Raw genomic sequence first — 144,179 nt, forward strand, 5'->3', positions numbered from 1 at the left:
TCTGTTTGTTGTATCATTCTATTAAAAAACAACAAAGCAGGGGCCTGCCTGCTGGCACAAAGGGTTAAGACACAATCTATGAAGCTGTCCACAACCACTGCAGCATGAGTTCGATCCCCGGCCAGGGAGCTACCCACATGGTGCAGCAGACCTCTCTTGTCTCACCCGCTGCTGCCCTCAGCAGTGTATTTCAGTCAATCTGCCTGTTCTGCTCCCCAGTCCATCTCTTGTGAATCCTCTCACCCCCCCACACCTCTGGCCTGTACCCCGGTTCTTGTATGCATAAATAAATAAATCTTTTTAAAAAAAAAAAAGCAAAACCACTAGCTTCTTAATTCTCTAATCTGTGGTCTGTTCAAACAACTTAAATATCCATTAGATGAAATCTGAGGAATTTCCAGATGAAGGATCACTACAGTTGATTAGTTTTACAACTACTGTATTAAGTAGTTGAAAACAACCATTATTACCTTTTAAAGAAAACCCTAGGGAAAAGCATCATAGCAACCAAGCTTCATTACCATTTGGAGATAGCACTAAAGAACAAATTTGATCAGTGAATTTTGCTCTTTCATAAACATCATCAAGTATTAATATCAACCTCACAAAAAGTGCTAAATACAGTCTTTCATCTCACTTTGAGAGACGTATGTATTTGATAAAATAAAGGTTCTTTCACTTATTGATGTCTACTGGATTTAAAATATAACATGATGAAAACAAAAATCCTCCATTCTAAAATTAACTGCAGCCATAAGACTTTGACATCCCCCTTTAAAGTATTCAAAGAACAGATGCTGTTTCTGAGTTTGACTCCAATTAGGCACTTTACCACATATCACTAAATTAAATTCCTCAGAAGAATTTCCATACATGTCACTACCTAATGCAATAATAATAGTTGTTATTATTTTTATTATTATGTAATTTAACAACCTGCTACAAACTGAGTATTTATACGTTAAAGCTGTATCCTTCAGTGTAGTCTTATTTGGCAATAAGACCTCTATGGAGATAATTAAGGTAATGAGGTCATAAGTGTGAGCAGGACTCATATAATAGCATCCATATAAGAAGAGACACGAGAGAGACTTATTCTCTCTTTCTGCCACATGAGGGAAGAGTTAGAATGTGATCATCTACAGGCAGGGAAGTGAGTTTTCAGCAGAACATGATGCTGCTGGACCTTGATTTTATTTTGTTATTATAAATTTTATTTTATTTTATATATTTTACATCATTTTTCATTTTTACACAATATATGCATTTTCATCTTGGTTATAGTCCCCATACAATTCCCACCCCCCCTTGTTTTGATCCTAATCCCTTCTCCTCCCCCCCTTGTAGTGTGACTCTGGTTTATAGCTGCTTTTTGATTTTGATTTTTACTTTTTTTCCTGGACCTTGATTTTAGACTTTCAGCCCCCAGAACTGTGAAAAAATAGATTTCTGTTGTGTAAGCCACCTAGTCTATGATATTTTGTTATGGCAGACTGAGCAATCCAGTTACTAATTTCTTTTCTAATAGCATCATGAAGAAAATAGAGCTACCTATAGTTAATCCCTGAAGAAGTTTCCCAGAGTTTCTGCAAATGGCCAGCCATGTTATGGGGGCATATTTCAGAGTCTCATTCATTGTGTATACAAGTTTGTATAACTGGTTTCATCTTTTATTAAAAATGAAAAATAAGAAATCTAGTAGGCTTGGACATCCTCAGTTCCATAGATGTTAGCAGACTTCTGTTTCAGAGGAAGAGACATAAAATCTAAACTATAGTCCTAGTGCTTTAATTCAATAGTGGGTGTTCATCAAAAACAATCAAGATGATGTAAATGTATATAGAGAACCTTTGGATTAAAGAGGCAAAAACAAGATGTCTTTAGTAATAATCCTGCCTCACATTACAAAAACTTCATAAAGGTAGGGGCCATGTTCTCTCTTGTACAGTAAGTTTAGCCCAGTGCCTGAGAAATGCAGGGTTATATAGAGTTTATGCTTACAAAATGAATAATGAAATAAGCAGTGATGCACTTGGTAACTATAAGTCTTAGTTATCTGGAAAATGTACTTCTGTATGATACAAGTCTCAGTTCTTGACTGCTTAACTGTGTTTCTAAAAGTAGTAATTCATTTTTGAAATGTCAACACCGAAGAGTTGTTTTATCAAAGCTTATATGCTATTATTTCTTTGTATTTTCTTTATGGAATGCATGCAGTACAAATGCACACTATACAAAATTCTGAAGTGTTCCTTCCTTAAAGTTTCTTAACTATCCAGTGCTTTCCCTAGTAGTAAACACAATTCCTATGTCTTTTGCATTCTTTTCTAACTATTGTTAAGTGCAAGCAAAACTTAATTTTTTTCAATTGAGTATTGTTCAGGGGATGTTGCCCTGAAAAAGCAGGTGTTCATTTTCATAAGGTAAACTTGTAGTAATTAGAATAATTTCCATCCTACAGATGAAAATGCTATCCAAATTCAATGATCCGGAAGTGTTCTTTGAACATTAAAGTAAAAATGGGTATTGTTGTTCTTTATTATTCCCTGATGCAATTGAACTTGGCAGGAGCAGAGTCTGGAATAATGCCAAGTTTATTCCCAGAGTTTCAGTCAGAGAGCAGACTGCACTAGAAACCATGTAGTCAACATTGTGAGTGAGTGATCACTGTATCAGTGTTGGGCATCTAGCAGGAACTGGAGAGAAGAAAGGGGTCTCAGTTTATTAATCAGTAATAATATAATGGCTATAGGGATTCCTGAATTTGCACTCAACACTTAATTCTCTCTTTTTTTCTAGAGTTACTTTACATTGGCGATTTCCCTTACCTTCACTAGGAAATGTTTTCTTATATATAAAATGAAATTTCAAAAATCTGTAAAACAAATATTTTATAATTTGCAAAAGGCTGGCCATTGGTTGTGTTGACCATTGTAAAACCTCCTCATTGACTATACGTGTCATAGAACCTAAAATATTGTTACTGAGGGTAGTGGAGAGAGGATGTGCATGTATATAGATTTTTGGTCATAAACAGCAGTAGAAACTTCATGGTTTTGTCTTCTAATGTTGGGAAGCAATAGATTAAAAACAATTACATCATACAAACCTGCCTTTTCCAGTTACTTGCTTTGATCTAAATATTAGCTTCCCTCTACTGAATGTATCCAGTGGTAACCTGCTAGAGTTGATATAAAGATTGAACAAGGTCATGCATTTAAAATGTTTAGCTCTGTGCCTCATATCAAACAAAAATTCGGGACACACCATTTATATCTATTATGACAATGTTCTTGTAGCTAAGATCATTTTCTTTTTTTTTTTTCTCAATGTGTTTGGAAGTTACCCCATAAATTTGATTTTGACTTTCAGTTGGTTAAGAATCTGGTTGTTGGTGAGCAATCATAAAGTTTCATTGAACTTATTTTTCCTTCCCTTATTTCGTTTTCATTTAAAATAACAGCTTTATTGTAATAACATTTACATACCATGTGACTCATCCATTTAAACTACACAATTCAGTGATTTTTATTATATTCAGAGTTGTGCAACCATCACCGTAATTAATTTTAGAAAATTTTAATTACTTCAAAAAGAAATCCTGTACTCATTAGCAGTTACTCTCCTTTGCTTCATTTTCTCTGTAAACGTGCTGGAAAGGACACTCTAGCAAAAAAGCCTACTCCTGGAATAAATGAGTGTTGAATAAATGAGCAGTAGAGGAGGGCATTGTATATAAAACAAGTAAGTTTGAGACCACTGTATACATTTTTAAACAAAATAAATGTAATAACATTCATCGAGTCCTGTTTCAAATCTGCAGCAAAATACTATCTGTGGAAAAGGTAACATAATATTTCTTTTGACGGATAATACAATTATATTCCAGTTCCTTTTGGCAATCATTAAAAAATTCATTTTTTTCCTACTAGAAAATAATTTTTATTATCATCTTACTAATTGTAGTCTGTTGGTGTCATTAAGCACCTTCTTCTTCTGCAAGTTGGTCTTTCTGGAATCATCCCAAGAAGGCTTTCTTCTTCTCCACAGTTTGCAAGGACCCATAGCCAAACTTGGAGGTGATGGAACTTCAGGTCGATCTTCTCCAGGGCTGGTGGTTTCCTGTGCATCAGCAAGGACTTACAAAAGGTGAGCACTTATTTCTTGGCTCTCACCACACAGCTCTTTCAGTATGACAGAGTCATTGGTTACTTCACCATAATAGATAAAGGTACCCAAAGGATCAGTGCTCTTGTCAGACAGATCTTAACTTGAGGAAGCACTGTTCTTCACCCATTTCCCATTCTTGAAAAGGACACCTGACCACTCTTGTAGAACTTCTTGATCTCAGTGCTGTGAGGTAGCTTTCCTGCCCTTCCTGGACTACAGAGGAGGCTGCTTGGGCAGGGTGCCATGCCCTGATGACAATCTTGGGCAGCCTTCAGTGGGTTTTGTGGGGCTGTTTCTTGGTGTGCCAGTGACAGTTGACCCCTTTGTAGCTTTTGCCTTTGGTCACCCCAATGACATTAGTCATCTCATTCTGCTCAAACACTGGTTCCTGGCAAGTTGCTTCTCCAGCCATTCAGTGCCCTCCTGGTGCTTTTTTAGCCATTGTGCCTCCATTCTCCTGGATCTCTATAAGGTGGGCCTTCTTGCACAGAGGCAGCTGGTGCATCTGGCTGTGGGCGATGACATGGGTGACCATGCTTACTTCTTCACATTGTTGAAATCCTTTCCTAGCCATCTCTTGTCATCTTCATCTTGCCACTTCTTACAGTATTTAGTGAAAACCTTCTTAGATTTATGTTCTTATAGAAACTCACACTCATCACTGACATGTTCAGCAAAAATGGTCTTAAAATTTCTGAAACTTTGAGGGGTTTCTACCTAGCACACAATAGCACTACCTCCAACGGTTGTGTCTTTACATTGGTCACAGCCTCCACAACTTTCTTCTTGTTCACCTGGGATCCTGGCCTATCCACCTCTGGAACATGTGGGTCATGCCAGTCTTGCAGCTCAGGAAGCTTAGAGGTGGACAAGCTTGTTGGACTCATCCTTGGAAAAAGCCTTCATTTTCTCATGATGCTGCCTGCTGTGCCTCTGAGGCAAGAAGTCCAGGGACCCATGTCCCAGAACAGAGAACTTCCTGGGAGACATAGCTCCATCAAAAGCTGCCCATAGTTGCCCATAGAGAATATTCATTATTCTTGACTGAGTAATATTCCTCTGGGATTACATCCTTAGGAAACTATTCATATTAGCCAAGTATTTTTCTTTTGCAAGAGTAATGTGTGTGGTTACACAAAAGAACTTCACCCCTTCTGAGGCAATAAGTTACCCAATAAACCAAAACTTTACACTTTGTTTAAAACCATCATTTTGTGAAAACCCTGCTTCACAGGTACAAATAAATTTTAACTGAACTACACAGAGAGACAAACTGAACAAGTGAAAGAGACACTTTTACCTGATGGAGTTGCTGAGATTGGGGACAAGCTAGGTGGAGGGGCAAGCCTTCAGAGCAAGAACCATCTTCATTTTGCTGTGAGTTAGAGCAACCTGCCAAACTTTTTTTTTTAACCTTTAACCCAGGAGGCCTCAAATGCAAAGAAAATGTTCTTCCTCTGTTAAATACCTTACATGAATCTTTTATTGTTCATTAAGTCTTGGGTCAAGACATTGAAAGACATTACATTATCTCATAATCTCACATTTCAAAAGTCTCTTGCTTTGGTTGTCTGTTAATATCAGAAATCCTGCAGTATCCAGATGTAAAGTTGTGTGGGCTCACTGCTTCACAGTCCTACAGTGACTAGAAGAGAGATGAGTGTTGGCAAGGATGTGGAGCACACGGAACACTCATGTTAGTTGGAAAGTAGCAAATGCAATTAATTTGGAAAATGGTTGAGCTGTTTCTTACTTAAAAAAAAAAAAATACCTCTACCTATGACCCAGAAATTTCACTGTTAAGTATCTGTCCAGGACACATAAAAACCTTGTACAAGAATATTGTGCGCAAAAATGCTTGTACAATAATATTGATGGCAGTTTCTTCATAATCTCCCCAAACTGGAAATAACCCAGATGTCCCTCAACACACGAATGACTCAATAATTTTATACAATGAAATACTATTCATAGATCAAGAACAACAAACCTCTAACAGATGACATGATGATCTCAAAAATATGTTGAGCCAAATAAACAGACACAAGAATAAATACCGGGCCTCCCCGGTGGCGCAGCGGTTGAGCGCTGGGTTGCGAAGCTGCCCGCGCCGCCTCTGCGGCGCCGGTTCGATCCCCGGCTGCTCCCCGGCCACCGGAGGAGGGTCCCACATGGCGCGCAGACCTCTCCTGCCGCCCGCTGCTCCCCTCAGCAGTGTACTTCGGTCCTTCTGCCTGCTCTGCTCCCTGCTCTGGCTCTGGTGAATTCTCTCACCCTCCCACGCTTCTGACTGTACCCAGTGCATGTATAAACGAAACAAACAAACAAACAAAACAAAAATAAATAAATAAAAAGCATGCCTCTATAAAAAAAAAAAAAGAATAAATACCATATAACTAATTTATATATCATTTTAAAACAGGTTAAGCTAATATATAGTGATACAAAATTGGTAAGTGGCCTTGAAATGGGGAGTTGAAGGGACGGTGGAATTGACAAAGCACTTCAGGGGACTTTGAGTTGATGAAAATTTTCTACGCCTATTTTGGTTGTTACATGTAAATGTACATTTGTCAAAACTCATGGATCTGTATAATTAAAACCTGTGCATTTCATTATTTATAAAGTATATCTCAAAGTTGACTTAATAGAAAATGTCTTAAATAAATCTAAGCAATTATCGGGTAAAAATATTCATTTTAGTGTTCTCTAAGATAGAAAAACAAAGAAATTAAGACAAATTATGTAACTAGCAGTAGGACAATAGTATAACATTTAGTTACTTCAGTGCTGAATAACTATAATTCATGGCAGTTAAAGTTCTAATTTTACTAGAATATTTATTAGAATTTTATTTGGATGCTTATTATAATATTTAATAATTTTCTAATATTATTCAGAATAACATTATCCAAGATAGTTAAATTTCCAATTATGAAGACCTTGTAGCAGTATGAAAATATTTGGGATATAAACATAAGCATTTAACGAGAAAATACAGAATAAAAAACTAGAATTTTATGGATTGCTGACACTGATATTAATGGGACTCATAAATCTAAGCTGTACAATCTTGAAAAAATTTTTGGCTGATTCTACACTTTAATGATAATGTGCAACCAAAATAAACATAATAATAAGAAATAGCACTATCAGCAAAACTAAGGTAATAGACTAGATCAAGCATGTCTAGCTTAAGTGATTACGTTTGTGAAAGTTTATCATCATTTTTTCTCTCTGATTGTAATAAAGCCTAATAAAAAATGTTCATTTCTAGCCTACTTATAAATATTAATGTTTGCTAAATATTAGTCTATTATGTCACTAAGGTAAACAACACAGAGCTTATATCTCTGTGTATTATTATTTAAATATAGAGAATACTGTTGAAGTATGGCAAACTCTTCAGATCATGTATTTATTAAAATATCAGCTTACTTTACAGTTTAGGAACAGCCAATATTTGAGAAGAAAGGTCTTAACATATCAATATTTCTTAAGTTCTGTAAATAGCTCCTTTTATAATAAAACTTTAGTAAGAATCAAAATCCTATAACCTGGAATAAATTCATGTCTCAAGTTTAGACTACTTCAAGGAAGGAAATTTCAAAAAACCAAAATATTTTAACCAAAATTAAAAAAATTCATGTCAAATTAACTTTCTTAGAGACCACTGCTTAAATGTCATAAAATCTATACCTCTTTATATAAAACTATAAATTAAAAAAATCTACTGGATATATAATAAAACAATAGGAAAAGCAACAGCAATATTTGCATACATTTTAACATAGAAACCTATAGCAGCAATTCACCTGTTCAGTGTTCTCAGTATCCTCAGGAAAGAATTGATACTGATTTCAGATGTATTTATGCCTGTAATCTGTGCTACGTAAATACCACAGCCTGTGTTTGCAAAGCAGCAATAGGTGAGACAGGTAATACACATGAGTTTGATTTATATTTTGGCATTCGGGGGCATGAGATAAAGAATAACAAGAGCTTTAGTTATTGTGGGATGTCTCCAGAGTAGTGAGCAATCAAATAAATTGAAGTTCAAGGTGATTCTTTCATGCATGTTCTTTTACGTAAAATTCCACACTAAAGTCAAGACCCAGGTATGGCATGTGACAAATGAGATATAAAACAATGCACTCTTAATATGTTATTTATTTTGTATTTAAAAATGCATGCCAATAATTTTAGCACTTCAATTCGGAACATCATGAATAAAAAAGATGATACATCACCCTGGTCTTTGGGATTATCAAAATATAGTGTAGCGTGCTGAGAAATATTTATGAAGCCTGTGGTACGTACGTTGTCCCTGCCCTATCCCCGAGGTTCTTGGCTTGTAGCACACACCAGTGGACTTCCAAGGACAGTCTGTCCATCTCTTGGAGGGTTTTCTCTAGAGGCTGAGGATGCTCTGCTGGTACCCAGAAATGAACTGGAAGTCCCAGAATATTTGAACCCCTCAAGAATTGTCTTCAATCTCAATTGGAGATGCTAGTTAAATATATATCCTAGCTTGCTTCCTCCCCAACTGATAAAGAGGAGGTGCATGTTCCTCATTGGTTCTCAAAGCCCAAGTGGCAACTTACTTAACAACACTCCTGTGTGATTGTGATACTGTGTTATGATGACATTGAATTTGCTGGTTGCACTTCCTCGCTTTGCTACCAGAGTTACCGGAGATCATTTTCCATCTAAACTATTTATAGTTGAAACCCTTTTTCAGGGTTTATTTGTGATGGAACTTAAACTATCATGTTTAAGTTCTATTCTATTAAGTTACTATCACTCTTATTTTTCTCATATGTATTTTCTCTATGTATTTTCTAATATAACTTAAAAATTTTAATATGGTGAAGAGAAAAGATGACAGAAATAGTATATGCTACCACTACATTCAGAAAAATTATGCCCTCTGTGAACATGATAGGAATCTCGTAAATATCTGAATTCATCTATGTAAATTACAAAACAATGGAAGTTCTATTTATTTGTGATTCTCATACATGTTTTCATCAACATATAAAAGATAAATCTGTAACTACCACACCATATATTCATTCTTTCTATCAAAATATTTCTTGAGCATTAGATTCTAAATAGTGTGAGTTGTAAGAATAATTGGTGAGTAACATAATATAGTATATACACATGTTGATTTTAATTCTGTATACCTTAAGCTTAAGCCTACATAATATTATAAACCAATGTTACTTCAATTAAAAATCTAAAAAATGAGTCCCCAAAAATCCAACAATAAAATATTTTTAGATAAAGATTAAAAAAAAACCTTGATTGGGCCTCCCCTGGTGGCTCAGCGGTTGAGCACTGGGCTGTGAGGCTGCTCGCAGCCTCTGCAGCACTGGTTCGTTCCCCAGCGGCCGGCGAGGGTCCCACAAAAAAAACAAAAATCTTGATTAACTTATACAAAATTTTAATATGGTGCATCTATGCATGAACTTTAATGTTGTATAATACATAATAGTGATTATTAATTTACCCTCACTCAATGGCAAGTTATGGTATGAAAGAAAATACTGAAACTTAATGAGCATCTAACAAAAGAAACAGATTTAATTTAATCTGACGGCACAGGGAATAAAGTTTGAGCTCACACGTGAAGCAGAATTTAACTAGAAGGATGGTGACTTTTCAACAAATAAGCAGGCAACACAAACTCTGAGCTCTTCCAAATTATGAAAGAAATTTCCACAATTCGAAAGAACTGGAAGATGGTCACTGTGACTTACACATAGTGAACATGCATTTAGAATTTCTTGGAGGTTCTGTTCATGTTTTGTTATGAAACTTGACCTTGGGAAACCTTTAGAGGGTTTAAGTTGGGAAGTAAAATAAGGTTTGTATTTTTAAACAATCAGTCTAGACTCTATGTTGGCAGACAAGTATAGATTATTCAACTTCTAAGTAATATCCGCTAAAACCTAGAGCTGAAGTCCAAATTGTTGGAAATGACAAACCATTTTTTAAAATGTTGTTTCAAACTGACTGTTTAATCATGTGTTGAGATTGCAAAGTGTTTCAAATGCTTACTTGAGTGTAGTTATAAAAGCATAAAATGAGTGGTCTGTCACGATGTCAGGACTATTTTTTGCTGCAAATTTAAAGACATACTAATTTGCATTAACTGTAAATCCTGAAGCATATGTATTTATAAATACTTAGAGCACTGTCCAGCACTGTCTCTATTCACAAAAAATAGAGCAAAGTAAAAGTTCAGTGGCAAAGACATATTGAGTTCATGATGGCTTCACATTCGTCACAATCTCTGTGTTACCTGCTCTTAATGTTGAAAGCAATTTGGAATAGGTGATGCATGACATCTTTCCCTTTCCTTGTGAATTAGAAAGCTCTCATTCTGTTCATGCTATGCTGACAGTCATTGTAAGACAGAGCAGGAATAAATGATAAAAATTCTAAAATACAATTAAAAATTCATATGCAATTACCAGTTACCTTTCTATTTTGTCCTTCTTCCTGTTCTACTCTTTTTCTTTCCTGTTCTTTTGTTTACCTCTCCTTCCATCTTCATTTTAGTCACTTTCTTTATGTAATTTTCCTATAGAGCCCCCAAATGTGATACAGCTAGACGTTCAGAACTGTTTTTGGAGTTCTGTTTAAAGATTTAAACATTTTCTCCTCTTCAGTCTTTACCTACTGTTTCACTTTTGAGTCTTATTACCCTCTGGACAATTATGTGCTGTTATGGTGGGTGCTTCATGAGTCATTGCTCTCACAGATGTCAAGAGAAAACCATTTGCAAGTTGGAAATCCAATAAAGGAAATACATTGTTATAAAGAAAAATGATAGCTGCTAAAAACAAGTAATGCATTCGGAAATTTTACTAACATGGGAGGAATTCCATACTTTTAATGAAACAAAATTGAACTTGCTTTACTATCAATTTTTTCACCTGAAACTTACAAAGGAGTAAAAATATGCCACCCAGGACATATCTTTTAGGCATAAGATTGATTTCAAGGAGAGACTCTGAAGGCTGCCTGGATATTGCTTTTGAAAAGTCCTCTTCCAGGAAGACTTAACTTCCTTATTTCTTTTTGGTGGAGAAGGTAGAATTTAAATCTTCATACCATTGTCTAACGTGCCTATCTCAATAAACACTAACTAAATTTCCTCTTTCTTCCCCCAACATCCCTTGCCCTAGCTAAATTATTTAAAGTTGCATCTAAAGCCACATGGGCTAGTTAATCAGTCATGCTGGGTCTTGCCCATGTTTACAGTAGGTATATATATTATTACTGAACTCTCTCTCTCTTTTTTTTTCTCTTATCAATCTATTTTTTTTTTAAAGAAATTTCTTTTTTTTTTTATTTTTTTTTTTTTTAAGATTTATTTATTTATTTATACAAGCACTGGGTACAGTCAGAAGCACGGGAGGGTGAGAGAATTCACCAGAGCCAGAGTGGGGAGCAGAGCAGGCAGAAGGACCGAAGTACACTGCTGAGGGGAGCAGAGGGCGGCAGGAGAGGTCTGCGCGCCATGTGGGACCCTCCTCTGGTGGCCGGGGAGCAGCCGGGGATTGAACCGGCGCTGCAGAGGCTGCGGGCAGCTTCACAACCCAGCGCTCAACTGCTGCGCCACCGGGGAGGCCCTTATCAATCTATTTAATGCTTGTTTGCATATTTGCCAGGCTAAAATAATCCAGTGGTGTGTGGGATATTTTCCTTTGTGTCCCAACAAACTTTTAAAGCATTTAACAAATAAGAAAGTAATTTCAGTAAGTACATCTTCTAATGAAAAATACTTTTTCTAGTAAAAAATAAATGGTGGAAACTAACAAAATTTTCAAGTCAAAGTCAATGACACAATTGTGGGAGAACAGAATGCTCTAATAATATAACTGAAGTAATTGCTTTTATTACATATTGGAAATAATAACCATTTCACTGCAAATGAAAACAGGACATAAACTGTTTATAACTATAATATAACTAAGCTATATTAGAAATTATAATTTTAAAAATTATAAGAAAACATAATAAAGACAGTAAATATGAAAACATCTAAAAGTAACAATTTTCAAGAGGATAAATTAAGATAATCAAGCAAAGGCAATTTTTTTTAAATTAGAAAATTATACATACTAATAATCATTTAATTAGTAATTGAATGGCAATGCCAATTAATTATGCTTTGCAGCTGAACAAAACTAAGGTCAAGTGACAGAGGGGATTCATGGTTAAGAAAAGATTTTTTTTACCTTTAACTCAAACTATGTAGTCCTTTGAATGAAAAAACTCCTCTCTAAATGTGGGTACATCTCATTTTAAAATACACTGAAGCTAAGCCTTAAATAAATTATTTCATATCTTTAAAAGTTTCCACTTCAGTCATATTTGAGGTAACAAATCTAATTTTGATGAAAAAATGAAACTTATTTTCTTTATAATCTGTAGTCACTGACAATCAATAGAATATAGCTTATTTTTGCTTAAATGTGAAAGCATTTTATATTTGATTTAGATTGTTATATAGAATGAAAGACAACATTATATAAGAAAATGCATTTGAACAAAATTAGTTTTAGTAGGCTCTGTTCAAGTCCTGTGATTGCAATAGTACTGCAAAAACATACTTTATTTACTTAAACTTAGTTTTACTTATTATCTCAACTTTCTAAACTACACAGATGTAAGTGCTGTTGCTTTACAGTTTATAGATGTGTTTTATGAGAGATGCAACTGGACAGACTCCAAATAATTCATGTATGACAGTGTAAAGTTTGCTAGGACAGGACAACCTTTTTCTCTTCCTGAAAATGACTATACTTTGTAACTGCTGTGAAATGAAACCATAAATTACAATCTTAGATGGCAAATAAAAAAAAAAAATCTGGCAAAACATTCAAAATTGTTAAATGTATGTTTGAATGTATCTGGCTAAACAAGATTTAGAATGTCTTAAAACTTTCTGAATTTTAGAAAGGAAGAGCCTGCATTTTTAATTCTAAACAGAATAATAAAAGAAAATAAATAAGGTATTAACCAGTGTCTCTGTCATTAGTTATTTTGAGTACCCATCCATATCTTTTTATCCACTCAAACTTATAAAATTTTAACAAAAATAAATAAATTTTACTGATGGGAAATAATTTTTACTAAGAAAGGAAACAATTTAAGAGAATAAACAAATAAATACTTTATCAGGATACTATAATTAGCAATGATAATAGCAATACATAAACAAATTATGAGTAAAGTGCTTTTTCATCCTACTAGGATATGAGGATATTTCTTAAGGCCACATTAGTACCAATCCCTTCTTAATGTAAATTTGGGCATCAGCCCAGGTACCATTTCTAAAAGCAGTAAGCATTTAACAAGGCATTGTAGAAATACATTAACAGTATTGCTTGAGGGGAGCTATACATTTCCAGTGAAGGGACTAAGTAGTCATTAGCAGCTTTTATAGAAATCTTCTGAGCAACTTTCACAGGAATACAATGAGAATAGTTACTAAATTGCTGAGGAAAATTAGTTCCAAATGAAAAAAATGCATTTTCAATTCAAGAAATTGGATGGAAATGCCAATTAATTACATATTCTATTTAATAAAAGATCAGATCTACTTCAAGGTCAAGACGGTAGAAGAAATACACATTAAAATATTTCTGGTATGTTGTCTTTCTCTTTTTGAACATATTATATACACATATACATATGCACATCTTCCTGCTGTGTAGTTGTGAATATGTGAGTATATGTATTTTATATATGTGTGCATATACAGATGCAATTTGCATTTTTTCTACATACAATATATTTTATATAAATATTGTGTGCATTATATTAGGAGAGAAATGTAGATTACCTCTAAAGTCAGAACAAGAAAGTGTGTAGAGATCTTGCTGTCAGAAACAGAGAAGGAAGATAGAACAATGAATCATATTTGAAGCCATTAAGCCCGTGTGGTGATTGTCACTTAGAAATCCACAGTGGCTAAGCACCTACAGAGAAAGGAGTCTGGATTACCCATATATGTGGGACTTGGAATCTTGACTCCTTTAGAAAAGCATATGTGAAGCCAGAGATAGAATGTATTAAAAAAAATGACACAGGGAAATATTTTGTAATGAAAAATATGAACAATCTGTGTGCACTGAACTACAACTTTGCAACATATTAAGCAAGACTAACAGAATTGCAGAGGTACAAAATTTCCAAATCTATAATTATGGTGGGATATTTTGAAGTACTAATTAAGAAATTGATAACAGGTATTTTAAAAGTGGGTATTAAAATTCCCAAACTTGTTCAATATTTTCTTATTCAATAGACATTATGTTGTCTCAACAGAGAATGTAAAATTTAAGTGCATATTTTAAACCCTTATAGACATGAATTTTTTACTTTGGAAAAAAAATTTAGAGTTTCAAAAGAATAACATCATAGTAAATGACACTGAAGATTTTAAAATATTTAAAGCTAATAAACAGAAAAGGCACTGTATTGATCCTAAATCAATATTTGGAGTCAAATGTGCAGTTTCATATCCATTAGCTAAAAGATAATAAAAATTGAAAATAAATAAATTCAGCATTCATCTCCCAAAATTAGAAATGTAGTAAACCAAGAAAAAGTAGAAGAAATAGCAAAGGTCAAAATTAAAATTAATAAAAAACAAGAAGAGTGACAAAAGCAGCAATGACCAAAAATAAGAAATGATGACCAAGAGAACTAAAAGACGATTCATTGAAAAGACAAATAAACTCGTTGTTCTTACAAGCACATCCAAACTAGATAATGAAGACATAAGCAATACTAGGAATGAAAAAAAGACATAATTTGAAACTACAGTAGAAACTTTTTAATTTATAAGATAGCAAAGTATGACTATATCAACAAATTTGAAAACATAACATGAAATTATCATTTTCTCAAGACTAAATTATGTAAATCCAACCAAGGGAAAAAGAAAACAGATTTTTAAAAAACAAAATAGATAGAAAATCTATAAAGTTCCCTGAGAAGCAGAACCCTACACAAGTTTTTGAGTGCAAGTAGTTTACAAAGGAGTTGAGCTCACAAAGTCTGGACAGGGAAGTGAAGGCAATAAAGGGAACATTTTTGTGTCAGTTGTCAGAGGGTGTGTGTGTGTGTGTGTGTGTGTGTGTGTGTGTATGCATGCATGCAAGGGCACCAGTGGGACAACTTGGACAAATACTGAGGAGCAAAGAAACTTGGGTATTTACAGATGGTCATCTTTCCATGTTGAGGGTTTCTTTTGGAAGTATTAGTTTCCTGGAACTTGTGGCCTGCTCTGCACAGGAGCCAGAAAGGGGCTTCAGCCAGAGAATTCCCGGTTCTCAGAGCTGTTAGCTGCACAGTGAGATGAGTATGGGCAAGGTAATAGCCTTTGCCGAAGCACCTAGTCATTATTTGAGAAAGAAATTTCCAAGTATGGTTGAGGGAGTGATGGGGATTCCCACAACCAGAAATCTCTCTATGGGGGTGAGGTGTCTAATAGTTCCCTCTCCTACCCAACCTATTAGCACACAAGTTTCATTTGATGGGAGAGTTCTGAGGCAAGACTAATTATTTTTGTTTGGGGTCATCAGAATAGACATTCTAAAGAATGTGAAGGGCCTCCCTTGGTGGCTCAGTGGTTGAGCACTGGGCTGCAAAGCTGCCCTCAGCCTCTGCAGCGCCGGTTCATTCCCTGGCCATGGGCAAGGGTCCCACATGGTGCAACAGACCTCTCATGCCGCGCCCGCTGCTCCCCTCAGCAGTGTATTTCATCAGTCTGCCTGTTCTGTTCCCTGCTCTGGCTCTGGTGAATTCTCTCACCCTCCTGCGCTTCTGACTGTACCCAGTGCTTGTATAAATAAATAAATAAATAAATAAATCTTAAAAAAAGAAAAAAGAAAGTGAAAGATGAACAAGGCTAAATTTCAGTGTAGCAAGATGTGAAGAGAACTTTCCAAATAGATAAGAATGGTATACATGCAGTGGGCAAAAGAGTAGACCTGAGAAAAACCCAGACCTTATTTCATATTAATGAGTAATCCAGTTTGATTAAAGCAAAAAGTTTGATTAGGTGAGTAGTTTGTATGGCAAGAAATTTCACTGGAAGCTGATTTGTAAAGATCTGGAAAGCAGCTTTATCTAAATAACACTGCTAGTCCATTTCAAGTAAGAAAATGGCACTTTGTTAGGGCAAAAAGAGGAAATTATTATTTTATTTTAATTGAGATAACACTGGTTCACAACACAGTATGTGATAAAAAGGCATAGGATCAGGCCTTCTCAGATGTCATTATATCATACGCACCCCCACCCTCAGGTGGAGGCACCTTAGTCTATACTCTGCCTTCCCCCTTTTTTTTTTAAGATTTATTTATTTATGCATACAAGATCTGGGGTACAGGCCAGAGGTGTGGGGGGGTGAGAGGATTCACCAGAGTCAGAGTGGGGAACAAAAAAGGCAGATTGACCAAAGTACACTGCTGAGGGGAGCAGCGGGCAAGTCAGGAGAGGTCTGCTGTGCCATGTGGGTTGCTGCCTGATGGGCCAGGGATCGAACTTGTGCTGTAGAGGCTGCGGGCAGCTTCATAGGTTGCGTGTTAACCACTTGCACCACAAGGGTGGCCCTCTGCATTCCCTCTTTACCTTCCCTGTCCTCCCCCCATCTTGTAACCTAAATTCCAGTCAGGCTTCTAGGGTGGAGGTGATTTTTACAGTAATGTAAACATATACAAAGTGATAAATGTCTACACTTGGATTGTTACAATGGGGATGAAAAGAGAGGGAGAACTAAGAGAAGAAAATCACACAGAATTTTAGAATTAAAAGGTATTTTAGACACCACCCACTTCCCCACCCTTTTGAAGATCAGGTAACTGAAACAGAGAGGAAGAGCCTTATCTGATGTGACAGGGCTACTTAACATCTGAGACAAGAATAGATTCTGATAATTGGACTCCAAGGCAAGGACTATTTTTAAATTCAGATGTCTCTTCTTCCAGTGATAAGCAAATGATTAAACTGTGGTGGTTAACATTTAGAATTTCCTTTCCCCTTTCTGGTTTGAGGTGTAAAAACGAAAATAAAAAATAACTGCCAATCTTGCTTTTCAACTCACTAGAAAAACTTTTAGAGCTTGGTAGCTGGTTCAAGTTAAGATTGAAATCCAGTAAGGTAGATCAATGGATACTTTTTAAGTTTTAAAAAAGGTAGCATATCCCTTTTATATAATTTCCTTATACATAATCTTTTCAACTTAGATTTAAGTAACTAGTCTCTCCCATCAAAAGAAAAGGGTTCTGCACATAAAACAGGCAAAAATGGCTTTAGGAAACAAAATATTTTAAATTGGTCCATTATGCCTTTTCAGTTTTCTCAAGTACATTGCAAAGTGGGAAAAAGGAGGAGAAAATGGTACTTCCAACAAGACTGTAGAAGCCTTAGTTTTAGTACACTCTCTTTTTTTTTTTTTTTTTTCCCAAACAGATGCAAGGAGGTTCCAGTACTCTCTCTCTGTGGACGCTTTTCCAAACCTTAGTTAATATATTTCTTATTTCTAGCAATTCCGGCCATATCTAAACTCTTGGAAGCATATTAAGTCTCAGTAATGCAAAATGACCCCAGGTAACCACAAACAGTGGGGGTGCACAGCTCCTAGAAACAATACTTGTATCTCAACTACATTTTCAAAAGTTAGAACTGATTCAAGATGAAGATGGAGAGTCATCATGGAGAATACGGAGAATATGGGGTAGAAAGAGTTATTTAAAAGGTAAAAGCAGGGCTTCCCCGGTGGCGCAGCGGTTGAGCGCTGGGTTGCGAAGCTGCCCGCAGCCTCTACAGCACCGGTTCGATCCCCGGCTGCTCCCCGGCCACCAGAGGAGGGTCCCGCATGGCGCGCAGACCTCTCCTGCCGCCCGCTGCTCCCCTCAGCAGTGTACTTCGGTCCTTCTGTCTGCCCTGCTCCCCGCTCTGGCTCTGGTGAATTCTCTCACCCTCCAGCACTTCTGACTGTACCCAGTGCTTGTATAAATAAATAAAAATAAATCTTAAAAAAAAAAAAAGGTAAAAGCATTTGACTAAGAATGGGAAATGCAGAATTTTAAGATGGAAAGAACTCCTTGTTAAGACAATGAAGTAAACAACATGAGGAACAGAAAAGAAAAGGGAGGAAGGGCTAGAATAAGATACTTTACTGGGCCTCCCCGGTGGCGCAGTGGTTGAGCGCTGGGCTGCAAAGCTGCCCGCAACCTCTGCAGCACCGGTTCGATCCCCAGCTGCCAGCGAGGGTCCCACATGGCGCGCAGACCTCTCCTGCTGCCTGCTGCTCCCCTCAGCAGTGTATTTCATCAGTCTGCCTGTTCTGTTTCCTGCTCTGGCTCTGGTGAATTCTCTCACCCTCCCGCGCTTCTGACTGTACCCAGTGCTTGTATAAATAAATAAATAAAATCTTAAAAAAAAAAATTTAAAAAAAATAAGATACTTTACTTATACCAAATCTTTCCTATACTGGCATCCTCTTCTCATAAAGGAAAAGATAAAAGTTGATAGAAAAATCATTTTAACATTTGTTATAGGTAAATAGCATGTATGAGCAAGGAGAGAGAAAGAGAGAAAACTGAAGGTCAAGTTATTAAAACTAACTAGGAGTAGTTCTGCGCAAGCAGAGGAGTGTGATCTCTAGGGAAGAAAATATCTTCTTTCTCATAAAGGTTTTTTTTTTTTTTTTTTTTTTTTTTACTTGCAGTTAGCCTTGGTGTAGGAAGCTGCAATATCTGATGTCTAACCACTGCAAATGTAATTTTATGGAGACAAGGGATAAGATAAATCAGACAAGCCAAAGTTAAGGATAGGGGATAGATGCTACATATACAAAACATCTATACAAAATGGGACTTTTTTTTTAAATTTTATGTATTTTTTACATCGTTTTTCATTTTTGCACAATGTGTGTATTTTCATCTCGGTTATAGTCCCCATACAATTCCCACCCACCTCTTGTTTTGATCCTACTCCAAAATGGGACTTTTACGGGAGTGGAATGACTTGCTATGTACCCATCAATCAGTATTAATGACATTTCCAAATCTACCCAACAAACCAAAAGCAATCCTTACTGTGTGTGGGAGGGAAGGCATACTCTACATCCCTTTTGCTAAGTGACAGAACCCACACATAAACCCCCCGTCTCCAATCACTTGTTCATTCATAAATTGGGGGATTGGAAGAAACTGATCTGACATTTTAGCATGACAACTCTTGACTTGTTGAGTGATCACTGAGCTACCCTCACCCCTGTTGTCTGCTGGGCATGAGTTACATTATATCCTTCGTCTAGTTTCCCAGTGAGCCCAGAAATACCCCTAAAGATCTTGGACCATCCTGTTTATTTTGAGAATCTCTCTAGGATATTCCCCAGAGTTGTGAAGTTCTGAATGTTTCAACATTGATATGAGGGTCCCCATCAAAGACTATACTGTAACTCCTGGGAATCCCCATAGTTGCACACAGACATATAGGAAAATTCATGAAGACTCTTCTACCCCAGGAATCCCTAGTGAATAGACTGGTAGGGAGAAACACTAAGCTATTCCCATTTGTGAGTTACTGATCACTGCATAAAATTTCAAAAGGAACTACAGAAAATGATTTCTTAAAATGTGTTAACTCCTCTCACAGAGTTAATAACTCAAGGAAAGCTGAGGAATTATTTCATTAGGCAGCAACTTTTTGTGCAGCCCCAAGTGAGCTTTGCATTGTGCACTGTGCTAGAGGGACCCTGGAAAGCAGGTGGGCTGTGATCGCTGTTCTCATGGAGCACAGTTTAGTGGGAAGAAAACTATAAACAAGTAAGCAAATAAATACATTTTCAGACTATGAGTAGTGGTGGAATAGGGCACTGTGATAGGCACATTCACACAAATATGTCTGAGCATGTGTGCACATGTATATAATGATTCTTATCTACATGAAATTCTAGAATGGACACAATAGTCTAGTAGCAGAAAGTGAAAGAGATGAGCCCAGTGGTTATCTGGGGCTAAGAGTGGAAAAATGTTGTCACAACGAGTCACAAGGCAACTATTTGGAGTAATGCAAATAATCTACATGTTGATGACAGTAATATGGGCATAAATATTTGTCAGAACTCATTGAACTGTGCACTTAAAATGGTTGTGCTATATTACATGTAAATTATAAATGAAACTCGTTGGACAGAAAAAATTAGTGAGTGAATTTTTGTTAATGTTCATCTTTTTGTCATAAGCTGCATTAACATTAGGAAATTAACTAAACATAATTTCTGTATTTCTTTCAAAATATTTACTTTTTAAAGTTTATTTCTTTACCAGGCATGACTGAGAGTTTTTTCATTTTTTAATTATTAGTGTTTTACATTCATGGCACAGAACTATGTGAGAAAGAACATCTCTTGAACCAGATTAATTCACTGCCATTATGGAAATCTTTGCCTTATGGGATCTTCTTGGGAACTGGTGGTGTTTTGAAAGAGAGTGTTAAATATCACTAAGGATAGTCAAAGAGAGTTTTATTTTGCTGGCAGATTTTTATTAATTATCATAATATTTTAGATTACTTACAAGTTTAAATTAGATATTCTCCAAAATGAGTGCCTAAAAGCTCTAAGAGCCTGAGTCAAAGCTTCTGACCTAAGACTAGGATACCAAGAATGAGTGGGAAAGAAGCAAGTCAAAGAAGGAGGAAAATTGGTATTTTGACTAGTGGGCCACCATATATGAAGAAGGCAAAATATATTTCTTACCATCAGTGAAGAATTCTTTGAAGAGCATAAGGAACACCTAAATATCAGAACAGTCTGAGAGAGAGGGATAGGAAAATTTTTCTGCTGGTTCTTTCCATTTTCCTGAGTGCTGCTTTGTTTGTTAGACCATAGAGCATTAACCCCTACACTTGTGAGTTGTGCTACCAGGTTCTGGGAAACACTGTCTCTGATTCCAAGTCACTTTATATAAGTCTGGACATGATGGGAAGAACCGGAGCCACCAGGTTCGCCCAGCTGGGCCTGGGAGTGTGGCTGCCTTGGTGTGCCCTGTGGATAGTGCATCAAGACTGACACCTGGGAGGCTAAGATGCCCATAGGTGTTTAGAGTGAGGCAGCTGTGGTGCCAACAAGAACATTCATTGCGTAAGCTGTTGGAGCCTAGGGGGGCAGCTGTGAATGTGATAATCTGAGCAGGCAATGCAGTGGACTCCACATGCTGGACTAAGATTCTGGAAGCCAGGCCTCCCTGGTGGCGCATGGGGTTAAGCACCGCACTATGAAGCAATCTGCAGCCTCTGAAGCATGAGTTCGATCCCCCAGCCGGCCAGGGGGCAACCCACATGGCATAGCAGACCCCTCCTGTTGCGCCCGCTGCTCCCCTCAGCAGTGTGTTTCAGTCAGTCTGCCTGTTCTGTTCCCTACTCTGTCTCTGGTGAATCCTCTCACCCCCCATGCCTCTGGCCTGTAGCCCAGCATTTAGTATGCATAAATAAATAAATCTTTAAAAAAAAAAGATTCTGGAAGCAAATGCAGCTTTTGTAATTATAGGATAACTTGTCTTTTCAAGGTTTTTTTTTGAAATTTGGTGGTGGTGATAAAGAAAATTTTCTCTCTAGACAACTTTGGGAAGGAAATTTACTACTTCAAACTAATAATGATATTTGATAACTGTGTATTTATTCTTAAAAATATCCATAGACATTCTTATGGAGCCACAGAATAAACTTTTTTTGATTGTATTACTCTATTTTATGTCCACCATAAACCCATCTACACTACTGTATTGAACAACAGAGTTAGACATTTCAGAATATTCATTTGTAAGAGGTTCTGATTTGGTCATATTTGCAACTCAATTCTCTGTTAAAAATTAAAAGAAACAAAAGAATCACTTCATTTTTATGAAAGCAGTATGTGAACTAGTACACTTTAATTCAAATAAAATTGAACAACACCCTCAGCAATAAATGTTCTGAAAATGTAAATGGAAATTTAATTTTTATATAAATATTTAAAAAGTTAGACAAAACCCATTTGAAAGCAAGTAATTCTTATTTAATTTTTAACTTTCCATAAATCAAATTTTTCCACATAGAGTCTTGCAAATATCTTACTTCCTTAAAATATATAGTTGTGCTAGAATTCAATAAAGTCAATTTAAATTCCTTAGAAAAACTATTTAGTACTAAAGGTAAGGCATTAGTAAAACCTGACTGTTGCTTCTCTTTCATTCCATCTTCCCTCAAAGTTTATTTTCATTTTGGGGAAGATGCATCTGTATGTACTTTCTTTGTTCTTTCTGGCTCCAAGTAATCCAAGTTTGGTCTTTTATTTTTTTCCATCATGAATAAACCATAATACCTACCTCACAGAGTTCTTACTAGGACCAAAACGTGATCCTAAATATTTCAAAAACAGCTTTAAAGTTGTAAATGTAAAGGATTAACCAAATATAATTAATTGTAACTACTGACATTTTAAATGTTCTCATCAATGAACTGCCACGTACCTATCTCACCTTATTTCCCATCAATGTTTTACAGTCACACTCTGCTCCAAACTAAGTTTCTCTGCCCTAACATGCCATGTCTACCCTTATCTTTATTTAGACTTGTTCATTCTACCCTGAGTGCCTGCCCTGACCTCCTACTGCATGTCACTTCAAGACATAGTGTATGAATTTTCATATTTGAAGCCGGATTACAAGACCCTAGAAGGAAGCCTCAGCAAGCACACAGTAAGTATGCAGTAAATATTTGTCAGTGGGTTTGTATGTTTGTTTGTTTTAGATCATAGGCACATTCTTTTTTTAAAGATTTATTTATTTATGCATACAAGAACTGGGGTGCAGGCTACAGGTGCAGGAGGTGAAAGGATCCACCGGAGACAGAGTGGGGAACAGAACAGGCAGATTGACTGAAATACGCTGCTGAGGGGAGCAGCGGGCGAATTCAGGAGAGGTCTGCTGCGCCATGTGGGTTGCTCCCTGGCCGGCCGGGGATTGAACTCATGCTGCAGAAGCTGTGGATTGCTTCATAGTGCGGTGCTTAACCCTTTGCACCACCAGGGAGGCCCCTATGGTATTATTTTTAAGCTTGAGATGGCAAAAGGAATGAAAGTCTTTTGTGTCTACTTGACTGGAGCAACGCATGCCCAGTTATGTGGTGAAATATTATTTTGGATGTTCCTGTGAGGGTGTTTTGGATGACATGAACATTTAAATGGGATGGTAAGTAAAGCAGATTGCCTTCCCTTGTGTGACTGGGCCTCACCTATCAGCTTAAGGTCTAAGCAGAGCAAAAGGGCTGAATTAAAAGGAACTACTCCCACTGACTGCCTTTGAACTGGGACATCAGCTTTTACCTGTTTTCAGACTGAAGCATTAGCTCTTCCTGGGTACAAGGTTACTGTCCTAAGGACTGGAACTACGCCATCAGCTCTCCTGGGTTTCCAACTTGCTTATTCACCCTACAGATCATAAGACTTTCCTGACTCCATAATTGCATGAGTCAATTTCTTACGATAAACCCCTTTTGATATATACATCCTATTGGTTCTCTTTCTCCAGGGAACCCTGACTAACAGTCACACTGGCCATAGTGGAGTCCCTAAGGATACTCATGTCATTTTCAAATATAACCTGCTCTTAAATCTCCATACAAAACCAAAACAAGTCCTCAAACCAAACAAATGAAAAAAGAATGAAAGAAAAATCTGTGACTAAAGCTAAGCCATACTATAGGAAGGATATAGATGAGATACTTCTTAAAAATTGTACCAGAAAATTAACTATAAGGACAAATCACAATATTCTATCTCATTTAAATTTGAGGGGAAGTAGTTTCTTAGGATACTCATCACACAGACTTAATAAATCCCAAAGAATATGCATCTAATTATAGTGAGTCTATTAAGAATTGAGTATACGTCTTGGAACATACTCTGGGAATATATTCATATTGTTAAAATTAAATGTAGTTTTTTTTTAAAAAAGACATATCTACTAGAAATTTTTAAATACTGTTATTTCCATCCCACCACATGTATAGTTTAATATATATATTTTATTGTGATCTCAAGTATTGGCTTTCCAGTGGCATTTTTGTCTTTTGATTATAATAGCATTTCAAGCACAAGCTCACCTTTGAAGGAAACAATACATCACAGAATTATTACCATTATTATATTTTACTTTGTCTCTCCATGGCATTAACCTTGATTTACAGAGCTTTCCGTGTCCTTTGCACTTTCATCTTGTACTTTCTTCTAAGAACATTGGATTGAACACAGGTCCTTTTTTGATCCTTTGATCTTCAGCACTTAAAATCATGTCCAGTCTATAGTAAAGGATCAAAAAAAATTATGGATGAATAATGACAAAATAATGTGCCAAAAGAATTCAGTAGGGTCTATTCAGATTGATGTGCATTACAAAATAAGATTGAGTGAAATCTTACTTCATGAAATTCTGCTGCATTGCCTAAACTTTACAGGTAATATTAGGAATAAGGCAGAACTAAAGGGTTTTACATATACCTAAAGCAATATATCTTTTCCTTTGAGAAGCAAATTAAATGGAATAACCTTTTTTAATACAGAATCCCATTATGAACAGAACAGCTACTGTTAACTTTTAATTATAAAACATGTCATACTTAAACACTAGTAGCTTAAGAGGAATTTAAAAAGTATCAGTGCCAATTTTCTTAGAGAAATTTTGTACTTTTGTGGTAAAAGCAATAGCAAAAAAGAAAGGTTTTGAAATTGTGTGGTTCCAGAACAGAGAGAAAAAAACAACAAACTTTAGAAGTTCATCATTTCCCATTTTTTTGTTACAGTCACAGGTTTCATAACATGCCTTTTTCACTGGGTGGAAAAGTAAAGACTTTCCTACTTCATAATTATCCAACAAGTTAACCATGTAAAAAAATGCAGATGACTGAAATGTCACTAAAGTACAGGAGTGAAGTTCAGTAAATACAGAGCTACTCAGCTGAAAATTACGTGTGTCTGACAGATTTTTTGAGGTCTGGTATTTAGTAATGATTTCCTTGTGAAATATTTTTTAACATAGTTTCTGAAAAATAATGAAAAAAATCAAACCAAATATTTCTTACCTATTTACATATTTTAATTCTTGACCATCCAGCTTTTTGGACATGTTTATCTGCTTTATTACTTTCTAGAGAGAAAATCTCTTGTCTTTGTTGTTTGTTTGTATTACTCTTTCCTGTTCTTTGTGACTTGTATAGAGGTATTGTAGCTGCACTAATTGTTTACCTTATTTAACAGCTTTATTGAGATGTAATTTACATACATTACAGTCTCCTCTATATTTATTTATTTTAGTCAAATTTTATTGATTTAGCATTCATTTACAAAGCTATATAATTTGGGGAGCACAACTTCACACCTGAACATGTGTGCATTGCCAAACACTATCGTACCATCCCTTATCTCACCTTCTCCATCCTCCTCTGGTAACCAAAGTATTTTTCAGAGTCTAGCGTTAGTTTTATTGTGTTTTCCCAGATTGTTTATTAGTTATTTCTATTCCATAAATGAATGAACCCGTTCAGTAATTGTATTTCACTTTCTGACTTATTTCACTCACAGTCACCTCACCTTCCATCCATCTTGTCCCAATAGGCAATATTTCATCTTTTTAAGTAACTGAGTAGTATTCCATTGAGGATATGTACCACAATTTCTTTATCTAGTCGCCATTGATAAGTATTTAAATTGATTCCATGTCTTAGCTATTGTGAAAAATGCTGCTATGAACACAGTGATGCAGAAATCTTTTCGAACGAGAGTTTTCAGATTCTTTGGATAAATACCTTGAAGTGGTTTTGCTGGATAATATAGTATTTCCTTTTTTTTTTTTTTTTAAGAATCTCCTTACCAGTTTCCACAGAGGCTGCACCAATTTACATTCCCACCAGGAGTGAACAAGTATTCCTTTTTTGTTACAACCTCCAACCACTTTCTATAAATTTTCACTTCCCCAATGCTACTGAACACTCACCCACTACCTTCCCTTTTTGCTCATTCTCCTTTTAACATGCCCAGTTACTTCAGTACAAATCAAAGTTGAGTGCAGTTTACACTGGCCTCTTCTCTGTTGCAATAGAGTATTATGGATTAAACTCTGTCCCTACCACATGAACTAGTATCTTATTTCTTATGACAGTGACTTATGGTGATCATTGCATGATCTCTTTTGAAAAGTTTATTTTGAGGTATTTAATCCTTTTTGGCACAATTGTAAATGGGATTTATCTATGCAAAATTCATTTGGGTTTGTGACTGATACTTATAACTTACTAAAGTTAAGCACCTACCCTTCCACAGAGGTGGGGAGACAAGAACCTTATCCACAGGTATTGGCTGCAACAAATAGTAAATTCTTTTGGCAGATTTGACATTTCTCAGGCAGGTACTTTAAAGGCGGGTTAGGTTATTTTAGTGATAATGACCTTGAACTGTTAGAAATTATTGCAGTTCTAAGTGTTTCCAGGCCAGGTTGAAGCCTCATTAAGAAGAGGGCTGAGGAGGCTGTTTAGAGTTTGCTTAAGGGAAACATCATAAAAACTTTGTGAATACTTCAAAAACCTCTTCTTCTTTTTCTTTCTTTAAATTTCATTTTTGCAGATCTTCCATCCAATGGAATCAAGATATATTATTTGTGCCCAATAAATCTTAATATGTAATATAAATTTAATATAGCTATATAGGGCCTCCCTGGTGGCGCAGGGGTTTAAGACGCAACCTATGAAGCTGTCTGCAGCCACTGCAGCATGAGTTTGATCCTCAGTCAGGGAGCTATCCACATGGCACAGCAGACCTCTCCTGACTCGCCTACTGCTCCCCTCAGCAGTGCATTTGAGTCAATCTGCCTGTTCTGTTCCCCACTCTGTCTCTGCTGAATCCTTTCACCCTCCATACGTCTGGCCTATACCCCAGCTCTTATATGCATAAATAAGCAGTTCTTTAATATAGCTATATCAGTTTATACTGATTATGCATTGTTATACTGATGATGCAGAATTTAGAATTGAGAGAAAGTTGCTATGAATTGGTACCAATATATTGATTTCTAATACTAGTGCTGTTGCCCAAGAATCACTGCTTAAATCTCAGGTTAGTTTATGTTAAAAACAAGACAATAGGTCCAAAAATAGAGTCCTGTATGTTAAGCCGCACATCACCAAATCACGATTTAACTTAATTATAGCTTCTACTCTTCTAGAAATAGAATCTTGAACCAGTCAATCAGGAATTATCTGATCACTACTTGTGAGCAAATCTGCCTAAGGACCACTGCCATCCACTAAAGGAAAGTGACCTCTCCACAGCCCATCCACTTCTGTGCTAGTACAACTTTCTTTTTCTCTCTCCCTTATAAAAGTCTTTCATTTTGTGTGGACACTTGGAGTCCCTTTCTATGTGCTAGGTTGGAGGTGGCCCTATTCATGAGTCTTTGAATAAAGCTAGTAAGATCTTTAAAAAAACACTCAGTTGAGTTGTTTCGATAGCTTAGCTTGCCCATAAATTATATGACTGTATCAAGAAGATGTGGTTCATATACACAATGGAATATTGTGTATTCAATCAAAAAAGATAAACACATGCAGTTTGCAGCAACATGGATGGAGCTAGAAGGGATCATGCTCAGCGAAATAAGTCAGAAAGAAAAAGAAAAGTACTGGATGGTCTCACTTATAGCAGGAATTTAGAAAACCTAAATAAGAGGCCAGGAAAAAGACTAATCAATACAAAGTAAAAATCAAAATCAACAAGCAACTATAAACCAGAGACACATCACAGGGGTGGAAGGGGGAGGGACGGGAAAAGGAAGGACTAGAGTCAAAATAAGGGGGGGGTGCAATTGTATGGGGAATACAACCAAAATGAAAATGCATCCATTGTGCAAAGATGAAAAAAGATGTAAGAATTATATAAAATAAAATATTTAAATAAAAAAAACCACTAAGTTGAATTTTATTTGTTGACAGACATTTATTCCTGAAAGGTCACTACAGCCATTCCTAGAGTGACTGTTGCATCCTCTGAAGTGACCAGTCAGACCCTAACCCTTTACTCTGTGCTGCCTTTGTCACCCTGTGGTAGTGATTACAAAATTCTAGCTTACATTTCTGACATCAGAAGGACATGTCTTCTTTATTTCACTAACTCTGAAAGGTAATAAAATTTTCTTTATAGTAAGCACATTACCTGCCATGCTCAAAGAGGGAAGTTTTAGGGAGCATGAAGTAAATATTCTCAGGCAAATTGAATAGGCTTGTTAAGGTGGGAGATTCTGTCCTTCAATCATATTTATGGTCTTATCCTGGTCAAGGACAAAATAATATATGGATAAATTAAGCTATTTAAGATCATTTTTTGAATATTTGATCCACTCACTGAATCAGGTAGTTTATTGTAGTTCTTCAACTTTCTGTTCTGAGTCCCATTTCCTGGTTTATAAATAAAAATTCAAGACCTTTGGACAACTCGATTAATTTCTTACAATTTAATGGAGTCTTCTTTATGATATAGCTATTTCTGTAGTTGTGTAGCCCAAGAAGTTATTTTACCACTCTCTCTGTATAAAGAGTTATGTTGTCGGGCCTCCCTGGTGGCACAAGGGGTTAAACTCAGCACTGTGAAACTACCCACAGCCTCTGCAGCACGAGTTCGATCCCCAGCCAGCCAGGAAGCAACCCACGTGGCGCAGCAGACCTCTTCTGTCTTGCCCACTGCTCCCCTCAGCAGTATATTTCAGTCAATCTGCCTGTCCTGCTCCCCACTCTGCCTCTGCTGAATCCTCTCACCCCCCACACCTCTGGTCTGTTCCCCAGTTCTTGTATGCATAAATAAATCTTTAAAAAATATATGTAGTCTATAAAAAAAAAGAAAAATTAGGTCTTTGTTATTCATATTCTGATACAGAAGATAAAAGAAATGGGAAGGAGATCTGGGAATCTTTGTTTATACTCATTGACAATAACTCTCCTCACCATAAGACAGTTAAGAATAGTCTGCTTTAAAAAAAAAAAAAAAAAGAATAGTCTGCTTTTTAGAATAGAATGGTGGTTGCCAGGAGCTGGGGGGATAAGGGAAATGGAGATATTTTGGCCAAAGGCTACAAACTTTTTTTGTTAAAGATTTATTTATTTTTATACAAGAACCAGGATACAGGCCAGATGCACAGGGGTGATAAGATTCACCAGAGACAGAGTGGGGAACAGAATAGGCAGACTGAAGAAATACACTACTGAGGGGAGCAGCGGGCGAGACAGGAGAGGTCTGCTGCACCATGTGGGACTCTCGCTGGCCGGCTGGCATCAAACCCACACTGCAGAGGCTGTAGACAGCTTCACAGTGCAACCACCTGCACCACCAGGGAGGCCCCAAAGCCTACAAACTTTCAATGATAAAAAGTATAAGTTCTAGAAATCTAAAGTCTAGTGTTGTGCCCAAGATCAGTAGTCTCAGCGAGCATAGCCTCCAAGAACCCAAAGACAGCCGATGCAAACACAAAAGGGAGTTTATTACAGACTCGAGTCTGGGCTCATGGCACCTACCAATGCAGTGGCAGATATCGAGAGCCCCGAACAAAGGAAGCAGGGTTTTTTTTTTTTTTTTTTTTATAGGGTTAAATCATGCTGGCAGTTACCCATTGGCTACAAGGATGCGTTCTCCAACTTTGCCTGGCTATAATTCTTTTTTTTTTTTTAAATAATAAATTTTATTTTTATATTCCCCCATACAATTGCAAACACCCCATTCTGACCCCAATCCTTCCCCTCCCGCCCCCCACCCCCAAAAAAGTGTCTCTGGTTCATAGTTTTTTGTTGATTTTGATTTTCACTTTCTTATATTCATTTTCCTGGTCCCTTATTTAAGTTTTCTAGATTCCTGCTATGAGTGAGACCATCCGGTATTTTTCTTTTTCTTTTTGGCTTATTTCGCTGAGCATGATCCCTTCCAGCGCCATCCATGTTGCTGCAAATTGCATGTGTTTATCTTTTTTGAATGCTGAGTAATATTCCATGGTGTATATGTACCACATCTTCTTGATCCAGTCATCTATTTTTGGGCATTTGGGCTGTTTCCAAAGCTTAGCTATTGTAAATAGTGCTGCTATAAACATAGGGGTGCAGGTGCTCTTTGGAATTGATGTTTCTGTGTCCTTTGGGTAAATACCTAGGAGTGGAATTGCTGGATCCTGTGGAAGCTCTATGTTTAGTAGGTCCAGAAATCTCCACACAGCTCTCCATAGTGGTTGGACCAGTTTGCACTCCCACCAACAGTGCAGGAGAGTTCCTTTTTCTCCACACCCTCGCCAACATTTGTTGTTGCTAGTTTTTTTAATATGTGCCATTCTCACTGGTGTAAGATGGTATCTCATGGTAGTTTTGCCCGGCTATAATTCTAAGCTGACTGGCCCTGCCGAGATGCAGGTCCAGCCTGCAGCTCCAATTACTGCAAGTTCGCCCTCATTGGTGACCGGAGGGCGAGGGTGGAGTGAGGGTCGAAACTGTCGAAACTATCTCTAGCATGCAGTTGTCATTCCCGGGACAGCAAAACCTAAAATTCTAAAATGACAGTTACACACAAAATGACAAAGCAATGGCTAAGAATACTTATGCCTTGTTCCACATATAGCATGCTGAATGTAGTCAACAGCACTGTACTGGATACTTGAAACTTGCTGAGAGAATAGATGTTAAATGTTCTGACAACATACACAGTGGTCACGATGTGAGGAGAGGAGATCTCCACTAACTCTACAGTAGGAATCATCTTGCAATATATACATGTATCAAATCATCACATTATAAGCCTTAAACTTACACAAAGTTTTATGTCAACTTTTTCTCAATAAAGCTGGGGGAGAAAGAATGAACTATTTTATCTCTAAATTCAGAATAACTTATAGTATATTAAAAAGGCAGTAAAAAAAAAAGAAGGGGGGAAATGGAGAGATTTTTCAAAGCAACAGATAACTTCAAGTAAGTATTTTTTATTATTCTTTGATTAAATCTTTCAGTAGCTTGTGGAGTCTGCTTTTCTGTATTTGCTACATCATTATTTTTGCAGGTAAATGCTTACTTTTCAGGAAATAAAAAATGAATAACTTGAATATAAAATACTCTGTTACCTATACAGAGCTTAAAATGGAATAGCACCTCATAGATAAGTGTAGGTAAAGGAACAGATTTTATTTCTAGAGAAAAAGAACTGTTTGGATAGATCTTTCTTAGCTAAATGAATTCAAACAGGTATGGAAGAGAAAATTCCTTTCGCAAAACAGTCCCCAAAATATCCTTTATCAAACCCATGAAAAGCAACTGCAAATTGCTTGTAGTCACACAAATATGAGATTACACTAAAAATAATTTGGGCTTTATAGGACCCACAAAACAAAGGATTTTACAAGAATTTCATCTAAAATCAAAAGAAATAATTAAAATTACCACTAGAGGGCAGAAAATGCAGCAAAAGTATTAATAACTTGGGTTTCTAGAACCTGAAATTTCAAGCCCCTGGAACTGTTGAAAACACTGGGATAACAGCGACAGTTAACATTTATAAGGTACCTACTATGTGCAAGGCCCGATTTTAAAGATTTTGTCTGTATATCTTTATTTCTATCTATCTACATATATTTCCATAAGGTAGACACTATCAGTATCTTTACTTGCAAACTGTAAATAAAAGACAGCATGGATTCAAATCCAGGCAATTTGACTGCCAAGTCTGTACTTTTATTCACTACCTTTCCCCAGGGAAGGCAATATCTTCTATTTGCATGTACTTTATGACAAAGAAAAGTATGTGTAGTCATCCTCTGAACAGTGAGAGAAAGAATTTATCCCAACATGGTAAATTTCCTAATTTGCTTCTACTGCAGGAATTTTGCTTATGTCTGCTGATACATTTTTTATGAAACAAAATCTAAACCTCCATTTTATTAATGCTGCAAACTTTCAATACTATTAAGTTTTCTGGATAATCTGAAGTAATAAGCATGTCCTCTGGTAGTAGTATTAATAGTGTAAGGGGAAGTCAGATCCCAAAATGGAAAAGTGGCTGCATTAACCAAGCATGGAGGAGTAATGTGAAATAGAGCTGGAACCCTTCCAATGGACACTGAATGAGACCAGGCGTAGGAAGACTTGAGGCTCCTGCTTGTCTCTCAGCCACAATGACACTGTGGGAGGAGGTGAAAATTAAAATAGAATGCTTGAGCCTTGTTGTTAAGCCACAAGCTCTCTGCACCCCACTCCATTTCTAAACTTAACAATTGGACACAAGCTAGGGCCTGAATTTTAATCACTGTCTTGGCACACATCACTTGTCAAGATAGCTAATACTCCAATACCAGTGCACAGGAAAAAAATTAGGGGACCATCCTGTCACTGCTCTAAGAGAAAGGCAATAGACTGAAACCCAAAGTCAGCAGGATTAATGGGCCAGGCAGAATAAGGATGTAAAGGATGCATGGTCAATATTTTCAAGGAGATGCTATCTTATTTTCAATCAAAATTCAATCAGGCATTTGGGGAGAACTTAACAACTTTATTCAAAAACTTATGTGAAAAAATAAAGGTTCATGAACATTTTAGTCCTTTTCATTTAAAGAAAATTAAAGAATGGGAGCAGATCTTGGTAGATATAAGACAAAGTACAAAACCATAAATATAATAATGAAACAGTGAGGTATTTATCATAAAACATAAAGAAGAACTCAGAAATACATGTACGTACAATTATAAACAAATAAGTTTGTTATGTAATAAAGTTGAATTGTAAATGAGAAAAAGATTGCTTAGTAGATAGTTTTGAGAAACTGATACAAAAAAAAAATAAGTTGGAGCTTGTTTAACAAAAGAAACAGCATGTCCAAAATGGAATAATTCCTGCCAAGTCGTGCCTCCAAACTAAGATTTAATATTCAACTTAATTGCAATTTTAACCTCCCCCAGGAATGTAATCCTGACTAATCAACAACAGCAGTAAGATCCCCCTCCTCTCTCCTAAGGGAGGGTAACCTTGCCTAAAACAATCTCTTGTTAAAAAACCTTTCTTTTTCAAAATCCCTATTTTGTTTAAAAATCTCCTGACTATAAAGCCTTTCATTTTATGTGCTCTCTTGCAGCACCCTTTTATTAGCTACATCGGATGCTGCTGGATTATTAATTTTTAATAAAATGAACCAAAGCTATAAATTTACATGATTAGATTTTGCTTTCTTTTTTTAAATAAGCCATACCATATCAGTATTACACATGACAGTGAAAAGTAAAATTTCTAAAAAGAAAAGAGAAAAATTCAAGAAAAGAAATATGTTACCCTGAGGTAGTGAAAAGATATATTGATTAAAAGTGTAAGAGGACAAACCATAAAGGAAAGAAAGAAAAGAAATGTGCATTTGAATACTTTAAATGAAAGATCTGTCTGGGAGAAGATATTTGCAACGCATAACATAAATGAGAGATTGGCATGTAGAATATGTCAAGAATTCCTAAAAACCAGCATGACAGGAAATCCAGCAATCCAGTTTTTAAAAAATGGACAAAAGAGAATAATGTACAATTTACAGGGCTTCCCTGGTGGTGCACTGGGTTAAGTCTCAGCATATCAAGCAATAGGAAGTCGTGGCAGCAGGAGTTCGATCCCAGGCCAGAGAGCTAACCCACATGGCCCAGCAGACCTCTCCTGCCTCGCCCCTTACTCCCCTCAGCAGTGTATTTCAGTCAATCCATCTGCTCCCCTCCACTCTCTCTGGTGAATCCTCTCAGCCCCCAAACCTCTGGCCTATATCCCAGCTCCTGTATGCATTAATAAATAAAATCAATCTTTTTAAAAAATACTATACAATTTCCATCCAAGAAATATTGCATGGTTAAGAGCTCTGTGAAGAGCTGAGCAACTTCCCTTGGCCAAATTAAATCAACAATGAGATAGGACTTTACCTACATCAGTTTGGCAAAATGTTGATAGCTGGGTATCCCAAAATACTGGTAAAACTGTGGGAAAGGAATGTAAACTTATGTAGTTGTTGTAGATTGTGAGCTGACCCTATGTAGTTAAAACCATGTGAACCAATGCCTACAATTCCACTTGTGGATATTTACCAGAGGACCCTCTATACAGCTCTATAAGGTGGCATGATGAGGACATGTATTCATTACAGCATTGTTTTGAAAGCAAGAAGTAAGTTACAACCTTTCTTTTCTCATTAGGAGAATGAATAAAAAGTTAATAGGGTTAGAAAAATAAAATTCATCCGACTACATTTAGAGATTTAATTGACTCTGTTAAAATATATATAAATCAGTTCGCATCCCAGGCAGCTAGAAAAGGACTGCAAAGCGTTGTGCAAAATGGAAGGTTTTTATAGTCAGAAAAGAGGATGGGAGAAGAAAGGAAAGATCTTAGGCAAAGTCACCTTCCCTCAGGAGAAAGCAATGCGTCCCATCATGTTCATTACCTCAGAGCTGACCAAGAAATTCCAGATTGATTGGTTTAAAATTCCACTGTTCAGAGAGGCTGCATCTGAATTAGGTCAGGTATTAAGTATTGCTGGGACTTGGCATATCTGACTCCATTTTGGGCCTGTCAGCCCTTGAGAAAAACAAAGTGCCAGGAATACTAGTGTGACAGAAAGAAGCATTGAGCATGAGTAGATTTTTTACCTTTTTCAAGAAAGCTAAAAAATAACCCCCCCCCCAAAAAAACAAAAAACAGAGAAATAAATGCAATAATTTAGTTAAATGCAAAACACCTCCGCTCCCCAAATACAGTACAATTTGCAGAGTGAAGGAGGGAGAAAACTACTTTCCTGCTGCCCTTCTTAGGTTCATTGGCTGTGAATTAGACTACCAAAGGCAGAATACAAGAGATAGACAGAATCTATTAACACGTGCATCAGGAACACATACAGGATCACATACGGAAACATATACAGGATCACCTCCTTGGAGGAGGTGATTTGGAGTTGGGTTTATGTAGCATCTTAACAATACTTTTTTTTTTTAAAGATTTATTTACTTTTATACAAGAGCTGGGGTACAGGCCAGAGATTGTGGAGGGTAAGAGGATTCACCAGAGACAGAGCGGGGAACAGAACAGGCAGACGACTGAAATACACTGCTGAGGGGAGCAGTGGGCGAGACAGAAGAGGTCTGCCACACCATGTGGCAATCTCCCTGGCCGGCCAGGAATTGAACCTGCGCTGCAGAGGCTGTGGACAGCTTCACAACGTTGTGCTCAACCTGCTGCGCCACCTGGGAGGGCCAACAATATTTTTTTTTTCCTAAGATTTATTTATTCATGCATACAAGAATAGGGGTACAGGCCAGATATGCGGGAGGGTGAGCAGATTCACCAGAAACAGAGCGGGGAACAGAACAGGCTGACTGACCAAAATACACTGCTGAGGGGAGCAGCGGGCAAGACAGGAGAGGTCTGCTGCATCATTGTGGGTATCTCGCCGGCTGGCTGGGGATTGAACTCGTGCTGTAAAAGCTGCAGACAGCTTCATAGTGCTGCTCTTAACTGCCTGTGCCACCAGGGGAGGCCTTTAACTATACATTTTTAGAGTAGTGGCAAGATGAAAGAAAAGGTTTTCAGGTTTCCAGGGGCACAAATTGTGGAAAGGCAAATACTCAGGGAACTAATAGTAGGTGAGGTTTGTTACTAGTTTCCTTTTGTGCTGGTTTCAGACTGACAAAGTGTTATAGTTGTTTGCTATGATTAACTTCTTTACTTCCTGATAGAGAAGGAGGGAAACGCAAATTTTTGTCCTGTTTTTAGATAAATAGAGGGGGAAATGAGAGCTTTTCTTCTATCTGGTTCTTCTTAGTTATTTTCAGTTCAAAATAATCCTTATGCTAAAGTGGCATCTTTTTGAGAGGCAGTTTCTGCAACCTTCAAGCACTATTACATATTTAAGAACAGATATTCAGCAAATTACTTATCTAGTGAGGTGGGCCTGGTTGGTGATGGTGGTAATATTCAGTCAAAACTGAAAAGTAAATATAAACCAAGGAAGGGTCTTGTAATTTCTCATAATACTTCTCAGTATTAATTCAATAAAATTAATTCAATTTTCTGTAGCTGGGTCTAAAAAGAGAATAAGAAAAGTATAGTTTGAAAGGAGGGATATAGAAAACTCTAGGAGAATTTTTTTATATGCAATGCAAATTCATATCTCTTTGTTTATAAATATATGGTGACCACACCTGAAGGCAGAAAACCTATTCTGCGAAAAAAACAAAACAAGGATGTGACATAATGGTTCAGTAGGTTTTTTTTTTGAAAATCTGTTACTGTTGAGGAAGTATTTTGATTAAGACTGTCCTCACATATTTCAGTTTTGAAATTTTGTGTTTGAGCTACTGGACAGAAGGAACCTTGAATATGAGCCTAGAGCAGGATGATTTGTGTGTGACTGTGGGAAGCCAGAGAGCACAGCAGATGCCATGGAGCTGTCTTTCTACAGTGCAATTCTGTGTCAATACTGACACCTGGCTTACAAAAATTAACAAGAGGAAAACGGGTAGAAAAAAAAAAAGGAAGGCATTAATAATTAAAAAATGGAAAGCAATTCAAAATCCTGAGTTTCAGCAGAGTATTTTGGTATTCCTAGCAAAGGTTACTGTTAGGGATATTGTCTGCCTATGATGCAAACATTGAGATATAGATAAAGATACACATATAAATGTAGATAAATCTATAGATAAAGATATAGATATATAAATATTTCTCAGAATACCAGGGAAACATATGCAAAACCATGACTTTTCCTTAAGTGACTACTATTTTAAATCAGTGTTTTCATATGTGAAGTAGAATTAGTCACATTCAACTGGATGGTGACTATTAAGTCATTGCACATAAGTAAAAAATGCAATCATATTTTGGTCTACTGCCTAATAGAGAACTAATAGACATCACTACCAGTGAAAATGGAAACCTTTATTTACCTTCCACCTAGTTTTATACTTCGACTCATTCTACCTACCTAAGAAAGTATAAAATACTTTTAGTCGTGCTATTTTTATTATTTTATTAAACTGTAATTTCTCAAAGATGAGATTTTCTGAATCTTTTATGGGCTTTCCTTAAGTTTTTAAACTTTCTCATTTTCTGTTTTTATAGCCTTGAAAGAACATGCACATATATAGAAATGGCATGCCTATTATGTTGTGAAACAATGGAATTGTGCAATACGTACTTCATTTCACAGTTAACTAATTCAATTTTATTTGATAGAAAAGTGTCCCAGTTGTCCATTAATGATTAATCCAACAAACATTTTTATCACCTTTGCACATATAATTAAACACACACAATACTGGCATTTGTAAAGCTTGCTAAAGGGTTTTTTGTTAGATTTTAAATTGAATTAAAAGATCAGTCTTCCTGTGGCATTTTAACTGCCGATCCTCTGCAGCAAACTGTACAAACACACTACCTCTTACACATGAGTGTGCTTCAAAAATCTTAAGAATCACCAGAGTCCTCCTTATTTTATTAGTATGAGTGCATCTTCAGATCACATTTCATTTCTCCAAGACCCTCTTAAAATGCAATACTCAGAACTGAATGTAGCTATTGTCTACCAAGTAGAATAAAATTGTTAAGGCTGAGAAAACAGATGGTGCGCATCCTTATACTGTAGAGTGGCATGCCAGCAGTATGTCATTTAGGCTTCATCAGGTGTCAGTTTGGTTATGCTAAACTACTTTATTCCTTATTGCCTTCCTTGCATGTTAAGATGTACCACAGGGGAGATACTTGGGAAGGTCTGGAGGGAAGTAACTTTTTTTGTAGCTCACACATGTTTTAGATCAGCTGACTCACCTTCTTGGGGTGAAGTAGCAGCTGGTCCTGTAACTGCTCTACCTTGGCCTCCACCTCAATTCAGCTTCTTTAACTCCTGGGTCAGGTTTGTGCATTAGCTCTGTGGTGAAGGACTCTAGAACATCTGCAGAATACCCTTGACATCAAGGTTCAGAAGTGACAAAAACTGACATGGGTAACAGCTTATCTTTTGGGGGTTTCAACTCATTCTTATTGTGTGTTTCAGTATTTCCCTGACTACCCCCATTGTATATCCATCTTCCGTTCCTGGCTGCTTGCCTAGTAAACTTCATGCTCCAGCTTTAAAAGCAGAGACAAAAGCCTTACTGAGAATATTTAACCAGCTCTCATAATTACCCAATTCCCTGTAACCAATTACATTATATTTATCTCCTACTGGTTCTGCATCTCTGGTTGAACACATATAATTACTATCTATTTAAGTTTTTATTATTTTCAAATTTAATTTTGAAATAATTCATACATACATGCACATCTTGTTATACCTCATTTATGAAACAAAACATGGCTGATCCACCGGATGCTGGTGCCCTTTGGCATTCACTGTTATTCTTCTCGCATTGCTCCACCTGGGAACCGCTGCAAGAATTTTATGCTTATCACCGCTTTGTTTCTTAGTTTTAAAGTAGAAGTTATTTAATTTTGCACATAATTTGAACTTCAAATAAATAGCATAACTTCAGACAATCATGTGTCAGTGATATCTCAATGAAAACTGTTTTCTTAAATCTACATCTCGTTTGTTAAGATAGTATTTTCTACTAGATAGGCCTCTCCCTTCCCATTCTATATTTTTCCTGGTTAAATTTAATTACTTGATTTTGGACCATCAGCCTAGACTGTTCACATTAGTTTAGATCTTGTTTCAACTGTTAACATATCAGATCTCCAGCTGCAGCTGTGTTTTCCATCAAGACATGCTAAGAATACTTTCTATGTAGTCTTTCATGATAGTTTCATATATAAAAGAGAAATATACATTGAATTTTGCTTTTTTCTTTTAATAAATGACTGAATAATCATATGTCCACCTGAAGATATGTTTTCTCCTTGTTTTTCAAGCATCTGATAGTATGTATATCTAGAAGGTGTTTGCTAATATTTTTGTTAGTATTGACCTTTTACAATAGATAGCAACGATCATTAGCAAAGTGTCATAACAAAGCAAGAATGAGCTTAACTCTGTAACTACAGTTCTCTATACTTCTGGTCTCCACTTACTTGTGCCTTGGCAAAGTCATGATAGAAAGGATTGCTTCTTTCTATCTACAGTCCAGAATTAGCTCTATGCTTCCCACTGTAAATTACTTTACCACTGGTATTTTTTTTTTTTTGTTATGTTTTTCTTTCGGATATTTGGGCTGCAGTAGAAACAATTTTTTTTTTCATTTATTTTTGCTTAGCAAAAACTAATAGTAATGGGTATACCATGTAGTATTAAGGGAAAATATTTCAGGCCAAGAACTGGGAATAAGATTTGTATTTGTGTAAAAATATGGGCTGATTTTTTTACATTTTTAAAAAGTGCTGCTGCTTGCTTCTGTAGCATAAATCAAGAATGAGATGTAATAAAAGGATTTAAAATGAATATTGGAGAGGCTTCAGCATTCTGTAACAGGGTTGATCAGAATATCAGGAAGTATTTACTTGAACTTGTGGTTTAAACACTGTTATTCTGAAATGAATCTAAAAGTAAAGGGAAAAAACACATTCATTTCTTCAATGTTTTAATTCATGTATCATAAATTAATCACACATTAATTCAAGGTTGGTTTATTATTACTAATATTTTTGACACATCTGTAGTCAAATGATATTGTTAAATTTCTCTATCCCTTATCAATAGTGATGTACATTGCTTATCTATCTGTCCATTCATTTACTTTTATTAACCAAATACAATTTTTTCTCCTGGAGATGACTGTTTTTCTCTCTTTCTTTCTTTTTTCTCTTATTGAAAATTTTCTATGGCTTATGGGAGACTTAGAAACAGAGACTTAGTAACCTCTGAGGGCAGAACAAGGCTGGCACAAAAGCCCTTTGGAAGTTAGATCCAAGATCTGCATGAAAGTTGTGTTGAGGAATGCAGGTTCTTTGTGAGTGGAGGTGGGATGAATTCCAAAGCTGAGAAGGTTGTTACACTGTGTTCCTTCAGGCCCTGCTATCAGCAAGAGACTCTACTGCAGGAAAGTCCTGTTCTCTGTCCAGGCAGCAGCCTTGATAAGCCAAAGGGCACAGAGTACTTTCTCATGCGGGATTATAGAGGGGCTTCCCATAGGTTAAGGTGGCCTACTGGACATTTGACCGTGCAGTTACAAAGAACCTAGAAGCAGAAGGAAGAGGTCACTGAGATGTTGCCTGATGCTCATGTTCAAAACAGTAACAGGACAATGCCATTTGGCAGGCCTGTGGGTGTCTAGCTGCCTTGTATGTGGCCTGTAGCCAGCTCGCGGAGACCATCGAGGATACAGGTACTATTCCGCTGGAGGTATGTGAACAGTTCCAGACAGACATGGGCAAGAAGATTCTCAGCAATCTGAGAAAACCTGAGGACCACTGAGTCCATTTCCACGAGAATGCCGCCTCCTAAGGTAGGTCCCTGAGGCCGGAGGAACCCTCAGCTGAACTCCCTCCTCCCCACATCAGGCAGGGACTTGGGTGTTGGAGGCGATGGCCAACAGCTTGCTCTGCTTAGAAGCGCCTACATGTCCGTTGTGGGAGGGCTGGATCAAGGAATGATTTTTGATACTATGAGCATTTTGTGTAGTTTAGAAAAGTTGCAATGCAGCCATTTTCAACAAAATGGAGGGTGTTTGAAAAAAATGATGAGTAGTAAAGCAAGTCAGAACAATAAAAACATACTGGACAATGACATAGCAGATAATTTGATCATGTAAAACCCTTAAAAAAAAACAGTGACCATCAAAAATCACCATAAAGGCTCTGAGATAAAAAGGGTGCGGGAAGAGGAAAGGACATGGGATACGAAGTGTGGTGAGGGGGGAAAAAAGAATCAGGTCACTGGGTACCATGTTTAGCTGCCCCTGGAAACAAAAAACAAAGAAAAGAATTTTGCCCTAGCTGTTCCCCTGCTTGCTGTCCAATTTCTTTTGCAGCCTTACAACACAGACCCCGCCCACCTGACCCTACCCCTAACTGGGGTTATCCTCCAGTTGTAGTTTGGGGTTTGTGGCCTTGGAACACAAATAAGTAAGGGGCTTTCCAAGATAAAAGTTTCATGCTTGGACTAATTCTGCTGTTTTCACCTAATATCCTTTATAATTTTATCTTTGAACTTATATTGGCCAAGTGGAGTTTGATGGGCTAATGGAGTAACCACACTAGCAGTGGACATACACTTAATCTCTGTGTCCACTGCCATCCCTGGACACCTCATTTGTAGATGGCACTTGCAGCGCCCTGGCAGCCCAGAGTTACAGTGGAATCACCCATGCGTGGGAATTCACTCAAAGTGAGTATTAAGTGATCTCGTATTTATAACTAAGAGGGAACAGGGCACTGACAGCCCCTAGAGTTCATGCTTTCCTTTGAATAGAACAGGCTTCAGAGGCAGAAAGAAGGCAAAGGCCTTCTACAAAGTACAAATGACTAAGGAACCCTATCATATCCTTTCTCACTCATGGCAGTTCTTTGTATTACCAACTATTTAATACTGAAAATAATGACAGAGAAGGAAGAGGAAATATAGAGCAATCCATTGTTCTTCCTAATTCAATAAGGCAAAAATAGACTTTAATAGAATGTGCATGTACCAAGCAGTAAAATGAAAGCATTTCTGTCCCTTACATTCAGCATTTTCACTTATTTGTTAAAAACAAAATACAAATATATACTTGTTATGAAATATAAATTACCTAATTTCATCAATTCAACATTTGAGTTAAATACTCTAGTATTTGTATATAATCTGCTATTAGAGATAATTGCTCATAATTAAATTTTTTCTTTCTTTAGAGCAACATTAGATAGAAAGCAAAAAAGAGGGCCTACCTGGTGGCTCAAGGGGTTAAGACGCAACCTATGAAGCTACCTGCAGCCACTGCAGCACTAGTTCAATCCCTGGCCAGGGAGCTACCCACATGGTGCAGCAGACCTCTCCTGACTCGCCCACTGCTCCCCTCAGCAGTATATTTAGGTTGGTCTGCCTGTTCTGTTCCCTGCTCTGTCTCTGGTGAATCCTCTCATCCCCCACACCTCTGGCCGTACCCCAGTTCTTGTATGCATAAATAAATAAATCTTAAAAAAAAAAAGTAAAGTGAAAAAGACAAATCGAGAGAGAACAAAATCGTCATGATGGAACTTCTTGCTTTTTGTTGAAGTGGGAGGATTCTACATTATACAGAGCCCTACAACTGATGAAATCAATCTCTGGAAACTCTGGAGAGGCGCTTGCATGCCATCGAGGTCAGTGACACTGTCTTCTAGGTGCTCTATCAGTTGCTTTGACTATCCTTCCCGACTTCCCCATTATGGCTAGTTGTTCTAAAGTCTTTGCCAATTTTTAGGGGCCAATTTGCTGAGACTTACACCACTGCTTTGGCCCGCTTGCTTCACCAACAAAGGGGCCAACATTACTAAAATGCTTTTTCAGAGCACTGCCAAAACAAAAGAGCTCTTTTCTCTTGGCTAAGGAGCCCTGCAGAGCCATCAACAGATGGATAATGTAATTCATCCCCGTGTCAGGTCTGAAAGATGCTGCGTCCCAAAGAGTGTGTTCTCTGCACCTGCTTCCTTCATGGACCCTGTGATCAGAATGCACTTGCTAGTTACTTTTCCGTCTTCTCCATGCCAGGGATTTTGATGGTAGCTCTATCTGTCCTTTTAACTCCTAGCCCACTCAGGAATTCATTACAGAAGTCATAAAGTGAAATTTGTGGTGTTTGGTGATAGCAAAGAAAGCTGAGAAACTGTAATACTTTCCACTTTATTACCAGATTTTTTAATTGAGGAAACAATGATTTACAATGCTGCATATGATTTTTTAAGACTAACCCTAACACACTGTATATTACCCTGAATACATTTCAGCCCATTTTTTTTTTCATGTGGGGTCTTTATCTTTTGTACTGATTTATTGGTGCTTTTTAAATATTAAGGATATTAACCATTTAGAGGTGATATATTACACATTTTTATTCCTAATCTGGATTTTGTTTTTACTTTGGAGTGAATTTCAGCATGTACAAACTTTTTCATTTTATGTAGTGAAAATTTCAGCCTTTTTCTGGATCCTTAAATTTTGTGCATACGAAGGTCTTTCTTATCCCTCAAACAATTTTAAATTCTTGTATACTTTTGAATAATTGCATTGAATTGGTAGATTCATTTGGAGAAGTTTGGAATCTTTGCAGTACTGAGTGCTCTCTATTTTATTCTCGCCCTCCATTTTATTGTCTTAGGCAATTTTAAGCTTTTCTTCATGCAGGTTTTACACAATTTCAGCTAAATTTATTCATAAGTATATCGGCTTTTATTTTTAAATTATTAAAGATATTTTAAGATAAATATTTGCTATTTCTGCAAGTAAAAATGTATGGATAAATTTTTGCAGACAATTTATACTTTAAAAGGCTTTTTATCCTATTCTCATATTTAATAGATATTTAAACAGGACCTAGAATTCTAGGTTGGAAATGTTTTCATTTAGCAATTTGAAATTTCCAAATACCAGAAATTTCTTTCTCTTCTGTGAGAAAGTCAAAGTGATCTTTTTTCTGACCAATTTCATATTCTTTTCCCCTTCTATGTAATGTATATGATTTTGTTCTTGTCAACAGTGTTCTAGAATTTCAGTGTGGTATAATTTCATTCCATTGGTGGAAAATTTCTGCTTTCATTTTCTTCGGTTTTAGTTAATTTTTGAATTATTTTCATTGTTGATTTCCTCCCTTTGTTTCCTTTCTTCTTTCTGTTTTTTTTTGGGGGGGGATGTTAGGCCTCTTAGACTAATCATTTAGTATTATCTTTTTTCTCTTATTATAGGTATTTCTTTTTCTTTCTGCTTTACTTTGTGTGAGACTTTATCAACTTTGTTTTCTAGAACTTCTTTATTTCATTGGTCATATTTAAATCTTATCTCCTTTTCCTTTCCTAAATGTTTCTTTTCATAATAGCTTATTTTTTTTCCCCACAAATGCAATCTCATCTCAATCTGAGGGTTTCTTATGATAATTTCATCTGAAATTTCTTTTCCCTCTATGAATTATGAGGGCTTTTTTTTTTTTTGGTGTTTCTTCAATATCTCCAGTCCTTTCCTTGGATTAATAATGATTGTGGATATTAAAAATTATTTTAATAACAGCTATGGCAATTTTTGACTTTGAGCTTCACGTGAAGATTATGTTGAATCATGTTTTGGTCATGTACTCCCGAAAGTATTCTTTCAATTTCCTTTCTGTGGAGTAAAGGCAATGGCCCTTTAATGGTTCTCACCACTTAATATTTAACGTGTGTGGACACTGATCCAATTTTCAATGAAGTACCCATGTGGCCAGCCATATGAAGGCAGAACCAACTGTATAGTCACACTGAGTTCTGTGAAAGGCCCCACACTTGGTTTAATTCTCTATTGTAGTCATCTTGAAATCAGTAACTTAAACAATGGGCCTACATTTCAGTTTTTCTCTGTGCCTCACAAATTATGTTTGTACACCCTCAGGTCTGGAGATCAGAGACCAAAGGTCCTCAGTTTTACCCTCTCCAGTTTTCTTGGTTTCACCTTCTCCAGTTTTCTTAAAGGGCGGGAGATGGGTATTTGCAGAATGCTAACAGAGTTAGAGAATCAAGAAAACAAAAGGAGTAAATATAATTCAGGTGGGGAGTGGGGAATCTGTTTCTAAGTTGGGTGTAGGGTAAAGAAAATGTCAGGCTTTTCTGCCCTTCCGCCATCAGGATAGATGATGGATCCTTGTCCTGAATGCATGCCTGATGGCGGGCACCTGGAATAGGGTGTGGGCATAGGTAGATGGGATTCAGCTGAGCTAAGACTGTGCTTTTTAAGGGCGGCGTCACGGGGGGACGCTAGCAGCCCCAGCCAGCAGCAGCAGAACCTGAAGGAGAAGCCGAAGCAGAAGCAGAGAACGCCAGAGAGCCCAGATAGAGTGAAGACTTGCTGGGGGCTGGGAGGCCTGCCAGCCTCCCAGTCCCCCAGCCAGCACCCCTGCCTGCCATATGCCTGGTGAACCCCAAATAAAAGACCTGCAAAACCACTGAGGACTCTGACTCCTCCTTTACCCGGTCTGCATGGGATCAGAAAACCTGCACCTGTGCCCAGTCCTGCCTCTACAATTGGCGTAAGTCGGCAAGATCCATGCAGACAGGTATTGGAGCCCTCCGAAGACCTGGAGGGACTAAGGAGTAAAAGACTGCCTGTGACGACGCTGGAGGCGCCATGGCGGTACAGAAGATGGATACGTCCACGAGCTACAGGATGAGACCTGGCGTGAAGGAGACGCCCGAAAGGACCAGCCAACGACACCGGAAAGGACCAGCCAACGACACCGGATAGGACCAGCCAACGACACCGGAAAGGACCAGCCAATGACCCCTGAGGCAGCAGGCCATTGCTGAAGCAGGGAGAGGCCAATGGACTGATAGACTGATGAACTGATGATTTTGGACTGACAATCCTGCCAGAAGGCGGAGGACCTTAGCAGGTTATGTTTATTTTTTGAGAATCTGGGGGTGGCCAGTGGGCCTAGATGGCCAAAAGCAGCCTGTGTATGCCCAGTGGCCAGGTGGAGGAGAAAAGCCAACTGAGAAAGCAAAAGCTGGTACTGATGATAAGTTGAGAAGCCCTGAGCGGCTGTTAAGCAGCCTGGGTATGCTGAAGAACTGTGAGTCTCGTAAAATCACCTGTGGGTGATGCCCTGCTCATTCTTGAGTGAGGGTGAGGAGCTGAGGAGCCCGTCCTTGGGGGACGGGTGGGGAATGTGGCTTGGGGTGGAGCCCAAGCCAAATGCAAAGTTTGGATCCCCAACCCATGTGCTTGTGCAGTGGGTTGGCTTGAGAGCAGGGGTCTGTGAGTCGCATGGGTGGCCATGAAGGCCGAGTGTTGGAGCGACTGCAGACAGAAACCCTGAGGGTTGGCGATTACCCCCAACAGAATAAAATTGCCAATCCCAGAGCTAGTGCATCCTGGGGGTGGATGCTGTGTGTGCCTTGTAGCAGAGACTACAGCCAGAGAAGGCCAGGAAGCCTGACGGCTCCTGGTGTGTTATAGCAGATGCCGTGTGTGATTTCCCCTCCCTCGTATGAGCAGTGCCTTCGGCAGCAGATTTGGTGGCTCATCTGCTGGTACCAATAATTGTCTTTTGCACTTGGTTGGTGCCCTGCCTGGACTTATTTGTGTTCTGTTGTATTTTGTTATGTTGTATTTTGTTATTTGATGTATTTGCTTTTGTGGGCCATGGCTGCATTGTTTGTTTGCTTAGAAAATTGTATATATATGTATAGACTATATGGCAGAAAACCCTGAGGGGGTGGACTGTAGGGTAAAGAAAATGTCAGGCTTTTCTGCCCTTCCGCCATCAGGATAGATGATGGATCCTTGTCCTGAATGCATGCCTGATGGCGGGCACCTGGAATAGGGTGTGGGCATAGGTAGATGGGATTCAGCTGAGCTAAGACTGTGCTTTTTAAGGGCGGCGTCACGGGGGGACGCTAGCAGCCCCAGCCAGCAGCAGCAGAACCTGAAGGAGAAGCCGAAGCAGAAGCAGAGAACGCCAGAGAGCCCAGATAGAGTGAAGACTTGCTGGGGGCTGGGAGGCCTGCCAGCCTCCCAGTCCCCCAGCCAGCACCCCTGCCTGCCATATGCCTGGTGAACCCCAAATAAAAGACCTGCAAAACCACTGAGGACTCTGACTCCTCCTTTACCCGGTCTGCATGGGATCAGAAAACCTGCACCTGTGCCCAGTTCTGCCTTTACATTGGGCTTCATACTATTCTTTTCATTTTAGCGTCGTCTTTCACTCTCCTTTCTTTTCCCTAAAACATAACTGTTCCTAAATCTGCTTTCCATAGACACCAAAGTCATAGCATGCTGCCAACAGATTTTTCTCTACCATTCTTATACATGGCTGGGCACCCTAATCCGGGCTACCTGTTGATAAAGATTCCTCTTTATCAATAGTGAGGTAGGGTCATTCTCCTGAATGCTCTGCTTACACTATGTGTCCAGAAGAGCACTTCAGCCTAAGCATGCCTCTTTGTGTGATAAGGAGATGTTTTGGGGGATCTCTGCACCTTTCTCTCACTCAGTCTCTCTCTCTCTCTCTCTCTCTCTCTCACACACACACACACACACACACACACACACACACACACACACACACACACACACGATATCTTTTTTTTTTGGTGTGACACTCGCCTGATATCTTTTTTTTTGGTGTGACACTCGCCGGTGGCCGGAGCTCAAACTAGCACTGCAGAGGCTGTGGGCAGCCTCGCAACCCAGCGCTCAACCGCTGCGCCACCAGGGGAGGCCCGACACTGTTGATATCTGGATCCATAAGTTAGCAGGAAAAAAAACAACACAGGCATTTTGCAGTACTTCCATTTACGCAAGTGCAGGTAGTAATAGAGGAACCTGGCTTTCACGAATTGCAGTGATTTCAAGGTTAATTGCCTGATGCAAAAGTGGCATCAGTGCTTTCAGCAGGATTTTTTTTAAAATGTGAATTCCTGACACTTAATGCTTGCTGGAGGCAGTGGCAGCGGTTGGATTCTGTGATAAAGCATTACAATGTTATTCTTGGTTCCTCTCCAGTCTGTATGTTGAGTTTGTCTTTTTTTGGCTAAACTGACCAGATGGGTTATTTTGTTTGGCACTAAGAATCACAAATGATACCATAATGTACAAGTAGTTGGAGGAAGAGCACATGAGAAAATGGAAAAGTGAGATTATTCTGGAGGCATGGTAGAATCTGCACCAAAAGAAAAACCTGAGAGGATACAGCTGAAATGAAAGGAAAGGACCGTGGTACTTGATAGCATGTTGTGACCAAGAAACTAACTCAATTTATCTTTTAGAATGAAGTGGCATTGATGGGAAGACCTCAGATGCCAAGTGCTTCAAGGATGGAAGAGTATATTAGTTGAGAATTCAAGGATTGTGGAATCGGTTGCTTATTTTAAACTGTGCTGGAACCTAAAAGAAAAAAAGAAAGTAAGAGAATGGTAAATACAAAGGTCTGAAATATTGGCTATGCAACTGTTAGAAGAACAAGAAATTTGTTTCTATTATAAAATAATACTTATCATTTGCAACTTCAAAAATAAGGTAGCAAGGTAGCTAAAAATCAAACTAACATTTCTTACCTTCGAGTTGCTATAGTACAGTGAGTTGAATTTGCTAAATCTGTGTCTCTGATGCAAGAAATCTACTTCCTGGGCAGGAGTGGGGCTGTGAGCATTTGTATAGAGATGTATTGGAAGATGCAGATGACTTAGAGTTTCTAAAATGCCCAGTTTTCATGGAATATTCTTTTTTTTTTTAACACATTTTTTTTTTTTTATTTATAGAGGCATGTTTTTATTTATTTATTTATTTATTTGTTTGTTTGTTTTGTTTATACATGCACTGGGTACAGTCAGAAGCGCGGGAGGGCGAGAGAATTCACCAGAGCCAGAGCGGGGAGCAGAGCAGGCAGAAGGACTGAAGTACACTGCTGAGGGGAGCAGCGGGCGGCAGGAGAGGTCTGCGCGCCATGTGGGACCCTCCTCCGGTGGCCGGGGAGCAGCTAGGGATCGAACCGCTGCGCTGCAGAGGTCGCCGGCAGCTTCGCAACCCAGCGCTCAACCGCTGCGCCACCGGGGAGGCCCATTCATGGAATATTCTTTAGCAACACAAATAGCTCCTATTTTTCTCATGAAGAAGCAGATCCTACTTGCAAAAAGACTCAGTGCCAAAGTCATTCAAGACAACTACCTTTTAAGAAGAACTTAGTCTTCCTTTACTCCTTGTCTTTCTGCATTGTAACTACAATTGAAGCCTGGCATATCCTGGGGGTTACAAAGATGCTTTCAAAAATTGCAACAATGTGAAGATTTATGTAGTAACAGCATAGGAATATTTTTTTTTTATAGAGGCATGTTTTTATTTATTTATTTGTTTGTTTGTTTATTTATACATGCACTGGGTACAGTCAGAAGCTCGGGAGGGTGAGAGAATTCACCAGAGCCAGAGTGGGGAGCAGAGCAGGCAGAAGGACCGAAGTACACTGCTGAGGGGAGCAGCGGGCGGCAGGAGAGGTCTGCGCGCCATGTGGGACCCTCCTCCGGTGGCCGGGGAGCAGCCGGGGATTGAACCGGCACTGCAGAGGCTGCAGGCAGCTTCGCAACCCAGCACTCAACCGCTGCGCCACCGGGGAGGCCCAGCATGGGAATATTTATGGAAATGGTTTCTGTGGGTGCAATAATTTGGATTACTGAAAATGGTATCACAGTGCTTCCCTAGATTAATTACATTATGCTGATAGACCCTCATGAATAGTAATAACAGGTAGTCTGAATGCAGTGATGAAAGCATGTATACTGGAGGATTGGAGAAAACTATTCCCTTCCTTCAATACAGTTGGCTTCATCTCAAATTTTAGGTGTCCATTGCTAATGTACTTTGGGATATCTTGAGATTGTTTTCACCAAAATGAAAAGCATGTTACAATGCTTTGTACTGCTTTTCACTAAGATAAGATAAAATACACAGAACTCATTAGGTCTCTGTTTATTTGAGTTGCAACATGAACATGCACACATGGGTATTCATTAAATAGTAGTTTCAAGTGAGGCTGAGCCCATCACAAATGGAGCATTAGATAAATTACCAAATTGTGAAGTCAATATATGTTTAACAGTTGCCTTCGTGTTCTAGATATAAAATAGATGTGATCAAGCATGAACTCCAAAGATGCAATAGTGCATGAGCAGGTGACTCACATTTCTGGCATATACCTGCAGAGATATGCATGCACCCAAATTCAGGCAACACAGAGTAGGGGAAAAATGGTTGGGGAGCTGTCTCCTGGGGCAAAGGATTAACCCCACACTAAGCTGTGCTGATGTCTTGCAGTTCAATTCCCACATGAGTGTGTGGAGTTGGCTCCACACCAACGAACAAAGTCTTGGACACCAGCAGAGTGTCTGAGAATTCAGCTCAATTCTCAAGTCATCAAACCAAACAGTAGCAGATTTCATAGGTTAAGGATTCAGTCTCCCAAGACCAGTCTCCACTTTAGACACCAGTCACAAGCCCACACTATTGTCTTCTGACCAAGTGGCTATGTAATCCGAGGTTCCCAGCACCCTCTCCTCCAGGTTTTATTGACTTGCTAGAACAACTCACAAAACTCAGGTAAACTGTTTACTAAGTAGATGGCCAATTGATTACAAAAGATAGAACTCAGGAACAACTAAATGGAAGAAAGGCAGAGGGCAAGGTATGGGGAAAGGTGTGGAGTTTTCATACACTCTCCAGGTGCTCCATTCTCCCCAAATTTCCAAGTTTTCACCAACCAGGGAACTCTCTGAGATGCTCCTTTTATGGCTATTATGGCAACTTAATTAACTAGGCGTGATTGATTAAATCACTGGCTATTGGCAAATGAACTCAACATGGAACTCCTCAGAAATCAGAGGACTGGACTGAAAAGCCCCTTTGTTGGTTTCCATGGCAGTTTCCAAGGTTCCCTTCATTAACATAACAAGAGGCAACTTTAACACTTAGAAAGTTCCAAAATTTGGGGAGCTGAGAGTCAGGATGAAGATCAAATATGTATAAGAGATATTTTGGTTATCAGAATGACCAAGTAGATAAATGTTCTAAAAATTACAATGTCACACAAGCACTCAAGGAAATGTTGCAAGAACACTAATAGGATAGTTCCTGGAAACATGGAAAGAGCCATGCCCCATGCTGGAATCGCCATGACTGATGGTAGAAGGCAGAAAAAAAGATTCAGCCTTTGAATGTGTTAGAATCAAATATCAGGTAAGGCCCCACCACCATTAGGCTGTGTTCCATGGGAGAGCATGGATGCGCCATTTATGGAAGACATAGACAATGTGCTGCTGAGACGAATCAGCATAACTGAAATGTCCAATGGTGGCTCTCCTCTCTAAATCAGGATGTAAGTGCTGTTCTAGATCTACACTCTCTGACAGCAGCAATGATGGAAATAATAGAGGAAAGGTGAGCAATAGCATTTAACCATCAGAAGTTCAGTAGATACGTTGTTGATGTAGAAAAGTTAGTTGTGGAAGTGAGCACAGAATGCCACCATTTGCATGGAAAGACATAAATATATACAAATATTTTGCACAGATGTGGAATATCGCAGAAAGAAGGCAGAAAGATGACTGATAACAGTCATCTGTGGGGAGGTGTCAGGCTGTGGGCCTCCAGGAAATGGCTCCTTTTCAATGAATAGTTGTTTGTTGCTTTTGGTTTCATTCTTTCATTCATCTCTGTGACAAGGATATGTGAGACTGTGGCACACAGGACACAAAGGTAAACTAGACACTGTCTCAGCATTTGGGGAGCCGAATGACAGAAATAAAACAGAAGATGACAGCATAATGCTCTGAGAGCTGAGGTAAGGTCACACACACACTGAGCAAGTGAGAGATTATGCTCTCGAAAGAGGACAATCAAAAGAATTTCCTAGAGAAAAGGGCACACAGAAATTAAGGTGAGGAGTAAGCTGCAAATTTATAGACAAAGTTATTCCACACACTGAAAGAAGAAAGAACAGAATCAGAGATTAATCAATGAGGCACACAAGACAGCCAACGCTGGGGAATGCCAAATATTTCAGGATGAGTAGAGTTTGAGTGTGGGAAGACACTGAAATTTCAGAAAGTTAAGAGTTATACAAGGTCCTTATCATGAAAGGTTTTAGTTATCAGCTATTTTGCTGACAGCTGAGTCCATTAAAGCAAGGAGGTGGGGGAATCCCTGCTGGCGCAAGGGGTTAAGACCCAACCGATGAAGCTCTCCACAGCCACTGCAGCATGAGTACAATCCCCAGCCAGGGAGCAACCCACATGGCACAGCAGACCTCTCCTGACTCGCCTGCTGCTCCCCTCACCAGTGTATTTCAATCAATCTGCCTGTTCTATTTCCCACTCTGTCTCTGGTGAACCCTCTCACCCACCACAACTCTGGCCTGTACCCCAGTTCTTGTATGTATAAATAAATAAGATCTTAAAAAAAAGCAAGGAGGAGGAACGAGTCCCCTCTGTAGAGACAATGGGGGTTCTAATGACAGTGTAAAAGTTTTAAAAATTTAAAATAAGGCAAGCCCAGAAAGTCCTGGAACAAATAAGAGTGCTCCCAACCACCAATAACTAAAAGCCCCAAGAATAGGACTGTAACTAGCAGTTGTTTTACATAGGTTGGGATCCAGGCATCTCAGGGCTGGTGTATCAGCTCAGGGATGTCACCTTTCTTTTTTGCTGCTCTTGGAAATGTCTGCTTGTCTCCAAATGAACGCATCTTTGCCACCACTGATCCACGTCTCAGGCTGCATTTAAGGGAGAAAGAAAGAGGTAAAGGGTGGGGTAAAAAGCTTTCTCTATCTGAGACTTTTTCTTTTTTTGATGAAGGAAACACTTTAAAGCAGATTTGTTCTTTTATCTCATTGGCTAAGTTCCATCTTAGATACACCAATGCTAAGGAAGATGAAATTACAGCATTGGTTTAGTCTCATTTATGATTTATCCCCTGGGAAGTGGTAGACTTAAACTCCATACATTGCTTAAATAATTTAGTATTTCTCTCTACCTGTATATCTGTCGATGTATCTATCTATGTATCTATCATCCTAACTTTATCATCATCATCTATGTAGTGATGTACTTACTGCATAATAACATTTTAGTCAACAACAGACTTCATATGGGATGGTGGTCCTTATTTATATATCCTAGGTATGTAGTAGGCTTTACATCTAGGTCTGTAAAATTGCACTCTATGACTCTATGAGCCACAGTGACAAAAGTCTCTAACAGTGCATTTCTCAGAATGCATCCCTGTTGCTAAGTGACACATGGCTATATATGTGTGTGGTGTATGTATATATCTATGTATATAACCACACATGTTTATATATACATATATTGCCTATATACAAATATAGTATGGACATACATACAAGTATGTACATATACACACACAACTATAGACACAGACACACAGAGATATATCTTCCAGAATAACTCTGACACTTTTCATCCATTTTCACATACAGAGATGACAAAGAAATTTTTCCTTCCATATATGCTTCTGATCTTGTTCTAAAATAGATTTTTGTACAATATAACTACAATCACATCTGATGGGATTACTTTTCCATTACTCTATGACAAATCAACACATGCTTAGTTTAACACAAATACATGATCTCATAGATTCCATGGGTCAGAAGTTCAGTAAGAACTCCATGGCTTAACTGGGTTCTCTGCTCAGGGTCTCATCAGTTTGGTTGGTTGGGGCTAAAGCTGTTGGTTGGGGCTGAGACTCAGACATCTGAGGCTTTGGGTTCTCTCCAGCTCCCTGGTTGCTGGCGGAATTCAATTCCTTTGGGTTGTAAGACTGAGGCGCTCAGCTCCTGAAGGTGCCTCATCCCATGGGCAGTTAGTTAATGTGGCTATTTGCATCTTCCAGACAAGTATGAGGGCATCTTTCTCACTAGAAATGTCTCCCTCCAACCTGCTAAATTGGATAACATAATCAGGGTAGTGACTACCCATCATATTCATGAGCCCCCCATTCACATTCAAGGGGAACTGGGGTGTGTGACTAGGGGGCCAGGAACCTTGGGAGTCACTGCAGAGTCACTGCAGAATTTTGCCTATTACATCCTATGACTTGCATTTGTATTTCTGGGTGTTTTTTTTTTTTTTTTTCATTAGTGATCATTAGCAAATTCTCACCTTTATTTTTTAGTACTTTATACACTGACATAATGCTTTTCTCCAGTAATTTTTTTAATCAAATAATATTTTCAATAAGAGGTAAGTGGCATCTACATTCTTTTTTTTTTTAAGTCTTTTTTTTTTTTTATATAGAGGCATGTTTTATTTATTTATTTGTTTGTTTGCTTGTTTTTTTGTTTATACATGCACCGGGTACAGTCAGAAGCGCGGGAGGGTAAGAGAATTCACCAGAGCCAGAGCGGGGAGCAGAGCAGGCAGAAGGACCTAAGTACACTGCTGAGGGGAGCAGTGGGCGGCAGGAGAGGTCTGCGCACCATGTGGGACCCTCCTCCAGTGGCCGGGGAGAAGCCGGGGATCGAACCGGTGCCGCAGAGGCCGCGGGCAGCTTCACAACCCAGCGCTCAACCGCTGCGCCGCCGGGGAGGCCCGGCATCTACATTCTTGTTCTCATTTCACAGTTCCCTAGAACTGTGTCACACATTTTTCATTTGATGACAGCTTATAGCCCAAAAGGAAAAAAAAAATAAAGATTTTTATAGTATTATTTTACAAACACAAGTTTTAGAAAGCAGTTTCCCCTGTACTGCTATTCTAATAAGTAAAAAACATATTAAAAGTACAATTTTTTAAAGACATTGCAGGAAATATAAAGACTCACAGAACTATTTCCAGGTTGTTAAAAGAACTGTAATATGGTTGGGTAAAAAGATATAATCACATAAGATGAATTACAATAAAATTTTTTAAAAAGATATATTTTTACATACAAGAACTGGGGTATACGCCAGAGTTGCAGGTGGTGAGAGGATTCACCAGAGATAGAGTGGGGAACAGAACAGGCAGACTGACTGAAATACACTGCTGAGGGGAGCAGCGGGCAAGACAGGAGAGGTCTGCTGCGCCATGTGGGTTGCTCCCTGGCCGGCTGAGGATTGAACTTGCGGTGCAGAGGCTGTGGACACCTTCACAGCACTTCACTCAACCTGCTGCACCAGCAGGGAGGCCGAACAATAAAATATTTAAATGGAAATTCAAGCCAATGATGATGGCCAAGTCACAAGTCTGTAAATTATTAATGGTCACATTAGTCCCACGGACAGTATGAGTTCAGAGGATTCCGATTATTTACTGTGGTGACACAAGTTACCTCAAAATTTAGTGGCGTAAAACAATAACAATTATACTATCATATCTGTGTGAATAAGAAGTTCCAGCAGGGCTCAGCTAGATAATTATTTTGCTTTATGAAGGTCAACTGGGACAATCATGCATTACTCAGCTGTGGGTGACCTCGTTTGAAGGGTCCCTCACAAGTCTAGCCTCTTATTGCTCCTCAGATACTCTCTGTCCTTATCTTGTCCTTGCCTACCCTCCACGTGGTTGGAGCTTCTCAGAAGGTCTCAGACGCACCTCACGGCAAGGCACTGCTTTCCTGGCATGTCTTGTAACAGCAAGGAGAAAGGTGGCAGAAGCTCTTGTGATCCGCATCTGGAAGCTCACACAGTATCCTACAATATTCAGTGCGTCAGAGAACACACCCAACTGGAGGAGAGAAAACCCAGGCCCTCCTACCTCCACAACTCTCCTCGTGATCAGAGTATAACAGCCTTTGTGGCCACATTTATTTCTCCCTGCTGGGGAAGGTCTATTGAAGCAGGAAGCTCAGAAAGAGCTGGTCACGGAAAGTAGTACATAAGCTAGTTTTTAAAAATATGCACTATTTCAAAAAGTCTGCGGGGGGAATAACAAAACAAATGTCTAAATACAAATCTGTAACATTGAGAAAAGCTACTTAAATGTTCAACAAAACAAAATTGTATTTCTTTCTCAGTTGGTTTTGCTATGACAACAAAAGCAACAGTAGAAAGTAGCCTCAGCTTGGGCTACTCATTTTTTTCCTGTTTACAAACAGGCTGATTCAACTAGGAAGACAATTTTTCTTTAAATGAGGTCTGAAGTAAGGTGAATCTGAACTTAAGATTTTTACAGAGCTAATTGGGGAAGGTCAGTGAGAGTTCAGTTTGTTTAGAGAAGTGCTTGCTGTTAAAATTAAGGTAGCAAGGCAGAAGTATGATTTAGCAACTGGGTTTAGAAAGTCCAGCCAAGGTTTTAGAGAGTCGTGATGCAAAAATTTCAGTCTGTTAGTATCTCTCATAAAGCTTTCTTCAGAGGGCTTAACCATTATAATCTTAATTTTCTTACTGAGAAGAGTCTTTCTCTAGATTTGTCGTTCATAAAGTTTTCTAAATTAATGTGTGTGTAAATGTGTGTGTCTGTGTGTGTGTTCCTTGCCACCCATGCAGCCTATTTTGAACTTAGGGCCTGGCACAGGTAAATACTTAAAATTGCTCAATGAATTGTATTACTCATTCTCTCCACACCTGTTTAAATAATGCTCACTGTTTCAAAGCGTTGCTTATTATATATGCTAAACCAGAGCAATATTTTAGTAATACATACCCATTCAAAATTAATCGTTCCTGCTTGTACTGAGCATAGCTCTTGGTTAGTACTTCAAGTTTTAAAAATTGTATCTGACATTTCCTTTTCATATTCTTTTCTGGATACTGATAATCTTTAGAGTTTATGAATATCAAATTTTACATAAGAAAAACAAAGGGAGACGAGAAAAAAGCTCATGAGAAATACTTCAAAAAGTCTTTCACTGTATTATAGCATCCTAGAGCATCCTGCTCTTATTACTCTGTTGTAACCCAGACTCTTCCTTCCCTCTTTGATAAAGCAATTGCTTTCAGTTGTTTTATTTATTTGACGAGGATCTCTGAGAATGCCCAGTTTGGGGGCTCAGCTACAGCATTCTCTTAAACAATGCTCAAGTTTGACCAAGGTCAACAGGTTTGTGCAGTTTACACAGTATCTCCTTTCAGCAGCTTTGTTTCTTGAGCTCTAGGTGGCTCCTCAAAAACTGTTAGGCAAGCAAACAAAAGGAAAAGGAAAACACCTAGTGGGGCCTTGGGACTCTGCAACCTCAATCTGGAGAGAACCGGTTAAGCCTTCAGAGACAGGAGGAGAGCGCGCGTGTGCAGCTGGAAGCCGAGCACAGAAAGAGGAGTCCAGGGCGCGGGGCGTGTGGCCAGCGCCATGCACGAGCGCAAACGTCAGGCTCCTTGCTCAGGATGCCCAGGGAGGCCCGGGGGGAGCAGAAGAGTGTCCTCTCCCCGTCCCATCCAACCAAACCAGTGAATCCTGCAGATACCTGTGCAGGACAGTCGGCGACTTCACCTCTCCCGCGGGAGACGGGCTAGACCGCACCTGCCGGCGCCAGGCCGAGCGCCCTCCGGGTGCTGATGGAGCCGGGAGGGTGGAGGCGGGAGGATGCGTAGCGGAGGCGGCCGCGGCAGATCCGGGCGCTTCGGGGGCCGGCCGCGCGCTGCATAATTGATGGCGCGGCGGGAGGGGGGCCGGGTGCAGTTCTGGGTCGGCCTAGGGCGCGTCTCCGGGGAGGAGGGCAAGGCGGCCGGGCCCCTCCCACCCCGTCTTCTCTCGCGTGTGTGCCCTCGGGACTGGCAGCGGGCGCCCGGAGCCGGCGAGAGGGCGCGGGGACCTGGACACCGACGGCGGGGCGCCGTGGGACCCGCCTGGGGAGCATCGCGGAGGACCGTCCACACCATGCGCGCCCGCGCCGGCTTGCGGGGTCCGCGGGCGTCTCCACCCCCTCTGCTGCTGCTGCTGCTGTGCCTCGTCGCCTTCGCGGCGCCCCTGAGCTGGGCGGACGACCCTCCCTCAGGTGTGAGGGGTGCGGGGCGGGGGGCGCGCAGGCCGGGGCGCGCGCAGCTCGGTCCCCGCGGGCCACCCCGGCCACGGGATGTTGGGGAGAGGCCCCGGGATGTGGGCGAGGGTGCGCTTGGGGAGCGGCGGCCGCTGCTTTCCTTGGCCACGCTGGGGTCACCTAAGCTGAGCCTGGGACCTGGGAGGTCGGAGGTGCTTCAGCTCCAGCTTGTGAATCTGAAAGAACAGTGACCGGTGAAACCGGGACGTGGGTAATAATAGGACTGGGTGATCCTAAGAAGAGGGCGCTAGGATGTGAGGGTGCGGGCTCCTGTTGAAGTGGCAGGGTTTCTGCAAACCACAGTCCATCCCCTGGCCAGCTCCTTTCACTTGAGTCAATGGTAAGGCTTAATGTCACCTCCTCTCTTCCTGGCAGGTGGATTGGCTCTGAGGATGTTGTTTTAGAACTTGGTTGAAATAGCAACGACTTAACAACCAAAGGCTTGCACCTCAGAGTGTGCGTGTTTGTGTGTCTTTTACACAATGGTCTCAGAAAACAATCGTTTTTGCTGTTTTTGTTGCTTATGACACTTTGAAAAAGGGAATTATGTGCAAAAGTGTTTCCAAACCCTACACCAGCTTGGCCATTTTAGCTTCACCTGTTTATAATTGCTCTTTGTGTTGCAAGTATTCCATTGAACCTACTTTCAAATTCACGGTTCCGTATTATAAATCTTAAGGTGTTAGCAGGCAATTAGGATAATAGACCACCTCGCAGGTTGGCAGATAGGCCATCAGTAACTAACTGGATGCACCCATTCGTAGAAATTGATTTTCATAGGGCCTACCTGTAGGCCTAAGGGTTAAGTCCTGGCACTACCTAACCCATATGGCGCAGCATACCTCTTCTGTCTTGCCTGCTACTCCCCTTGGCATTGTATTTCAGTAAATCCACTTTTTCTGCTCCCCCCTCTGTCTCTGGTGAATCCTCTTACTCCCCATGCTTCTGGCCTACACCCCAGTTCTTCAGCACAAAAACTAAATAAAAATTTGTTTTAAATTATTTCAAAAAGCAGTTGATTTTTCATGAGCTGGTAGCATGTAGACTTTTTATTGGTAATACGCTTTAAAGATGGGAAAGTAAAGAATGATTCACTTTTCATATGTATTCTTTAAAAGTCCTACTTACAACAACAGAGACGCAACATTTTGAGTTGCTGGAATTTCTAAAGTTCTTTGCAGCATTTCTTAGTCACAAATCTCTTTTTCATTCATACCATTTAATAAAGAGTTGTTAAAGATATTTCCCCCCACTGGGCTCTCCTGGAATCATCTGACCCGTTTTCATCCATCTTTCAGCTCAGAATATTGAAGTTCTGAGGATCAGTGCATTTGGGTTCATTCTAGAACTTTGGTTCTCAACCTGGCTATTGGAATTATCAGGAACTCTATTTAAAAAAAATACTGATAGTTGTGTCTTCCCTAAAAAAATTCTGGTTTAGTTTACTTGGGATTCAGCCTGGACATTAGGCATTTAAAAGCTCCCATGTGATTTTAATCTCATTATCCTAAGCATCTTGAAAACCATAGCTGTAGTCTCCTATAGTCTCCTGCCCGCCTGTGACTATGCAGGTGCCTCCGTCTTTTCTTCTCCTTTTCCTAGTAAACCTGTACTTTTAAACTGTAACAAACAAGCAGAAAAATCCCATTAAAAACACGGCTTTAAAATGACAAGCTCTGGAAAGTGGGTAGATATTTATTCCCTTAGCATTAGGGAGTCAGTTTTAAATCTACATTTCAGAGGCTACTTACAAAGGAAAAGAAAAAAGTAGGAAACATGAATAAATTAACAAAAATGTAAATAAATGGGATGCTATTATATGGCAAATGTCTGTGTGTGTGTGTGTGTACAGTGTAAGTCCTGTCCTTTCTAATCCACTTATGTTAAAATCATGGGATAATGTGTCATATAAAAAGCAGGAAATTAGCATCTCATTTTAAGTCAGAATTAAAAATTGTAAAGCAGCCTCACTTCACTTTATAGATTCTGTATTGATCTCCACAAGATGCAATTTTTTCTTTGCTAAGGGACATTGTGAGGTTTATTGACTACTTTTTAAAATCTAAAAGATTTAAACATCTTAAAAATTAATGTTCTATAAACCTAAGACATTTGGGTCAGATTTTAACGTTCAAATGCTTATAATTTATCATATTTACTATATAACAACTGCATGCAACTGCAATGGGTATTGCTATGCAGTTTATAGCCCTTTGGGTTACCTTTCATTATTCTTGACTTTCAGATGAGGAAATTGGAACTAGGAGGTAAAGTAGTTGCCCAAGTACACATAATTAAGCAGTGGAGCAGGAAATTTAGCATTGTTCAGTCTGACTTCAAAACCTGTTTTTGTATATATAATACTCAGTTGTCTTTCTGAGATAACTAGTAAGTCTGTGAAAGTTTGGCTGCACGCACAGAAAGCACAGTTGGTAACTCTAAATGCTTGATTTGAGTAAAGTGCATGCTGGCAGTTTGAGTACTGGAATAGAGTCAGGCATAGGAACTCACCTTAACTTTTTGGCTGTTTCAATGAAATATGAAGTGAAAAATATCTTTGTAAAGGAGCAATATTACATAAATGGAAATATTCAAACGTTACTCTCATGTGGAACAAAATGAGGGAATGGGCCATGTTGATCTTCGGAAAATGTTTGCAGAATCATTGAAATGATCAAGTGAAATAATCACTTTTAGTTTTTTGAGCACTGGGTTTACCTGCTTCCTTGATCAACTCCCTTCCTTTCTAGATACTGCCACTCCACCCCCACAGCAACTGTTTAGTAATCAGTGTTTGTTGGAATAAACATTATTCAAACACCTACGTGTACCTGACATTGAAAAGCAGTTTTTGCTTTTCAAGTCTTTTAAACTTTTTAATGATAAACCTGAAATTAATAGGATTGTATCTGATCAAAAATTTGACCCTACATTTATTATCACATTTAAAATTACATACATATTTGTTAAGAATTAGTTTCTCTAACTCTTCTTCCTGGTCTTCTGCCTCTTGTTCTCTTCCTTTTTGGAGTGGTTCCCATAAGCCATTTGGTGGGGGAAGCTCAGGGAGGCATCACCCCTTGTGGGCAGGATCCACATGGCCCAGATCAGGGAATTAGAGACTAAGCTGAAGGCTGGTGTCCAGGTAGGAGGGCAGCCCTATGTGGGGTGTGAGAATCGGAGCGCAAGGAGGATGGGCTGCAGCAGAGGGGTAGCCAGTGCAGGGTATCAGAGCTGCAGAGTGACAAGGACTTCTATGCAGTGGCAGGCTAACATGTGGTGTCTAGTCCTGATCAGGGGATGGATGGAGGTAGAGTGTGCAAGCAGACACACAGGGCAGGGGAGCCTGAGTGAATGAGGAAAACACCCCTTTGGGGCCAGGTGTGGCAGCCGCAATGGAGATTGGTTACATAGAGGATTGATTGCATAAGAATTTATTGAAGAAAACAGGATCCAGGTTTTTCTCTAGAGGTGAAGGAAATAAAAAGGAAAGTAGAATAAATCTTGTGCAAGTAGGGCCTCCCTGGTGGTCTAGGGGTTAAGTTTCAGTGCCGTCACTGCTGTGGCCTGAGTTTGATCCCCAGCCAGGGAACTAACCCACATATGGCACAGCAAGACCTCTCCTGTCTTGCCTGCTCCTCCCCTTAGCAGTGTATTTCAACAAATCTGCCTGTTCTGCTCCCCACTCTGTCACTGGTGGATCCTCTTATCCTCCCCCCTCCCCACCTCTGGTCTACACTCCAGTTCTTCTAGGCAATAAAAGAAAAATCTTGTACAGTTTTCAGCATTAGGGCAAATTCATGATTTTAAATAACTACCTGTCATGTATATCTATATAAATAGATGTATAAGTATAAATTTGTGTGTGGGTCCTGTCAATGGAATATAGAAACCAAGGTGAAGGGACTTCCATGGTACAAATTGAGCATCAAAATAAATAGTGATAATGATGCTCATATATTAGTCTTCATTGAATGATAGAGGATTTGGTGACTGTTTACTCATTGAAAGTAAGTGAATCAATTGAAAATTTGATGTGACACAAGATACTATAGTTTCAAAGTAACTTCCCATAACATTTGTGTTAATAAAAAGGAAAAAGAACAAATTGACTGTGGAGAAGCTTGGCACATACCAATTAATTAAATGATCAGAATGAAAATCCTCTGTAACAGAGAAATAAAAATTGTGTCTGATAGGATGCAAAGTAGAATACAGTACCTCTTTCAAAGTTGTCTAAATGTGTACTCAGATTCTAATCTATTAAACACAATTGTTCTGGAAATCTTGTAGGTTTCAGGGCCATAAATATCAGGAGACTGAAGCTGTTTCAGAGTGAAGAATAGAGACACATGGCAGCTAACAGCAAGGTGTGATTCTGAGCTGGAATCTATTGCTAGAAAGCACAAATAAGGACTTTTGTTGAAGTTGTAACTGAGATAGGGTGTGACGATGGGGTGGTAATGCATAAATGATAATTTACAAATTTTAGTCAGTATTGGGATGATGTGAGGACATGCCCTTTGTAGGAAACAAGAGCGATGTTTTGCAGGGGAATGGGTCATCAAGTCAGCAACTAATTCTCACATGTTTCACAGGGGGAAATTTCTCATTCTGTGTTTAAAACTTCTTTATTGGGGTTGAGATTGAAAAGAAACAAAAGAATTAGTTCAACACCTAAGAAAGCTTGAGTTATGGTAGTTTAAAATCATCAGAATAGTTGAGAAATAGTCATTGTAATTAGGTACCATTTTCCAAAGGAGTATTTGGCCTCAAACAGAAACATATTGTAAGTGTTGAGACTTTTTCCTAGATGTAATCTTTAGGAGTTGGTTTTGTACAACTGACCTTACATACTTCACTATATAAGGAAAATCTGAGAAATAAACAACTTATAACACACACACACTGATGTGAAAGAAAAAACTTCATATTTTAGGCAGGTTTGCCACCCACCTCAGACTGTGCAGCTATTTCTTTTCACAACCTTTTCCCTTTACAAGGCAGCAGAGGCTCTTTCTGCCCACTTATGTCTGAGCTCTTTCTGCCCACTTATGTCTGTGCAAGAATCCTTTCCTTTCCTTTTTAACATAATGAATCTGCCCTTTTGGATATCAAAAAGAAAAAAAAAAACCTTACATTTTATTACAAATGAGTTCCATCATCTTGGTAAAACATTGTTAATGTGCACACACAGCCAAATGCCTCAAGCAACACACAGTATATGATAGCAGATTTTTTTAAGAAATAGTGTTATACTTTTAATTGAAAATAAGTTATCTAGAATTTTTAAGGTTATGGTGTTTATATCATTACTGATGTAGTCCTACACCAGTAGCCTTATAATTAGAGTTCTGAGATACAGTCTGGGAAGTTAAATGTCTCATTTGATTGATCCTGAAGCTTTTGTGATTTAGCCAAGCACTGGTTTGCATTTCAAAACTCTTATCAAACACTGGGTGTCTCCTCACAAATGCCAAGGGTGTGGCAAGAATGATATAAAAAGAATCCCAAGAATTGTTCATGCTTTACAATATCTATCTAAACTATGCAGAACAAAACTTCAGGGCCACAGGCCATTTGAAGCTTATCAAACATCATGGTGTTGCAAGTACCTCAAAAATCAACGATGTGCTTGCCAATTTTGAAATCAGAGCTTCCGTCTTTGGCATTAGTGACATTTTGGACGGGATCATTCCCTGTTGTCAAAGTATTATAATTGTAAAATGTTTAGCAGTATCCCTGACTTGTACTTATATAGTGGGTGAGTTGTGTACCCCTTAAAGTTATGTTCAAGTCCTGATCCTTGGTACCAATGAATGTGACCTTCTTTGATAGTCATGTCTGTGTACATATAATCAGGTTAGAATGACGTCTCACTTGACTAGTCCAAGCCCTGAACCCAATGAGTGTGGACTTTGTAAAAGAAGCGACTTGGATACAGAGACACAGACACACGGGGGAAGATGGCCATGTGAATACACAGCCAGAGATGGAGTGACGGTGCTGCAATTCAAGGAAATCCCAAAGATTGCCAGCAGCCACCCCATGCTAGGACGAGGCAAGGGAGCAGTCTTCCCTAGAGCCTTCAGAAAGAGAAGGCTCAGTTCAGACATCCAGCCTCCAGAACTGGGAGAGAAGCTTCTGTGTTACCAGCTTCACCACTTTGTGATAATGTGTAGTAACAGTCCTAGGAAAGTAATATCACCTGCTATAGTTAAGTTGTAACCTCCCTCCAGTTGTGACAACCAAATTGTCTTGAGACAATTACTAAATGTCCCCTGAAGGGCCAAATCATCCCACTTGAGAACAACTGAACAAAATCGAAGTCTTATCAAAAATAACTTGGTGGGTAAAACATTTTTAAAAGCCCTCAGTCCTGGAAAATTGCAGAAACCCTTGTCAAACTTTTGTTTTTTTTTTTCTTTCTTTCTTTTATAGAGGCATGTTTTATTTATTTGTTTGTTTGTTTGTTTGTTTTGTTTATACATGCACTGGGTACAGTCAGAAGCATGGGAGGGTGAGAGAATTCACCAGAGCCAGAGCGGGGAGCAGAGCAGGCAGAAGGACAGAAGTACACTGCTGAGGGGAGCAGCAGGCGGCAGGAGAGGTCTGCGCGCCATGCGGGACCCTCCTCCGGTGGCTGGGGAGCAGCCAGGGATTGAACCGGCGCCACAGAGGCCGCGGGCAGCCTCGCAACCCAGCGCTCAACCGCTGCACCACCGGGGAGGCCCAACTTTTGGTTTTTATTAATCTTACTTGGCATGAATTTCACTGTTAAAATATAATGAACTATGTGAGGTGGTTCAAACATGAGTTTCCACACTGTCCTTTGAAATGTATTGCAAAAAATCATATTTTAAAGGAAAGATCTATTTGTTTATATTCGCATCTGAGCAAGTTTTAAAAATAGTTTTGCAGGGCTCTATAAAAGTGTACTTTGCTCTTGTCATTAGGCTTTTTAATTGTTCTTTAGCATTTACTTTTACTAGCTTTAAATGACCTTCTTGTTCAATAGTTCCCATACTATGGGAAAAATATGAGTTCCCTATGTGACCTGTTCCTGACTTAGAAAGGCTGACTTACACATGTTCCCAATGGGAATTTACTTCCTTGACAAAGCTTCTTTTATCTTAACAAAGTCTCTCTGGACATTAGTGTCTAGGAACCAAGGTCACCTTATCCCCTCTTTTCTTACTACCACTGCAGTTAGGAATAGCACACTGTATTCCTAGAACGCGGAGGTAGAAGTCTAAATGTTCTATTTAGAAGCAATATTGGTAATTGGATATTTTAATGCTATAGTTCATCCCTGTCACTACTTTAATGGCCTTTTCAATTTGGCATGGACCCAAGGTTATATACAGGTATTGCTTCCATGAGGAAATATATTCTGAGTTCCAAATTTCTATTGTATACATGGTATATATTAATCATTCCTAGGTTCTAGTGTTTCTGCAGTTGAGGAGTATTTTTATAATGCCATCTATCAGGATGATGGAATTAAGTTTATTAAATTTTTAATTTATGTGTATTGAAAGCAGTCCATACATATGTGTGTGAGAAAAGAGGGCTGGAGAGAATGATATCCTAATAATAGCTTTTCAACACATGCTTGTCTCTAAATGAAGACCCATCCTTCCAAGATTTTAAAATATAATAAGAGATTTGAGGGGGATTTAGAGAATGCTTATTCTTAAATAGAGGTGATTGGAACTTACTTTCTGATTTAAATAAAAGTAAATCTTATCTCCCAGTGCAGCTTTTTAGTGTTACTTATTCTCTTGTTTCTTTACCAATTTATTTCATTTAAGTGGGTCCCAGCACTAAATGTGCGTAGCTGCTACCTCAGTATTTTAAGTAGAAATCACAGGGTGCTTGTATGTTTATTTCATTTGAAAACATTTATGGCACCAATTGTAGGCCCTTTTAGCAATGTCTATATTAAAATGTATTATTTGAAAGACATTTAAATAGAGACCAATTCGCCACTGCACATGAAATTATAACAGGTGAAAATTAGGATGTTATTTAATTCTTTGTTGCAGCAACCTTGTGCCACATCTCCTTTGCAGAGGGGAAAAAAAAATAATCTCTGGAACAACTCTTAGGTGTTATTCTTTTGTGTTAGCATTTTGCCACTACTTGTAAGAGAATAGTGGAAAATTTCCAGCAATGATTAAGAAAGGTAAATATGAAAACTTGAGGACTGCCATGTTATGATCTTGGCACCATCGGACAATATTATACAACTTTTCTGACCCTCCCTTCTGTCTCTGTGAAAGGGAACACCAAGTAACAAGTCAGTGGTTGGACCTGGATTAGGATACAGAATTCTGTTTCTCCATTTTGTGTTTCTTTTTGTGACTCAGCCTAATCCTTTGAGGGAAGTATTCAAACCACATCTGCCTGAATGTCATGCCAATTTCCTTTAAACGTTGGCGGAATCAGCCCTTTGCCAACTGTCCTCCTACTGACAGCAATAAGGTTTACATTTTTACTTTTTTGATTAAAAAAATAACTTGGCTAAACAAAGGACTTTTCATTTTTACTGTTCTAACACCTCTGTGGAGTGCCCTGCTTCTCCACACATTTTGTATATATTGTCTCTTAAAGGGACTTTTCCAAGGCAAAAATCATAACCGTTACACGTGCTCTTTCATACTGGAGCCTTGTGCAGTGGAATCTTGGACCTGATAAGGACTTAAATGAGAGTATAAAGTTAGGATACACTGATTTATCGTTGTGATTATATTTGTATATAATCTGATAATTGGAAGTAGGCATCACAGCTGATGTCTTAGGCAACTCCCCAAACTTCTCTACTCTTCAGACTTGGTTTTCCTTTGCTTCCTATTTTTTCAACTTTTTTAACTTTGTATTTTTCCCAGTTCAAGCCTACACTCATTCTCTCCTTGTTCGAATGCAGGTTCCAGGTAGACCTTTCTGTCTGGGTTCCGAAGATAAATATGGGAAAATAACCCCCAACTCCAGCTCAGTCTCCGCCTCAATTCTACCTCCTGGGTCCCTCAAAGATGTAACTAACATGCCAAGTTTATGAAATGTCCAGAACGCTTAGAGTCATCATTATGAGGATATACTACACTGACGTTTTCATAACTCTGCATCACAAAGTATGGACCTAAGTCCACATTATTATGATCCACATGTCCCTCCAGAGGTCAGCTTCATATTCCTCATCAGCATCGAGCATGCATCAAGTGTTTTCTGTGTTAACTTATTTAAGTGAAATAAGAGTAATGATGACAGCAGTTTTCTACCTTATGTCACTCTTACCAACCCTGCTGTGAGTAGTAATAATAATATAGGATATCAGGTGATCTCTAAAGGCTATGGGCTTGTTTCAGGGATAAGGAGTGTGGTGAGAACTTTCAGGATTGCTTTCAGCTCTGCAGTAGGTGAGGCTGAGAAAGAAGAGTTCCCTAGCAAGGAGGCAGAGATAGCAAAGCTTATGTTGTGCAAGCTTCACTGAACAGATGATACGGTAGAAGATCTTCCTTCCATCTGCACCTTCCTGGCTCCCCATCCAGAAGTGATTAGCATCTGCTTTGATCTTTCTGAGATATTTTTCTTTAATACAACCTCTAAGTGAGCTGTGCCTGATTTTTTTCCTCTGTGTGTGTGTGTTTGAGAGAGAAGAGAATATGAAAGGATGACTATTACATATGGATGAAGGAAAGGTTTTATATTCCTGATAGCCCAGTGAAAAGCTCAGGGCATATTTTTCTGTATCATCACTATCAGGTTGGTTTAGTTATTTAACTCATTAAGTGATTATTTAATGGGAAGGTACATTCCACTTTGCATTCAAAGGGACCAAACCCTTGGGACCCAACTTACTGGTGAGCCAAGTCCTGCTAGGTAGATTTTTTTTTTTTACTAGGCAGTATTGAAAAAGCTGCATGTCAGCTGAAGCACAACAACAGCAGTTGTTAATTTGATAATGTTTTTCATACATGGAAGAAAAGGAAAGAACTAGAAATCTAATCTTGCACTAGGAATAACCTTCAGAGCAGAGTATAAAAATGGGGAGGAAAATAGCCAGGTTTAATTTATGTTGAATGAAATGCTTAAAGAATGCAGCCAAGTTTGCAATAATAAGCCTTTTTTCCCTCTCTGACTTGTTGGACAGAGGTGGGATAGTTTTCTTGGGAGGCAAGGTCTGTTGCCCTAAAGCCAAAGAAATAACCAGTGTGAGGGAAAAAAAAAGCAGCTTTGAGTAGAGTGGGAGAGGTGGAAATAGAAACTCTGTTTCTCTGATAAAAGTTTTCAAAAGAAGAGAGAAATGATGGAGGCAACCCAAAAGTGATTTTGGTGCAGGACAACTGAACTGTATCTGGAATAGACTTTGTAATCTGACTACCGCTGGGAAGCAAGAAACACAGACCCCACTGTGTATTTTATCTTCTCCGAGCTCCAGTGCCCAAGGTCTCCTTTTTATACCTTCTTTATGCCCTTTATTGTGGTCTCTGTCCCTCTCTGTTCTTGCTGCTCTCTGCCTCTTCGTTTTGTTTTTTTTTCCTGATACTCTTCCCTAATTCTCACTTTCTTCAGTTTCTCTATGTTTTATGAAAGAACCACAAGTGGTTAAAAAAATGAAAGTTTTTTTGAAGCTCCCTGCTGTAAATCAATAGGGAATTTTCAGTAAAAAAAAATCAAAAGAATTAGAAATTTAATCATATTCAATAGTCTGGTATATTTCTGGATATCTGTGGAGCAGATAAGACCTAGTTATCCAAAGCTGCTTGAAATATTTATTTTTACTAGTAGTATACAATATACCATTTAGAACTAATATTAGATCATCACTTAATCTTAATACTAAACTGTAATCACATATTCTTTTTCTTACAGCTTCACCTTTTACAAGTCTACCTCTCCGAGAAGAAATGATGGCAAAATACACCAACTTTTCCTTGGAGAGTCATAACATATCATTGACTGGTAAATGTATCATATTTCAAATAACACTGTGTCCAAGTTTTAATTTTTCATTAAAGACACTTTTTCTTCTTTTTTTGAAGTACCAACTCCTGCTCATGGTCCGAGAGAGAAACGCCAGCGCGTTACACACTGTACAGTAATACAATCTGATGGGAGTCTGATTAATGAGGACATTGTGCCCCGTGTGCAGGAACACAGCAGCTAGTCCAGACGTGGGAGGACTAAGAAGGATTCAGGGGGAGTCTGGGGGACACCTGGGAAGAGGGGAAGGTTCACTTTGATTTGCAGGTTTTTTTTTTTTTTTTTTTGTGGTAACATTGGTTTACAAAATTATATGTGATTCAGAGGCACCTAATCACACCGCCCGGGATTCCCTGGGATTCGTGTCACCATGGTACCCATCACCGATGCCTGTAGTCCACCATGAGAGTCCACTGTGCTCCCTCCCCGTGGCAATACCCCTCTTTTCCTCTTGAAGCCTCAATTCCGCAGTCAGATTTCTAGGAGTTGTTGCAGATATTTTTTATGTTTCCATCAATTCGGTACATCTGCTGACACCACTCTTCATTGATGGAATTTATGCATCCATTGGAACACCTTGAGGCAGAGAAATTAAAAGTGCTATCACATGAGTCAGTTATAGAGCTGTGGGAAAATGGGTAGGGGATTTGAAAATAAAACTCAGCTTGGTGTTCTCTGTCACAGTTTGAATTCCAGAGTTTCAAAAGTAATCTCAGAGTTCTTTAAATGACTAAGAGTAGATATTTGTTTTGGTAACAATATTAAAGTGAAAGTGTATTCAGAATTTAAAATGTTTTAAGCTTGCTTATTAAGTCACTGAATTTCATCTAGCAATAAATATGGACTTTAACTGTCCTCTGGTCTTGAGATCTGTTTATGTATTTCCATACAATATGAATAAACAAATGTGGCACTCCCTCTGTCCCATTATCTGATACCATTGGAACATTTGCACTGAGCTCTTCGGTGGAACATTTCTGTGACTTTGTGCAAATCCTTATTGTTCCTCAGTGTCTGCAGCCCAACATTTGGAGTTTATTCTTACTTGTAAAAACTAATCCTCACTTCTGTGTTGTTATTTACTCTTTTACAGTTTGCACTTTCTGGTTGGTTTCCTCTGTTGGGAAATGTTTCTTTCTGAGTGATTCATTGAAATATGGTTGCTCTTCCTTTGACATAGTAATGGTGACAATAGCACTTCCCTTACTTACCCAGTGATGCTGGAGCCTGGCGGGTAAAATGATCAGGTGCCCAAGAGCAAGAGCACTTGGTTGGACGGTTTAACTCTTAACCACTTAACCACAGTATTCTTACTGTTGTGAAGGGACCGGTGTTCACAATTGCTCATCATTTCCCTTCTGCATTGAACTTGGCTTTTCACTTCCTTCCGGAGCACTGAATTTCAGCATACCCCAAATGTAAGCAAGCAGCAGTGTGTGACCATAGCTCACACATGCTGTCTCCTCCCACCTGCTGGTTATCTAATTTTCTCTTAAAAATTCCTGCTAGACAACTAGTAGAAAAATCATAGAAATCTGGCTGTGGAACTAACAGACAACCAGAGGGGAGGGGAGGAAACAGAACAAAATGGGACTTCTAGCATAAGTGTTGTATGGAACCTGATCCTCTCTCTTCGCATCCCTCCTGCTATTGTTCAAATCCTTCAGATGTTTGAGAAGTCAAAGGCTATATCACAAATAAAGCACATATGGAGAAAGCACATATGTAATGTATTTAAGTTAAGTTGGTTATTTCAAGTGTTATGATTCCTAAATAGAGCCACGGAGGTCTAAATGGGTGTCATTTCTTAGAAGACTACAATTTGCTTAAAGGTCCTGTGCAGATGTAAATTACTGAGAGGTTTTAGGACATTTTTTAAAAATACAGTTCAGGAACTAAACAAGTGGGCATAGTCTAAGAAATATAGATATCATAGATGTTTTTGCAACACTAATAAAACTACAGAAATGCATCCCAACTGTAGAATTTTGGGTAGTTGAGACACTATTCATTGAGTTCAATAGGAACATCTGTTGGTTAACCAACAAATATTTTAATACTAGAGGTAAAACTTTTAACATATTTTTGATGCTTATGATTTCTTGGCAGGAAGGAAAGCAGAAGCACCTGCAAAGTATTATACGAATGATGAGATATAATAAGTAGGGCTTGGAGGCGGGACTGCCACAAAGAAATGTTACCTTGTAGTTTCAATCATGTAAAAGCAGCATTTAGGTCCTCCCTGGTGGCACAAGGGGTTGGGACGTGGCCTATGGGGCTGTCCACAGCCACTGCAGCATGAGTTCAAGCCCAGCTGGGGAGCTGCCCACATGGCGCAGCAGACCTCTCCTTGCTCCCTTGCTGCTCCCCTCAGCGGTGTTCTGTTCCCCACCAGTCACTGGTGAAACCTGTCACCCCCCATACCTCTGGCCTGTACCTCAGCTCTTGTGTGCATAAATGAATAAATCTTAAAAAAAGAAGCATTTAGTTGAACATATGAATATCTAAAATGTGTTGAGCACACCATTTATTATCACATTGTTTTACTGGTGCATTATAAATTTATTTAATATTCTATTAATATTTTCTATTACAACCATGATTCAGTAGTTTACAAGTGATGAATAATTTCTTTACATTGTCATGAGGATTTTGTATTTTGGAGAGATGGTATGTAATGTTGGTTCTGAGACTTTGGATTCAGCCACACTGAAATTTGAGATTCAGCCCTGTCCTTATCTTGATGCCTGATTTTAAGGAGATAGCCCATCTTTGCCTCAGCTTCATCATCTCTGAAGTAGAGATGATATTTGTGGAATTAATTTCATAGAACTTCTGTGAAGACTAAATGACAGAATCAGTGATAACTTTTCTTGTATTTCCCAATGAGATACATGGTTGGAGAAAGGAAGGGGCAATTATTGGCCAATTAATTTATTAGTATATATAATAGCTCATTTAATCCTTTCTACAATCTCATAAAATACGTATTGTCCCATTTTACACATGAGGAAACTGAGTTGCCCAACATAAAAGTGCTTTGTTTTACCCTGTGAGTGATCATAGGTCAGGAAGCCTAGCTATCAGGCTGCTTGTTGTGAAATGGTGGTAATAATGTATATCTTAGCTTCCTACTGTGTTAGAAGGCTCCAGTGAGTGACATCACCAAAAACAGCAAGGTGCCCCGGGATCACCTTCTGCATTGTAATTATCTCTGCAATGCCTACTACTAGAAGTGATAATCCTGTCAAGTTTCCTTGCCAGTCCTCCCCCAAGAAAGATGGTTTGTCTTCAACTCCATGAGGTGTAAAAGAAATAATGCCAGAAGTCAAAATAGCCTTTTTTGGGTGTTCTGACTTCCAGAGTTTTCTGCAGTTCCACTGGCTACAGTAAGAGTAGGTCATCCGGTTCTGAGCAGTGTGGTCCTGCAGAGTTAAACCATTAGGATGAGTGATCTTCAGCTCAGACCCTAGATAAGACAGAAGTCTCCAAAGGCTTTGCCTTGAAGCAGCGTCTCAGTGGAGTTTTGCTGCCTGTGAAAGTTTCCTGGATTTTCAATAGATGGTCCTTCTACAACTGTCCTGCACATTTTGACCTTTTGAATCTCCTTCCTTCTCTATGAGTTAAGATCTCCTTTCATATACTAGCAAGGGGATAAACCAGAGCAGTTCAGCCTTCTGAGGATGCATGCAGCACCTGCAGAGATGGTAGCTACTAGGAAAGATACTGCTGAAATGTGAATCCCTTAATGGGGGGAGGGGGAATAGTGCTGACTAATTTCACTTGCATCCTCAGATTTCATCCATCTTGTTGCACATTGCCAAAATTCCTTCTTAAGATTTTGAGATATTCCATTGTGTATATAGATCATATTTTGGGGAGACACTCATCCATCAGTGGACATTTGGATTGTTTTTATGTCTTGGCTATTGTAATATGATGTATCTGAAATAGTCAAACACAAACAAAGAATAGAATGGTTGCCAGGGAGTGGGGGAGAAAAATGGGGAAGTGTTGGACAAAGGAATTAGTTTCTGTTAGGCAAGATGAATAAGTTCTAGAGATCTACTTTACAACATGGTACCTTTCAAATAACAATACTGTACCAGACACTTAAATGTCTGTTAAGATGGTATATGACATGTTAAGTGAGCTCACTACACTTAAAAACATACTTTTTATGCATATGAAAGGTTTCAGTCAGTTAAATAGTCAAAGTTTTAATTTAGAAGGACAGCTTTGGTATTGTTATAGAAAATATGTGGAGGAAGAGAAATTAGCCAGGAGAAGTTTGAGGTAATTTGGTTGGTCTTGGTGAAAGATAATGAAGGTATAGGGGAGGGAAAAGCTTTCCTTGACTCTTATAGTGTCCTTGACTGGGTCTAAAAATTTACCTGACAAAAACAGGTGAACAGAAAAAAAAACCTACAAATTTAAGAGAAGTTTTGTGTGACACAAGGGTCTTCTTAAGGAAATGATTTGATGAAGAATGGACAGTCATGGGAGGGGGATATGATATATCACAGAGTATGAGGTTGAGTGTAATAAACTAAGGGAAACTTAGCATGGCCTCTTTGTTAGTATTTGCTTTTTCTGAACTCCCTCTATATTTAGAGATAAGGATGCTCCTTTCCTGGTGTATAGAGGGCAGCTCACATGAGGATTTTATGATCTATTTCATGAGAGAAGGGCACGGGTCAGGGATGGTGGTTGGAATGACCTGCTATTTCTCAAGCTCCTTGAGTTAAAAATATCCAGTATGCCAATATAACATAGCTTGCTAATCCAAGGACCTATTATTATAAAGGGGATTAGAGGAAATTGGGCAAATATGATTGGTATTTCAGAGATTGAATTAACTGAATTCTGCATGTGATTCAAAGTCATGCATCAGTGAAGAGAAGGTTAATGGGTCTTCCACGAATGTATTGTGTTTGAAGTATCTGTGGTATATCTGGGTTTAGATGCTCAGTAGATGCATGGAGTTAAGGATCTGGGACTAAAGAAGGAAGTCTTGAGTAGAACCAAGAGTTTTGCAAATAAAAGATGCTAGAGATAATAATTGGAGCCAACGTGGGAGTATCATATTGAAAAGTAAAGAGGCCATAGAGCAAGATACCATAAAACACCCATATTTTAAGGGGGTTGTGCTAGCAAAATCATGCTAGAATCATGGCGTGGAAGCAGAGTAAAGGGAATTTAAAGGAGTACGTAGTCACTGGCAATGTCTGATTTTTCAGAGACATCAAATAAATTGAGAGCCCTGGAAAGAGGTGGTCAGGTGAAATAATTAGGCTGTTTTTAACTTAAGAGAAAGTACATTTTGTACTGTGATAACAGGATATGCTCCTTTGAAGTGACCGTGTGGGTGAGGACAGACTGTATAGGGAACTTTTAAGAAGTTGACTAATGAAGAACATTCTTTGAAAGAGAGATAGGATCCAGTGGGTTTGTTTTTATGTACAGTTTATAGAAACATTGTAGTAGCTGTGCAACATAATAGCTTGATATATGTGTGTACTGTGAAATGATTACCCCAATTAGTTTAGCTAATGTCCATCACCAGGACTGAATACATTTTACGGGTACAACTTTACCGGAGCTAAAGGTGTACGGAGGAAAATCTACAGAAAAAAGAAATTCAAGACTGAATATCATAGATCTTGAGTATTTCCCCCTGTAACTTGTATCTGGAATAACTTTGGGCATGTAGTAGGTACTCAGCAAATCTGCTAAAATGTGTAGATCCCTTCAGATACTCATTTCCCCCTTATGTTATTGAATCTTTCTAAGGTCTTTCTATACCCAGGGTTTTTGTTATTTTTTTTTTCTTCTTGAGCAGAAAGTTCAATTTAGCAATTTTGGAATTACATGAGTGTTTATTTCAAGCATGTGCTCACAAAGCATTTCACCCTAGCTGTGCTTCACTGTTTGCAAACTCTGCACCTGGCCATTGCTTAAGGAAGCATTTTTGTAAAGTTTTAGATAGAATTAAAAGTGAAATTATGCTATTTTATTAAAGTTCTCAGATCTTTCTACATTTTGTTTCTGTTCTACTATTAATGGTGTCATACCATTATTGAGTGCGATTTTGGGAAATATGTTTATATAATGTATCTTTTCCAAACACAATCCTTTCCTTTCCCTTAAGAAGTTAAACCAGGACCTCCCTGGTGGTGCAAGGAGTTAAATCTCAGCACTATGAAGCTACCCACAGTCACTGCAGCACTAGTTCGATCCCTGACCAGGGAGCTAATCCATATGGCACAGCAGACCTCTCCTGTCTCACCCTTACTTGCTGTACTTTATTGTTTTATTGCCCATGTGTAAATCCCTAAATAAATAGATTAGCTGTATTTTTTTTCTAAAAACATGTTTTTTAAGGATGTTACAAGTTTTAGGATTTTCTCTCTCCCATTTCTGATTTGTCAAACAAACCAGATTATTCATCTTGTAGAATTCACAAGCTGGATTTGGTTTACTTGCATGGGGTATAGTTTAACATGTCTTCATATCTTCTGTATTTCTTGTAAACTGGTAATTGGATCTAGAAGTCTCTGTCAGTTTCAGGACCCCTCCCCCTTTATATTGATGGAAAAGATGGCTTTCTAGATAGTCAGGTGTTCTTCCTCAGGAGACATAATTCTGTTTTTCAGAGTTGATGATCCTTTTTTGAGATGAGTACAGCAGTTGGTGCAAAATGCTGAGATCCATGATTCATTAGGGATCGCAACATAAGTGAATTCTGTTTCTATGGTATCTTCATTTGCTCGAATTCTAAAAAGGAAAAAATTCCTCTTCCACTATGTGGTTACCAGTGGCACAAGTAGTGTACTTGCTTGACATTTTCCCCCTTTATTTACCATGGTCCATTTTTTTAAAAGATGTCTAGGGCTTCCCTGGTGGCACAGGTGGGTTAAGCACTGCACTATGAAGCAATCTGAAGCCTCTGCAGCATCAGTGTGATCCCTGGCGGTCAGGGAGCAGCCCACATGGTGCAGCAGACCTCTCCTACTCACCCGCTCTCCCCTCAGCAGTGTATTTCAGTCAGACTGCCTGTTCTGTTCCCCGCTCTGTCTCTGATGAATCCTCTCAACCCCCACATCTCTGGCCTGTACCCCAGCTTTGTATGCATAAATAAATAAATCTTTAAAAAAAATTAAAAAAAAGATGTTTATACAGATCCTCCATGAATGAGTTGGTACTATGTCCGATTCCATGAAAATTCAGAAATACAGGGTGTTTAACTTCTGTCTTACATTTGTACCTTCATCCATTCCCTATGAGTTCTTAGAAGACTGTATATCACATAAGCCCACATCATGCACAAAGTATTCCCGTAATAATTCCAAACAACATGATTACTGAAAGGAGAAAACTATCACTCAAGTCTCTCCCCACTAGTTTTGTTGTACAGTTGTGCTGTCTGTACACTGCCAAAGCATATGGCACTTACAGAGTTCTCTCCCTTATACTCTTGTTAGCTAGACATTTTCAGGAGGTTTAGATCTTGGCCTTAGGCTTTTGCTGTCCTGTTAATGTTAGCAAAATTTTTCTTCAACTGTACCTATGAAAGAATAATAAAAGGAACCAAATCTATGTTGATGGAAGAATAATTCCTCAAAAGAATTTCACATTAAGAAACTGTTGGTAGGATATTATCATCAATGATTTAAACTGTCTTATATATTGGCTGTCCCTAAATGTAACTTTCACATCTTTTTTTGTTATTGTTGTTTCTTTCCTTTTTTATAGAACAGTCCAATGTGCCAGTAGAAAAAAATATCACTTTAGAAAGACCTACTAATGTAGAACTCACATGCCAATTTAAAGCATCTGGGGATTTGAAGTCAGTAAATGTGACTTGGAAAAAAGGTGACAAACCACTGGAGAATAATTATCAAGTCAATGTATCAGGAAACATCCTGTATACACAATACATGTGAGTATATAAAATTTTAACTTGCACGGCTAGATGAAATTAGCTAAAATATGAATATTTTTGCTGAGCATTCTTTCCTTTGCTGTCAACTGAATGTTAAGCTCATACACTAATTTGCATATTTACAGAATTGTTTCTATTTTAAAAGTGTGATTAATAGCTATGATTTTTCATTTTCATTAAGTTTTTTGAGCACTAAGACCATCTTAATAACTTAAATTATCCTTAGGTTCACCATCATTAGTAGTGAACAAATGGGAAGTTATTCCTGTTTCTTTGGAGAAGAAAAGGAACAAAGGGGCACCTTTCATTTCAAAGGTCAGTACTAATAATTTATAGAGTAATAACTTTAGACTTATGTTCTTAGAGTTCTAAATCCCCTGATTTTTAAAATTATTGCAATACTAAACATAATGCAGCTGGAAGAAGGTCATGTGCTGTCCATTGAATCGTAAGTGGTGACCTTGAAAGTGGAACCTTCCAGTGCTGCTTCCCTGCGGGAGGCTTTGCACTTCCCAATGTTGCGTGTGATAGGGTTCATGTGTGTCCCAGAGATTGAATAATCACTGGTACACACTGGGCTAAAGTTTAGCCAGCTCAGGTTGATTGCAAGAAAAGACTCCTGACAGCAGGAGGGGGTCCTAGGGAGGACCTCTTACTGATAAGATTGGGCTTCCTTTTTATAGGAAGTCTTGGGAACTTTCTGCTTTTCTGGTGCTTTTCTGACTCCCTGTGATTTTTTCCTTTGCCACCGGATTGAGCTGTATGAAGTGACCACAACTAGCATTTGTCTCTATGTCTTTGGTGGTCACCAGCCTTGCTAGCAAGATTTCAGCTCCCTCACTAATCCACTCCCACTTCTATTGCCCTCCCCCTGTTTAAAGCACAGGTTTTTGTTCAAGGGGTCCTAGGGAAGACCTCTTACTAATAAGGTTAGGCTTCCTTTTTATAGGAAGTCTTAGGAACTTTCTGCTTTTGTGGTGCTTTTCTGATGCCCTGTGACTTTTCTCCTTTGCCACCGGATGTGGCTGTATGAAGTGACTACAAGCTAGCATTTGTCTCTATGTCTTTGGTGGTCACCAGCCTTGCTAGCAAGATTTCAGCTCCCCCACTTCCATTGCCCTCCCCTAGTTTAAAGCACAGGTTTTTGTTCAAAAGATCAGGCTTCCAGATTATTTTAAATCATAGTGTCTCTGGAATTTATTTATTTAGGTCTGCTCAATTCAGAGCACTTCTAGTAGCCCTCTAAGTGTCAAGTTATTCCATACCTAGACAGGGAGAATATAGTTTCATGTTTTGTGTCAATCTCTCCAGGATTTGGGATTTGGGGGAGCCATAAAACTTAAAAATAATACAGAGATGCACAAAAAGTTTGCCTGCTTCTAATCTCTTATAACCCCAGGATAATATTTCAATGTTTCCGCTTAGACAAACTGTTTTATTCTTACCATCATTAAACCAAAACTTTAAAGGTCTCAATCTCATAATAAAGACTGGTAGGTTGAGCTGAATCCTTACCGTCATGGAAAGCCAATCTTGTGTGGTGGTTCAGTGAACCACAGTGTCTGTGCTGGGATTTGGGAAATTCAGTCTGTTGCTTTTTAAGTATTTTGGGCTTAGCGTCAAATTCATTTCCTAGGGTACATGGTCATTTTTCTCTAATTTTCCTAAAACTTGTAATGTATGGAAAACTGGTCTGACAAAATATGGACACCTTCCACAAGTCCCCACCAATACAGAATGGCCCGTTTTATTTTATTTTTTAAAGATTTATTTATTTATTTACACAAGCACTGGATACAGTCAGAAGTGCGGGAGGGTGAGAGAATTCACCAGAGCCAGAGTGGAGAGCAGAACAGGCAGACTGACAAAATACACTGCTGAGGGGAGCAGTGGGTGGCAGAAGAGGTCTGCACGCCATGTGGGACTCTCGCCGCATGGTCGGGGATCGAACCGGCGCTGCAGAGGCTGCGGGCAGCTTCGCAACTCAGCGCTCAACCGCTGCGCCACCGGGGAGGTGCAGAATGGCCTGTTTTAGCATCACCATGGTTGCTTCTATGTACCAAATTCTCTCTGCACTCACAGACTTGCCCCTAGCACCTTCTTTCTTCTCTCTTTTCTTTCCTTCCTTCTAATGAGCTAACTAAAAGTATCTTGAACATACACCCCCCCCCATACACACACCCCACACCTCCCACCCCACTCAATATTTACTGAGTTTCCCATACATATATAAATATGGCCTTTAGTTTTTGAGGAAATATTCATTAAATATTGAGACTCAAAAGTGCTTCCAAAAAATTCAACTTTAAAAATGATTCCTTTCTAAATAGTACTGGTGTATTTATTTATTTATTTATTTTTAAATAGCTGCAGTTATGCCTGGTCAAAGTTTAAGTGTTGAATATGCTACATTTTTTCTTACTCCATTTTAATGATATATGTAAATTATTATTTAGAAATGATCATTCTTACCTATCATATAACCAATAAAAAATGTTACCTTTCATTATGCCAATAAATTTAATGCCATGTAGTGTTAGAGAAGGCTTCTCGGTTCCTTATCTATTTTGAAATAACGAGGCTGATGCAGGCTGGTATCAGAAGTGCCAACACAAGTTCAGGTATGAAGGAGTGCACAGGGCCAGGGGGTATTTATTTTTTCTCTTTTTATAGTTTTCTTGAAGCAGGTTAGTTCAGTTTATTAGTTTTTAATTCCCAGTTAACATTAATGCAACTGTTGAGTATGTACTGTATCTTAGAGATATTTATACAGTTAATGAGTTGTGCTCTTCCAGCTCCTCTTTGTTACAATAATAATTCTCTGTAATTCATCTAAATTGACTATTGCTTGGTTAATCATTTCATTTGAGCACAGTTTAGAAGCATCTACAGAAAATTCAGATTATAGTTATTTAATTAGATTTGTAAGGCTTATAAAATTGTATATATTATTGTAAGTATTCTATTATTTTTTCTCCAATGGGTTGCTTGTGGCTTTTCCTAAGAAGGAGTGTATTTTTTCCTTGGCAGCACTACAGTTAAGTGTGGATGAAAAGCATATTTTGTCCTGCATTTTAAATTAGGCCAGAATTTTCTTTTTTTGCTATTGAATACATGAGTCAACTGTGGTGTATGAGCCTGACTCCACAGAGTAGTTCATCAGCAAAGTTCTTGCTTCTGCTTTTATGGGAGCTGTTTGATTTATTACTACAAGGTTGCAAAAGGACTTCAGCAGCACTTATGAGAACAATGCAAAAATACATGCTGACTATGTGTGTTTGGCTTTTGATGCCAGTGCAAAGAAGATAGCAAAAAAGCACACTGCAAGTTCACAACTACTACTGTGCTGGTGATTACTGTTGCCCCCCAAAAAGATGAGTGATGGTCAATACTATTTCTCAGAAGTGAGCCAGATATTCTGAGGTAGTTGTGGAAAATTTACATTACTCATCAGTGTTAAAATATCTTAGAAGAAAGGCACAGAAATTTAGTTGATAAAGGACAAGTAATAGGACAGGGAAGTTTTTATGAGTCATGGTCAAATTTTGATGATATTGAGTGCTATTACAATCCATCTTGGCCTAGGATTCAAAGTATGGAGGGACAGCATAATAGAATCAGTGAGTGGAACATGTGAAAATATGGAGGAGTAAAACTATAACCCCAAAATTATAATTAAAAAAATAGAATCATTTGAAACCTCAGTTTCAAGCCTCATTGTCTGTTGAGGGATCTTTAACCATACACAAAAACCTTTCCCTGATTTGATAATACCTAAATATCTTGAATTAAAATGACACTTAGGTGAGTTTTTGTAATCCACAAATATGTCAATATAAATCTCCAACCTTGCTACTGCATCAGCTTTCACTTTTCACATAGTCCTGCATTTTAAAATGCTTAGATTTTAAACCCACCTATGCGTATACTAGCTTGAATCAGTAATTTGTCTATCTTCATACCTGGATTCTTCCAACCCCAAGACTTTCTTTGTAGACTGTTTTACCCAAAGTTCCACAAAGTCATGAGGGCATCTTATAATACTGTATCACTGTCCTTAAATTCATAAGTATTTCCAGAATCAGCAGTGACCCAGAACCAACTGTGACCTCTGGCGTGGCACAGTTTAAACAAAGTTCTCTGAGCCTTTTGCAGTTTACATCCACACTGCTGTTATTGGCTGTGTGTATAGCATAGCAAAACAGTAGTTAATATTGTCTTGGTCATTATGTAGGGCATGGTCAAGAAAACAGAAGAGATGAAAAGAAAAACAGAATTTTGGTTTTGTTTCTCTGTGACATCCCTCAGTTACTGTCAGTTATCTGCTGTTCACCCTGACCTTAACATTTAATTGGGATAGTTTATTAGCCACGTGCTCCCCACCCAAACTTCATATAATACCCAAGATTTTCTCAGAAAACCCCTTTTAGTTATCAGTTGTGCTTCCCAAGTCTGTTTCTTGAGTCTTATCGAAAAAGAATGTATTTTCTGCCATGTTTTCCCCAAAAATGTTGTCTGTTTTCTACTTTTGATTCTTAGCCTATAGGTAAATATCTGTATTTTGATCATATTTCAGCAATATTTTCTGTTAAAGCATGACCTAATTTCCAGAAAGAAGCATGCTGCTCTTGGGAAATAGGATACCTGAGAGATCAACAGGCTGGGAAAGCAGAAAAAGTGCCCATAATTAGTGTCCAGCACAGCCAGTTTCAAAGTCTGCCTTCAAAGCAGTGTTTGTTTTAAGGTGACCCTAGCTCTAGAAATAACTGCATCCAAGCTTCACTATTTCACAACATATGTAAATCAAACCATCATGTAAGCCTTCAACTTTAAGAAAAAGCATTTAATGTAAACTAGTTTTTATTTGTTAATCCTTGATTATGTAGTTGATCATGTTTATCCTTAATCAAGGACTGTTTATCCTTAGTCATATGTCAAACATTTTCTGCCAAGACATGAAAAATGGAAATAAAAGATTGTAATGAAGGGGCATTTATGAGTGGAAGTGGAAATACATGAGTCGTAAAATGATTCATATGAGAACTGTTGTGATCTTTGAGAGTTGTGCTTCTCTTTTTGTTCAGAGATAAAACTCATACCAATTAAATAGTCGGATGGGAAAAAAACAGTGCTGAAAATACATGTGTTAAACCTCTCAGTGTGGAACTCAAGAAGTGTAGTTCTGCTCCATCTGAGGCTTGGAAGAAACCATGTGACTTCAGAAAAGAATCTCACTCTTAGCCAAACTCAAATCCCTTCTTAATCTGCAGGTCTTTAGTTGAGGCCTCTCCCAAAGTAGGGTTGATCTTTCCAAGGGAGGCTTTCACCCAGGTGGTTCTGTGTTTTCATATTTCGCTTAATAATGAAACCACACCAGGGATTGAATATATGGAAATGAAGTATGATTAGAGAGTGATATTGAACTGATACATCAATAGTGTTTGGTCAGGAGATCCAAGAATAACTTCATTCTCACTGGATCCAGTCTTTCCTTCTCACAGCAAAATCTTGTCTGTGAAAATATACACAAAAGAGGAAACCAAAACAAAGTATAACACTTGATTTTTGGCCAGCCCTGCTGATATCCCTGGGAGATTCGACCACATGAACAGCTTCTCTGTCTTCAACAAGTTCTTACAAAATTTAAAAACAGTTGTCTGTTTTTTCATAGTCCAAGCCCAATTTGGTACTTACTGTAGGTTGAGTATACCCAGAAAAAAACAAGCTGAACTTGGGCTGAGTTATTGACACCCCCAAATTCTCAAAACAGAGTCCAGCAATGTCCCAGAACATGACCAATCTAGGATGATTCTCTCTGAGGCTGAATGAAAAGGGTTGCATGAAAGCAGGAAATTTATATTGAGGTCCATGGGGACTCCACAGACCACTGCCCAGTCTTCCATTGCCACTGCTTCCAGTGTGTAGTGAGAAAACTAGCTGCACCATAAGATGATAATATGGAATAAAATGTTCTATGATTCAGCCTAATTTAGGCCTTTACCATTTTAACATTTAAAATTACTGTCTTGTTTCTCAGGAACTTAAAATATAGTTATGTTAATATCAAGACAGATGGTTCATCTATTCTCTTGGATCTTACATTTGCTTCCAGTTTTTCACATATTGGTTATTTTCCTCCATTAGAGTTATGTCAGGGTCTACAAATGAGCCTTGAAGGAGTATCCAAAGATCGAAGAAATTGAACCAAACTCTAATAAAAGTAGTTTGATGTAATAGTGCAGAACATTTACATGAGGAACATCCTCTTTTATTTTTTGGAAGTCACTTAGATTATACTCTTCATTTAAAAATTTAGCTCATTGTCCTGTCAAAGTATTACTTGTTTTATTCTTGTTAAAACCAGCATGTAGTAAATGTCCCATTTCCTTTCTATTCTTAGGTTTTATAATAACTTGTAAAGTTCCATTTACTATATAGGTCTGGAAACAAGATTTTATTTTTAACTATTTAACCAGTTTCATTTCTTGTTATGGCAAGGAGCATGGGCAGCCCAATTTAAATTCAGTAGCATTGAAGCTGTAATTCTAATTTAGATATTTCTTGGATCCAAATCTTTTCTTTGTCACATTGTTTTGGCTCCTTCAAAAACTCATGGTTGACATTTGAAATGGACATGTGTTAACTACATGTCTCTTAATGTCACTTAGCTATTGGTGGTCAATAGGAAATGTGGAACACTAGTAGCCTCTCAAAAGGAGGGCTCAAAATACTTTGTGGCAAAATTTGCTCACCAGTTTTTTTTCCTCCTTGGATGATTGCCATCAAGGTACCAGGCAGGACCATGTGGTTATGTGACATGGGTGGATAGAGTGCCTACAAGGCCTCCCAGTCTCTGGTATGGGGAGTGAGGGAGGCAAGAGGGAGCCAATATGGCACCCACGGGTGTATAATTACTAGGATTGCATGAAGTTGCCAAGATGACTGCTGCCAATTTTGAGGATCATTCTCAAATTTCTTACCTCTTTGGCAGATACTGTAACAGTAGCCAATGGATTCCTTATGGTTCAGATACTTTTTAGCCATGTGTCACTATACTGTGTCTCTGGGCAAGTGAGTTGTGCTTGGACCTCTTAAGGATGAATTCTCTGGTTCCTCTGATTCTTAGATTCTCCTGGGTATTTTCCCCACCAGCTCTCAATGCCAGTAACCTAGGGACTCATCTCTGCTATGTAGAATGGAAAAGTTGGGCTGTTTAATGCAGGACAAACCCTCTCTTGCTCTCAGGCCAAAGTTCTGTGCACTCAGTGTTCCTTTGGCAATGCATTTCCAGACCCAGTGGGCTGTCTTCCTCAGTGTGAGCTTATTTCTCTTTCCAATTCTTCATTGTTCTGCTCTCTTATCCCTTGTAGGATCTTTACTTGATCAGTTTTCAGATTTCCTTTTCAGTAAATTATAGTAATTGTAGATTTGTTGTGTCTATGGTAGGAGGTGAATTTAGGTTCTCCCTACTATGTAATCTTAACCCAAGAAAACACAAAGTTTCTTTCTGATCCAAATGATCCAAAACATGTAGCAGTTTATTACAACACTTATCGCAGGCTCAGGAGTAGAAGACAAGACCTATTTCAGGCAATAATATTGAACTGTCGCTCTACTGCTCTTCCCATTACTGTTATATATCCTGTCTACTGTAAATTAGTTTCATTTTATATAGAACTAAAACTGCTTAAAGAAAATCATAATAATAAGAAAGGAGAAATTGTCTTCAATGTGAATACATTCCCCCCTATTCAGACACTTTCAGTAACATGTTTTTCTAATATTTTTCTTAGTGCCTGAACTTAATGGAAAAAATAAACCATTGATCACTTATGTGGGGGATTCAGCTGTCTTGAAATGTAAATGTCAAAATTGTTTTCCTTTAAACTGGACCTGGTATAGTAGTAATGACAGTGTACAGGTAAGACCATGTTTCATTCATTTGAAGAAAATAAAATAGAAACTTTCATTTCATCAATAATATGTTTACACAAGACATAGAATTTCTAGGCCTATTTCTATTAAGAACAGTGATGAATGGAATTATCATTGATGTCTCTAAATATTACATTACAAGATACTCAATGTTTCATTATCAGATTGTCTTTTTAGATTTAACAACTTATTTAAATTATTTGAAATGAAGTTAAAATTCGTTTTTAGTTGATGAATTTAGAAATAACCCCATCAAAAAAAAATTCCCCCTTTTATTCCATAAAAATAAGTAGGAAAAAATGGAGTCTTCTTTACCTGCTTCTGTCTCTGGAAACATTTGTGAATATAGTACAATGACACAATTTGGAAAAAAATGAAAATTTGATGACTTAAACTTAGGTCTTGTATTCTGTTGGCCAGTGTCTGACCTCTTTTGGCATTCCAGCGACCTATGGGAAGCCAAATGCATTTGAATTTCTCTTAAAGAATTAATGGCTATTCAAAGAGCTGATGTTAAGAAAAATGTAACAATTCAATAAATCATTTCTAATTCCCTTTCTTCCTTCTAAATAGCCCCTAATAGCAGAAAAATTTAGGACATTGTCCTTTAGGGGATGCCCTTTTATTGCCCTGGAACTAATGAAATGAAATGAAAGTCCCAACTAATGTATTGAAATGAAAGTCCTATAAGGCAAGCTGAGTTCTAGAACTAATAGGATGAGCCAGAGTAGATCTTATAATGAAATATTCAATTCCTTCATAAATAAAATTGATGCTACCTTAAACTAGTGAAGGAAGACAGAGGAAGGATTTAAAAGGGTGAGTGATGGTTCTATGTAACACTGGTTTATTTTTCAAAGAAATAACTTCAAAATCACTTACGAGTAGACGTAATCTTTGCATACTTAACTTTAAGTTTATCTTTGTATTGATTAGGCAAGGGGATCGTTGTATACATGTGCATATTTTCAAAAACACATACATTTGTAAAACCAAATAACAATTATGACATTTGAAATACATAGCCTAAATTATTTATGCTTAAATGATATTAGCCAAAAATTCTTAAATTTAATTATTCTAAATGTTTTGTTAGCATTTCTCTCTGTCATACTGAATTTTTCTTAATTTGATCCTAAGAATGAGTTATATTAGTATGTAAAATAAAAGTACAGAAGACAGTACAGGTCAAAACATTAAGTCAAGGGTTTTTTTCAAAAAGCAGACCAACCATTTGCATCAGAATCACCTGGAGTGACTATTAAACATGCAATGCCTTGAGAGGTCAGTTCTGATTAGAGAGCAAACATTTGTAATAAGCATCCCAGAGAATGCTGTGGACATGGAGCCAGGTTCTGACACTTTTTTGGCAAGTAATAAACTCACAGACAGTTCTTCATCAAATAACCTCCTAGAATATTTGTGTGCAGGTTACCATTTATTGAGTAGGGCAATTGATAGAGCAGAGAAGATATCAGAAGACCTATGAATGAGTTTTATTTTTTGTTTTATATATTTTTTAGATTTTTTAAAATTTTTTTGAATATTATTTATTTAAACAAGTACTGGGGTACAGGCCAGATGCGCGGGAGGGTGAGAGGACTCACCAGAAACAAAGTGGGGAACAGAACAGGCAAACTGACTGAAATACACTGCTGAGGGGAGCAGCAGGTGAAACAGGAGAGGTCTGCCGCGCCATGTGGAACCCTTGCCAGCTGGCAGGGATCAAACTGGCACTGCAGAGGCTTGCGGATTGCTTCACAGCGCTGCGCTCAACCACCTGTGCCGCCAGGGGAGGCCCTGAATTTTAAATAAAATAGGTTAAATATATCAGCACCACAGTGGTTTTGTATGGATCCTGAGAGACTGGAAGAAACCCAGAGGAATCTCAGACATCAGCTTGCCTGAGAAATTCAGATAGGAAAAAGAGGAGGTATGCAGACCACCACATCTGCCAGCATCACAGGGGATTCTGCCATTCCTTTACATCAGTTTCAAACACCCGAAGAGTTCACTTTGTGTGTGTGTGTGTGTAGAAGAACTGGGGTGTTGGCCACTGGTGTGGGGAGGTGAGGGAATTCACCAGAGACAGAGTGCGGAGTAGAACAGGTGGATTTACTAAAATATACTGCTAAGGGGAGCAGCAGGCAACATGGTAGAAATCTGCTGCACCATATGTGCATTAGCATCTTGGCCAGGAATCAAACTCAGGCCACAGTGGTGATAGTGCTTAGAATTAACCTGTAGGCCACTAGGGAGATCCTAAAGAGGTCATTTTCAATTTCAATTTGAGGAACTCCCAATGTCAGGGACCAGTGATCTTCCTTTATAGAAGTGATCAGATTTAATAGTTTTATTAATATAATAATTTAGTGAATGTCTGCATTTGTGAAGGAGCAAATGCTTTGAATAGCAAGTCAAGGATTAGAATGTGACACCCAGATGATTGGAATTTTTCTGTATTTTTAATCATTTTATCATATTTGCCCATAATGATCTACAAGCTGTAGTTTGAAACATAGTGCTGGGTACTTAAGGCAAAGTAAACTTGCAAAAAATCTTAATGCAGAAGTCCTTGCTGCCTCTGAAAGATCAAACTCTGATAAAGCTTGAGCTCTGTTATGTATAACTTCACAAACATTCCTTTTTTCTAGTATGCATTTTTTCCTGGTACTATCTTAAAGCTTTTGCTCAAAATTCGATAATTTAGTTCATACACGATTTATGCATTTTTATATTAATTTGTTAGTCTTATACCTATGTATATAACTTTGGGGATAGTTTATGCAATTTGATAGGAATGGGTATAAATTTTTTTATCCAAAAAATTCTTATTTCCCAATTTATAGTTTTTATAATTTATTTTAACTAAGGTAATATTGGTGTACTCCATCAGATATTACCACTATAGTGCACCCACCAGCAACTCACCCATTTTTTTTAAAGATTTATTTATTTATTCATACAAGAACCAGGGTACAGGCCAGATTCCTGGGAGGGTGAGAGGATTCACCAGAGACAGAGCAGGGAACAGAACAGGCAAACTGACAAAATACACTGCTGAGGGGAGCAGCGGAAGCGACAGGAGAGGTCTGCTGCGCCATGTGGGACCCTTGCAGGCCGGCCGGGATCAAACCAGCACTGCAGAGCCTGCGGACAGCTTCACAGCGCAGCTCTCAACTGCTTGCGCCACCAGGGGAGGCCCCAATTCACCCATTTTAATGTCTTTTTATACTAGGTTCCCATTGATGTTCAAATGATTGATAAGTATGTAGTCAATGGAACAAATGCTAATGAAACGAGACTCAAGATAATGCAGCTTTCAGAGGAAGACCAGGGAACTTACTGGTGCCATGCGATATTCCAATTAGGTGAAAGTGAAGAACAGATGGAACTTGTCGTGCTGAGCTATTTGGTGCCCCTCAAACCGTTTCTTGCCATAGTTGCTGAGGTGGTTCTTTTAGTGACTATTATTCTCCTTTGTGAAGTATACACCCAAAAGAAAAAGAAGCGTGCAGGTATGAGTTCTTTTTTCAGGTAATGTTTGTAAGCTTTACATTTTGGGGGGAAAAATATAACAATTTTTTTATTTGCTGTGGTATTTACATTAAAATTAATGGTGACAGCACTGAGTTTGTATCTATGGTCTTCCAGTTTCAATATCTAAAACCTATAAGTATTTTTTAATTTCCCCTCCCTCCTTTTTTTGGCCTTATCAATACCTTCACACAAATTAGGTGAGAAGTGTTTTGGCCCTAGAGTGTTAGAAAATTCTGTTTTAGTTTAATATAAAAGATCTCAAAGACAAAGAATTAATTCTTTCACTTAAATAAGTCATTTAAAAAAATATTTTATCAAACATTCTGGAGTTCTCATTAAATGGAGTTTGTCTGGTCGATTTCCCATTTTTTGTAGCCTGTGCCTGATGGATTGCTGGTTGAGAAACAAATGGCTTCCAATTTCCCTAAGGAAATTTATTTTACATTCTTTATTCTTTCCTAAATTCATGCTAAATTTTTAACCTTTTAAATACTTACAAATCAATGACTGTTTTTGAAAGTCCCAGAAAATAGCCTGTTCTAGTCCAAAAACTCAGGTCAGGTCTGTAGAGCAGGAAAATAGGGGGATGGGATGGAGGTGTCGCTGTCTGATGTAGCGCATTTCTTATTAATTTCAAAGAGGGATGAAAGCTCACTGCATTCTTAACTGAGGGAGAAAGTTGAATTGAACGTACATGTTGCATAAGAATTATAAACCAGTCCTAACAGTTAACTATTTTCTTTTTTTATATAGATGATGGGAAAGAATTTGAACAAATTGAACAGCTGTAAGTACTCTATTTTACAGATCAATTTTCATATAGGTAAAATACATATAAACATGAAATTGAATATAGTGTTTATAGTTAAGAGGGGGGAAAGCACAAGAGTATATTTTTTTAGCTTTTTGTACATGTCCATGCTGTCTGCCTGGACTGTGATACAATCCACCTCCATTACTTAATATTTTCACCCCCACTTTAGTTTTATCCTCAATAAAATGGGTTTATGATATTGGATGTTTGTGATGTTGGACTAAACAGTATGAATCTGGAAACACTTATCACAGGCATTGTTGCAAAGAATGGTATTTAGTAATTGTAAGGAATTCTCATTCCTGGCTATATTTCTGATTACTTAGAATGCTCCTTTAAACTACACTTGCTCAGATGTTACTGGATCTCCTGGATTAAATCCTCTGAGATTGGCCCCTGAGCATCTCCATTTCTTTAAAATGTCTTTCACTGATGCTAATTCTTAGTCAAATTAAAAATTACTGACAGGATCCTATTAACCATCATTTTGGAGAGAACACAAACTCTGATACTCGTTTTCTTATTTCCCTTTGTTTACAGTTGAGCTTGGAAGCTGAGTTGAGAATAAATTAACTGGGATGCAATTAGATTTGGTAAAGCTGAGTTTTGTCAGACCCTCCAGGCCAGAAAACTGAATGTAGAGTCCAGTGATGGAGGTACCCACAGCTGGGATTAAAATCCGAGTAACTGCCCGGCACTGGGGACCAGGAAAATGAGATCAGATGAAAGAGGCTGAAAGAAAGCTAGGATATGGGAAACCTCAGCAACTGTTACCCACACACAGAAGACATTTGACATTTTTTCAGCCAGTAGGAGTTCTGAGCTGTGAGTGCCATAACCACAGATACAGAGCAGCATGCACAGTTGCCAATTAGATATACTTAGATGTTAGAGTTATTTTTACATAATTCACATATGCAGGCTAATAAATTAACAAAATAAGAGCTTCTAAATTAAAGGCATTGAATAATTATATCAGGAGTTTCATAATCCCAGATAGGAAAAAACAAAGCAGTGTTGTCTTAGAATCACAGGTTCTCCTAGTTGAAAGAGAATTGCACCTCTTTTTGGACATCTTGTTTATATTGATCTGGACTTGTTATCTTTCTGGGTCCCATGTATTGACACCCCTGTTTTTTTACTTAGAGGCATATAGAAACATTAGTCTTTCAGTTACGGTTACAGCCCTAGCCAGCTTTATCTCTCTTCCCAGCTCTGCCTTCCTTTCTTCTGACCAATCCTCTGTGGTCACCTTTGGGGGTTTCTTTGGTTTCAGAGCATTCTATTTAGGGCACTCTCTGAATGTTTGGTGCCCGATCAGTGAGGGGTGAACTATCTATCAGTTCTTCATAATTTAGTTTCCTTTTATTTCACTATTTTAAAAATATTTAAAACATGTTTTTTCTAGACTATCTTAGGAAAATGTCAGAATGATTCAATTAATAGTATAATGAATTACTATTCTTTTTGAAAATTGGAATACTATGGATCCTTTGCTCGATCCTGTACAGAGGTCACTGACAGTTTCAGTTTTCTGATCTTTACATTGTCTCAAGAATATCTTTGGAGTTAATACAAGTATCAAAGGCATTTTGGCTTTGCTCGTTCAAAACAACCTTTTTTTTTAAGATTTATTTATTTATTATTTATACAAGCACTGGGTACAGTCAGAAGCACGGGAGGGTGAGAGAATTCACCAGAGCCAGAGCCGGGAGCAGAGCAGGCGGAAGGACCGAAGTACACTGCTGGGGGGAGCAGCGGGCGGCAGGAGAGGTCTGCGCGCCATGCGGGACCCTCCTCAGGTGGCCGGGGAGCAGCCGGGGATCAAACTGGCGCTGCAGAGGCTGCGGGCAGCTTTGCAACCCAGCCCTCAGCCGCTGTGCCCCCGGGGAGGCCCCCAAAACAATCTTTTATCAATGTGCTTGAAATTTTCAATTAGGAGATAAATTTTGCTTGATAAAAAATACTTCCAAAAGTATATTCTGGTAAATGTTATTTATTAGTATATTTTGATATCATATTTATGTATGTGTGTTTAAATACCAGTGATTCATAGTTTCTTGATGAAATGATCTTTAAAAATAATACGAAATGCTTTGATGGTGGGTGTGGTGTGGTAACCTACATCTGAAGAGGTGTGACTCTAGACCCCTACATCGGTGTTGTAAACCAACTTTACCTTAGTAAAAATTAATACAGTAAAGAAGTAGTACTAAACATACAGCATCAAAACAAGCTAGTCACTCCAAATAGTTTAATGAGAAGCTCTCTCATTTAGCTAATCCACTGAGATACTGACTCCACACAGACTTGCCAACCCACCCCTTCTGCATAAAACAACAGGCCTTTCTCACTGTCATCTGTGGCAGCAATTTCCCTCCTAGCAGTGGTCTCAGCAAGGTCAACATCAGGAGTAAAACATTTTTAGGAAGAGTGAATTGTGTGCCCTGATATCTATGGTATAGGTGGTGAACTGACTAAATTTTATACAATGTATCTAACATTTTTTGTTTTTTGTATAGGAAATCTGATGACAGCAATGGCGTAGAAAATAATGCTACCAGGCATAGAAAAACTGTAAGTTACTTCTAAATGGTATTCCAAATAGAAGATAAAGTCCAGTATACATAGACTATTAATCCAGCTGCTTCCCCCCCTATTTCTCATGAGCAGACTCATAAATAGTCTCTTCATTTGCTATGTGCTTGAATATGCTTGTTTATATTATTATAGGACAAACATAGAGTTAAATAAAAATAGTACTCTATCTCACCATAGACCATGTAGTGGTCAAGCTAACAGTAATTAATTTAGTGTACTGCCTATAGATTTTGTCACCACAGGTTATTTTCTTTTATAACTTCTCATATTTTTTCCTCAATTTTTCTGTATTCCCCTGTTTTATTCTTATTTATTCCTATACATTGGGTGCTATGAATGACTCTACTAACTTACTGTTTAGAATAAAAATATTCATAAATCATTAAGAGCCCTTGTTGTTGACAGTGGTTTGGATCTGCCCTTCCCAGCACTTATTTTTGCTTTGCTAAAGTGATAATAAGTTATTACAGAATAGTGAGGACATGCTAATTATGTTTCATTATGCTTTATTTAACGCAGGAACCTGTGAGCCAGTGAATGAGAAACAGCATGTCAAGAATTATGGGAAGATACACAGAGAGTTTGTATTTCAGTTTTGCTTATAGTTCCTATTAAGAACAGCTATTTTTTTTTTTTATTTTTACAAGGATGAAAAGTTTATCTACATGCTCAGCAGTAGCTTTGTTAAATATATGCTACTGCAGATCTAAAGATATGTTTTCAGTCAGTATTTTACATTAAAGCAAGGTAGATATATTAAATATGCTCAGTGAATTATAACCCAGGATAACTAATTTCTTCCTGGTCCCCAAGGAACACACAGAATGGACACCAGCAAAACCAGTTAATAGTTACTAGACCAAAGGGTACTCAGTGCCTGTTTATAACCAAAGAATTTATTAAAGAGAAAGCCTTTACCATTTGTCTTAAAACATTTTTGTTCCCAGTCATCCTTATCCTATGTATAGAAATATTTGTAATGATTTTTGTGTATAGTTTATCCTCCTATCATATTGAAAACAAGAATCTTCACTAGGAAATGAATACTTCCTGCTTTTGTTAATGATGGTTACTCTACAATCTCTATAAGAAAAACTTAATTTGTCCTCTATTAATATTGGTTTAAGTCAAGGAAATAGTCATACATTTGCCCAAAGCTGTATAGCCCAAAAGCTAGTTTCCCAGTCTTTATTCTACTCGAATTGCTTTCCCACACCAAATTAAATTGCTTCTTGGTCTTTGTGTAGAATGTTTTGGAAAAGCCATGGGTTTGGACTTCTTAAGATACAGCATGCAGGTCTGTACTGCAGCATGCAGCATGCATACAGCATGCAGCACTGTAGCACTGCTCCAGGCTAGTGCTCTCCTCCATGGTTTCCTGATATCTTTGATTTGATGCTTGATTTGCTGGTATCTGGCAAGCTGGATATTTAAAACTGCATTACTAGTGATTTATAATACTGATTGCTTTGTCTGAAATCCAGATATACTAAAGTAATTCTATGTTGCTACAAATGCCTTAGACTTTTCTTCAAAAATAGTATAGTTTTTCTTGCATAGATAACTGAAATACTTGCCGTAGTGAAATCAGGTGAAGTCTGAGTGAACATGAAAAGTTGTTGGTGACTTTGAATGGAATACTGAAATGGCGCTGATACTATCCCGATGCTGCAGGATAGTAGAGCAGGTTGAAGAAAATGTTGTAAAACCAGCTTTGTGGACTTGTGCTACTAGGTCCAGTGTCCCATTGTTCACAGTGCCACAGAAGCAAAGAGGGAAGAGCTTGGTGTGGTGGCTAGGAACCCACTGTTCTTGATGATGAGGAAACTCAAGTTTGGAAAAGAGTTCAATGGTTTAAATAAAACAACTTTTCATGATGTACTGACTGAGAAAATTACAAAATAAAATGCTTGCTGGTGGAGAAAATTATTGTGTATATGAAATCTTAACTAATGTTAAAAATACTACTTGTATGAATCATACATATAAAGCAGTGACTTGGAAACTGCTCATTTTTGGTTGTAGTATTTTGTATAAAGTGTGTTAACTAAACATACAAGTTTTATTGAACTAGCATATATCCCCTAAGTAATGGCAGATTTTATTTTATTCTTGATCTCAGAACCATAAGCCATGCATTTGTTTTGGTTCAGTTCATTATTAACTTAATAAAATTGTCTTAAATAATATCTGCAAGGTGGCAGATAACCCATCAGTTCACTTAATGAAGTCAATGAAAATGTAGTCAGACCTGCTTTTGACTAAGTCTAATTCAAATCAGTATATTTGTTAGTGTCTCTCACTGGCTACAAAACCAATTTGTAGTATGTAGCTTTCCATTTTGCCACCACTATTTAGACTAAATCCTTTTCAAGCAAGAAAAATTGCTGCCCCAAGGTAAAATAATCTGAAATATTTATATAGTAAATTGAATTCTTAAGTGGCAATTCTTGCTATTTTTCCTATCAAAGGCAATTTATTTGAGTAACTATTTTAAGCAGAAAAAGGACCAGAAAATTAAAGTTGAATTTTGGCTTCTCATAGTCTCTCTGGAGGACTTCTGGAAATTACTTTATCACAGTTAGATTAAAAATGGAATGCTACCATTAACTAACCTCATAGAGATGATAAATAGATGAACTAATAACGACCAATTGTAAATTGACTAAAAATACTAAGCAAGCAGAAAAGCTGAAACATGAAAACTACTCCATATTTATATTTTAGACCCCTGGGGAAATTCTATTAATCTTTCCAGCTAACAGAGTTTTGCAGCATAAGTCGATTTAATGATGTCTTAAAATTTCCAGATACTTTCCTATTAAGTTTATACTCTCATATAAATCTCCCTTTGTAATCTTCTTTTTCCTCAGCGTCTCATTATTCAAGCCAAATTCTAGAACTCATTGTACTATTTTCTTCTCCTTTATTAACTAATGCTTTTAGTAGTCATGAAGCTCTTCCTAATGGCTCATTAATCTACCCCATTGTCTTCCCCACTCCACCTTTGTCAGCTACCACAGCTAAACTCTTGATTTTCCTACCTCAGTCTCTCACCTTCTGTTATTCCCATTTTTGCATTATCACCTGAATCATGTTTCTAAAACACAAATCTCACTATTCAACTTGATTTAGGTTCCAGGCCAAACCTCTGCAGACTCATCTTTGCTTTTTCTTAATATTCTAGTTTTCCAAATTGCAAATTTCTCTCCGATGCCTTGACTTAGTGTTGACAGAGAAGAGATTCAGTGCAGAAATGCACTTCCCTGTGCTCTTGCACACAGACTAAATCAAGCTTAGCTTTTAAGACTTTCATCTGATGTTATTCCTCTTACTGAGATCTCTCATACCCTGTGGGGTTTGCACCATCTTAATGTGCTCAAATAACTCAACATTTCTCTTTGCTTATTGCCCTGTATTAGAAATTACACATCTGTCTCCTCTGTGGCTTCTGCCTTTTATTTCTGTGCCCTATACCTACCCTGGAGAAGGGCTGTTAGAGATGTTATGAAATGTGTGTTGAATGAACAAATTATATAAGTAAAATTCATAAATTGCTACTTATTTTTAGAAGGACAGTTTAAATTGCGGCATCAGAATCGGCACAAAATATTTTAAAGAGAAGTTTTATAACTTCAATGTTTCTTTCTATTACTTTGAAAAACATATAGTAATAGAATAAAAATTCTTATCAAAGTATTCATGTATTACTATCTATGAGCAAAGGGCGTTCTCATTCCAAAACTATGCTACAGGGTATCTCACTTTCAACTTACTTAAATTCTTTTGTCCTCTATTTTTCATAGACAATACAAACTGTAACCTAATTTATATTCTTACTTTGGTAATATGATATGTTGACTTTAAATATAAAGAATTTTGGCAGTTGTAGTCCTTTGTCCAGTACTGTACCAAGTATTGGTATTTGTATCTTTTCCACTGATTTCTCTTTTCTCCTTTCTGCCAAGACCTTATAATACCTCCTGGAACCCTAGGATGCATTTCCAAAATTTAACTTACAAGAAAAAAATAAATTCTGAAAAAATTTTCATTGTTTATTTTTGATCACTGAAAGCTTACCATTAGTTAACTTCGTCAAAAGAAAAAAATGCCAATTTTTGTTTTTTTTTGCTTATTCTCTGGGTCTTCATTTTGAGGCAAAATTATTTACTGAATGTCCACTACCTTCCAGAAAAAAAATCTACTGTAATGGAACAAGGTTAGGCAATAAATTACGAACTTACTCCCCATTAGCATTATTCATGTTATGGTGGGAATGAATTCAAGTATGCATTCCAGTATTAATTAAAGGTATATTAACCTACTTGTGGCAAGCTTTGAATGAATTGTTACTGAATGAATGAAAACTAGATGAAGAACTCAGTTGTTTTGGAATCTTAAATTATACATATTATGTAATGTCTACTTTGATTTTGATCACTGAACTGAAAATTTATCCTGTGAGTTACAGATTAAAAGAAAACTGGAGCTGTGAGTATTTCTTTCTTGTGATATTTAGGAATGTATTTTACTGTGTCCTGAAGGTCAGTTGTAACCATATATTCAGTTGTGTTCTTTCGAGAATATGTAATATTCTTAAGTAATAGTGACAGCTTGTGTTTGTTGAGTGCTTAGCTTGTGACAGGCACTGAGCTAAATACTTCTAATTGTGAGCTCTTGTTTAATCATCATATCATCCTGTTCTATAGAAACTATTATTATCTATGTTTTATGGATGAGGAAACTGAAGCTTAGAGAAATTGCATTTAGAAATGAGATTGGAATTGAAAGAGTTGTCCTCATGAGTCCGCCAGGGTTGATAACTACATTGAACAATTTTGGCCTGTTGCTTACATGCCTCTCAGAACATGAAACTGCTATCTATCCACCATCTCTTTTTTCATGTCACTTTTTTAAAAAGCCAGTTAAGTAATAAGTTTTACATTCTTTTTTTTCTTAAGATTTATTTATTTATACAAGCACTGGGTACAGTCAGAAGTGCAGGAGGGTGAGAGAATTCACCAGAGCCAGAGCAGGGAACAGAACAGGCAGACTGACGAAGTACACTGCTGAGGGGAGCAGCGGGCATGGCAGGAGAGGTCTGTTGCGCCATGTGGGACCCTTGCCTGGCAGCTGGGGATCGAACCGGTGCTGCAGAGGCTGTGGGCAGCTTCGCAGCCCAGTGCTCAACCGCTGCGCCACTGGGGAGACCTAATTTTTATATTCTTATTCTCAAGTCTTCAAAGACCCATTGATGCTTGCTATGGCACACGTGTATCCCTGCAGTGGTGTTTGGGAATCAATACACATTTGTTTGGGGAGTCTCCTTTTCCTAATTTTCCTTCTCAGTAGCTAGTGTGACCTCAATTTATCCAAACACCAAGAATGAATGAAGGTGTTCTTTATATTTCCACCAGGATAACAGGCAGAAAAGGGACTGATGGTCACACTTTTAGCCTATGGGGAGAAGATCAATACTTTGTGGATGTTCTAGTCTAGGCATCACAGTGACATCTGCAGCAAATGAATGTTAATCAGAAATTCACTATTTTTAGCAAATGCCAGGTGAGTCTCACTATAGAAAAGTGTCTATCATGAGAAAATTGAGTAAGCTTAAAGATCTATTACTTTCCAAAAGTAGTATGATTAAGATGTATTAACATCTAAAAGTATGTCACAAATTGAAAGAGAAGTTGGGAAAGAAAGTAATTTTTTTGATGGCCTGGAAAACGAACTGGAATTCCTTAGACTTGCTTATTTTCTTTATTAATGTGTCATAATAATAATAATGTTTCTGTGCTTCTCAAAGAATCAGAAATGCCTGATTATACCTTTATAATACAATTTACTATAAAATCACTGAGAGTATCACTCAGGATAACACTGTTAAAACTACCTGTAATCACATTATTAACCTGTGACGTCTGTATTTCTTACAGATTCCCAAATGGAAATAGACTAGGGAAACTTGTCTAGGGTATTGGTCAAAATCTAGTTGTTAATTGTGATGTGTTATATATTATGTTTAAGAACTTTAGTTCATAAAATTGATTTTGCTATTTAATTTGTGTTTTTCTTCAGAAAGCAATTTAGCACACATTCTTATTCTAAAGTTTATTTGAAAAACATGAAATTATTAAACCTATTACATGCCATTAACCATAATGCTATTTAATGTTACAAAAATATCATAAGCTATAACTAACTCCTTTTGTATCTCAATAGAAATTTAACTTTGCTTTTTAAAGTAAAAATTTTATGTTTTATAAAAATTAAAGATCATGGGTTTATTATGACCTATTTCTTAATAATTTTAATACTTTTTTAACACGTCTAAAATCTCATTAATGCCTTCGTATGTTATGTATATAGCAAAGAAAATTTATATATTGGAAATTTTTGCATTTTTTGCTTTTGTCACATGCAACTCAAAGGATATATCTAATGCAATGAAATTCAATAAAATGTAATCTAATTTAAAAATTGAGTATTATGGACCTCCCCGGTGACGCAGCCGTTAAGCGCTGGGCTGCAAAGCTGCCTGCAGCCTCTGCAGCACTGGTTCGATTCCCGGCTGCCGGCGAGGGTCCCACGTAGCGCACAGACCTCTCCTGCCAGCCCACTGCTCCCCTCAGCAGTGTATTTCGTCATTCTGCCTGCTCTGCTCTCCGCTCTGGCTCTCGTGAATTCTCTCACCCTCCCGCGCTTCTGACTGTACCCAGTGCTTGTATAAATAAATAAATAAATCTTTAAAAAAAAATTGAGTATTAGAAAATATGTTTTTTCATTTTTAATGTGTAAAAGTGAATATAAAGGCACTAGATAATGGAGGTCATTGATTTATTTCTTTGTTTATATTCCAAAGAAATTCAGGTTTTTTAAAAAACAATTCATCTTTCTCTAGCTCAGCAAAAAAATATGCCTGGAGCTTGGACTTTGTATTTTGACTCACTAAATAGAAAAAGTAATTCTCAAAATGTAACAAATTATGTTTGGGAAATTTAAAAGACATTAATGGTCTTAAGTATAATGCACACCTAAAATAAAAATTCATAAAACATTTTTGGTCATTGTCCTGTTTCAATTTTTCAACTCTGCAGTGTCATTTTAAATTGGATCAGCAAAATGGTTACACGTATTTCAAAATTTATATTCTATGAAAATGCTGCTTCAAAAAGAATCAGTATTCCAAACAGGACATTTTAATGATTTGAGTAGGCAGGGAAAGAAGCACGCAATATTAGGATAATGGAATATTTCTCTATATCTATATATTAGTTGAAATAAATAATATATATTAAAATGAATAATAGTGGGTGAAGTGTGTTTTTGTTATAAAGCATGTTGAAACCAATGTTAAGAAATATGATCTTGTGGAACTACATGGCTGTTCTGAAAAGTTGTATAGCAGTTTCTTAAAATAATAAGCAAACACTTCCCATATTACCCTGTAATCACATCCGTAGGCATTTGATAACTCAGACAAATATAAACTTATAGCCACACACAAAAATGTTCATTATTGTACATTGTAGTTTTAATAGTCCTAAGCTGGCAGCAATTAAAGTGTTTTACCAAAAGTGGGTATTTCAACAAACTGCTAAATCCATATTATGAAATATTACTTGGCAATAAAAAGGAACAAATGATTGAGATGGGCAACAACTTAAATAGATTTCAAAGATCATGCTGAGTTAAAAAAAGCACATCTCAAAGTTTTTTTTTTTTTTATTTTTAGACAATCTTGAGATGACAAGATTATAGAGAGGGAGAACCAAGCATTGTTTTCTTGGGGTTTAGATGCAGGGTAAGATAGGTGGTGAATGCTATGAAGAAATAGCATTAGAGAGACCTTTGTGATAATGGATTAGTTTTGTATCTTACTGGTTACAAGAACCTACATATTTGATAAAGGCACAGAAATATATGCCTATAGTAGAAAATATAATATACATGGCATATTATACTAATGTCAGTTTCCTTTTGATATTATCAAAAGTCACTTAAGCTGTAATCATTGGGGAATTAGGATTCAAAAATGGAACCTCTGTGCTATCTTTGCCATTTCCTATAAATCTATATTTTTTCAAAATATTTTAAATTAGAATGAATTGAGTAGTCAATGCATGCTGTGATTCGAATTTGAAAAAAACATGGTTGAAGTTTTTTACTTTTTAAATTACGGGTTTAGGTAGAAAACTTATATGGTCAGCTAAAACCTTTGGTAAAAAAAAGCAAAGAATTGCTCCCTGTGGAGCAGGCAGTCAGGGTGGTCAGTGGGCACATGCAGATTTTGCAATGGCAAGAGACAGTGTGGCTACAGCAAGCATCCAGGCGGAACGTGTTTATAAGGGAGCTAGCCATCTACCTCTCTGATGACTCTTTGAGCCTGCCCGTTTGCTTTTCTGGGTCAGGTAACTCAAAAAGCATTAACGTTGTATGCTTTAAGAAATGTTCTGTACTTTAATATGTTGCCCTGAATTTCTGAAAGCATTAATCAAATTATATTGTTTTCTTAGGGATACCCTAACATGTTTGAATTGGAGCAAAGAAAAATGTTTAAATACAGTGAGGAAACTTAAAATACTGTATAAAATAAATTTATTTAAAGAGAAACTAATGTTTCTTTTTAACACAGGATGAGGTGGCAGAAATTGTACAAATCTATTTACATGGGGGAAATCACAACTGAGAAAATTAATCCTCAGCCATAAAAAATAGATTCCTGTCTCACACCTACTAAGTAGCGCCTTGCTGTTTTCTGTGGTATTATTCTGAGTTTAACAATTCATGATAGAAGTACATTTTGAGTTTAGGATCCAAAGCTCATTTATTAATGTCTGTTGTTGAAAGAATGCTGATCCCGTTGTGAGACAGCATTAAACATCATCTCATTTTTGGGCTCTTCCTCCGACTTTTGGTCCTGAAATTAATTTTTCATTTTTACTTTTCTGTTTTACTCACAGGAATTTGCTGAGGTACTAATTCCTTTGTGTCTGTGTTCCTGCCATTGAGCACACAGACTAAATGGGCTCCAATTACTGTAATAAATTTTAGAAAAGTAATCAGTGTCCATAGGATGAAACTTGGGCTGGAAGTTTCTCTACTCAAAGGAGGGTTATTCAGAGCAGGAGTTGAAAAGCTTTGCATTGGACTGACTTGAGAATACTGCCAAACGAATACAGCTGAATTTTTGCAAAATCCTGGGAACTGTGGCAAAATGCTTAACTTTCATGAGCTTTGAACTACTGATCAAAAAGAAGAACATGTTCACTTTCTATTAACTTTCCATTACACCACGCATAACGGAATGCGGTAGAGTTGGACAGTTACCTCTGGAAAATTGTTGCTAACTGGTACCCGATGAGGGAGAGTGCTGAGCAATAGCCAACACTTGGCTTTAGCCTCAGAAATCCCAAGAACTTGTATTTGGAGAAGGAAGTTGACGTATTTATATAAAGATTATAATTAAAGGCTAGCTTGTTTTCTTGGAATTAGGTCACAGTTGGGCTGAGAAGAAAGGACACTTTTTACCCCCATGTTTCTTCCCAGACTCTTCTTCACCCCAAATCCTTTTTTTGCCTACATTGAAAGAAGTTGCAAAAGTGTGGGAAAGAACTTGTTGAATGTAAATTGTAGACAACATTCTTTTCATTTTGTCTTTTTTTAAAAAAAGAGTTATTTAAGCATACAAGAACTGGAGTGTAGGCCACAGGTTCAGGGGGGTAGGTGAGAGGATTCACCACAGACAGAGTGGGGAGCAGAACAGGCAGATCTACTGAAATACACTGCTGAGGGGAGCAGCGGGTGAGACAGGGGAGGTCTGCTGTGCCATGTGAACTGGCTCCCTGTTCGGGGATGGGGATTAAACCTGAGCTGCAGTGGCTGGTGATAGCTTGACAGTGCTGTGTCTTCAACTGCTGCACCACCGGGGGGGCCCATTTTGTCTTCTTTTTTTATGACAATATCTGAGAATTTCTGCAATAAGTTTCTTCTGAAAATTTCCTTGCTCAGTTATTTGTGCTTGTAAAAGGTGCTTAGCACCACTGAAGATTCAATTAGGATTATTATGGCAGATAGTTTATCTATGTTATTTCATTGAAATCATGGGGCATGGCTATCCAGGCTATTAGAAACACTTGTCAGTGCATCCCACAGTAATTACAGAGGACTCATTTCACACAGCAGTGTGTTAGTCACTGAGAATATATGGATGAAAGAAGCAGGTCCTAAAAAACATAGAGGCTAGTGATGGGTAAAAATAATAGGCTGTGGTTTTCAACATAATGTAAAAAATGCTTTGTTTCTTGCTGAATAAGTTGTGGACTATAAATAACAAATGGCGCATAAAAGAGATTTTTACCTGGATAAAATGGGATAACTTCCCCACGGGCTTTAGAGCAGAAATAAATAATACCTTTTCATATTTTCAATTCTAACAATTCCTGACACTTTTTCAGAGTCTAGACTCTTATGTGTCAGATCCCTCTGGTTTGGCCCTCCGAACTCCTTCTTATGCTGGGATACTACTTGTCTTCACTATATTTTTGGGTTAATTGCCACTATTTTGGGCACAACCCTACCCAGGTGAGACCGGCAACCTGAACTTTGGCAAAGGTCTCTGCTTTCTCTTTGCTTCATCCCAAGATGTGGAAGCATTCATTTTCCTTAATTTCTCATGACATGGAAAGCATTTGTTAAGATGTAATGGAAGACATGACCATACTGGAAGGAAAATACAGCATAGAAGGTAATTTACAGCGATTCTATAGTTGGGGGGTTTCACCAGGCTCCCTTCCATGTTTAAATCCAGGCTGCTTTATTGTGATGAAAGAACACTCACTACCTTTCTCTCTTAGAACCCGTGACACATGGTCAAAGTGCTTAAAGAAAATAAAAGCTTTTTGCTCTTTTCAATCTCTGTTTAAATCCAGGCTGCTTTATTGTGATGAAAGAACACTCACTACCTTTCTCTCTTAGAACCCATGACACATGGTCAAAGTGCTTAAAGAAAATAAAAGCTTTTTGCTCTTTTCAATCTCTGCTACATCCTGGAGGTTCATTTTCTTCCCAGGATTGATACTGTGACAGTGTGACTCACTGGAAATATCCAGTGGGAAACATTCTGCTTGTCCAGAAAATAATCACAGCCAAATAATGCCAGAGTTTTGTGAAATCCTTGTATTTCCTGAATTCTTATTTGTATGATGTTGCATAGTATTTTGTTGGGGCCAAAGTTCAGGTCAGAATAGAGTAAACCAAATTCACTGTGTTTCCTTTGGTCTTTTCCCATGAAATAAAAAAAAAAAAAGCCCCAAAACTGAATTTATATATAATCATACCAAAATTCTTCCTGCTCTCTGTTTATAAAAATGAAACACTATTGGGCCTCCCCTGGAGGTGCAGCAGTTAAGCGCTGGACTGTGAATCTGCCCGCAACCTCTGCAGCGCCGGTTCGATCCCGGCCACCCGCGAGGGTCCCACATGGCGCGCAGACCTCTCCTGCCGCCCTCTGCTCCCCTCAGCAGTGTGCTTCATCAGTCTGCCTGTTCTGTTCCCCGCTCTGGCTCTGGTGAATTCTCTCACTCTCCCGTGCTTCTGACTGTATCCAGTGCTTGTATAAATAAATATATAAATAAACTTTTTTTTTTTAAATGAAACACTATTGAACAGATGGCACTTTGAAAGCTCTCCAGGAGACCTTTAACAAACTCACCATCCAGGGGCCTCCCCGGTGGCGCAGCGGTTGAGCGCTGGGTTGCGAAGCTGCCCGCGGCCTCTGTGGCGCCGGTTCGATCCCTGGCTGCTCCCCGGCCACCGGAGGAGGGTCCCACATGGCGTGCAGACCTCTCCTGCCGCCCGCTGCTCCCCTCAGCAGTGTACTTCGGTCCTTCTGCCTGCTCTGCTCCCCGCTCTGGCTCTGGTGAATTCTCTCACCCTCCCGCGCTTCTGACTGTACCCAGTGCATGTATAAACAAAACAAACAAACCAGCAAACAAATAAATAAAGCATGCCTCTATAAAAAAAAAAAAAAAAAAAAAAAAAAAACAAACTCACCATCCAAAAAATGACCAGTGTCGTATCAGTCTATTACACAAATGATCCTGGGGACAATAGAAGGGATGTATATTTTCATGAGAGTGTAATAATAGTAGGTGGATAAATACATGTATGGTCAATTATTCATGCATTCAGGCATTCAAGAAAAATATATTTGTAACTGTGCCTGGAATAGTTCTTACTCTAGGAGATAGTGGGACAAACAAAATGAGTACTGCTTTGTGGAGCTTACCCTTCTAGTGGAAACACTAGACAATCAACAAAAGGTAAAGAAAGTGTATAATAATGTTAACTGTGATTAGTAAAACACTGTAAGGAAAAATAAAGCAAAAAAAGATTAACTCATATTTTTATTTAAGACCTAGTAGTTACAAGGCTTTTCTGGAAGAAGTCCTAGCAGATATCAGACTAAAGTCATATGTGTATGTGGAGAAAGGGCATAACAGGCAGATGGCCAAATAGTATATAGACCCTAATAGCACACTTGATGTTTCCAACGAGTGACAAGTGTAATATAGCTGAATGAGGATAAGGGTTGGAAATAAGGGACAAAATTACCCAAATACTGAATCATACAGGAACATATAGGTCATGGAAAGGATGTTAATCTTATTCCCATCATGTGAAAAGTTTGAATTAGGTACAATTATAAATGATAAAAATTTATATTTAGAATAGTTTAAGAAAGACTATTAATTCCCTTTCATATGAAGATATCAAGCTATAGGTATCCTGTTTAGCTTCAAGAAATTTGTCAGGGACCTAGCTCCTTAAATCTCACTATTAGTCAATCATCCTCAGAATGTGACTTTAGCCTCAGGGACTAGATGATTGATTGAGCTGCCATCAACTCTGCATTTAAACTATCAGAGTACAAAGGGACAACAAAAATGCTTCTATTTATAAAGTTATATCCCAAAAAGTATCCAAGATACTTATATTCCCTTGAATAGAGCATAGTCTCATGGTCTTGCTCTGAGGGAAAGTTGAAAATGTAGTTTTCATTCTAGACTTATGGATACATCAGGGTTCATTTCCCAAACAAGAATAGTAAATAGGCATTGGTGGAAAATGAGTAGGTTCTGACATAAGAAGCCATTTGGACAGTGTTGAGCAGAACCAGGGCACTATCTGCCTTATGTTACTGAGAAGCCCTCTAATTGCTATGTGGAGAGTGAAGGATGCAAGGATCAAAGCAGGGAGACCATATACTGTGGAGTAACCTAAATACCGCTAAGGTCACCTCAGTTATGGCTTGATAGGCTTGTAGTTGTAGGATTTACCTTGGAACTAGACAAGTACCAGTTGTCGATTTGACTGTCCCAAATTTATGTGTCCTTGATTATTCACTTAATGTTTGCTTCAAAAAAAATTTTGTTTGCAACAAAGTCAATTGACAGTATAGATCCTTTTTTCTGTATCCCTTTTCCAACGAGGTACACATTAAATCTCATTGACAGGAAATTCTGTCTGTATATTAAATATATGAAGTCATACAAAAATTTATGACAATACAAATTCATATGTGTTTGGTGATATTAGCAGCCTTTGGAAAAATGATTGAACTCAATGTTTTTCGCCACAGAACAGAATATCAGGACAAAACATTTTGTTTTCATTCTCCTAACAGTTTAAATGGACTAGATTTTGAAATATAATTTCCACTCAGTCAAATCTCTTTCTAGTGAAGGGAAAAAAGGAAGAAAGAAAATAGAGAAAACAAAAGACTAAAACAAAGGAAAAAGTCACACTCATCCTATGGAGGACTATAACTAAAGGAGCAAGAAAGATAATCTGGAAAAGTTACTTTAGGCTTTGTTTTCATGTAGCTTCTGATATTAATAGTTCCTAGCAAATGTTTTTAATAATGTATGAATATTTTTACCAAGGAGAGAAACACTTATGCTTTATTTCTGAATGGACATATCTTCCAAATTGGCTATGAAAATGCAGTGTGCTGTTCATGCCTCTGGGCAAGGAAGAGGAAGTGAAAAATATAAAGAGAAAAAAAAATCAGGAAACATCATTATTTTTTCATCAGCTAAAGAGCATTAAATTTGATTTTCAAAATGAGTTGATATGTTTGCTATCTTGCTATCAAGGCGAGTTGTCTCTGCATTGGTCTAATTTGAGGAGTATTTGGAAAATTCCACTATTTATAAATATTTCCTTCATTCCCTCAGTGACATTGAAACAGGGATAGATGGGTGCTTTAGCCATCCAAGGGCAGTGCCCACTAGAAGGCAGGTCACCGTCTGTGGGTTTTCACCCGCACACAGAATTGCAAGACCACTCAGGCTCAAGGAACAATGATGGCATTTCTTTAACAAACAGGGCAAACAAAGAGTTCCTAAGGCCACATGTGGCCAGCTATCTCACCCCAGATAGTGTCCACAGTGTTCAGAAATCCCAAACAAAAGGCCGCTCATCTTAGATGGCGCCGTCCAGCCATCGAGGGCCTGGAGCATGCGGCAGCCAGAGGCGGTGGCTCGGATCCAACCAACAGTGGCAGCCGGAGGCGCTCACAGGCGAGGCTGCTGCAGCAGCCTGCAACAACAGTCTAAAGGTCGGGTTGAGTAGCACCAGACGCTGAACCAGACAACAAAGGCAGCAGCACCAAGGCGGTGCCAGATGATCAGATAAACAGCCCTTTGAGACATCAGGCCTTTGGCCTTCGTTGCTCTTTCCAGGCGGTGGCAGAGACAAGACTGGAGGCAGCCTTCCCGGCAATACAAAAACTAGCTTCTCTCTCTGAGGTCAGTTACTGAAATTCTTTCTTCTTTTTTCTTTTTTAAGATTTATTTATTTATGCATACAAGAACTGGGGCACAGGGTGAGAGGATTCACCAGAGATAGAGTGAGGAACAGAATATGTGGATTGATAGAAATACACTGCTGAGGGGAACAGTGGGTGAGACAGGAGAGGTCTGCTGCACCATGTGGGTCCCAACTCCTTGGCCTGGGATGCAACTCATGCTGCAGTAGCTGCGGATAGCTTCACAGAGCTGATGCTTAATCACTTGCGCCAACAGGGAGGTGCTTCTTTCTTCTTTTTTCTTTTGGAGGTCAGGTACAGAATGCAACCAGTTTTGAGAATGCTCAGTTGGTTTCTACCTTATATCCCCTTCTAGAGCCCCCCCACCCCTTTGGATACCTCTTGATTGACCCATTTAACCTGGCTGGCACCCAAGGGAGGGGCTGCTCCTAGGCATCACCTTTTGGCGTGGGTGGGTAAAAACAACCAGGTTTTCCAATAGTTCTCACTGCTTAGGTGGCAGTGGGAAAACGCCAGTGTTGCCCTGCAATCCACACTGCAGGACCCTAGTCACAAAATCATTCATTTGAGAAAGTACCACTTAGAATAAATACCATGAGCTCACAAAGAGGCAAATGCCAAAAATCAATTTCCTAAAGGCCAGTGTAGTGAATGGTGTGGTCTCTGCCTTTAGTTAAACTAGGAAGAATAATGCTTTAATATTTTTATATCTCATTTTAGTATGCCTTAAGGTTTAACTAAATTATTTCAGCAAGTTCTTCAGTGAAGAAAATGTGCCAAATCAGCAACAAACGTACATTATAAAGTTGGATGTTAAAGAGCCCCATACCTGTAGATTAACTAAAACAGACCCAATTTTCTGAGACTAGTTAGCAATTAAAATGCAGTATTTGCTTCAGAAGTTCTTTAAAAAAAAAAAAAAAGATTTATTTATTTATGCATACAAGAACTGGGGAACAGGCCAGAGGTGCAGGGGGTGAAAGGATTCACCAGAGACTGAGTGGGGAACAGAACAGGCAGACTGGCTGAAATACACTGCTGAGGGGAGCAGTGGGCGAGACAGGAGCTATCTGCAGCCTCTGAAGCACGAATTCGATCCCCAGCTGGCCAGCATACTACCCACATGGCACTGCTTCAGAAGGTCTTGTTGGAGTCTTCATGTACTGTCAGTGAATAGATTTCCCTAAAGAATCATTTCCTTTTATTCTGCTGTAGGTATTCGGATAAAAGCCAAAGGGCAGCCAGGTTGATGAATATAATTCATGGTAGAAGTCAGCATACACAGTCAGGAAATATGAGAGTCTTCTTTTTATAAAAAGCATGGCTTCTTTTAAAAATCTTCAATTGGCATCTTAGCTCCTAGTTATATCTCATGTAGTAAACAAGGATAGAAAATATCCATGTTGTGGAAAAAAATTTAGCCCTTTTATAATTTAAAACTTCCTATATCTTTAAAATGTCTTTTGGGAAGAACATAAAATATTGCAGGAACTGAAACTTGATAATCATATTGTTTATCAAGGAAAAGGTCAACATATGTTATCAAATAGCTAAGTGGGAGTTCAGTTTTAATGAATCACAGATGATTGATTTTGCTGAATTTATTTCTTCCATAGTAATTATCTTCTGAAAGAGAGAAAAATATTCTCTTGCTTGCTTATTGCTTCTAGTCATCCCACTTGGCAGTACCGGCCTCAGGAGCAGGAAATGACTCCTGATTTTATTTCTTTCCATATAATCATAATGTAAGTATTTAATTACAACTAAAAGGGAAGACAGAAACCCAGTGGGCAAGTAATATTTTTAAGTATTGAGTAATTAAATGAAGGAAATTTTTCAGGAAGAAGAGAGCACAGAGTCTTAAAAGATGAAAAATACAAAGCAAAATCAAGGAATGCTAAAAAATAATAGCACCAAATATTAAAATGGAGGTTAAAAGAAACTAGTAGTTAAGTGTTGGTGGATGAACCTGAAAACATACGTTAGGGCTATATTGTGAAATATCTTGAATAAAAGCTTGAGGAATTTATATTTTCTTCTATACATAATTAAGTTTATGGATGAAGCACAACCATTGTTCTTTAAATTGTATTAATTGACTCTGAATTAAAATCCTCTAACATCTTCAAAACTATGCAAATGAACAATGAAGAAATCACACAATCTCAAGCCTTCAGGATAAGTAGAAAACAGAAGATTGCAGCTTCAAATTATTTATAAGTAGAAAAATAAATATTATGTTTATTTCTTGAATTCTTTCCAGATTCTTGCAGAAGTAAAGAGTAGACATCTTGAAAAACTGTCTGAAAGATTGGAGAAGGAAGTGGAAGGCCTAAGATTGAATTAAAATCTCCACCAGAGAAACAGAAAGTCTACATTAAGTACTAAAGAAGCACCCTTGTATATCAGAGCACTGGCTAAGGTAAGAGACTTAAAAGCATCAGTCTTATTAAGTTACTATTTCTCAGGAGAACAGGTTTAAAAGGAAGGGAGAAGTGGATTCTAGAAATTGTGCAGTGAAGAGAAAAGGAGCAAGTGGGTGAAAAGTCTGGCTACATGCAGTCATCAGATTTTTCATAGTTGTTTCAGACTTCAAGTCTCTGCAGATGGCTTTGCTTTCTGGTTTGCTAGACCAGTGAGTGGATGTGTTCCCAGAACATTTTACAATATGTTCATGGGAAGAAAATTGGTGAGAAAGGCATTGGGTGAAATAGACAAAGACGATTCACATGAATTGAACTTACTGAAGAAGAGAGAGCACTGGAATAATACTAATATTTAAATTTATAGCTAGGAACACCACCCAGAAATAAAACTAACATAGATGGCCACAATTTCCTAGTTACCTGTGAAAATGCATTCAAAATAATCAAGCTGTAGACATATTCTAGTAAATAATTAAACTTTAAATAGGAAGAAAATATTAACACAGCAAACAAAGAAATTTCATGAAAATTATACTATTGTCAGTCTTCTCAAAAGCAGTTCTAGGGCAAGAAACAATTAGCCATATTTTCGGGCTACTCAAGAAAAGGACTTATGAACACAGTTTTTTTTTTTTTTGTTTTTGTTTGTTTTTAACCTACACAAACTGTCCTTCACATATTAAGGTTGTAGATTAAAAATTTATTTTTTAGAGATATATTTATTTATGCAGACAAGAGCTGGGGTATATACCAGAGGTGCAGGAGGTGACAGGATTCCCAGACACAGAATGGGAAACAGAACAGGCAGACTGACTGAAATACACTGCTGAGGGGAGCAGCAGGCAAGTCAGGAGAGGTCTGCTGTGCCATATGGGTTGCTCCTTGGCCGGCTGGGGATGGAACCTGTGCTGCAGAGGCTGCGGTTTGCTTCATAGTGCTGTGCTTACCTCCCTGTGCCACCAGGGAGGCCCTTAAAAAGTTTAAAACATTCAAGATATTAGGAATTACTTCTTGAGCAATCTATGATGGATTTGTGACTAAGATGAGCAAAAGAACTCAGGGTGGACATTTAATATTTTAATTGATGATATGAAACTAAAACAGGAAGGAAGGAATGGAGAAGACAAGGAAGAGACCCACAGGAGGCATATGGAGCCGACAGACACGTGAAGAAGCTGCACTTGGTTCTTGGTCCTGGACTGTTTGAAACAGATGTGGGTGAGAGATCCGTGGGGAGGTTAACAATGGCAGCTTTTATCTTGATTTTGCTCTTTTCCTCCAGACTTGTCTGGCTGTTTCTGGCCCTTTCCTATGGGTTCCTGCCGGAAGTTACCTTAGACTTGTAGCAGGCTTTTGGGCCCCAGTGGACCTGCTTTGGGCTAACCCTGTTTGGCTGGGCATATACCCACGAGGGGATGGATAACTTCAGGTGCTGGATTTGGAAACTTCATTCTTCCTCTTTTCTGCGTGCACGCTAACTGTATTAAAGTTCCTTTTCATTGAAGGTCTTACACATCTTTTGTTTTGATGTGGCTGGCAGAATCTATTTAGAGCAGGCAGTTTTGGGGGTTCTGGGGTGCCACTTTATCTGTCCTGTTGTTGCAGAAATAAATTCTAGCCTTTTACCCAGGCAGGGGACGAACGAGTGGTACTTCAGGAATGGTGAGATCAGGAAAGCTTTATTACTCATGCATGAGGTCCAAGACCTGGGTACTCTGGTAAGGTCTGAGCATCAGTCTAGGGACAAAGGGTTTCTTTTATACAGACCCATCTTACATTGATAACATTGGTCAGTAAGCACAAAATTTTGTGACAAAAGACAGGTATTCAAGGATGCCCTGGGAGATCAATCAGCCTGGCGGCTGTCTGGCCTTGTTAAAATGTAATCTCCTTTAGGTAATCTCATCTAGATAGGCTTTAGAGGGGCAAAACTTTTTGTTTACATTTGCTTCACATTATTTACTGCACCAGACCTGTGACTCTTTTAAAGATTTATTTATTTATTTTATACAATAACTGGGGTACAGACCAGATGCATGGGAGGGTGAGAGGATACACCAGAGACAGAGCAGGGAACAGAACAGGCAGACTGACTGAAGACACTGCTGAGGGGAGCAGCGGGCGAGACAGAAGAGGTCTGCCCTGCCATGTGGGACCCTCACCAGCCGGCTGGGATCGAACCAGCGCTGCAGAGGCTGCAGACAGCTTCACAACCCAGCGCTCAACCGCTGCACCACCAGGGAGGCCCTAATTTACTCTTTAAAAATAATCTAGAAAGAAAAAAGGTCATATAGAGAAAGCAAATGTAATAGACATAGTAATTATATGTGATATATAATGTTGGGCCAAACATATCATTTTCGTTTTTTTTTTTAAAGATTTAGAAATTTATGCATATAAGAACAGGGTACAGGCCAGAGGTGTGAGGGGAGAGAGGAACCAGAGACAGTGTGGGGATCAGAACAGGCAGATTTATGGAAATACATTGCTGAGGGGAGCAGCGGGTGAGTCAGGAGAAACAATTTCTTATACAAGACTCTAATAAGGACACTTCAGATATATGATTAATTATGTAAAAAGAACAAAACTGAATGCACATACCTGTGCCATGTAGGTAGCTCCCTGGCTGGGGATCGAGCTCGTGGTGCAGTGGCTGCGGATAGCTTCATCTTGTTGTGTCCCAACCCCTTGCACCACCAAGGAGGCCCCCCCATATCAGTTTTTCAATAAATTTGTATGCACTTAACTCACCTATTGAAAGAAAAAGACTCTCAGGTTAACTCACAAAGCAAAACTCAATTTGTACAGAAGCACACTGAAACAAAGGGATTCAGAAAGATTAAGAGAAAAGGGATAGCCTAAACTTGGCAACGAAAAGTACATTTTATCTAAAAGCCACAGTTCAAAGTGAAAATTTTATAGCTATGAAATCTGTGCACCAAAAACTAATGTTATAAAGCAGACATAACAGACAATGTAAGAAGACGTTGATGGAAACATTCTTTTAAAAATACTTTCACATACCTCTTTAAAAGGAAAAATAATATATAGATTTATACAACAAAACCAACTAGGAAGACTTTATAGTTAGATATTGATCACTGTTAAAAGTGATTAAACTGATAATATATTATGACAATGCAATAAAATTAGATATTAATTATAAGCCATGAAAAACAATAGGGCTTGAATACCGGGATAAAACCCTTCTATTGAACAAGTGTGTTGTTATTTTAAAATCAAGGCCAACAGATAAGAAGGCAACTGCTATTGAAAAGATCACCTGTTATACTCACCCCAAGAGCAGGGATCATGCCTCAATAAATGGGTCCACTTGTAGGGAAGCACACCGGTTTGCTGGTATTGCTTTCTTAGAAACACTGGTGGAGTCAACAGTTTCTCCTTTTCATGGAAGGTATTAAGTCCCTCTTTTTTTTTTTAAGATTTATTTATTTATACAAGAACTGGGGTACAGGCCTAATGTGTGGGAGGATGAGAGGATACACCAGAGACAGAGTGGGGAACAGAACAGGCAGACTGACGAAATACACTGCTGAGGGGAGCAGCAGGCGAGACAGAAGAGATTGGCTGCGCTATGTGGGATTCTTGACTGCCGGCCGGGATCCAACCCACGCTGCAGAGGCTGCAGACAACCTCACAGTGCGGCGTTCAACCACCTGCGCCACCAGAAAGGCCCAAGTCCTTCTTGCTTGATATTCAGGCTTCACCTTCCTCTGTCTGCAGTCCAAGCAGTGAGTCAATGCACTGCTCATGTAGTGACCAGCTGGGGAACTCTGTATTTCTTATACAAGACTCTAATAAGGACACTTCAGATAAATTATTAATTGTGTAAAAAGAACAAAACTGAATGCACATATCATATACTCTGTGAGACTTGTTTCATCCAGGGAATGAATGGGATCAGGATGGGAGAAGTGAGGGTATGGAATGGGAGAGGAATGACGGTTTTCGGAGCATATATTTTGTGTAGGTTTGGTTCATGTTTCCCATTCTAAAATAAATGAAGTAATGATAAAATTAACAGAGATTAAAGAAAAAACCCTAAAATGAAATACAAACAAATGGGGGAAAAAAAACAATAAAGCAACACTAGCAAACTTTGAGCCAGTATTTTAACTATATTCCTCCCCTACAAGAAAAAGCTATTCTAGACCAATATTGACCGATAATTACTAGTTTTTCTACCCCAGACCTTCAGTGGAATGAGCTGGCAATTTTGAAGCTACTTTCGGTACATTGCAGCATTGAGCAGAGAAGTAGACATATTGGTAATAATTAGATTCTGATATCTGTGTTGGAGAGAGGATCATAGTGAATACTGAGTTATGTCCCCAAGTCCCCTGTTAGAACTGAAGAAATTTTTCTTCTGACTATTGAGAATGCTGCAGGCTGCCAGCCCTGAGCTGTCAGCAATGCATGGGAAATATCCTTGGCTCCTTGGTTGCCTTGCTTATTACAGAGCACATGATCCAAAAATACAGCCTACCACAAAATTTATATCACTATTTGATTCTTAGTTTAAACAATGTGCATGAGAAATGTTAGCCAGGGATTTGCAATGTATGAGCCATGGGCTAATCCAGACTTACGTCTTTTTTTTTGATAGATAGAATGTTCTAGGGCCACAAGCATTTTGGATTGTCTGTGCATCTTCTATGTGCTGATTCCCTCTGTGTCTGTAAAGCTGAGTAGTTGCAACAGAAACCGTATGGCTCACGAAGTCTAAAATAGTTACTCTCTGACTCTTTAAAAGAGTCAGACCCATGTTCTAAACTATGAAATGATGAATTTAGTCATTATAACATATGCATTAATAAAAGGAGTCATAAGACCTAAGCCAACTACGTTTTATCATCTTCTTTAAAACTAACAACAAGGAATCTGTTCAATAAATATTATATAGATTGGTGAAGAGAGTTTTCTAACATTTCTTGAATGGGATATTGGTGTCTGTGGACATAATTTTTATAAAAGGTTCTATCTACACTTAAAAAATTTAAAGCAGATACATGGATGGCATCTTTTGCTCCTGGAAAAAATGGCCTTGTTGCTCTCTTTACCCTAAGCAGTCAGCCTCTCCATTGTCTTTGCGCATGGAAAACAAAAGATTGTGTTTATGCCTTTTTTTTTTAAAGATTTATATTTATTTATGCATATAAGAACTGGGGTGCAGGCCAAAGATGCGGGGGGTGAGAGGATTCATCAGAGACAGCATGGGGAACAGAACAGGCAGACTGACTGAAATACACTGCTGAGGAGAGCAGTGGGTGAGACAGGAGAGGTCTGCCTCGCCATGTGTGTTGCTTCCTGGCCGGCCGGGAATCGAACTCATGCTGCAGAGGCTGAGGATTGCTTCACAGTGCGGTGCTTAAACCCTTGTGCCACCAGGGAGGCCTGCATATGCCTTATCTTTTTAAAGCACATCATCCATAAAGGAAAAAATTTTACCCTCCCATCCCACTGTGCAGATAATATAATAAGATCAAAAACAACGACAACAATAATAAACCTATATACATACATAGACAGAATTGAAGCAGCACAGAAAGTTACAGGATTAAAACAATAGAAATCTCTTACTTCCATGTTCCCTCACTCCATTTCTTAAAGGTGACTGTCAACATATTTTCTGAATTCTTCCAGTATTTTTAAAAAAGAAAACACAGAGGTGGACTTACTTGCATATATGGTTTTGCGTTAGAGAAAAAGGGGATCATGTGAGTTTTAAAATTTTAAAATTTAAAAATGTGAATTTTACATTTGGAATATTTACTTTGAGGAATTTAAAATATTTTCCGTTTTTATTTTCTATGGTAATGTTTTTTTGTTGTTCTTTTATAAAACTATTGAACCAGTCCCCTATAGGTGAGACAGTTATTATGTATTTTTTAATGAAAGCTGATTAAAGCTAATTAAAGAAAGATTTGAGTTGATTATTGAGTAAAGTCTTCATTATGGGATCATCAAACCCATCAGCAATAACTGCTAGGAATTCCTTTTCTAAAATTAGATAACAGATACCAGAGAAAGCATGCTGGGACCCTGTTTATGTTGTTATATTTACAATTGTTTACCTTTGTCTGCTAGAATCAAATGGCCAGGGATTTGAAACATATCTAAATGACCTCCATCTGTTTTCCTGTTTGTCCTCATTGTTAGGTAATAATCCTGTTGGGTATTTTAGAATTCTCTCAGGAATATCACGTTTACATTAATCACAGGCTAACAATGTGAGGTCACAGCAATGGAAAGAATCAGGTGTAGGGGTAGGAACTGTAGTTGCTTTCACGATGAACCCCTCACTGGCAGCCCTTCCAGTAGCCTTAAGTCTGAGAGGTAATTATGAATGTCTTCCAAAATTAGGGCTTTTTTGGGTTTGGGGTGAACCAGTGCACTTATCTGTGTACGATGTTGAATGTAATGACACAATAAGAGTTTCTATCTAAAGGAACCTATAAAAGCTTGCGTAGCCATTGAAAAATCGACTTGCCTGATTGAGAAACTTGAGCAATTCTCTTAACTTAAAGGAACCAGATACTTTCTTACTGTTCCTTCCACTTCTGTGATTCTCTGACTTTGTGATAGGATCCATTTGACTGGCAGTGGTTGTTTTCATTTTTCTAAACTAATTACATGGCATTCACAGAGCCGGAGTTGGGAATTCACTGAAAATGCTGGAAACTCCACATTTCCAACTTTCGAAAGAATGACAATAAAAAATCTTTTTTCAGTTCCTTTTTGTAAAGAATGAGTGTTGTTAGGTCGGTTTCCTTGTTTCAGGGAAGATGTTCTGTTCATTTTGTACTTCTGGGCCTCATCCCTTCCCCTAGGAGACAGAAAAGTCTCCCAACTTATGATTTGTTGCTCTAAGTGTTGTAGAAATAAATTCTACTTTTTATTACCCAGGCAGAGGAAGAACAAGCGGTACTTCAGGTGAGGTCAGCTAAAGCTTTATTACTCATGCATGAGGTCCCAGACCGGGTAGCCCCGTAAGGTCTGAGCACCTGTTTAAAGACCAAGAGTTTCTTCTATACAAAACTGTGTCCTTATCTGTTACATGGATAACATGGTTTTTCAGCAGGCACAATCATTTGTGGCAAAGTCCCCAGACAAGGTGGGCAAGGCAAAGGGGGAAAGATACAGGCATTCGGGGATGGCCTTGGAGAGACAGATCAGCTTGGCCGGCTGCCCGACCTTGTAGATAAGAGTGCTGAGGCCCTGGCCATGAATCTTGAAAGGGAAGGAGCTGTTAGTAAGCAAACTTGTTGATTATACCTGCGTTGGCGTGTTCATTGCACCATTGAGCAAATATTCATTTGCAAATATTCATTTGCTCAATAATATATTTTTGCTTCATAAGTAGTAATTAAATACACATGGATAACTGGAGCTATAGAAATATTGTTGCTTTGACAGTATGTTATGTAGTTGCAAACAAGACTTGAGTCTAGAGCCATTCTTCAAAAGGCCAACCACAGTCTAGTGACAAGGTCAGCAAGCAAGCCTCTGGGACAGGGAAGAAAATGCTTCTGCAGACTGTTCGTTACAACTTCCTATGTGTGTCTGTGTTGAATTCCTTGGTAAGGATGGAACCAAAGTTAACATTAGAACATCTAGGATGACTCAGGGTGCAATTTGGCACCTGGGAATATCTTGAAGCCGTTTGTAGGGTAAGGAAAAAGTATCAGGCTTTTCTGCCCTCCCGCCATTAGGGTAGATGAGGAAACCCTGTGGTCCCGAATGCATGCCTGATGGCGGGCACCTGAATTGGGTACACCTGGGTTGAGAGCCTGAGTTTATAAGGGCGGCATCACGGGGATGCCAGCAGAAGCCAAGAACGAACGGAAGCCGAGAGAAGAAGAGAAGCACAGAGAACACCAGAGAGCCCAGATAGAGTGAGGATAGCTGGGGGCTGGGAGGCCTGCACCCCCCAGCACCCCTGCCTGCCATATGCCTGGTAAATCTAAATAAAAGACCTGCAAAAGCACTGAGGACTCTGACTCCTCCTTTACCCGGTCTGCTGGATCAGAAAACCTGCTCCGTGTCCATTCCTGCCCCTACACCATTATTATGGGCATTTATTATCACTGTACTAATCTTGCCTATCTGGTTGCAAAACACCATCCTTTACAACTCTGAGCTTGGATAGGTGATTTATTGTAATAGATTCCTAGAACATTAGACTTGGAGAGGACTTGAAGGACTTATAATTAATTGCCCTTACTTTGAGGATAAGAAATTTAAGTGTTGAAAAGTTTAAGAAATCTTCTGATGGTCACAATCTTGAAAATGTCAAACCTGGGACTTGAGTTTAGGTCTTTTTACTGGAACATAATTTTATTTTTGTTACATTGCACCAGTTTTAATATTTTCTAGTATTTAATATTTTCTAAAACGAACAGAGACAAAACGACATTTCAAAGTTAGTGATAACGAATACAGAATTGTAAATGGTAAATGCTCTAGAAATTAAATTAGTAGTAAATCTGAATTCCACAAGCATTGTCAAGTGGATATCACACGAATATGTGGATCTTCTTTAATAATATAACTAAGTACATCATTCAGTATTTATTTTTTGTTTCTATTTCTTCAGTAAGTATTTATTAAGGGCTTATGACTACCAGGAAGACAAAGGTAAAATCTAGGATCTCATTGTATAAAATGAGTCCCACCTAAAGGAATTATTTCAAACATTATTTTCAAAATCAATTTTACTTTAGCTTTCATCTGTTCAGTAGGTAAGTGGTTCTTTCAACAAATACTTTCTGACAATACACCAGTCTCAGCAATGTTTCAGGCTTTGTTCTAGGTACTAGATATACAGCAGCAAACAAAATAGACAGAGTTTCCCACTCTCCTGTCATTGATGTTCCAGTTGGGAAGACAGAAAAGAAACATAAAATTCATTTGCTGTATGGGAAGTTAGAAAGTAATGAGTATTATGGGAAATTATAGCACCGATAAGAAGGGTGACATGAAAGTACTAGGAGATCTGGTTGTTTTAAATGGGATGAGCACAGTCAGCATCAATGAGAGTAAAATTTGAAGGGGTTAATTGCTAAAGTTCTAGGCATAGAAAACAGTCAGTGACATGTCCTGAGGTGGAAATTATAATACTAGCTATAACTTGGCTGTGATAAAGAATATTTCCAATGCAGTCATATTAGCCTAGAGATGAAGCTGTTATTTTGTTGTTTGCCCAGTGATCTTGCTTTGTTCTCTGCTTAAACAAAATGATCTTTGGTCTTGTTTATTCACACAGCTTCACTGCGGCAGTGAACTCCTGTGAAGTTCTTTGTGTCCAACAAGACAAGAACATGGCCTAAATATATCAGAGTAGCTTCTCAAAACACCATGATTTGATGGTGTCCAGGTTGGCTCTTTTTTTTTTTTAAAGATTTATTTATTTATGTATGTAAGAACTGGGGTATAGGCCGGAGGTGTGGGGGCTGATGAGAGAGACAGAGTAGGGAACAGAACAGGTGGATTGACTGAAAAACACTCTTAGTATTCTCTCTACTATGTTTTGCTCCAATTTTTTTTTAAAGATTTATTTTTTTATTTATGCAAAAACCAGGGTTCAGGCCAGATGTGCGGGAAGGTGAGAGGATTCACCATAGCCAGAGTGGGGAGCAGAACAGGCAGACTGACTGAAATACACTGCTGAGGGGAGCAGTGGGCGTGACAGGAGAGGTCTGCTCCGCCTTGTGGGACCCTCGCCGGCCGGCTGGGATCGAACAAGTGCTGCAGAGGCTGTGGAAAGCTTCACAGCTCTGTGCTCAACCGCCTGCACCACCAGGAGAGGCCCTCTAATTTTTTTTTTTTTTTAGTTAATAGGAATGTGTTTAGTAAACTCCAAATAATCATTAATGTGTAGTACTACCTCATAAGTTTCTCATAATAATGATCCATATCATGTAACACATGCAACAAAAAAATTATAAAATCTATAATTTAATAATTTAATATGTAAAATGGAGTAGGTGAAAGAAAAAAGCGCAATTCATACCTTCACTTAAAATTTAATATCTATGGGGCCTCCCCTGGTGGCGCAGCAGTTGAGTTCTGGGCTGAAAAGCTGCCCACAGCCTCTGCACCACCTGTTCGATCCCTGGCCACTGGTGAGGGTCCCATATGGCTCATAGACCTCTCCCGCTGCATCCACTGCTCCCCTCAGCGGTGTATTTCATCAGTCTGCCTGTACTGTTCCCCGCTCTGGCTCTGGTGAATTCTCTCACCCTCCCGTGCTTCTGACTGTACCCAGTGCTTGTATAAATAAATAAATAAATCTTAAAAAAAAAAAGAAAAATTTAATATCTATGAATGACGTCTTCCTTGAATATTTCTTCTGGAAGCCAGACTTTTCTTTGCCCTCTCTCATTATATTAGAAATGTTTATCTACCCCTTCCCCAAAATGGCATTTTAGTAATAAAAAGTGAGACAACTTGTATCTCATACTTCCTTAACTGGTTCACACAAATGAGGATGCTATGAACAGCATTATTTGGATATTGCCTGTTGGCAATATCGGGGATCACAGTATAGATCTCCCTCATACCTTGCTTCGCATTCAAATCTGAATACACTTCATGTTAGTTTTATTTTTTTTAAATATTTATTTATGTATACAAGAACTGGGGTACAGTCCAGAGGTGGGGGGTGTTAGAGGATTCACCAGAGACAGAGTGGGGAACAGAACAGGCAAATTGACTGAAATACACTGTTGAGGGAGCAGCGGGCAAGCCAGGAGAGGTCTGCTGCATCATGTGGGTAGCTCTCTGGCCTGGGATCGAACTCGCGCTGAAGTGGCCGATGATAGCTTCATAGGTTGCATCTTAACCCCTTGTGCCACCAGGGAGGCCCACTTCGTGTTAGTTTTAAATGTCCAAATAAACATCCTTCCTAGACACCACCTTCGATCTGTGATGTGGAACAATGCCTCATTTATTTTGATAAAGAAAAGTTTCTATGCATTTCTATGTTCATTTCAGTAAAATTTTGAGTCAAATAAAATTGGAAAATGTGAGCACTTTAACAAAAATGAATAATAAAGTAAACCAGGATGTACTCAAAGCTCCTACTGAAAATAAAGATGTAAATGATTTTGTGGGAGAAAAAAGAAGACTCCTAAATAGAGAGTGATACATATGAAAATCAAAATATTGACATGTAGTCATTGTGATTTAACTCTGGTAAGCTAGACATAGCATAGAGAAAGTGGTCATAAGAATTTCTGACAGGGAATTTAATTTGTATTTGCATGGTAGAACACATTTGTTTTATTTAATATTTAATAACAAATTTGATAATATTGTTACATTAGTTCACAAGAAAATTGTAAGGATATGTATTTTTTATTTAGTTTAAATATTGTGATTATTTTTAAAATTAAATTTAAGTAATATTGAATTTTAAGTCTTAAAATTTCTCTTTAAAATATTGACCCATCATTTCAAGAGTAAAATATATGCAATACGAACATTAATGAGGAAAATTAGAATTCTAAGTGTCTACCAAAATTCGCTAGTGATTTTTACCTTACAAGGAAACACTGAGGCCTGATTTTTTTCATTTAGTAAACTGAAATGAAAATTTAAATTTGCTTCAGTAACAATTGTGCAATTTCACAGATGGCCAGCAGATGGCAGACGCATACCGTCTTATGCAATATTACACTCTTACACTATTACTGCGGGCTGTAGGCCCACTGTTGGATCATGTGACTTGAGATTTCAATAAAGTAAATGTAAGGCTCTAAGGGGAAAATATATATACTATTCTAGGATTTTGGAGAAGAACATTTAAAACTTACCTCTAGGAAAGAAATATTAATCCACTGATTGTGAATAGCAAGGTCTGGAAAGCTATTTGGCATTATTTATTCATAGTTGAGCTAAAATATTCATACTGTTTGAATAAAAAATTAGGCAAATACTTATCCATCAATATGAAAATAACTTCGTAATACTGTTCACTGGCAAATAGAGGTACACAGTTATTTACATGTGTGTATATACATCTATCCATATATATTCATAGGGAAATGAAAAATGGGTGTGATGTTATAAAAAGATGACCATTTTAACATATGTACATATATTAAAAGTGATAACATTGTTGACAGTTATTGTTTATGGAGGGTGATATTGTTTTTAAATGTTTTATTTTTTGGCACCTTTTATTCCCCCCTCAAGTTTCTAAAACGTTTATATTTCAGATATACTTAATGCTTTACTAAAAAACATCAATTTCAAAAGGAAACATTTCTCCATATTATTTCACTTTAGTGTAAATTTCTAGTGTGATTTAAACTGGTAGATTTTTTTTAAAATTAAATTAGGAGACTGAGGCACAGAGCAGATCGGTGACTTGCTTAGCTCATGGTTAGAGGAGATGGAATTTGCAATAAGGCAGTCATGTTCTAAACTCTGCTAAAGCTAGAAATGCCAAATGGATGGATGGCATTTTAAAGTGATTATTATTTTGAAAATTAGCTAGATACAAATCTCAGTCCATGAAATTCAAATGTAAAGAAAGAAAACTTGGGGCCTCCCTGGTGGCGCAAAACAATTCAGCACTATGAAGCTATCTGTAGCTAGTGCAGCAAGAATTCGATCCCCAGCCAGGGAGCTAACCCACATGGCTCAGCAGACCTCTCCTGTCTCACCCACTGCTCCCCTCTGCTGTGTATTTCAGTAGATCTGCCTGTTTTGCTCCCCGCTCTGTCTATGGTGAATCCTCTCACACCCCCCCCCCAATTCTGGCCTATACCCTAGCTCTTGTATGCATAAATAAATAAATAAATCCTTTTTTTAAAAAAGAAATAAAACTTCAACTTATTTCTGTCTTTAGGACTCCAGCACATAGAGCATCAGGACCCTGCCTGTCCCTGCTCCATGGAAAGCCGCTTCCCTGGGGTTCTTGCCATTTCTGGACTGTCCCAGTCATGAAGCAGCACATACATCCGACTGTCCTCAGGTCTCCCTATCTCTGTGCTGCTGACTCTTTCTCAGACATCTCTGCCGGTTGAGTGCTTACTCCTCTCCCACACCCTCTCTTTACGCTTATCTGGTGTTTCCCTTTCCTGAGGAAATGAGTATTGAACAAAAACTAAGTAGCTTGTGTATGGCAAAAGTAGGGCATGGGAGAAAATACTAGGGAAAAACACTGATTAATATTTGCCAAATATTTTTCTAACACATCATGAAATGCTATATTACATTATGATATTTAATATTATATTGAATAATTAGTATTATATATTAAATTAAATAAAAAAGGAGAAAATGAAATTTTAAGTCCAATGTATGTTATTCTAGTGAGGTACTTTTTATATTAATTAATATTAATATTGCACTGTTAGCTTACATCCCACTATTTTATAATAAATGAAAATAATTCTATTTGTATATAGGTGAATAGCAGCCACAAGGAGATTGCCATTTAAAATTTCTATTCTTTCTTTGTTGAGAGAGAAAGACTGCCTCTTTGTAGCAGTCTCTCTCTCCTGCTGCTGCTATTTCCCCAGTTCTCTATTTTTTAAAATCATTGATTTATACATTGCAGTCTACAGAGTCTCTTGATTGAGTTCTGTGTGTTTAATTTTTGTATGGTTTTTGCAATATTAACATTGTCTTCACAGTTTCACAGATATGCAGTTTCTAGGTCCCATTAGTGTGTGTCTTTTAATGTGTTGCCCCTTGTCTGATTTGATAAACTCTAAAAGCTTCTGTGGATGGCATGGCCTCTCTCTTTGATACTAAGTTGGGTAGGGTAATACACAACAGGGGAGATACCATGATCACTGAGTTGGGTAGAGAACTACTAAAACTATATTTAAGAAGCCATCCTCTGGGTCTCCCTGGTGGCGCGAGGGGTTAAGCATAGCACTATGAAGCAATCTGCAGCCTCTGCAGCACAGGTTGATCTCCAGTAGGCCAGGGAGCAACCCACATGGTGCAGCAGACCTCTCCTGTCTCACCCGCTGCTCCCCTCAACAGTATATTTCTGTAGATCTGCCTGTTCTGCTCCCCACTCTGTCTCTGGTGAATCCTCTCACTGCCCCCCACCCCATATCTCTGGCATGTGCCCCAGTTCTTGTATGCATAAATAAATAAATCTAAAAAAAAGAAGCCATTCTCTGAAATGTTAAGCATTCTGAAACCTGGACAATGGTTTTCAACTACCCGTTGAATGACATTACTGAAACTTGCCTGGAAATCAATACTTGTGAGTGCCATCAAGGAGTTGTATTCTCATTAATTTGCTTACTTGCTTTTTTTTGATGTGAGCTGATCAGAGTTGGTCAATGCACCTGGGATAAAAGGTGAGTGAGTTGTGTGCTATAACATGTCAGACGATCATGCCCACCTATTTCATGTTGGAGTCAATGTCCCTATCTTCTGAGTTGAGACTGTGCTTGTGCGTAGCACTGCATTCTAGATTGTAATTTCCTAACTATAAAGTTATAAAGAGCACTGATCTTAGAAATAGATTTTTTAATAGGAGAAACCATGGTTAGAAGTGCTGTCTATTTTTCATACCTTCCAGAAATGTTTGTGTAAGAGCATAATTTGCATAGTCCCTAAAATAAAAATTCTGACAGAAAGCGTCGCAAATGCTCCATCAATGACTCAAAGGCTTTTAAGATATTTTTACCTTATAAATAAAGTTCTAAAAAGAGCTGGCCACCTCTCAAAAATATAATTCGAAAGTTCTCTTAATTATGAAATCATATAGAAAGGCTTTTAATTGAATATTGTCAGTTCTGAATACTAAAAACCATTTGGCTCTTCAAGCAGCCATCAGCTATCTACACATGATTATCATTTTCCTGTGAATGCTTGCACTCGGTGGAATCTTTATGTAAAAAATTCTATGAAATATCAGATGTACATTTGAGTACAGCTACCATTTTCTTTTAATATTGCTGGGGTTTATTTTTGGTAAGCTTTGTTATTTTTGTTGAAGTAAATTTTCCTTTTAGGAGTAAATTTTCCATTTAGGAAGGAATTTTAATTTTGGATTTGAACTAATTTGAAAGTAGTTCAAAATATTCTGAATGGCAATAATTACTTCAAGGATATAAAATTTCCTAAATTTATACCACTGGTCACACTTTATGCATTTTTTTGTTGCAGTATATTTTGTCCAAATGCTTCTGATGACTATAGGTCTACATGAAAATAGTCTTAAAAGTCAGTAGTATAAAGTGATACAAAATGAAAGAAAGCAAAATTATATGTACTGGCAGTTGCAAGTTGGAGACACTAGTGAAGAAATGAAGGGAGAAAATAAAAGAGAGAAGAAAAGTATTTGTTTCATGAAGGTTGACCAAATTTACTGAGCCAATGCTTTGAGTTTCTCATGAAATTACAAAGGGCAATTAGATCCTTTGGTGTCCATTAGCCCATCTGAAAAACAGCTCAATCATAGAATCATCTATAAATAAAGACAAGTGGATGTGACAACGGACCAGGTCTGTCTGTGGATATCCAGGGAGGACAGAATGCATGAAGATCTGGATGGCATCCATTCTTCCTTTCTTCTGATAACCTATGGCCAGGCTCTTTAAACTTTTTATGGACACTAGTTGACTTGACTGTAGTTAGTTCTTTACTGAGTTGGTTTTTCTTTATTTTTTAATCACTTGGCTTGTGGGATGGTGTGGGCACAAATAGCATTTACTTATTTGAGAAAAACTTTCTAAACAGTCAGTATTCCCAGAACATGCAGAACATTTGCTCATGCTTTAGCAAGACCATCTCATTGATTCCTACCTTCACAAGTTTTTCTTCAGTTCCTGTATACACATGAAATATTTTTGTACAACACATGGCTTTGAGCATTATAAAATAAGGAATGACAGTGTTCCTTAAAATATTTTAAATTATGATATACTTTTTAAAATACTTACTGATTTTACTTGATGATCAATGAAACAATTGATGTATATCTCTTTTCTATAACATCCAAAGGTAGCTCTTAATTGGACAGGTAAGAATTTACTTTTGAGACTAAGATGGATAGTTTGACAATGCTCTGTGAATTAAAAGAATCTCCTCTTCATCAGTATGTATTATAATTGTCTGAACCTGTCCCCTTGCTTCTTTTTTAACCATGTTATAATTAACATAATATTATATAATATAATGTTATATATATTTAAGTGCACAATATGTTGACTCAATATTTGTATATATTGTGAATTGATTGCTGTAGTAAGTGTAGTTAATATCTGTCCCCATACATAGTTGTAATCTTTTTTCCTTGTAATGAGGACATTTAAGTACTACTCTCTTTGAAATATTCAAACATGTAATATTTTATTATTAACTATAGTCACCATGCTGTACATTCCATACCTGTGACTTTACAATTGGGAATTTTGGATCTCTATAGCCCACACAGCAATTCTTCCCCTTCACGCCTCCCCAAATATTAATGTGTTCTCTGTGTTTGTCAGCTTGGTTTGTTTGTTTTTTCTGTCGATAGATTCTAAGAAGTATAGTGAGATAATACGGTATTTGACTTTTTCTGTCTGACTTATTTAACTTGTCATAAAGCCTCCAAGGCCTATGCATGTTATTGAAAAATGGCAGGATTTCTTTCTGTTACATGACAGAATAACATTCCACTATATGCCATATGCCATGATTTCTTTTTTTTTTTTTTAAAGATTTATTTATTCCTGCATACAAGAACCGGGGTACAGATGCGTGGGAGGGTGAGAGGATTCACCAGAGACAGAGTGGGGAGCAGAACAGACAGACTGACTGAAATACACTGCTGAGGGGAGCAGCGGGCGAGCCAGGAGAAGTCTGCTGTGCCATGTGGGATTTTCGCTGCCTGGCTGGGGATTGAACCCACGCTGCAGAGGCTGAGGACACCTTCACAGTGCTGCGCTCAACCACCTGCACCACTAGGGGAGGCCCTGCCATGATTTCTTTATCCATTAATCTAGTGATGGACACTTAGGCTATTTCCTTATCATAACTATTGTAAATAATGTTGCAATGAATATGGGGTGTAAATATCTTTTCAAGTTAGTACTTTCATTTTCTTTCTTTTTTTATTTAAAGATTTATTTATGCATACAGGAACTGAGGTACAGGCCAGAGGTGTGGGGTGTGAGAGGATTCACCAGAGACAGAGTGGGGAACAGAATAGGCAGATTGATGGAAATACACTTTTGAGGGGAACAGCAGGTGAGTCAGTAGAGAGGTCTGCTGTGCCATGTGGGCTGCTCCCTGGCCGTGGATCGAACTCGTGCTGCCAGGTTGTGTCTTAACCCCTTGTGCCACCAGGGAGGCCCAGTACTTTCATTTTCTTCAGATAAATAGTCCTTACCCTCTTGAAAGCAATTCCTAGAAATAGAATTGCTGGATCACATGGCAGTTCCAGCTTTAATTTTTTTTGGAAGAATCACTGTACATTTTTTCGTAGTGGCTACACCAGTTTACTTTCTCACCAACAGTGCACAAGAATTCTTTTTCTTCATATCCATGACAACACTAGTTATTTGTCTTTTTGATGATAATTTACTCTAACACATGTAAGGTAATCTATCATTGTGGTTTTGATCTGTATTTCCCTGATAATTAGTCATTTAATCACCATGAATACTTGAGCATCTTTTCGTGCACCTGTGGGCTATTGTCTTCCCCCTCCCTTACTCTACTCAAGAGCCCATTTCTGGACCTCCCTGGTGGCGCAGTGGTTGAGCGCTGGGTTGCAAAGCTGCCCACAGCCTCTGCAGCAGTGGTTCGATTCCCGGCTGCTCCCTGGCCACCAGCGGAGGGTCCCACATGGCGTGCAGACCTCTCCTGCCTCCCACTGCTCCCCTCAGCAGTGTACTTTGGTCCTTCTGCCTGCTCTGTTCCCTGCTCTGGCTCTGGTGAATTCTCTCACCCTCCCGCACTTCTGACTGTACCCAGTGCTTGTATAAATAAATAAATAAAAATAAATCTTAAAAAAAAAAAGTTGCTAAAAAAAAAAGAGCCCATTTCTGAAGTGTTATGAAGAATTTTCTGTCACATGAACAAGTCTTAACTATCTAAGTCCATTTACCCATGTCTGTGAATCTGGACTCCAATTTTTCTTTTTTGTTTCTTTGTGTTCCTGAATTTCTGCAATGGAACCATCATGTTTCATAAACCTACCATTCTCTACCATTCTCTATCATTGTGACTTGGTTACTGAGTTATGATCACATGTCTGCTATGACAAATATGTTTTTATTTATATACAAAAATAATTTTTCCATAAGTTAGTTTCCAGAAATGGTAATGCATTTTTATTCTTTTCTCCATTACTTTGATTTTTCTCATATTTTCAGTTCAGTCAGCTGGAATCAGGGGCATAAACAATAGAATATGCTCTTTGATTGCAAAGATAAGCTCTACCTAAGCACCAATTTCTTTTAAGATACAACTACCAGGCCTGGTCAGTACTAAGCACTTAATGGTTGAATGAAAGACTATATACAACCTCTGGATGAGGAGCAAAAGAAACTAATTGGCCCACAAGGGGATTGAACTTATAACCTTAGCTTCATTAGTATAAGTCTATATATCCAAAGGTAACTGCCTAAGTCCTATATATTTCATAAAGAAGCTTTTAGCAGCAACAATTTGGATGAGATATTTCCAAAATAACACTTCAAAAAAAAAAAAACTACTTAGAAAATCAAAATGTGGAAATGCTTAAAAGAAAAATTTATCTCAGTCAAGAGAAGTAACCATGCTTGTCAGGTTGCTGAATCAAGTTTGTGCTTGAAGTCTGACAGAGCAAGTGCTCTCTTGGGCCCTAAGTTGTCGAAAGAAGTGAATTGCAGTGTGTGCATAGCTTTCTGTGGAGAAAGTTGGGCACAGAGAATGTCACATTACTCAGGGACATCCCTTGTCACTGAGGGAGGCATCAGAGTGAGATCAACTGCTGAAAACCTTGTTTATTTGTTCCTAATTTCAAGTCACAGAGTATTAGATTACACTGTCTGCACTGCCTTGTCCTCCTCCCTTCCATATCACCAATACTGAAACAAATCCTCAGTCTGGAATGTAGAATGTTCCTAGAACCTGGAATTACAATGTTGTTTAGGTAAAAAATTCTAAATATAATATTACTCTTCTTATACTAGCTAAATCTCAATTTTGTCAATAAATCCCCCCACCCACCCAAGGAATAAGGTTGAAAAATGTGACTTTTGGACAATAGTCTCTTACCCATTGTTTATTGCATTGAGAAAGAATACATTACCACGTGCACTTGCATTTTTAAAGTAAGTGGAAAGTTTTATTCCAGTTCTAATGCTTTTTGGTTCTAAGAATAGAAGGATATTTTTCATGGTCAAAATAATAAGAATCATCAATATTTGTTGAGTATTTTCTATATGCTAGATACTATTGGTGACATGGTATTTATTTTCATTCTGAGAATGTTTGTCAATAAATGCCCCCACTCACCCAAGTAATAAGGTTGAAAAAAATGTGACTTTTGGACAATAGGAGGAGGTGCTGTTTGCCCCATGGACAGGTAGGAAAGTGAAGCTTAATGAGCTTGAGCTTTGCCCAGGTTTCCAGAAAATAAAAGGTAGAATTGAACTTTGACTTGAGGTCCTGAGATTTAGACATTCTATAAAACCACCAAAATGTTGAAAGCTTTTATTTGTTATCACAAGATTTTACCTGAAATTATTTACGAAGTATATCTACTCAATAAAGATTCTAAAGTTATTATTTTTGAGTTAAGAAGGAAGATTGTAGCTTTTTTTTTAAAAGATTTATTTATTTATGCATACAAGAACTGGGTACAGGCCAGAGGTGTGGGGGGGTGAGAGGATTCACCAGAGACAGAGTGGGGAGCAGAACAGGCAGACTGACTGAAATACACTGCTGATGGGAGCAGCGGGTGAGGCAGGAGAGGTCTGCTGCACCATGTGGCTGGCCTGGGAATCGAACTCATGCTGCAGAGGCTGTTGATAGCTTCCTAGTGCTTAACCCCTTGCACCACCAGGGAGGCCCCAGATTGTAGCTTCTTCATAGACTCCACTCGTCCTGTGGAGGAAAAAGTGAGCAAAAATGGAAGGGGCCTCCCCGGTGGCGCAGGGGTTGAGTGCTGGGCTGCATAGCTGCCCACAGCCTCTGCAGCGCAGGTTCGCTCCCCGGCTGCCAGCGAGGGCCCCACCTGGTGCGCAGACCTCTCCTGCCATCCGCTGCTCCCCTCTGCAATATACTTCGGTGCTTCTGCCTGCTCTGCTCCCCCTCTGGCTCTGGTGAATTCTCTCACCCTCCCACACTTCTGACTGTACCCAGTGCTTGTATAAATAAATAAATAAATAAATAAATAAATAAATAAATAAATAAATGAATGAATGAATCTTAAAAAAAAAAATGGAAGGGAGAAGAAAGAAACAATAAATATAGATTATCTAAATAGGACAAATAACACAATTCAACTAAAAACCGTAGCAAGAGAGCAAAAATCAATTCTCAGAAAAGAATAAAACATATTTCTACGCGGAATAGAAAAAGAGTCTGGTATGACTCCTCTCACACTGGCCTCCCTTTAGGCCATGGGCCTCTCCATTCCTTGCCCTGGGTTTGGCTCACCCCTAGCTCCTTCCTGCAGCCTCGGCCCACCTTTTGAGGCCCTGAGCGCTCAGGGTGGCTACACCTTGTGTCTTCCAGCTCCACGAAGGCATTGTGGCCGCACCAGCGTAGCCTCTTCCCTCTTTCTGCCTAGTGGCTCTGCCAGGCTCCATCATAGAAGTTGGAGCTTTAACCCTCTTAGCTGAGCAGGTGCTGTTGGGAGCAAATGCTTTTGTACTTTCTGTATTATTACTCTTTCTGTTATAGGGCAACCCCGATATAAAACGGAATTGCCTGGCTGTGGGTCCTCACCCGCGCGCTTACAAGGGACTTATTAATACTCCACTACAGGCACACACAAAAGGTTAATAAAAGGTTTATTTACAAGGGAAAAGGAAATAAGGAAAATGTACAACTCAGGGAGAAAATAGGGAAATAAAGTCTTTAATGCATCCTACCCGATCCGCCAACCTGGAAACCCAAAAAGCACTCTCTGAGCTGGCCGGATGCTGCGAGCTGGCGGGGAGCCCAAATGGGGGACCCCTCCAAAGCCCATGTGTCTGGCTTTATACCAACCTGGCTGCTTAACCCCACCCTCAGGTCCCAGCCACCTTCCCTTTGGTGGTGATGGGATTTGGAGTTCCCAGTGTCTTTGGCTTTGGCCTGGAGTGGGGGTGGAGTCCATAAAGCCTGTATGGAATTAGCTTTAGGACAGCCTTTTCCCCCTAACATTTACAGTGAGTATATATAATGCTAACAGAAATAAGAGAGTGAATAAATAACTGATCAAAAAGCGTAAGAGGTTAAAAGTGGATGAATCTGGGTGGTGAATAATTATTTTCTTCTAGGTACTGTTCTATATATATTTTTGATGCTGGCGTGTGGCGTGTGTAACAACTGCTGCCGCTTTACCACGAGTTCTTGCGAAACCGTAGAAAGAAATTCAGACTTTTTGAAGTAAGCAGAGAGAGACAAATCTTGTCTTTGAAAGAAAAGTTTATTTAGGAAGAAAAGAGACAAAGAAGAAAGACTCCCAGGTATAAGGTACCTGGGAGGGGCCAAGATGAGCCGGTATGGGATATTACTGTAGGAATATATACTTTTGCTCCCTCATTATGTTAAAATTTCAGTCTCTCTTCCTGACTGGCTAACTCCCAGAGGGTCTCACACTTACTAAGTGGGGGAATTTCACATTCCTTATCTAACAGCTTTTTCTTTCTCCATTTGTTATGCTTATCGCTTCATCTTTATGGCCTAGTCCTCCAGGTGAGCATCTCTACACTTTATCACCTGAAGAAAACCAGGACCATCTTTTTTTTTTTTTTTTTTTAAATAATAAATTTTATTTTTATATTCCTGTAGGGTAAAGAAAATATCAGGCTTTTCTGCCCTTCCGCCATCAGGATAGATGATGGATCCTTGTCCTGAATGCATGCCTGATGGTGGGCACCTGGAATAGGGTGTGGGCATAGGTAGATGGGATTCAGCTGAGCTAAGACTGTGCTTTTAAGGGCAGCGTCACGGGGGGGGACGCCAGCAGCCCCAGCCAGCAGCAGCAGAACCTGAAGGAGAAGCCGAAGCAGAAGCAGAGAACGCCAGAGAGCCCAGATAGAGTGAAGACTTGCTGGGGGCTGGGAGGCCTGCCAGCCTCCCAGCCCCCCAGCCAGCACCCCTGCCTGCCATATGCCTGGTGAACCCCAAATAAAAAACCTGCAAAACTACTGAGGACTCTGACTCCTCCTTTACCCGATCTGCATGGGATCAGAAAACCTGCACTGTATCCAGTCCTGCCCTTACAATTGGCGTAAGTCGGCAAGATCCATGTAGACGGGTATTGGAGCCCTCCGAAGACCTGGAGGGACTAAGGAGAACAGACTGTGTTTGACTGTGAGGATGCTGGAGGCACCATGGCGGCACAGAAGGTGGATTCGTTCTGGAGCTGTGGGACGAGACCTCGCATGGAGGAGATGCCCGAGAGGACCAGCCAACGACACCGGAAAGGACCAGACAACGACACTGGAAAGGACCAGCCAATGACCCCTGAGGCAGCAGGCCGCTGCTGACGCAGGGAGAGGCCAATGGACATGGACGGATAAACCTGGACTGACAATCCTGCCAGAAGGCGGAGGACCTTGGCAGGTTATGTTTTTTTTTGAGAATCTGGGGGTGGCCAGTGCCAACGACACCGGATAGGACCAGCCAACGACACCGGATAGGACCAGCCAACGACACCGGAAAGGACCAGCCAATGACCCCTGAGGCAGCAGGCCATTGCTGAAGCAGGGAGAGGCCAATGGACTGATAGACTGATGAACTGATGATTTTGGACTGACAATCCCGCCAGAAGGCGGAGGACCTTAGCAGGTTATGTTTATTTTTTGAGAATCTGGGGGTGGCCAGTGGGCCTAGATGGCCAAAAGCAGCCTGTGTATGCCCAGTGGCCAGGTGGAGGAGAAAAGCCAACTAAGGTGGCAAAAGCTGGTACTGATGCTAAGTTGAGAAGCCCTAAAGCGGCTGTTAAGCAGCCTGGGTATGCTGAAGCCCTGTGAGTCTCGTAAAATCACCTATGGGTGATGCCCTGCTCATTCTTGAGTGAGGGTGAGGAGCTGAGGAGCCCGTCCTTGGGGGACGGGTGGGGAATGTGGCTTGGGGTGGAGCCCAAGCCAAATGCAAAGTTTGGATCCCCAACCCATGTGCTTGTGCAGTGGGTTGGCTTGAGAGCAGGGGTCTGTGAGTCGCATGGGTGGCCATGAAGGCCGAGTGTTGGAGCGACTGCAGACAAAAAACCCTGAGGGTTGGCGATTACCCCCAACAGAATAAAATTGCCAATCCCAGAGCTAGTGCATCCTGGGGGTGGATGCTGTGTGCGCCTTGTAGCCGAGACTACAGCCAGAGAAGGCCAGGAAGCCTGACGGCTCCTGGCATGTTACAGTAGATGCTGTGAGTGATTTCCCTCCCTCGTATGAGCAGTGCCTTCGGCAGCAGATTTGGTGGCTCATCTGCTGGTACCAATAATTGTCTTTTGCACTTGGTTGGTGCCCTGCCTGGACTTATTTGTGTTCTGTTGTATTTTGTTATATTGTATTTTGTTATATTTGATGTATTTGCTTTTGTGGGCCATGGCTGCATTGTTTGTTTGCTTAGAAAATTGTATATGTATGTATAGACTGTATGGCAGAAAACCCTGAGGGGGTGGACTGTAGGGTAAAGAAAATATCAGGCTTTTCTGCCCTTCCGCCATCAGGATAGATGATGGATCCTTGTCCTGAATGCATGCCTGATGGTGGGCACCTGGAATAGGGTGTGGGCATAGGTAGATGGGATTCAGCTGAGCTAAGACTGTGCTTTTAAGGGCAGCGTCACGGGGGGGGACGCCAGCAGCCCCAGCCAGCAGCAGCAGAACCTGAAGGAGAAGCCGAAGCAGAAGCAGAGAACGCCAGAGAGCCCAGATAGAGTGAAGACTTGCTGGGGGCTGGGAGGCCTGCCAGCCTCCCAGCCCCCCAGCCAGCACCCCTGCCTGCCATATGCCTGGTGAACCCCAAATAAAAAACCTGCAAAACTACTGAGGACTCTGACTCCTCCTTTACCCGATCTGCATGGGATCAGAAAACCTGCACTGTATCCAGTCCTGCCCTTACAATTCCCCATACAATTGTAATCCCCTCATTCTGACCCCAATCCCTCCCCTCCCGCTACCACCTACCCCCCCCCCCAAAGTGTCTCTGGTTCATAGTTTTTTGTTGATTTTGATTTTCACTTTCTTATAGTTATTCATTTTCCTGGTCCCTTATTTAAGTTTTCTAGATTCCTGCTATGAGTGAGACCATCCGGTATTTTTCTTTTTCTTTCTGGCTTATTTCGCTGAGCATGATCCCTTCCAGCGCCATCCATGTAGCTGCAAATATTGTCCATCGTCCTGGGATGTTTGTGTTTCCCATATTGTTAACAATGGTCCTGGGATGTTTGTTTTTCCCAGTGGAATTTGTTACATTCCCTTGGTTGTCCTTATCTCTGAAGCCTCCCTGAATTCTTCAGAGGTCCCCTCCTGCACTGTCCCTGAAACTGCCTAATAACCCTAGCTTGCCCTGTGTCTCATTTTTAAAAGATTAAGGAATTTCCACACATATCTATAATCTCCAGTATCATCCGAACTAAAAAGTTAAAAGAAATGGGAAGAAGGTTTATTAGAAATTATTTTATTTCTCCCCAAGAAATGAATCTGCCTGTTTGTAAGGAAAGAGACAATGACATACTATTGAGCACAGAGGGGAAAAGCAAAGAAAAGGGAATAAAAAAGGAGGAATGGATGGGAGAGATTTAAAACAATTATTTTGTCTAAAGCTAGTTTTAGGACCTTCCTGGTGGTGCAAGGGGTTAAGACACAAACTATGAAGCTATCCACAGCCTTTGCAGCATGAGTTTGATCCCCAGCTGGCCAGGGAGCAACCCACATGGCGCAGCAGACCTCTCCTGTCTTGCCCGCTGCTCCCTTCAGCAGTGTATTTCAGTAGATCTGCCTGTTCTGTTCCTCACTCTGTCTCTGGTGAATCCTCTCAACACCCCCACACACCTCTGCCCCGTACCCCAGCTCTTGTATGTGTAAATAAATAAATCTAAAAAAAAAAAAAAAGCTAGTTTTAGGGCCTCCCCGGTGGCGCAGCGGTTGAGCGCTGGGTTGCGAAGCTGCCCGCAGCCTCTGCAGCGCCGGTTCGATCCCCGGCTGCTCCCCGGCCACCGGAGGAGGGTCCCGCATGGCGCGCAGACCTCTCCTGCCGCCCGCTGCTCCCCTCAGCAGTGTACTTCGGTCCTTCTGCCTGCTCTGCTCCCCACTCTGGCTCTGGTGAATTCTCTCACCCTCCCGCGCTTCTGACTGTACCCAGTGCTTGTATGAATAAATAAATAAATAAATCTTTAAAAAAAAAAAGCTAGTTTTAGATATTTTATAAAAAGTCAGCTTTACACTATAAGATTATTTCATGGAACAGTCCTTATTTACTGTCTCCTGTGAGGACTAATATTACCCCCGGTAAGGATTGTTAAATATCCACCTGGTTGTCCTTCCCTCAAAGAATTTATTTGCTAAGAAGCAAGAGGCTTTCCAACCCCAATTTTCACCTTTCAGTGATGGCTCTACAATGAGGGTCAGATTTCCCTTGAAGAACAGCTTCTGGCTTAGTTTTTCTTTCTGACCCAGCCCACCTTCCACACTCTGCCAGGGGGCAGCTCTTTGAATATTCTATTTGAACACCAGGGGTGTCTCCTGGCAGGGGGCCTGCAGCCCAAGTGTGGGGGTGGAGGTAGGGGTAGGGGTGTGGAAGTGGAGGGTGGAGCTTCCCCTGGAGAGCAAACAGGGATCCACAGGTGGAGCCTGCAGGGTGAGCTATGTGGTTTCAGGTGTGTGTGGGGTTGGGCGTGTTAGTAAGTGCTGGTGGATGGAGGGGCAGTGAGTGGATGGGCCTGGAGATGCCCAGCACCTATGGATGCTTAGAGAACAGCCCAATCAGGCCCCAGGTATTCGGACACAACCTCTCTTCCCTTTGGAAGCCCCATCTTGTGGGATTTCTGGAGACTTCTGGGTCTGCATGGGCGCCCTAGGATCACAAACCCTTGGGTGCCTGGGCTACAGGGGTCCTCTTCTCCCAGACAGTTCCTTAGGGAGTATGGCTTGCTACTTACCAAGCAAACCCCAAATTTTATGGATACCTTCCTCCCTCTCTCCCACCTCCAACTCTGTTAATGCTGTAAAACTTTGGGGGCTGGGCTGGGGGAAGTGTTAGTCTGGTGCAAAGACTATCAAGGTGGAACAGCCTGAGGCTACAAAGGGGGGCTGTGCTTACAAAAGCTGCAAAGCCTTAGCCTTCCAGAGAAAAGACCTGGCTGAGGGCGATTTGGGATTCTGGTGGGAAGTCTGAGGCCATACTTTGATGTCTGCCAGGTCCAAGGCTGCGGTACAGTTGCATTATCCTCTGGATACATTCCTCCTGGCTGCTGCAAGCTGTCTAGAATGCTTCGCAAGAGATCATCTACAGGTGAATTAAAAGAAAAAATACTCAAATACTCAAATTATGTGTAATAATAATCATACTGTTCCTATTGTGGGGTTTGGGCTGCCCCTCTCCCTGTCCTATAACACTACCAGTGTATGGGGGACAGATGGGTTGTGAGCAAGCTGGCTGTTTCAAAGCCTCTCCTTTTCATGGTCCTATGCCACTCCAGCTAATATTTAAATTCTTATTTTTAAACAACCATTATTTGTGGACTATTGTTATTCTTCAGTATTTTGGTCTAGATATTTGCGACAAAGAAGCGAAAAAGATTTTCCTCTTTGATAGTATCCGTGGAGGGCAAATACCATATATCTTGATTTATATTTTCTGTGATTGGTATAGACTTTTCTAACACATCGGGAGCTATGCAGTAGCATTCTGGGCACACATTCTTAGTTTACTACTAACTACCTTCATGACTCTGAATAAGTTCCATCAATGTTTAATAGTTGCATTTTCTGAACAAGATTGAGTTTTAGATAGAGATATTCGAAATTTATTGGCTAAACAGGGTCATCTGTCCACTCACTGGTCAGAGAAGAATTGAGCCCCTTGTTTTGTGGACTTACCAACAGTATACCCAACAGGGAAAGGTATTTCCTCAAATCAAAACAGATATTCTTACCAGGAGGAACAGATTCTGGGCAGAAGATAGATGGATTTCCATAGGGTGGGTCGTCATTAGTGTTCTAACAGCCTTATTGTCTTAACATTTTGTAATTGATATACTCTATTTATTGGTACTTTTTTGGTTATCTGCCTTTATTTAGAACTTTTTCACATTTAAAACTTTCTTTTTAGAGGAAAATAAGGTCTTAAAACTTCTTAGATGAAAACAGTTGGTCAGTGTTTGTACTGTGATACAGTATATTGCGTTTGCATTATGTATTTTATTCCTCTGATAAACTGAGGGACATTAACATTTTCAAGAATTTGAGCAAACATCAGTTTGAATTGGGCAGTGCCAAACCAAAGTTAGGAGCACGTTCCTTACCTAACTTAGGGGTAGGGCTTTTTAGAGAGCATGTGGAAACAAAGCAAGGAAACTATTTCAGAACTGTACCTTTAAGTGATTGATTTATTTGGGAAAGCCTAGTTGGCTGTTTGTGATTGCTTCTCAAATTGCATGTTCTACAGGTGTATTTATAGGAGTTGTCTCTGGCTTAGATTTTGGTTTACTTACAAAGGTTGCTAATGCATTAGAGCCGCCTCAGTCTAATTAACTTAAGTCTTAAACTCATTTGTTTAACTGAAAAAATGATGAGTTGGAAGAAGATTAAGTAGAATCTTTTCAATAATTATCTCCAGGAATATGTTACAAGTATGTGGTACATTGCACAGAGTAAGAAATGTTAGATTACTGTCAGTTCAGTCAGCTTCCATGCTCCCTGAATTTTGATATACTGCAAGGAAAGATATTGCATTTAAATTTCGGAATAAATTCATCCTCTTCCCCTGTTTTATTATTTTACTTGGATGATGATGAATCCTACATCTATATCTAGGACAGATCTCTTTTTTTTTTAAAGATTTATTTATTTTATTTATACAAGCACTGGGTACAGTCAGAAGCGTGGGAGGGTGAGAGAATTCACCAGAGCCAGAGCGGGGAGCAGAGCAGGCAGAAGGACCGAAGTACACTGCTGAGGGGAGCAGCGGGCGGCAGGAGACGTCTACGTGCCATGTGGGACCCTCCTGTGGTTGCCTTGGAGCAGCCAGGGATCGAACCGGTGCCGCAGAGGCTGCAGGCAGCTTCGCAAACCAGCGCTCAACTGCTGCGCCACCGGGGAGGCCCAAGATCTTTCTTTTTGAGCACTATTTGTCCCAGTGCTTACTAGTCATCTCCACCTAGACAACTTCTCCAAACTTTCTTATGGACTCTAAATCTTATTTAAGACTAAGCTAGCAACTTTGATGTCACCTGTGACATTCCCTCACCAAACATATCCAGTTGTTTAAAAATTAGTTGGCTCTACCTTCTAAATCACTTGTTTTTCTTTCTACATATTGATCCATGTGACTAACATCTGCCATTGATTAATTAATTTAAAACATGCCTGTTAATTGGGTAATTCACAGTAGAGAAGATATACCCAACACAATAATTATAGTTTTTTAATTAAATGCTATTATAGTGATATAAATAAATTGGCTTACTACTCCTAGGCAATATATATGTGAGGGGTGTGTGTGTGTGTGTGTGTATGTATGCATGCATGCCTACTTGATAATAGACAACACTGTTTATGAATTGTACAGAGAGGAAAGTGGTTTTGTTGCAGGGCATCCCCAGGGGAAGTCGACTGACCCGGGTATGAGTCCTCACCTGTGTGACAAGACACAAAGGCAGACATGCAGAGACATTTCAACAAAAACGATTATTGACAAGAACAGCAAGAGGAGAGAGGACAGAGAAAGAGTTAATTGGCTAACTGTGGTCAGATACCATCCATCCTGCTAACAAGTGGCACGGGGTTTCAAGTGAGGGCTGTAAAAGCAGAGAGGTCCACCCAGCCCCTCAGCCCTGGCCCTTGTTCCCAGTAAGTAGCTCTCTGGCTCCTGAAGCCCTATTCCTGGCATATAGGGACTTGTAATTGAAGGTGGAAGAGTCTAAGTGGGGGTGTGGGAAAATGGCTCCTGCTCTTTGCATATTCCCCTTTCACACAGGTGTGTCTGTAACGTTTTCTTTGATGACCGCATCACAGAATGGCCACTATTCATTCTGTGAATAGTCCATCACAGAATGGTCACTATTCATTCCAGGAATTTGGGCGTAAAAGAAGTAAAAGGAAGGTAATAATAATGTCAAATGGTTATGCTATGAAAGGGTAACATTTTAGTGGTGGGAGTTAGGAAAAGAGATTTAGCAGAGAGGTTCATATTGGCTATATAAAACTTTAAATAAAATCTCATATATGACTGGCATTGTAAGAAAGTTTATTTTTCTTATAAAGTTGTAAAACCACTCCCCCCATCCCTTAGAGACAGAAGACTTGAAAGGTTTGGTGAAAACAGATGCAGGCAAGAATAAAAAATAATTGATTTGTGGTTTATATCTGATAGATGATGATGTTTTTCTTGATGAAGCAGTATTTAAATTAATCTTCTAAGAGAGAATGAAGATGCTGGAAATTGTATATTTATCTTAGAATTTTATATTTATCAAGTAAATGTTGGACTTATAAATCACAAACAAATAATTTTATACATTTACAAAATATATTTTTTGAACAAAACTAATATATCTATTGGATTACATTCCTGCAATGACATTAGCTGGATAAATCTATTCATTGAACACATTTGTCAGCATAATTTCCTTTTTTTGGGCGCATACATGCAAAGAATCATGATCATTCTCATAATACTGGAATGTTGAGATTCTAATTTGCCTTCTAGATGGTGAGTGAGATTTCATAGCCATATCTACCTTAACCTTTACCAGTTACCATCCTTAAAGAAACACACCATCTTCTTTTTTAAATAAGATTTATTTATTTATGCATATAAGAACTGGGGTACAGGCCAGAAGTGTGGGGTGTTAGAGGAGTCACCAGAGAGAGTGGGGAGCAGAACAGGCAGATCTACTGAAATACACTGCTGAGGGGAGCAGTGGGCGAGGCAGGAGAGGTCTGCTGCACCATGTGGGTTGCTCCCTGGCCTGCTGGGCATTGAACTTGTGCTGCAGTGGCTGGTGTAACTTGATAGTGCTGCCCTTAACCCCTGTGCCACCAGGGAGGCCCTAAAACATGCCATCTTCTGAAAAAGACTGATGAGTCAATAAAAATTGCCCAGAGCAACTGCTTCCTCTTTTTTCTTAAGGGTGAAGTAACTACCATGAGTCAGACACTGTACCTGTTTTTTCAACTGGTACAACGTGTATTTTAGCAGCTTAGATTCAGTTTATCTGTATGCTGCTTAGAACTTAGCTTTAAAAAATGTGCTGTTAGCAGGATCACTTGTAAAGGTAGATCTAAAGAAAAAGTATGAATTCATTTTGAATTTCCATCTTGGCTTTTAAATGCAGATCCACTGGCAATTGCACTTACTGGAACACTTAATATTGTTCTTTGACACCATCTTGAACTAAAATAAACCATTCTTTGGGTTTTGCATACTCCATGGGAAACCACAAAATGTAAGGAGGTGCCAGATGCAAAGATCAGCAAGGCTATAAAAGGACAAACAACACAAGGTACCAAATGTTTTTTCTCTGGTTGGAAATTTTGCAGAGAGCTTGAGAGATGAAAATTAGATCAGGAATAAGCAAGGGCTGCACTGGAAGAAAAAAAAAATTAAATAAAAAACCCAACCAATTGCAGACTTTTCAAATGAAAAGGAAATGTGAATTTTATGAGAATATCTTTTCACATCCTTGTTGCCTTCCTTCGGGTCCCTTTACTTGGCAATTCTTGGTTATCATGCAGTCCTTAAGCAAATTACATTGGCTTTCAGGTATTTTTGAAGAAAATATTCCTCCTTTAGGTGGTTGGAAGACTATATTGAAAGAAATTTTTTTAAAAGATTTGAGTGTAAAATGAAAAAATTTTGACTGTTAACATTTCTGTCATTTGCATCAATTTACTTTCCTCAAAGTAGTAGTAAATGGATGTACTCTTTTTTCCTTGTATTTTTAAGTTTTTTCATATCAGGTAAATTTAAGTTTATTAAAAATACATTTTCTACAAGACTGACTAGACTATTAGAAAATCTGTGATGAGGATTTGAAATGATTATTTTAATTACAGAAAATTAGTATAATTTAACAGTGAAGTAGTTCTTTTAAAAAAATTCCATTATCATGTGGAAATATAAATGAGCAAATATAGCTCTTAGTCTTCTTGTTTTGTTCATGCATTTTTCCTTAATTTTGCCTATTTTCTCATAGTTCACTAAACCTCCTTAAGAGGATTATATGGCTTTCTTTGGCAGTTCATAGATCTTTATTTCTTTGGGGTAGTGATTGGAGTTTTACTAGTTTCCTTTGGTAGTGTCATACTTATGGTTTGTTTTGTTTTTGGTGGTCCTAGATTTCTTAAGTTGGTATCTGTGTGCTTGAATAATTTGACTCCCTTCAAACTCATAGGCTCACTTTGGTAAAGACAATTCTTCACTTCAGTTGTAAATTCTAAATCACAATGGAACATGCCAGAATATTTATCCTTTCTTTAGGGGCTAGGAGCATCTAGGGAATTGGAGGCAAGGTGAGGAGTCAGAATATTCTGAAACTTCCTTCAAATACCTTCCATTTGCATTCAGGAGAAAGTTTAGATAGCTTTATTTTATTTTATTTATTTATTTAAAAAAAAGATTTATTTATTTATTTATACAAGTACTGGGTACAGTCAGAAGCACGGGAGGGTGAGAGAATTCACCAGAGCCAGAGCAGGGAACAGAACAGGCAGACCGATGAAATACACTGCTGAGGGGAGCAGAGGGCATGGCAGGAGAGGTCTGTGTGCCATGTGGGACCCTCCCTGGTGGCTGGGGATAGAACCGGCACTGCAGAGGCTGCGGGCAGCTTCGCAGCCCAGCGCTCAACCGCTGCGCCACCAGGAGAGGCCCTTGATAGCTTTATTTTAAAGCTTTGCATATATATATTTAGATTTTCTAGACTGTTGGTGAACAATATTTTATTGAGTACCTTATCTGTTAGACCTGTGTGGTCTCTGGGCAGACAACAGTGAAAAAGTTAGTATTTTCTGACCTCATGACAATTACAAGAAAAATGCTATTTTAAAAATATTTTCAGGTTTGTGATGATTTGGTAGACTCAAGTATGAAAGCTGGAAGGACTCTTAAATACTGAATCTGCCAAATGGTCTTTTGACCTGTGATTGGTCACCTAGTCCATTTTCTCTTGAAAAAAATGGACAGTTTTTGGGTGGCAATCTTGGGGTTCCCATTTCTCATTGTGTTTTGGTACAGTGCTAAGATCAGTGAAGAGATGCCTGGCAGAACCTATGTGTCACCATGTGCAACAGCACTTAAGTTCCTTGATTTTAATGGAAATGTTTCATTCCTACAGGAATTGCTGTGTCCACACTAGGAATTTCTTCTATGTGTCTGATCTCTAATCCATAAATCTGAGAATCAAATTCCTTATATCATTTGTCCCTGGTAGCAATTTGTACATTTCATTTTTATATAAATAGATCCTGATTCTTTTACTTTCCCTTTGCTGCAGTGGTAGGACTGCAAAGTCAAATTCAAATTTGTTCTTTCCCTCTTGATTATCTCAGTCTGAGGTTAATAAAGTATGTGGTATTCACATGTAGTGACCTTGCAAAGGATTTGCCCTATAGTCCCAAACAAACATCATTTGTTGTTTGGAGTGAGTCATTAATTTTATCTGACAAATTGAAGGTGGTATGGGAGTTAAGGTGCAGCCTGCAGCCCACCTGTCTCAGCATACTTTCTCAATGACCTCATTCTGCTTTCTACTGTCCAATCACATTTTTTCTGAATCTCTGACCAACTGCATGCCAGCTCCAAAAGTTTCTTTCCAAATGACCTGAATCATGACTAATGACAATTATGTCTGAGGTTTTTTTTTTTTTTTTTTTTTTTAATTAATAAATTTTATTTTTATATTCCCCATACAATTGCAATCCCCCCATTCTGACCCCAATCCCTCCCCTGTCTTGCATGATAAATAGAGGGTGAAGCTGAGTAATATTATACAATCTGTGTTCAAAGTTACTTTACTTAGGGAAATAGTCAACAAGTCATTATTCATTGAAGACCTGGTTTGCTTTCTCACATGCTTTAGATTTTCTTTCTGTCTTTAAAAAAAAAAAAATTCTGTCTGTTTTTAGGAAGAACCTCAGAGAATAAGACATTATCATCATATACCTGTCCAATGTATTGTAGTTAAGCTAGCTGAATTTGGTCCTAATTTTAAGCCACCCACCAGGTATTATATTATTTGTGCAATAGCCTCTACTAAAATGATGATATGAATATGCATGAAGACACTTCAGCAACACTCATAGCTGTTGAGGGTAGCATGCTGATGAGATTTCATGATTGATTGACTTCTCCAGCCAAACACAAATGTATCTGGGAAAGGAAAGATAGATTTGGTAAACAATTTTAGAAAGATTTTAAAGGTTTATGGAACCATGAATGCGTTTTCCAGAAATAAAGCAAACATATTAATGATAAGAGAAAGAGGAAGGACAACAGGAAGCTAAATATTAAACTGTTACTAATTTGCTATTGATATCTAATAGGAAAGTGATTTTTAATCTTGTAACCAATTGATAATTTAGTGAAGACTTAACTATGTTTAAGTAGTAGGAATAAGAGACACTTTCTGCATTGAAGGTTCATACAATGAAGGTAAGAAGACAAATATATCTATGGGGATATATGAACTGTGTAACCAGGGGGTCAAGAGAGCCCCCTAGGAGGGAATGAGGGCTAATGTGAAACCTGAAGGGTAAACAAGCATGTAGTGCATCATCTGTACATGGTCCGTACCTCTATCTCACCTGTTCAGGTAATAGTACATTTTCCTTCAAGGGAGACCATTCTTCCTCATCCCAGTCAGGAACTTCTGGTTCAGATTTCTGATCACAGTTTTCCCATCCCATGCTATTGACTACAAAAGTGACCTAAAACACCACCATTTTATTTTTTTATTTTTTATTTTTAAGATTTATATATTTTTATACAAGAGTTGGAGTACAGGCCAGAGGCCCAGGAGGGGTGAGAGGATTCACCAGAGACAGAGCGGGTAGCAGAATAAGCAGAAGGACCTAAATACACTGCTGAGGGGAGCAGCGGGCTTGACAGGAGAGATTCTCTGTAATGCCATGTGGGATTCTCGCCGGCTGGCTGGGATTGAACAGGCACTGCAGAGGGTGTGGACAGCTTCACAGTGCTGTGCTCAACCTGCTGCGCCACCGGGGAGACCCGACACTGCCATTTTATGTTGGGGCAATTGTGGCATTCAAGTTTCAGTTCAGCTGAGTCTAAGGGAAGATTATAAATTATTTTTCTTCTGTTATCTCAAGGCATAACCAGTAGTATCTGCATCATCTGTTTCCCCAAGTAAAGAAGAAAATCTGAAACATCAATCACATTTACTAACAGAGCAGCAGGTGACCCTTCACCTTGGTGCTAAACACTATCCTCAAGCCTGTGATCTTCACCTGAAAACTTTAGGTTGTGTCTAGATCCTGCTTCTCAAGCTGAGTACCTGTCAGGAGGGATATTTAAAGCTGGGTTTAGGTAAACAAAGCCAGAAATATGCATGACTATATTTGAGAGCATTTATTTCATTACAAGATTTATGAAAAGAATTATTAATTTAACTTGGAGGTAGCAGAAATCATATTTACATTCAAAGAGCCAATAATATGTTAAGGAGTGGGATACAGGATTTTTAAAGTTTAAATTGGCACTTTAAATATTTCAAACTTTAGAAATCACCTTTTGGACTATGCCTCCAGGCTCCCTGAGGACCATATTAAATTCTTTATGTCATGAACTCAGTGGAAAGTTTAAGAGGATTATCTGGGGTGCTTCCTGATTAAAAAAATAATTATCTAGATAATTATATTTCC

General features: G+C 38.7%; 1 protein-coding gene, 1 long non-coding RNA gene and 1 pseudogene across 2 annotated transcripts; 2 read left to right on the forward strand and 1 right to left on the reverse strand.

Annotated features, from left to right (window-relative positions):
- Window positions 1–3,979: 3,979 nt before the first annotated feature.
- On the reverse strand, window positions 3,980–5,160 carry LOC119260864 (60S ribosomal protein L3-like; annotated as a pseudogene).
- A 35,127-nt stretch (window positions 5,161–40,287) lies between these two features.
- On the forward strand, window positions 40,288–46,058 carry LOC119261429 (uncharacterized). The gene is made up of 5 exons (XR_005129002.2): window positions 40,288–40,707; window positions 41,427–41,588; window positions 42,092–42,272; window positions 42,457–42,541; window positions 45,138–46,058. It is a non-coding gene; the product is annotated as an uncharacterized LOC119261429 (long non-coding RNA).
- An 11,402-nt stretch (window positions 46,059–57,460) lies between these two features.
- Window positions 57,461–97,887, forward strand: EMB (embigin). Its single transcript, XM_037530731.2, has 9 exons — window positions 57,461–57,821; window positions 68,739–68,828; window positions 76,605–76,791; window positions 77,021–77,109; window positions 84,588–84,715; window positions 87,968–88,247; window positions 89,023–89,056; window positions 91,606–91,660; window positions 92,204–97,887. The coding sequence occupies exons 1-9, from the start codon at window positions 57,476–57,478 to the stop codon at window positions 92,219–92,221; spliced, it is 1,227 nt and encodes a 408-aa protein (XP_037386628.1). The 5' UTR covers window positions 57,461–57,475; the 3' UTR covers window positions 92,222–97,887.
- The last annotated feature ends 46,292 nt before the right edge of the window (window positions 97,888–144,179 follow it).

This window comes from Talpa occidentalis, unplaced genomic scaffold, assembly GCF_014898055.3.
Source record: "Talpa occidentalis isolate TD23 unplaced genomic scaffold, MPIMG_talOcc4v2.1 talOcc4.6, whole genome shotgun sequence".
Taxonomy (NCBI): domain Eukaryota; kingdom Metazoa; phylum Chordata; class Mammalia; order Eulipotyphla; family Talpidae; genus Talpa; species Talpa occidentalis.

What these genes read in the sequence shown, in the direction of transcription:
- EMB (XM_037530731.2), top strand. Translation starts at nt 57,476, where the DNA reads ATGGCGCGGCGGGAGGGGGGCCGGGTGCAGTTCTGGGTCGGCCTAGGG. An exon ending in GGGCACCTTTCATTTCAAAG is followed by an intron (nt 77,110 to 84,587) that starts GTCAGTACTAAT and finishes TATTTTTCTTAG; the next exon opens with TGCCTGAACTTAATGGAAAA. An exon ending in AAAGAAAAAGAAGCGTGCAG is followed by an intron (nt 88,248 to 89,022) that starts GTATGAGTTCTT and finishes TTTTTTATATAG; the next exon opens with ATGATGGGAAAGAATTTGAA.